The sequence below is a fragment of the Marmota flaviventris genome, chromosome 9 (genome assembly GCF_047511675.1).
Source record: "Marmota flaviventris isolate mMarFla1 chromosome 9, mMarFla1.hap1, whole genome shotgun sequence".
NCBI classification, from domain to species: domain Eukaryota; kingdom Metazoa; phylum Chordata; class Mammalia; order Rodentia; family Sciuridae; genus Marmota; species Marmota flaviventris.
Window position 1 is genome coordinate 110,383,642 of NC_092506.1, and position 144,179 is coordinate 110,527,820.

The 144,179-nt window shown below is 38.5% G+C and overlaps 2 protein-coding genes across 4 annotated transcripts; one reads left to right on the top strand and one right to left on the bottom strand.

The window, feature by feature from the left end:
• The first annotated feature begins 2,445 nt into the window (after positions 1-2,445).
• Vsig10l2 (V-set and immunoglobulin domain containing 10 like 2) lies at positions 2,446-12,167 on the top strand. Its single transcript, XM_027945425.2, has 12 exons — positions 2,446-2,527; positions 4,022-4,372; positions 4,647-4,922; positions 6,341-6,616; positions 7,157-7,405; positions 8,052-8,312; positions 9,689-9,979; positions 10,382-10,678; positions 11,360-11,482; positions 11,762-11,786; positions 11,895-11,947; positions 12,073-12,167. Exons 1-12 carry the CDS (start codon positions 2,446-2,448, stop codon positions 12,165-12,167), a joined length of 2,379 nt encoding a protein of 792 aa, XP_027801226.2.
• A 3,443-nt stretch (positions 12,168-15,610) lies between these two features.
• Cdon (cell adhesion associated, oncogene regulated) lies at positions 15,611-111,803 on the bottom strand. Of its 3 annotated transcripts, none has more exons than XM_071616845.1 (20): positions 111,481-111,803; positions 76,701-76,834; positions 74,495-74,767; positions 73,087-73,233; positions 72,143-72,286; positions 71,012-71,299; positions 69,223-69,492; positions 64,262-64,615; positions 57,606-57,904; positions 56,111-56,285; positions 53,902-54,033; positions 50,396-50,599; positions 48,978-49,159; positions 48,416-48,521; positions 42,724-42,846; positions 37,001-37,222; positions 34,801-35,081; positions 32,010-32,089; positions 18,269-18,543; positions 15,611-17,519 (listed from the first exon to the last, which is right to left on the bottom strand). In XM_071616845.1, the coding sequence occupies exons 2-20, from the start codon at positions 76,774-76,776 to the stop codon at positions 17,356-17,358; spliced, it is 3,795 nt and encodes a 1,264-aa protein (XP_071472946.1). In that variant the 5' UTR covers positions 76,777-76,834; positions 111,481-111,803; the 3' UTR covers positions 15,611-17,355. The 3 variants fall into 3 exon arrangements, with proteins under 3 accessions (XP_071472946.1, XP_027801327.2, XP_071472947.1); XM_027945526.2 differs by having other exon boundaries at positions 111,451-111,803; XM_071616846.1 differs by lacking the exon at positions 111,481-111,803 and adding an exon at positions 108,107-108,192.
• Between the last annotated feature and the right edge of the window lie 32,376 nt (positions 111,804-144,179).

Consider the following 144,179-nt stretch of genomic DNA (forward strand, 5'->3'; position numbering starts at 1 on the left):
CAACCGAAGCCCTGAAGTCATGTGCCTAACCGAGTAGGAAGTGGAGGCCCAGAAATAGGGAAAGTTTTGTTCAAAGTGGCCAGGAAGGGCTGTCTATGAAAGGCTCCTGAGAATGGGAAGGGAGATAGAAGGGGATTCGTTTCTAGGTTTAGCCAGCACCAGCAACTGGGTCTCCTTCCTCATATCCCTAACAGGTATGCCTTCTCCTCTGTTATAGCCTAGGCCTCCATCTTCCTCTCTTTCCTCCCTTTTCTGATCTGATCATGCTCTTTCCCAGCCCCTCCATCTGGGGCCTCCTTCATTTCCTCTTTAGTCTCCAAGGTGCAGTTTACAAAGTGACTGAGCAGTGACCCCTGTAGGTCCTCTGTCCTACTTGTCCTCCTCCCTCCTCTCTGTAGTGAGCGCTGACTGTGGAGCCTCTGACCCACATCCTCTCCAGCCCTCCGCTCATCTCCTGCTGGCATCCCCCAGGGCCTATGGTTGGCCTCTGACAAGGCACACATGGAAAAGCCATTTATTTCCAGGAGCATCTGCTTCCTCTGCTCCAGTCCAGCTGTCCCCATCCTTCCACATTCTGCTTTCCCCAAATCCTGGGATTCAAGAATGGGAATTTGAGATGGATACAAAAGGCTGGAGATCTGGGTTAAATCTGCAGCACAAAGGCAGGAACTGCAGTTTGGCTCCAAGAGGCAGGGAGGTGAGTGCAAGACAAGAGGTCCCAGGACAAGTCATCTGGCCCTGAGGTTTACAAGCATCCAAAGTCGGATGTAGCTGCTGCTCACAATGGTAAAGAAGGTCCTCACTTGGGAGGCAGCAGCAGGAAACCTGGGCATCTGTTCCTGTCACACCACTGCAATCTAGTTTAAAGATATGGGTAGGTACACAGAATTTGCCATTTCTTCTCAGAGTAAGAATATCTACCCAGCCTTTTCATGGGCCTGGACCAAGGGCCCAAGGAAGCTATTATGATTTCGATGTGAGATGTCCCCCAAAAGCTCATGTGTGAGACAATACTCAAAGTTCAGAGGTGAAATGATTGGGTTTTAAGAACTTAAACCTAATCAGGACATTAATATACGTGAGTGGATTAGCTGGGTGGTAACTGTAGGAAGGTAGGGTGTGTGGCTGGAGGAGCTCTGTGATTCCTGGTGCTGTACCCTGAGCTGCTTTCCTCCTCTGCACCCTTCTACCATGATGTTCTGCCTCACCTCCAGATCAGTGGAATTGGTCCTCTATGGACTGAGACCTCTGAAACCATAAACACCACATAAACTTTTTTCTTATCAGGTCTTTTGGTAACAGTGATAAAAAACTGACTAAACCACAAGCCTATAGCCAAATCATATCCTGATATGTGAAACATTGACTAGATGGATAAACAAAACTCTAACATGGTATATAAATGATAAAGATTTTGAGTGCTCTTGTCAGAAAAGGAGGTACTCAGAAGTTCCACAAGCCTCTGGTCAGACAGAGTCAACCACAGTCTCAGAGCAGATGGAGACATTCCCAGTTGGGGGAACGGGGAGGTCAAAATGAGTGATCTGGATGAACTGGTCATTAGGGTCAGGCCAACCTGGCTTCCTCCCCATGTGGAATCTGATTCTTAGGAACTACCTGCCATTCTGCTCTACAACCGAGTTAGGGGGGAATGGGGACTCAAGAGCCTGGGGAGGGCATAGATGGCCTTGGCCATGGATTGGGGAGAGGGGAAGTGTTCATCCAGAGGGCTGCTGTCTTGGTGCAAGTGAGAGGCCAGTGTGCTTCAGAGAGCATCTCCAGGCCCAGGAAGAGCATGCCTCGCTCTCAACTCTGACAGTTCCTGTCCTGGCTGAGCCCCTGTGAACCTAACACCAGACATGAGATCCTGCTTCTCACCAGGGTCCAGGAATCTCACCCTGCTCTCAACCCTCCCACCAGAGGACATCAAAATCTGACCCCGTCTTCAGCTGCGTTTGACACCACAGCTTCTTTCACCACCCCTCCAGTTTCTCCCCACAAACTGTGAGGACAACCATGAAGGGGCTTAAGTGCACTTACAGGTGTGTGGAACCTTAGTTCCCCAGCTTGGGAGCTCTGCATGGGGCAGATGGTCAGATTCGATGAGATGGGGGGCCTTTTTCAACTCCATGTTCAGTGACTCTAATTTCACAATATCATTCAAATGGAAATGCAAGGAGCACATGGTCCTCTCCCTTGGGTTTTCCCCAGCTGGGCCCTGACACTCCCCAACTCTGCATTATGGATAGAATGAATCATCTGATAAATTATTCATGAGTAATCAGGGCAGTGACAGTAACAGGAGAGCAGGGGTAGAGGTATAGGAAGAGCTGAGGTTAGCAACCTGAGCCAGACCCCATCCCCCAGGGAAGGCTGTGCTGTGGGACAGGGAGCCCAAGAGTTAAGTAGGAGCCTCAGATGGGCAGCCATTAGGGAGATGGAGCCATGGTGGGTGAGAGGGTCCAGCACAGACCATTCGACCTCCCACTGCTGTTACACCTCTGCCTTCTGCATCTAGGGGACTCAGGTGAGTGCTCAGACCCCCTGTGTGATTCATTTCCCACACACATACCCTTATTTCTTCCCTTTTCTTCCTTGGGGTTCCTGCTTTTGCACTTGCATAACCATTCAATGAGATCCATTCGTCATTCAATTGTTAGACATTTAACTAGAATGCACTGAGCAACTACTATGTGCCACGTAGGTAATAGCACCCTGCATGACCCTAAGAAGAAAGAGCTATCCTGAGGTTGTCATCAGCTTGTAAACTGGCTTGGGTTGCCAGCATCTCTCACGTAGGCTACTGTAATGGTCTTCAAGCTGATCTCAATCCCCTCAAAAGCTGGAAACTTTCTTAATCCAGATCTAACCATATAACTCCTAAGCTTACAACTTGTTTCATGTTAGGTGTTTTTCTTCTGAAGCAATGCAACATCAGAATTGTGTACCATCTCTTCCCACCAACTACATACTTGTCTTCTCTTCTTCTTTCTCTGGAGAAGCTGATAGAAGTGGATAGAATCTAAGACTGGTAGTTAGGACTCCAATCCCAGTTCCACCACCTACTGTATGTTTTTGGGCAAAGTGACTTAGTTCCTCAGAGTCACTGTTATTAACTGCCTCACAGCATTCTTAGAATAAAAGGTCAATAGGCCATGCACTGAAGAGTGCCAGTCCAGAGCCTGGCAGGAAGAGTGCATGTAGTCGGAGGAGCTAGGGTCAATGGCTCCTGTCATTTGGTTATCCTTCCAGGCAAACCTGCCAAGGTTTATAGAGAGCAGACCCACCCAGGCCATATTCTAGTGGGAAGGGAAATATGGTAGCTGGCCCAAAGCTGGAGTTGAGAGCTAGCCCTCAGCAGAGAACACCCATGAGAACTATTCTCAACAGGCCCCTGAGATACTAAGAGCTCCCTGAGACAAGGATAGGGGCTCAGTTGTCCTCATGCTCCACTGTTGGCTGGTGATAGGCTGATACAGACTGCTGTCTCCTTCCCCTGGCTACAGTGGGACTGGAACCAGGTGGGGTCCAGCTCTGGAATTCTTACACAGGGACTTCTAGACCCTGACTTGCCAGTGACCATGTGGATCTCCTGCATCCCCAGCGTCACTGTTGACAGGCTGTTCATCAGACTGACCTGGGTACTTGTTAAACATGCAGATTCCTAGGCCCTGCCCACTCCCCGTGCTGGAGGATTCCGACTCAATTGTCTAGGGTGAGGCCCATGAATTTGTACTTTTGTTAGATGGTCTGACGACCCATGAGAAGTGGAGACCTCAGCCCAGTCCCTTCTATTCTCAGTCAACCTCTCCTTCAGTGCATCTAAACACAAGATCCCTCAAGAGCTGTCTCTTGCCTACCAGCTCCAGAACTGCTTGTGCTGTCTTACTGAACCCTGCTGGGCCACCTGTAACTGCAGGAGAGTAAACAGAAGCTCTGGGAAAGGGGGTTTTGTGTGTGTGTGTGTGTGTGTAGAACCCAGAGCAGCCCAGACGTCCTCTGTTGTTCCTTCTCTGCCCAGGCCAACCCCACCTAACTCCCCAGTCCCCAGTGGAGGAGGCTGTGTCCATCCAAGGAGTACGCGGCAACTCTGTGGAGCTGGACTGTGGCTCTGGGCCTGCCCCACTGGTGGTCCTGTGGAGCTTCACCCCCCTGGGTTCCCTGGTCCCGCTACCTGTGGCTGTCACTGATGGAACCTCTTCCAAGGTGGAGGCCGGGGCCTCTGCGCTGGGGGTCGTGAGTCTGAGGAACAGCAGCCTGGTGCTAGGGGAGCTCCAGGAGGGTGCACGGGGGCACTTCCTGTGCCAGGCCCTGCACGTGTCCGGCGCCCAGCTCCACACCACTTACTCCTACCTCACACTGGCCGTGCTGGGTGAGGTGCCTAGCCAGGGATGCAGCAGAACTGCGGCTGATCTGCATGCTGCTTTGTATCTCTTTGCATGTGCTTGCTGTTTTCTTTGCATGTGCTGGGCCCAGATCCAAAGGGTGTCCCCTCCAGAGTCTGAAGAAAGCTAGAGTTGGGGGGGAGGGATGTTCAGGACTCAGTGAGCCGGCAAGTCCATGACCAGCTGGGGTGGGCTCACTGGACACAGTCAGATCTGGCCTGGCTCTGTAATAACAAACCCAGAGTCTCTCCCTCTGGCCAGTGCCTGTCTCCAAGCCTCAGGTACAGCTGAGTGACCCATCACCAGTGGAAGGAGCCTCTGCAGTAGCCACATGTATAGTGCGGGAGGGCACGGAGCCTGTGACCTTCGCCTGGCGGCATCAGACACCCAGAGGCCCTGGAGAAACAGGGTTAGGGGTCACAGAGCCACTGCTATGGTTGGACCCGGTTGACCGGACGCACCTGGGCTGGTATGTGTGCAGCGCCAGCAATGCCGTCAACAGACTGAGCAGCGATGGAGTCTTCCTGGATGTCATCTGTGAGTCAGTTTGAGAGGGCCAGCACTCACCTATCTAGGCACACTTGGCCCGCTGCCATACCTCCAGGCTCCCTAGATCCTTTCACTGAGGGAGTACCCTCAGCCCTCCAAGAGACTCTAATAAGCTATAGCCACAGGGTGCTGTGCCTGCTGGTGCCAAATTCAGCTCTAGTACCAGGATGTTTAACCTTTTTAAGGTCATGAGCTCCTTTTCCCAGGAAAATGTGCATATATTCATTCATATGCATGGTTTTACCCGTGATTTGGGGAGTGGTCTTTGGTTGTAACATGTAAGCCTCAAGGGATCAACTGAACCCTCAAAAAACAGGGAGGAGGCCACAATGGGAAGAGAGGGCATTAAGCTGGTCCAAAGGCTGAGGCTGAGAGTCCCATGTTAGAAATCAGAAGCCCCACGGGGAAATGAAGACTAGGATGGCCTAGAGCTCTCTATCCAATATGGCAGCCATGCGTGTGTCTCTAATCACTTCAGATGTGGCTGATCCAAATGAACTGAGATGTACGTGTCAAGTGTACACTTGATTTCGAAGACATATTCTGAAAGAAAAAATATAAAATAGCTCTTCAATAACTTTTACATTGATTATATATTGAAATAGAACTCTGGATATATTTGGATAAATGAAATGTATTATTAAAGTTAAAACCTATTGGTGCTTTTCTTGTTAATTGATTGGATTTGGGTTTTTTGGTTTTTTTCCCCCACTAAGACTGGGCTACTAGAAAATTTAAAGCAACATCTGTGGTTCACACACATCTACTGGGCAGTGCTGCTCCAGAGATTTTAAGGAACAAGAACTAATGGCGCCCACTCTGTCTTAATGGTGGCAGTTTGTGGGAACTGTAAACTGAGGGCTGTGGAGGAGTTGGGTGAGTCAGAGATCTTGAGAAGGACATGGGAGCATAATGGAATCTGACAGAAAATTCAGTCCCTTCTGGGAGTCAGGAAGAACATTAGAGGTAGAGAGACCAAGCTTGGGAAGCAGGAGAGCGGGAGGTGGGCACCTGAGCAAGTGAGAAGGGCAGGCCCTGTGTCATCCCTCCGTGTTTTCTTCCCTCTGCACTCTAGAGTGACCAGCCATCCCAGTTCCAAGTAACCACCCAGTTCCCAGCACACCGGGAGGGTGGGTCACCATGCCCCTTTTCTGCCTGGCAAGCTCATTTGTGCTTCCTACCTCAGCCCCCAGCAGTCCCTCAGGAAAGCCTTCAGAGTCGCACCTTGCTTCCTGAGGCCCCACAGCACAGGGTGCCTATCTACCCTGCACTGGGCCTATGGCCTCCAGGGACTCCGAGCACCCAAGGGCCAGGCATGTGGGCCGACACAGAGCTGGTGTGTACCACACACTATTACATAAGGGATGAAGACCGGGGAGATGTGACAGGTCTTCCTTGCTCTCCAGATGGTCCAGAAAAGCCTGTGATCACTGTGGAGCCGTTGGGATTCACTGAGGAGGGTTTTTGGGCCAGTGAGAAGGAGGAGGTGACCCTGAGCTGCATGGCTGCGTCCAACCCTCCCAGTCACTATGTGTGGCTCCGTGATGATGCTCAGGTCCACACTGGTCCCACCTATGTCATCGCCAGTGCTGGCCGTACCCACACAGGCCTATACACCTGCTTGGCTCACAATACCCACCTGGACACCCGCACCCAGACCACTGTTCAGCTCACCATCTACTGTGAGTGTGTGGGTCGGGGGACACCCAGGGTTGGAGCCTATACAGGCCTGTGCTCTGGCTGACCCAACCATCCTGCAGAAAGTGTCACAGAAATTGGCAGCAGTCTGGTGTGGGAGGATGCATCTGGAGAACAAAGTGGGGTTGCAGGGTCAAGGGAAATGTTAAGGAAATCATGGGAAGGGGCAGGAAGAGGGACCCTTCCAAATGATTATTCCCATGGACCTGAGACCAAAACTGAGGCACAGAGAAAGGTAGAGTAGTGACAGTGAGGCATGGTGCCCAGGGGCAAAGATGAGGGTGAGAGATGGGGCCTCCCACTGGGGCTTCTGGGATTCCTTATGGGATCTGAACCCTGCCCACTCCACGCCCCAGCCCCTTGACCTGAGACCTCAGCATTTTCCTTACCTGCACCTTAGAGGGTCTCTGTCCTTCCCTACTTGGCCACTTCTCTCTACTTCCCTATCTTTGATATCCAGTCACCAGGGCTGCAGGACATTGGCCATGGAGCCTGCTCCAGCCCCTCCTCACCCACTTCCCCAGATCCCCCTGCAGGGCAGCCCTCCTGTGCTGTGCTTCCCACCCTTGGGGCTGTGACTTTACTTTGCGCCTGGCCTGGGGGTCTTCCAACTGCCCAGCTGCGATGGGAAGGGCCCCAGAAGACTGGCCCTACTGCCCCCAGCAACGTCACCTGGAGTCATGCAGCTGTCGGGCTCCCTAATGGCAGTGTCTTCACCTGCACCAGCCAGCACCCAGCCCTGGCACTGCCCACCCTCTGCAGGGTCAAACTCTGTGAGTGAACACAAGTGATATGCAGGGTTCTGATATTTCAGAGTGCAGGTAGGGTGACAGGGGAAAACCAGAAGGATGTGGGTCTGGGGTGGACTCCAGATCTCAGGCTCCAAGACATGCCATGAAACAAAGAGATGGGTAGAGGTCAGCGCTCATCCTCTAGCTCCCACTTCACATCCACACTGTGCTTTGTCCTCCTCGGTTCTAGCTTAGAGCCCTGTGACCCCTCCTCACTCTCTCCCAGCCTCCACAGTCAGCAGGCCCCCAGAGACCTTACACTCTGTTGCCTGTTGGTCTAGATGCGCATCTTAGTGTTCTCTTTGCCAAACGTGCTCTTCTTCCTCCTCAGCCTGGGAAGGTCCCACGCATGGCCAAGACAGAGTTCTCTTTCCTGAAGCCCCAGGGAGTTTGTCTGTCTTTCTATCTATACTCTAGTACCTATACTCACCCAGTTCTACAGTGACTGTTTGCTCAGTGTCCACCCCCACCATTGCCCAGCCACATGGTGAGTCCTGCATAAATGATCAATGAATGAAGAAAGGAGGGACACATGATGGAGGAATTGGTCAGTGAAGGAATAAATGAAGGAAGAGGGAAGGGTGGGCCTGCCAAGTATTTCTTCCCAAGAGCCCTAATTCCTTTCTAGGGGAACCTCCCAAGAGCCCTATCTGCTGGACCACAGCCACAGTAGGAGACCAGTTCATCATGCTGAGCTGTGAGTGGCCTGGAGGCGAGCCTCCTGCTGTGCTGAGATGGCTTGACGGGCAACAGCAGCCCCTGGGCAGTGCCAGCTCTTCACTGGCCATCCACCTCCTACAGGCCCAGGGTGACCTAGCTGGCAAAGAGTTCACCTGCCAGGGCTCTCACCCACTCAGGACTCCTGACCCCTACTGCAGGCTCCAGCTGGGTAAGCTGGGCTAGCTTTCTGGGGGTGGGGCAGAAGGAGCAGCCCTTTGAAACCAGGAGGAGGGAGTCCAGGGAGTGTGACTGTGCTAGAATGGAAAGTGAGCCAAGACGGACACTGATGCACCACTTTTCCAGGGTCTCAAGTGTTTTGTTTTGTTTTTGATTTCTACTAGGTCAGTGTGGGCCAACATAAACATAATGTGAGCTGTTTATGTAATTAAGAAAAATTACTAGCCACATTAAAATAAATAAAAGAAATAGGTGAAACATTTTGGTTAATTCAATATATCCAAGACATTGCCATTTCGGCATATGATAATAATAAAAATATCGATGAGCTAATTTTTTTATCTTGTCTTTTTATATTTTTATTTTAGTTGTATATGAACATAATACCTTTATTTATTTTTATGTGGCGTTGAGGATGGAACCCAATGCCTCACACATGCGAGGCAAGTGCTCTACCACTGAGCCACAATCCCAGTCCCTTTATCTTGTCTTTAAAAATGCAGTGTATTTACAATTACTGCACATCTCAATAGTAAGTGACTGCATTACAAGTACCCAGTGTCACATGTGGTTGGTCACTAGGGTACTGACAGGATTGATCTAGATGACACGGGAATGCAGATTGTATTCATCATTAGTATCTATTTGCATATGGAGGTGCCTGACCAGATGTCTGTTTCCTCTTTCTGTCTTCCTCTGGTCCACCAATCTATTTACTAACAACTAAAGACAAAATAATTAAATATTGGTGTTCAAAAATGTTAAAAAAAAAACCCAGAAGATCTGTCACATATAATAGATCTTACAAAATGATTTACCTCTTGGTCTCAAAGGCTTGGTGACTAGCATGCTTTCTGAGAGGGCTCTAAGAAGGTCCTCCACTCCAAATATTTCCTTCCCTATTAGTCTCAGGACTGGAAATTCCATCACAGGAGATTCATTGGCACCTGAGAGTCTGAGTTTTTCATAGAGTCAGTCTATAAAAACTCAGCATCTGCTATGGTCCAGCATTGTGCCTGGGGCCAGCGGAGAAGTGGTAGGCCACTAGGGGGGAGGAGGTCTGTGCCAGGTGCAGGGATGAGTAAGCAGGACCCCTGCCTGTGGGAGGAGAGGCTGGGGTCTGGTGGGGGAAGAACAGGAAGGATGACTGTTTTTACCAGCACACCCTGGAGCTGACTTTGATGGAAACTTGGCATTCAATTGAGTCTGAACAAGAAGCCAGATTGTCCCAGGACAAGCTTCACAGCCCCGTAGTCTTTCCCCCTATGCTCTGCATCGTCTTCACCACCAGCCAGCCCCTTTCTCTCAAGCCTTCCCACTAACTGGGACTGATCACTTGTTCCAATTTCACCTTTTCTGTCCCCATAGAAGCCCCACACCTGGCAGTGGCTGAGTCCCGGGTGTCAGTGCTGGAGGGGGAAGAGGCCTGGCTAGAGTGTGCTCTCCAGGAGGGCACACCACCAGCGCAGCTCCTCTGGCTGAGTCCCCAGCAACAGCAGGTGGAACCAGGCACATCAGGATTTGTGCTGCACCCTGCGGGTGCCCAGCTGCGCCTCCAAATCCGAGATGCTGACCCAGTACACCACAGGGGCACCTACCAATGCATGGCCCGTAACGCCTTGGGCAAGAGCAGCCAGAGTGTGCTGCTGGAGGTCCTGAGTGAGTGAGGGGTGCTGTGTGTTGTTTGGCAACGGGGTGGGAGACCATCAGCCATAGAATACTTTACAGAAAGGATTTGCCTAGATTTTTCTGCTCCAAAATTTGGACACCAGAGCACACTTGGGCCCAGGTGGACTCTCCACAGCAGGTCCCTAGATGGGTGTAGGCACCAAGGGTCTGAGGCAGTTTTGACTGCAGGCACGCAAAACTCCACGCAGTTGCAACCTCCTCTTCCTCCTCCTCCTCATTTTATAGATGAGGAAACTGAGACCAGGTAAACTGCTCAGGTCTAAAACTCCCATCTAGTTTTTCCTCTTCCCAGGAGCACATCTGAATGCTCAAGGAATCATAGTGGTAGATGTACAGGTGCCTACATGGGTCCCCAATTTCACTCATCTCCAGGGTATCCAGCTCCTCCCAATGTCACCATCAGACGCCTCACCTATGGGCGGCACCGGAGAGAGGTGCAGCTGCAATGGGCCATCGAGGGCCCTGGGAACCTGACCAGCTTTCTGGTGCAGCGGAGGGCCAGTGGCTCTGGCCCAGGATCTGGGGCTTGGGAGATTGCAGCTAGTGACATTGACCCAGAGAGCAGGGGCTGGCGGCTGGGAGGTTTGGACCCGGGAGTCCTTTATGCCTTCCGCATCCTGGCTCTGAATCATCACACTGCTGGACATCCCTCCGAGGTGAAGACACCAGGTGCTGGGGCTGGCCCCAGGGAGGGACTCACCTTTTCCCCAGAAAACCGGACCCTGGTACATCTTGTTCACAGAGCATCCCACTTCCATTCCTTTGCTTCCTTCCTGCTGGATTCTCCTACACCCCATCTCTGTCCTCTTCTCCACCCTCTCCTCAGAGCCCTCTGGTAATTTCTACCACTCTTTCCCATCCTCCTGCAGGCTCAAGAGGCTCCAGGCCTAGGGGTTGAACCCAAATTCAGCTTGAAGCCAAAGAAATAAGAGGGGGTGGGGAGGAACAGGGTGCTGGTGATTACTTAAGAAGGGGCCCCACTCTGTGCCTCAGTCTCACCTTCTGGGATACAGGAGGGCTCTCAGCTTCCTGCTGCTCCCTCCCCATCTTGGGGATTTCTTGGTTTATGGCCCATTTCTCTTTAGCTCCAAGCTGCCAAAATACATGGCCTTCTGCATTCTGTGCCAGAAATGGGGAATTTGGCTGGGGACACAAACCATCAAGGGCCACCAGGCAGTCAGAGTACTTCTTTCTTTGGGAAAAAACTGATCTCCAGATCCCTGGGGTCCCCCACATCAGCTGGAGGGGAAACTGGTTGGGCCAGGCACTGCCTCCTCGGTATCTGATGAGCCACTATTGCCCAAGTTCAGTCATGGCTCTAAATCATGTGACCGTGATCTTACCTCCTAGTGGACCCCCCCTTCAGTGCCTATCCAGCAGTGTTGGGTGCAGCAGGCACAGGAATGGTGGTGGCAACTGTGGTCTCTCTGTTGGTGTTCCAGTATGCTGCCCGGCACCCACGGACCTTCCCCTGTGAGTGGGAATCTAAAGAGAAGGGCTACTTGCTTGACTCCACAGGGTGGCCAGGTCTAGCCTTGGCCAAAGGAGAATCAAGGCCCTTCCTTAGCTGCAACCTTCTCCCCAGGGCTAGATGTCATCATTTGAGCCCCAGTTCCCAAGCTCAGGAATGTGGGGCCATTCCAGATTGGGTTCTCGAGACCCTGCATGGAGCTCATTGAGAAAGGGAGTGCCATCTCCTGGGATCCATGTTAAGTCAGTCAAATAATGTCCCTTCTCTTTTTCTTCCTACAGGCCTTGGCCAGTTGCTTGTTCCTATGTAAGTTGGGGACCCCAGTCATTATGAAGTCAAGGATTTCCTCTAGTTGGAAAGGAAAGCAGAGGAAGGACAGTTATCATTAACTGTCCTCTCTCATTTTACCCCCAGAGGGCAAAGGCACCAACAGAGGGGAGCAAGGGAAACTACTGAGGTGCCTGCAGGTAAGCACAATTCTATCCCAAAGATTATCCACGTACAAAGAGACCAAGGCTGTTTCTGTACGCTTTGTCTGACAACAATCTGGACACTCCCAAAGCCTCTCTTCTGCCCACCTATTCTTTTGTAGACACCGAATCACCCACCACCCCAAGTCTAGATCCTGCACAAGAATCTCCTGATGCTCCAGTAAATGTCACCATCACAGTGACTGCAACACCATGAAGCCAAAGAGGAAGGTAAAAATAAGCTCTGGGAAGGCAGGTGGGAGGTAGGAAGATCCCCTCCATCAGACTTTAGTCTTAAAAACCAAGGTGGTCAAGGGCTGGGGATAGAGCTCAGTTGGTAGAGTGCTTGCCTCGCATGCCCAAGGCCCTGGGTTCAATCCTCAGCACCATAAAAAACAAAACAAAAAAACCCAAGGTGGTCAAGACACCAGCTGCCCCTTCCCCATTGAATACCCAGACTAACCAGTGCAAAGCCCAGCTTGACTTGTCCCTAAGTGACTTGGTTACAAAAGAAGTCCTGGCCCAGCTTGTGGAAGACAGAGGTGGCAGAATAAGAAAGATACACAACTGGAGAAAAGACTCGTTTTTGAAGGTGCCAGGTGTTTGAAGTCAACTGAAAATGGTGATACTGGGAACCAGCTCCCGTGCTACAGAAGTGAGCAAGCTGGCTCCTCCGGAGGGTGGTGGGGAAGGCTGTGGATTCAACAATTCCTAAATAAACAACACTCAATGCTCTCACCGGCAGAAAGTTATTTCAATTGCAACTTACTCAGAAAGGCTAACTGCTGGGTCCATGTGTGGCTAGCGGGAAGAAGCAGGGTCTAGGTATGTGTCCCTCTACTGAGGTGCAGCTTAGGAGCACCACCGACCCTGCAGTGGTTTGATTCCAGGAGTCAGGGCCAGCACAGCACAGAGTGGAGGTGTTCCAGGAGCAGCATCCAGCCACCAGACCTGGGGGAGCTGGCTGGCGGAGAACAGGGGCTGTTCCAAAGTCACACTCTGTAGCTGCCAGCATGACTCAGTGGCTCCGCGTGTGTGTGTGTGTGTGTGTGTGTCTGAAATCTGGGTGGAACACAAACGAATGCTTGTTCAACAGACTAGAGGAGTCAGGACTCAGAGCTGCCTCCACAGGGGACTCAGCAGAGAGCCAAGGGCCGATCTGCCAGCAGTAAGGGAAGTAAGTGGTGCCTGACAGGAGACAGAGAACTGGGAGAAACTTAAGCAGCTCCTTTGGTTCTCACAGATTCAGACTTTATTAGAAAAGGGTTTCACTTTCCCTCAGAGCTCTCAGGACTAGGGCTAAGATTTAAAGAGCAGTTATTTAAGTATGAGGAATAAAATACAAAAGGGCCACACCCAATACAAATGATTTTCTTGGCTTTCTGGTCAGGGAAGCCTAGAAACTTTTTTTCTTTAGGTCAGTCTCTTCTTTTGAGGAGACTAATTTCTACCCAGGAGTTGACACTCCTAGACATGGCCCTGGGTAATGGTAAAAAGTTAAGATGTGAGGGGGAACCTCCTCACAATCTCCCCACTTCTCTCTCACCCTCCTGTCACCCTGTTGGGGAGGCTCCCCCAGGCTCTTCACAGCCCCCTAGCTCAGCCTCCTCATCTAATAATTGCCCAGGATCTTACTCTTCAAGGCCTTGATCTCTGCAGTCAGGATAAAGGGATAACTGACTGAGCTCTTGGGTGTACACAGGATTTTCAGCAAAGGACAGAGGTGGAGGTTCCAAAGAATTCCAGACATTACACTCACCCCCAATCACAAACCATAAGGCCACTTTGGACAAACAGGGGGTATCTGAGCTTCCCCATCTTCAAGGGCTACTCTCCATGAAAGCAGCATTCTCTTTTTAATATAAAACCACATCAAACAGATAAAACCTGTCAAAGCTACATCATTTAAAATATGTACAATTTCAAACAATATTACAACTTTAGGGAAAAATAAAAACATACTTTTCAATATGATACAAAACATGCATCTCAGAGTCATTGTTTTAAAAAAATAGAGCAACACAGGTAAAGTTCAATTATAAGCATTAATTTCTTGGCAGTATTACAGCTGGAATGATGTGACATGGTCAACCCAGTATGGATGCTTTGGTCTTTAGAGACCTATTTTATAAAAGCAAAACCCAGCAAGAAATACTTTCTGAAAAGACAGCTTCAAAAGGTTTTGAACATTGCAATTTAACTTGCATCCTGTATGGCAGGTGCCATCAGACCATCAGTGCATAACTGAAAGAAGAAAATCAAAGGGAGATGGTGGAATGGCATAACAGGAACAGGGGAACAAAGAATCAGAGTTCGAGGACTAGGACTAGGAGGAACCTGAAGAGGCCTCATCAATTTCATGATCACTGAGCAGAGTGAAGATCAAGGTCTTGGACAGGGGTTGGGAATGAAGGGCATCCAGGGGAGGACTGTGGCCTGCTAGAGACAGTAACAAGCACAGAGCTCTGCCAAGGCCGGTGGGGGTGGGGGTGGGGAGGGGGCAGGGTGGGGTAGGGAGGGGGGGAGGGGAGCAGGGGTGGGGATCTTCTGCAGCTGCAGAGACAGAGCCTCTGAGGAATTACACAGCAGGGGCAGACAGCACAAGTTACTGGGCAAATTCTATAGGAGTGAACCCTAGTGCTTCTGGAAAGCAGTATGGAAAAAACAGAAGCGTACACAATGACCACAGATACACTGGGTTCCAATTCAGCTCATTATGTGACCTGGGAATTTTCATACCAACTTGGTAGATTTGTTGTGAGGGTAGAGTGAGATAATAGTAACTAGCACTAAGCTCAGAACTTGGGACACAGGAGTTCCTTAACAAATGTGAGTATTGTCCCCCACAATGTCCTATGTCCTTTTATTTCCTGGGGAAGTACCATTAATTAGGATTGTTTCTGGTGACCCTGCAGGGCATGAAAGTTCAGAGCAACTCACGTTTAGGGAGAACTCATAACTCCTAAACATAAAGGCAATTATATATATATATATCTATATATCTATATATATCTCTATATTTATATTCATATTTATATATCTCAATATATAAAGGCATTTTTATAAATAAAATACAATAAAATGAATAACACTTAAAACAGCGTTACTAATCATATAAATAAAGCAGTCCAGAATGAGATTGCCAGAAAGGTAAAGTTATTTTCTCTTCCTCGTGGACAAGTCCCATATTCAAACTCAATCTTTAGAAGCAGTTTCTGACCTAAAGCTTATGCTAATACACCTGTTTCAGGAATCAAAATGACTGCCAGGGACACCTACTCCCTAGTTTCCTTAAACTTCTTCTGTGTATTTTAGTTGATTCACACTGGGTATTCTTTATGTTCTATGTACTAGGACTTTGTCCTTTGCTAGTCAGAGAAGTAAGGGCTGCAGCTATCCCCCTCCAAAGCTAATTGCATCTAAACAACACAAAGAATTAATCTGGTACACTACAGGCATGAACATTGGAATGTAGAACTTGCTTTTCTTATAGTTCTAATATCCAGCTATGGCACTATATTTCCTATAATCTACTGGAAGTAACTCTAGCTTAGTGACCCAGCTGAAACAGAACATTTTCACTAACAGTTCTATTTATAAAATATATAAACACATGTAAGGAAAAACTGATGCATTTACATACAGTTGATTAACATAGTATTCTATTCCACTGCAATTTCTGAGAAACTAGTTTTTAAAAAAAAAAAACAAAAAAACTTATGCTATAACTGCTCGATCTTATGTAAGAAGAATGATTTTTTTGTTTCTTCCCCCAAAGGGATGCACAATCCAAAAAAGAGCAGTGACTTCATGAAAACCTGACTTAAGACATGAAATGCATTTATAATGTTTGATTTTTTTTTCTTTTCCTAACATTGAGAAAGAAGACTTCCAAAGGCAGTTGTAATGTCCTTGTCACTCAGAGGCAGCAGCAACAGCATAAGCTCTGTTTATCAAAGCTTTAGATGCCTGTTTACAATGCATTCTGAAAAAAAAAAAAAATCAGGAAACTAAAACAAACAAACTTTTTTCCTCAAAATTAAGTCTTTTCTGACACTCTGCTACAGTTTGGATCTTGAGTGTGCCCCAGGAGTCCAAGTGTTAAAAGCTTGGTCCCCAGGGTGGCACCATAGGGAGGTTTGGAACCTTTAATAGGTGGGGTGAGGTCTTTAGGTCACTGGGGTGTGCCCTTAAATAGAACTGTGAGATCCCAGCCCTTTCCTCTTTCTCCCATTGCTCCCTGGTTTGTGATGGAAGTGGTTTTTGCTCCACCACACATTCCCTCCATGATGTGCTGTCTTGGTACAGGCATAAACCAATAGGGCTATTCAATCATGGATTGGAGCCTCTAAAACTAGAAACCAAAATAAATCTTATTTCTTTACACATAAATTACCTCAGGTATTTTGTTACAGTGATGAAAAACCGACTTACACACATGCACTCATGTGTTCCAACTGCTATCCATATAGGAAGTGAGAAAATGACTACTGTCAAGCAGTATGGCACCATGAGCATATACCTATGAAACAGGATGAAAAGCTTCTGCCAAGAGAAGTCACTGTAGCCCTCCCTTTTCTTTCTTTTTAAAATGTGTATCTTTCTCTTCAAGCCACTGCTTTACAGTTGTCTTTTTTGTTGTTGTTGTTCCTACTCTTAGAAATAGTTGAAAAAGAGCCATGTGACGATCATTTTATAAACTAATGTAATTTTAAAGCAGTGGGATATTAAGGCATTAATTTCTCTCCAGCCATACTTGTCCTCCTACATCCTGCATAATACAATTAGACCTCACACTCTCCCTTGTCCATAACACTGGCTATGGTAGGTGCTTAGAAGACTGAACATTGTTTGATGCCCACGGGCAGACAGAAGGTAAATAAGTAGTTTATGGAAGGCACTCTTGTAAAACTTTATCAGCCAGATCTGCTATTATAAACATTAGGTTGCAAATGTGGTTGATTTCAAAATGTTCTCAGGTCTGTTAACATAATATTGAATGACAGTTTTCCATCTGAAAATGTGAAGGGGGCCAACTTCAAATGGCCTGTGCAACTCCCTCCTAGCTGAAAGCCAACAGACTGTACCCACAGCTTAAGGAGTTCTTAGTGTCACTGAGGGTTTTAGAAAACACACAGTGATCCCTCTACTCTCCAGATGATTGAAAACTATGTAAAAGGCCATTTCCTACTGAGGGGGAAGGAAGGAATAGGGAAAGGCATTTTTCAGGCATAAATAATATAAAAGGACACACATTTTAAGATACATTCATATGACATTACTACAAAAAAATAAATAATGATTTTCTGTGATTTGAACTAATGTCCTTCACACAGGTCATTCCCAGGCCTGTTCTGTGCAGTTACTGGCTTGAGGTGGGAACCTGGCTATGTATTTGCACATCCTCAGGTTTCCTGGGGTTGCTGAAGGACCCCTGATGAGCTCTCTGACGGAATGCCAGGGGGAGACCACGTAGTCTTCTCAGTACAGTCCTCTGAAACAGGTGGCAAAATCAGAGGTTTCCAACTTAAAATTTTGTTTTCTGTTTCTGAATGGCCACAGCTCTCTCCTGAAACGAGAAAAGTTTGGAAGTTTTATGAAATGATAAAAGCTGATTTTTCACATAGCAATCTAAAAATATTACTTCGAGTAATAAAAAAATAATAATAATGAGCAAAAGTAGAACCTCGTTATGTTTGGTTCGAAGCTGAGAAGACAAAGACTTAAAAGGTTTAAAATAGTCAGGCACAGTGGCATATACCTGAAATCCCAGAGATGTCGGGGGCTAAGGCAGGAGAATTGTCAGTTTGAGACCAACCTCAACAACTTAGCAAGACTCTGGCTCCAAATAAAAAATAAAAAGGTTTGGGGACCAAGCTCATTGTAGAGGGCTGCTGGGTTCAATCACCAGTATCCCACCTTCCACCCCCCAGACAAAAAGTTTAAAATATAATTGAGCTCTTATAAACAGTTATACAATTCATTGGGGATTAGAATAAACCCCTTAAAAGTTCTAAAAGTTCCATGTTTACAAAATGCATTCTTCCTGCAAAGCTTCTGCTCAGATACAAACTCAATCCAAGCCTATTTGGATATATTTTTCAGAATGTAATGGGATTAACCACCTGAGATAAAATATATGAGTAATAATAGAATTTTAAAGAATCCTTTATCTGTCCTATCTTTTCCTGAACTACACAACACCCTTGCTCAGTCTCTTAAGAAATACGTGAGTGACCAGAGAAAACTCTCCTTGATAGAGTTCTCAGCTAACTAAAGACCATCTAGAAACCTAAGGTTTAAACCAGCTCCCTGTACCTCTGTTAAACTCTGTTGTGTCTTCTGTAGATTCGGAATTGATGCCATTTATATTGTCCTGACAGCAGATATGCTGGGTAGGTAGGGGTGCCAGCCTGTCCTTGATGCTCTCCTCAGGTAACTGGCCACAGTCAGGGACTGTGGAAGCCAGGCACACAGGCATCTTCATGGCATTAAGGGGCTTCATTTCCAAGCCATCCTGAGGATAAGGTGCTATCACTGGGACCAAGGGAAGGGTGCTGCTGCTAAAAGTGCTGTTGGTTTTGGTGAAACACCTGTAGAGTTTAAAACAAGAGAAACAGAACTGTGTCTAGAGGGGTCAATAATTACAATGGGCTTCTTTCAAAGTATCATTTGGCATTTTGAATTCAGATTCTTAAGAAAAGTTGATGTCTAAAAAAACTGATTTGCTATGCGTTGAAATATCAAAAACTTGGAAATTACAATTATAGTGGAATACAACAGGAAAACACATCAAACCGCCTCAGAACGGAACCTGAAATGACGACTTATCATACATGCTTCCTTTGTTTTAGTCCAATGCCAGAAGTTAGCTCTTCTTTCATTATCACTGGTTCCCAAATATAGTCACACAGAAAGAAAAGGCCATCAGCTACTGAAAGGAATGAGGAAGAAAAAAGGAAGCACAGGAGAGAAAGCTAAGAAAGTTATGGTCACATGAGAGAAATGGCCTATGAACGTCAACAAAAACACAACGCTTTGAAAACATGCATTCTCTTTCATTCTCAGAGGAAACACTAAAATAATTAGCCATTCAAAATTCAAGAATTCTTTATTTTTCATTTCTTTTTCATTACAGAAATAACTACTAGAACATTTCACTTTAGTTCCTGCCTTCAACTAAGATGTGTGCCTTGATTTTTTTTCTTTCTGTTTTTGCAAACTGGATATTTTCTATCGATTTATCTTCTAATTTGCTGACTCTTCTGCTGTCTCCAATATGCTGGTAAGATCATCAAGTAAATTTTCCATTTCAGTTATTATACTCTTCGGCTCTGGAATTCCACTTGGATTCTTTTTTCAGTCTCTTTCTCAGCTGAAATTCCCCTTATGTTCATCTACTGTGTATATTTTCCTTTAAGTCCTGGAACATAATTATAATTGCTGCTTAAAATCATTGTTGGCTAACTGTGACATTTGGGTCATCTTAGGGATCTGCTGCTGCTTCTTTCTTTCTTTCTTTATTTTTTAAGTTTTCGGCGGACACATCTTTGTTTGTATGTGGTGCTGAGGATCGAACCCGGGCCGCAAGCATGCCAGGCGAGTGCGCTACCACTTGAGCCACATCTCCAGACCTGCTTCTTCTTCTTCTTCTTTTTTTTTTTTTGGTACTGGGGATGAACTCAAGGGCACTTAACCACTGAGCCACATCCCCAGTACTCCTTCGTCTTTTCTTAATTTTATATTTTGAGACAGGATCTCACTTAGTTGCTAAGGCTGGTCTTGGACTTGCAATCCTCCTGCCTCAGCCTCCTGAGTTGCTGGGATTATAGGTGTGCTATAGTGCCCCACTCAGGGTTTGTTTCTATTGATCGTTTTTATCCCCCTTAAGTATCACATTTTCCTGTTTTTGGACATGGATAGTAATTTTTTTCTCTTTAACTGGATTTTCCAATTTTCTAATTGTTCTGTTGCTATTGAACTCAGTCTTCTGACATCTTTTTCTTAAACACTTCCCTCAAGACTAGAGAATGCTTTTAGGCAAAACCCCATAAATCTCACACTATCTCTCAAAGGTAGATTCTTGTTTAGTTTCTGCCTACTCTGGTCATGCTCTTAATATTGTCAAATTGTTAATAAAAAACTTGAAAGTACTAAAATCCATCTATCATTATTGCCTGTTGATGTTCAAGCTATTTCACTATAACTGGAAACTGGAGGCTCACAAATACATTTTTTAATTCTAAAATAGAGAGTAAGAAATATTTAAGATGACTTTGCACTGGGCCTTACACACTAGGAAACATAAACTGGACCAGCTGTATGCGGGAGCTAGGTAATGTTAGATAATAAAGATAAGAATTCTTTATTTCCACCTTTTAAATATAAAATAGTATGTTTTTGATGCATAGGAAAATCAGTAAAAGGAAGCCCATGCATGAGTGGGCTAGCACTCTGTGGCTCAAATTATTGGAAACACCAAATGCTAAGAATGATACAAGCCTGAAAAAGAATAAGATATCTGTCAGTAAACCAAATTCTTAATTCAAGATAATTGCAATTTTAATTTCAAATAAATAAATATACTCACAATACAGTTAATGGAATTCTGATACCAATCATCTGGAATGAAGACAAAGTATGTCAGGTTCATTTGTAGAGAATAATTTGAGTACATGATCAAATAATTTAACTTTTAATAATATAGAAAAAAAGTATATGCTTGCTTTGAAAATGAACTAAGTCTTTCCATGCATGTCTTAAGCCAATGAAGAGTTAAGGGAACAATGGCATAGAAGGAAGTTCACTGAAGTCAGAATTGGAGAACTGGGCATGACTCTGGAAAAGGATGGCATGCCTTATTTATTCTCCTGAAGACTGTATTCAACTGTGACCTTTAAATTGTTCATGTTTTCAGTGTCTTTTCTTCCTATACTTTGTTGTTAGTTCTTCTCTCTCTGTACTCTAGGAACACAGAAACTCCCCATGGATTCAATGCATGGAATCCACAGACTTTAAGTAGGATAAAATATGGGTTTAGGTCAAGAGGGGAAAGAAAAATCTTTCTGGATTCAAATTACTACTAATGAGAATTTAATGAGTATTATGGTTGATATATAAATAACCTTATCTAGGAAAACACTTTATTCAAACAGTGCTTGCTGGATACCTTCCAGCGATGTCAAGCACTATGGTAGGCACTGAAATCATAAAGATAAATACAGCAGAGGTCCAGTTCCAGTTCAGCAGAGATGAACAAGCAAACAAATGGTTACAACATAATGCTGTATTATATAAGGAAGTATAAAAGACACTGGGAACACTTGACTTTGACATGGGTATAGACGTGTGACTGATGAGAACAGGGCAAGTGCCACATGTCTAGCCAGAGACATGTACATTCTTCTAGACTGTATCAGACTCTACTATCTCATAATTGAGAAATTTACCTTAGATAGAAATTATGATATTAGAGAGTAAGGGAGATTCAGACTTCAAAAAACAAAAATCTCTCTGGCTAGGGCAATCCATGTGGATACTATGATTTTTTAGAAATAATTCTTAAAAATTAAATTCCTCACTTGTGGTTATAACTGAGTAGTTTGTATCAGAGAAACTATCCTGCTAAAAACAACTAAAATATTTAAAAATTTTTATTTTAAATCTGTGCAAGACATCAGAGAGCTACCAAAGCAATTGAGTGGCTGCCATTCTAGAGGGAAGGTAAATGTAAACCTGAGCTTCAGACCAACTTTTCCTCTGGGGACATCTGTCATTCAGTTAAGAATAAAACATTGAGATGTCAAGAATAACATGGATGCTAAGAAGCTAAGAAGCTGCCAATCTAGGATTCAATAAACAATTGTGTGTGTGTGTGTGTATGTGTGTAATTCTCTCCTCTCCTCTTTACAAGGAAGATGAAGACAAGTTTAGACCCCAAAAGCTGGTTCTAACCTACTCTAGAAGAAATACAAAACCTATACTGAAAGAAATACTATAGGAATTTTATCAAGTTGAAAAAAAATGAGTAGCAACAGAGGAAAGAAAATATTGAAAGGAATAGGTCATAACAAAAAGGAAGTATAGAAATTCTGAATGAATATTGACTGTAAAAAATAATAATTGTAATGTCTTAGAGGATTTTATGTATTTTTAGAATAAAAACATATGACAAACATAAAAGATCGCCTTGTCTGAGAATTGGTAAAAGTACTAATGTTCATTAAACTCAAAAGTCATAATATCTAGCACCAAGCACATAGTAAAGGACAGACAGTAGGACCTCAAAAATGTAAGATGTAAAGTTAAGTAAGTAAATAATAAACACTGGAACATCAGACTTTTTTGTAGCCTTTCTCTCAAGCCAGTGCATAAATTATTAGAGAGCAACGATTAAACTAATCAATGAAAGTATTTTATGACACCCAGACCCAACAGTAAGATGAGACACGCATATTAACGTGGGATTAAATTGATATACTCACCCCATTTGCTTTTTGTATCACAATATTAGTTATCTCTGTCATTGTTCAATGTTAGCTCTGTTGCTTGTGTATTTTTTTCTAATATCTGTTAGCTTTGAAGACATCTGACTTAAAACTTCAGTCCCCTGGATGATAAGCAATGACTGTCCTCAGCATCATGAGACTCTTGGGACAGTGAGAAAGAGCGCAGCCAGAAACTTAATGTACTCCTCCAATCAGATGGAGTCAGACACACTAAGTGAGCTTGATGTTTCATTTCTCTGCAAGAATCTGAAGGTAATGCAAAGGTGCTAGAAACCTATATTTAAAAGACAAAGAAGTATCAGATCAGAAAGAAAAGCTTTCATTTAAAAGAAGTAAAAGTGAGCTGAGGGGAAAAAAGAAATACTTGCCAGAATCTGAAAAATCAGGGCAGTTCCTACAAACAAAATGTTATAAATTAATAATTTATTTACATGGGTTAACACAAAAGTGAATTTCATAATGTTTGTAAAAAAACAAAAACCTGAGGACTTACCAGACAATGAGATGCTTTACATCCTTCTTCTTTTCCTTTTTCCTGCTCTTTAATTTAAGGCAAAGTTGTAGGATGAGATTTTTGAATGAAGTCTATGTGTATTCTAACAATATGATTATATAGAAAATTTGTCAGAATAAAGGACAGTGAAGTTATATTAATGTGGCAGGACTGAGGGATGGGCAAAATGGAAGAGCAAGGGCTAACTACAAGGTATCAGTGGACTGCTACAGGTTTATGTGCCAAGAATAAATGAGCATATTAAATATACATTTAGAAATTATGAAATTTTTGTTTTGTTTGGGTACTGGAGATTGAACCCAGGGACACTTAATAATTGAGCCACATGCTCAGCCCTTTTTTATTTTTTTAGATAGGGTCTCATTAAGTTGCTTAGGGCCTTGCTAAATTGCTCAGGCTAGCCTCCAACTTGTGATCCTTCTGCCTCAGCCTTCCATGCTATTGGGACTACAGGCATGTACCACCATGCCTGACTGAAATCATAGATACATAACAAGAGAAAAGTACAATTTCTATTACTTATTCTTTATCATCACTTTTCAGATAAATGAAACAGTACATAATAGCAGTGTTTACTTTTGTTCTTAAGTATGACTCTTAATTACTAAAGTGCAGTGTATAGTAATATATAACCTGAGTTAAATTTGTAAAGTGGTCATAACCACAAATTTCAGCATGACAAACCACGCTGATTTAAAATTTTCTAGTACATTGAATCTTAACTCATAATCAACAGCAATTAACCACTTAGCTAACCAAATATAAATAATTCCACCCCCTTACATTTAGTTCAGTTCCAGATGTCGGTGTGTCAGTGTAAGAATGGCTTTAACCTGATGTTACATGTTGATATAAGCATCTAAAATACAGTCTATGGGGCTGGGACTGTGGCTCAGGAGTACAGCACTCGCCTATCCCTGGGTTCGAGCCTCAGCATCACATAAAAGTAAGTAGATAAAATAAGGATATTGTGTCCAGTTACAACCAAAAAATAAATATTTAAAAGACAGAGAAATAAAAAATAAAACATAGTCTATAAATTAGGGATATAATCTATATTCTAAATATAAGTAGGTATAGCATGTGACACAGTTCTTCTGCTGATAATGCTTTTATGAAATTTCCTAAAGCAATCAGATGATCCCAAAAATAACATCTGTATATACGTAAATGAGAGACCCAAATCTATAGGCAGTGAAAAAAGAACTGGACACATGTCTGCAAATGTGTAACCTTCAATGAGCTATTCTTACAGTGCATACTTTACAGCTTATACAATATATAAAGTGCAATTTTACTATCTTTGCTTCTCAAATGGTCTTTCCAAAATGTTATTACTGGCTTAAGTGGAGTGAGGTTTTCACTAAATTGCTTGTAGCTCCATCAAACTATTTTTCTTAATGTTAACCTTAACAATATTGAATAAATGGAATTATGTGCATCTCGCCACATAGAAAAATCTGTGTTCTGTAAGAACTCAGGTGTTCTGGGCCCTTTCAGTTTACTAAGATACTTCTTAACAAATAGAAATGGTTTGATCCTCCAATCTGGAAGATAGGAAAATGGATCTACTGTAGCATCACAAAAATAAATAAGTAAAATATTCCTTAGCTGACAATTTGAACAACACAGCCTAGGAAATAAAGAGATTGGAATAGTAGTATAGAACTGTGCTCAGAAGAATAAGGTGCTTTAGTAGTTGACTAAACATTTTAGATATTTCTGTAGAACTATACAGAATCTCTGAAGTATTTTCTAGGGAAGTATTCCGTATCTGAATACACAGTTTAGTGTACTATGAATGATTATGTACAGAGTTACCCTGTTTGGATGATTAAATAAGTTTTGCATTAAGTGTTTCTTGTGATTATCCCTGGAGGGCAAGGACTAACTGTCCATTAATCTCTTGGATGTGTGACACTTATTTTCATGCATGTGCTCTGCAGACTTCTGAAACAGTTCCATCTTGGTAGTGGATTGATGTTCAACTCACCGCAGATGTTTCCTCTTGCCATGGGGTCTCTGTCATTTTGCCAACCTAGCCTTTATTCTGGGGAGAAATCAGTTTCTACGTAACAGAACCCAGATGACATTTCTCCAGGGACGTGGCTGCCCTCCATTCTCATTGTCACTCCACTGGATGCTGCAATGACTCCAGCTAGAGTGGGACTTTCCTTTTGGGGATTAATTTATCAGCGACAACCACAATAAATGCTGGGTGACAAAAACAACTAAGTGTATTACTGAACATGGCAAGTTGACACACACACACATACACAGCTAACAAGTGAAAGATCTGTTGTCTACCCCAAGACAACAGGACCTTAGTCTCTACATTAGAAATGGATATAGATTTGGGGAGAGATATAACCTCCTCAAAAGGAAGGCCCTTAAAAAACTAGAACAGAGCTATAATTTTTTTCCCCTGAAGAAGTAGACAGATTATTATAGATGAAGGGAAGCTCAATCTTGGGCTTTGTGTATTTTCCTCCTTTGGCCTTAGAGCTAGCTCTGAGTAGCTGAGTGGTTGGAAATAGGAGAGAGCCCAAGTTGTAACAAAATTAATTGCTAGAAAAAAGAGTTTAAGTACACTAGACAATAACAAACCAACTAGGCAGATGAAACCCTTGGCCTGAAAGAAATCCTACTATGACTAAATGTTCTCTACATCCTAATTTCACCTGAGTATATCTGACATATATGAGTGAAAGAGTACTCCTAAATACAAGAAACATACACAGACCTTTAAAGATCATCATTATGCAAACTCTTGGAGACCATTTGTAATACCAGTGTTTTCTAAAGCACTTTTCCCAATTGTTTTCTTTATTTGACTATCAGCCATGTAGCTTGCACTGTTTTTTTTTCCCCCCAGATGAATTATACACATTTTTCCAGGCTGATATTTGCTTGGTTACTTCCTGCCCATTTCCAGTCTCTTTAGGATGCTTAAAGTTAATTTCTCGTTCTTTCCTGATGGGACCTCTCAGTTGGTTCATCTGTAAATTTCATCAGTGTCCTCTCTACTCTCTCTTACAAATTATCAAGACTGATGGCAAATAGGCCTGATTTAATGTTAATTCCTTCCCATTCAAATAGCCAAGCAACTGACAACCACATTTGATTACATATCCAGAACTGTGTTACTGCCTTTTGAATTGAGGAGAGGAGAAAGTAGAAAACTTTTTGATTTTCTTGACTCAAATCTGTTTAACTCTTGAAGTACCCAGAAAAATACAAAAGATTTATCCATTAAATCTTTGGTATAGGGGACTGGCTCCCTGCAAAGCTGTACTGAGTATGCCTCTTTCTAGCTGTGTTCATAGTGAGCTAGTACACACTGCTACATATTATTTTACTCTTAAAACCTGAAAGGGATTCAAGTCCAGGAAACAGTGAGGAAAGCAGTCATTTATAAAATGCCACAAGAGCCCCCAAATCAAAGAAAATCTCCACAGACTACAACAAGGCATCTTCTCCTCTTTCTGATTGTCAACTTTTCACATCTCTCCTACGGTTAAGATGGTAAAGTCAATGTTTTCTCACTTTATTTGGTTTCTTATTTTTAGGACTACCACCCAGGCAATAACTAATCAAGTCATTCACATTTGAAAACTATGTATTTGGATCTTTGGGTTTTTTTTGTAGAATCTCTCTTATACAAAGTCAGACAATGGCCAAGTCTTAAAGATTACAATTGCGCCCATATCACTCATCCTGTTATCCCCATTTCTTGTATGGAGGCCAGGTCTTCCTTAAAGTGACAGCTAACTGATCCCATCCCTCCAACCTGTGCCCTATCACCAATCATCAGGCCTAAACACTCTCAACAGATTATACCTTTTCTCAGAAAGTTTCACATGAATTAGGACGCTACTAGCTCAGTGTTTCTCAACATTTATCCCATATCTCCTTTCAGTTAATATGAAAGTCTCATACCCTTTTGTACTTTTTAATTTACAAAAAAAAAAAGAATTTTTTTCTATTCCATAAATATAAAATTCAACCATTTTTTTTTCAAACTCTACTATTTACTATATTCCTAGCTCTGAGAATCACTACTATCAGACTGTGGGTCTCCGAAGGTAGTAGTACCAAGTTCATGATAGGCACTCAGTAAATGTTTAGACTACAAAACCCTGACTTTCAGGATCACCTGTGATATAAACTCAGTCCAATTTTCCTGTTTTATATCCTGCCACTTACTTTCTACTTGCATTTCATCAGCCAGTAACACTATTCTAGTGGCTCTCGAAGCATGGTGCCAGGAAAAAATTACTATATACCAGCATCAGTATTCCTTGGAAACTCACTAAAAATACAAATTCTCAGGCCCTACCTAAGGTTTGCTGAACCAGAAACTCTAGAAGTAGAGCCTAGCAATTTGTATACTTAGCAGTGCTTCAAGTGGTTCTAATGTACAGCATGTAATCTATTTATTCTTAGGTAAGCAGTATCCTTCCCACTTCCATGGCTACTCTGCAAATTCCTTCTACATAGAAACAGTTCCAAACCTAGTCCAGTGCCTGGCTAGTGCTCAGTATTTTCTGACTAAGTAGCCAAAAATTCTACAGTGCCATGTATTCTTACTGAAATAATGCCTCTTCTTACGTACACACTATTTCAGTCTGCATTATGAAATGCAAACTTATTAGTTAATAACATTAATATTCTAAAAAAGGTATATTAAGTACAATTTTGCACATTTTAGATGCAAATCATATATCATACACTTCTCTACCTTCAAAATTTATTACAAATTTTGCCATTTTGTTGGATCTTGAGAGGTGATACCTGTTTTCAACTTCAAAGTTGTAAAAGTTAAAAGCATGAAATGTAATTATTTCAATTTCCACAGTTAAAGTTAGTTTCTTTTCTTTTCGGAAGTTGGGGTTGAACCCAGGGCTTTGCAAATGCAAGATAGACACTTTGCCACGGAGCCACATCCCCCCTAAAGTTAGTTTCTTATTGATATTTATCAACTGTCCAATTATTAAGTGTCAAAATCATACAGTGGCTCCTGAGAGGGAAGACATTTGGCTAGCCTTGGAGGCAACACAGACAAATAAAGACTTGCCTTCAACTACAGGTGCTTGTGCAAGAAGAATATTTAAACCACAGAGAAACAGAAGCTGGTTTTTCCAAGCTGAAGAGAATAAGTTCCCAGACAGTAGTAAAATTCACAAACATGAAATGCAGGAAGTCATTAACTTGAAAATTACTAGAAATACAATTCCTCACTGTCTTAAAGGAAATACCCATGCATAATAAAATCTTTCAGATACTACACACACACACACACACACACACACACACACTCTCTCTCTCTCTCCATATACAAATGATCATGAATTCAAGATGGCAGAGGTCACTTAAATCCTTTTAAGGACATGGGAAATGGAGTGTTTTTGGTGCTAAGATGATACCTCATCATAAAGATATGGTTTTACCAAAGTCTACAATTGGATCATATTGGGGACAATCTTTTATTACTCAGGACAAGCTTTTGTTTTCTTAATAAGAAAACAGCCCCAGAGACATAACTTTCCCCAAGATCACAAGTTTAAGTAAGAGTAAAACCCGGTCCACTCATTCTTAGACCAAAGGTCCTCCTGTTAGCTATTCTAATGTGTAGGGAGAGTCAAGATCTGATGATGGCCACAAGAACTACAAAGGACAACACAGTATATATTTTCACAAAACCATTTGTTATGATGAATCCATTTGACTACTTACCATCTGGTGTATAAACCAGCTTCGCCAGTTTGTTAGCATGTTTTCCTAACAAATTGTGGTAAAGACTCTGACAAGCTCAGAATAATACAGCTTCAGTGTATGAACATTTTCAAAATGAGGGTGATAAAGAATTTAAATACGTAACATGTAACTCTTGGTATATAAAATAGGCAGATGGCTCTTACTAATAGAGAAACACTACGATGAGTTAAATAAATGATAACAAAAAGTCCCCAAGATTTACTGCTTTTGTTCTGTGACTCTCAAAACACAGGCTAAAACAATGTACTTCTAATTCTATGGTTGACCAGATCATTCAAGTTCTAGTTTCAACACCTTCTAGTGAGAACTCAACCTTTTCATACATGTAAAAAAAAAAAAATGCACATCAAATACTTTTTAGATAATGGAATATCCAAACTCCAAATCATATTTGTTATTTTATGTACTAAATACAATTTTTAAATGCAGAATTTTAAAAGCAAGAAGGACTTTAGAGGCCATATAACCCCAAAACATCATTATGTAAACAGAAGGACTAAAATTTCTAATGTAATGTTAATACAAGAACTTTGATGTTCCTTTGGAATTAACATATGGAGAAGTAGCATGAACTCTTTCTGATAGTCTACTTGTCAAAATTTAAATACACATTTTACTCTGTGCAATTTTATCTAGTTTGAAATATTATGAATATATATCACTTTTTAAATGAAAAATTAAAACAAAAACAAGATTTTGCTATTTAATTATATAAAGATTTGAGGATTTTAAAAAATGTTGAATCATTCAGTAGGAAATTTTTTAGTAAAATTACTATGGAAAAAATTACTATATATAAGGTGTTTTTTTCCCTCTATTACATTCAAACATGCTCTCATTTACCCTCATAATATCCCGTACTACAGAGTGGAAAGTAACAAGATAAGAAACAATAAACAGTATATCAGTGACAAATCTTCTGAAAGGGAAATGAGGACAACCACCCCATTCACAATATCCTCAAAAAAAAAAAAAAAAAAAAAAAACAAAAACTTGGGAATCAACCTAACAAAAGAGGTGAAAGATTTATATAATGAAAACTACAGAACCCTAAAGAGAGAAATAGAAGAAGACCTTAGAAGATGGAAAAATATACCCTGTCCATGGATACGAAGAACTAACATCATCAAAATGGTGATATTACCCAAAGTTCTCTATAGGTTTAATGCAATGCCAATCAAAATCCCAACGGCATTTCTTGTAGAAATAGATAAAGCAATCATGAAATTCATATGGAAAAACAAAAGACCCAGAATAGCAAAAACAATTCTAAGCAGGAAGTGTGAATCAGGCGGTATAGCGATACCAGATTTCAAACTATATTACAGAGCAATAGTAACAAAAACAGCATGGTACTGGTACCAAAACAGGCAGGTGGACCAATGGTACAGAATAGAGGACACAGAGACCAATCCACAAAACTACAACTTTCTTACATTTGATAAAGGGGCTAAAAGCATGAAATGGAGGAAGGATAGCATCTTCAACAAATGGTGCTGGGAAAACTGGAAATCCATATACAACAAAATGAAACTGAATCCCTTTCTCTCGCCATGCACAAAAGTTAACTCAAAATGGATCAAAGAGCTTGATATCAAATCAGAGACTCTGCGCCTGACAGAAGAAAAAGTTGGCTCCGATCTACATATTGTGGGGTCGGGCTCCAAATTCTTTAACAGGACGCCCATAGCACAAGAGTTAATAATTAGAATCAACAAATGGGACTTACTCAAACTAAAAAGTTTTTTCTCAGCAAGAGAAACAATAAGAGAGGTAAATAGGAAGCCTACATCCTGGGAACAAATTTTTACTCCTCACACTTCAGATAGAGCCCTAATATCCAGAGTATACAAAGAACTCAAAAAATTAAACAATAAGATAACAAATAATCCAATCAACAAATGGGCCAAAGACCTGAACAGACACTTCTCAGAGGAGGACATACAATCAATCAACAAGTACATGAAAAAATGCTCACCATCTCTAGCAGTCAGAGAAATGCAAATCAAAACCACCCTAAGATACCATCTCACTCCAGTAAGATTGGCAGCCATTATGAAGTCAAACAACAACAAGTGCTGGCGAGGATGTGGGGAAAGGGGTACTCTTGTACATTGCTGGTGGGACTGCAAATTGGTGCGGCCAATTTGGAAAGCAGTATGGAGATTCCTGGGAAAGCTGGGAATGGAACCACCATTTGACCCAGCTATTGCCCTTCTTGGACTATTCCCTGAAGACCTTAAAAGAGCGTACTACAGGGATACTGCCACATTGATGTTCATAGCAGCACAATTCACAATAGGTAGACTGTGGAACCAACCCAGATGCCCTTCAATAGATGAATGGATAAAAAAAAATGTGGCATTTATATACAATGGAGTATTACGCAGCACTAAAAAATGACAAAACCATGGAATTTGCAGGGAAATGGATGGCATTAGAGCAGATTATGCTAAGTGAAGCTAGCCAATCCCTAAAGAACAAATGCCAAATGTCTTCTTTGATATAAGGAGGGCAACTAAGAACAGAGCAGGAAGGAAGAGCAGGAGGAAAAGATTATCATTGAACAGAGACATGAGGTGGGAGGAAAAGGGAGAGAAAAGGGAAATTGCATAGAAATGGAAGGAGACCCTCATTGTTATACAAAATTACATATAAGAGGTTGTGAGGGGAAAGGGAAAAAAAAACAAGGGAGAGAATTATATTACAGCAGATGGGGTAGAGAGAGAAGATGGGAGGGGAGGGGAGGGGGGATAGTAGAGGATAGGAAAGGTAGCAGAATACAACAGTTACTAATATGGCATTATGTAAAAAAGTGGATGTGTAACTGATGTGATTCTGCAATCTGTATACGGGGTAAAAATCGGGAGTTCATAACCCACTTGAATCAAAGTGTGAAATATGATATGTCAAGAACTATGTAATGTTTTGAACAACCAATAAAAAAAAGAAACAATAAACACTAAAGACAGAGAATGACTCCAATTAAAATTTTTCAAAAACATCAAACATTTTAATAATATTACCACTAGAAACAAAGGCTTTAATATTATTAATATATGTCTAAAGAAACTGAGGCACAGAAAGATTAAAAATTATAAAGCAGTGCAAAAACTTAATAGCAGCCTTAAACTTGAGATGGCAAATTCTGAGTTTTCTACCTTATGTTAAATTTCAAGAATTTCCTTTGCTGAAGGAAAAAAATAAAGAACACATATCCCTTACTTACAACAATTTGTGCAAATACATATTAACATACCTATTGTTGTTTCGACAATTCCGACAGTTAATGCACTCCAGAGGGTCAACCTGGGGGACTGCTGTGTACATTCCACCACCCTTGTCAGGAAGGAAGTTCAAGGAAAAAGAAAAGAAGAAAATGCTGAAGGTGCCATAGACTAGTAGCCAAATACTCACAAATACAAAAGCCATGTCAATCATAAATGGATACATGATATTTTTAATGTACTTGCTAAATGATGTTATGCTTGTTATTTATTATTCTCAAATGAGATCTGCACAATATTAAACTGGACTCCAAAAACTTAACTGCTGTGTTTTTTCATATATTTCTGTACTGGAAAAAGGCAAATAAGTGAAGGGAGAAAGTTAGTCACTTCCCTTTAGTGTCTCAAATCTAATGGGCCCAAAATACACTACACATCATAACCTCTTATTCATTTTTCCTTTTCTAGCAGTCATGGAAAAATTATATGAGATGCCAGTTGAAGAAACAGGGTGCAAAGTGTGTTTGAATGATGTCACAAGACAACCCATCTTCATTTTCCTGTAATTATTTCTATTAGGCCTGTTCACTTGACTATACTGTTTTAAAACATGTCATATTTTTCCAGATGGAGTAGATTCTCAGCCAGCAATGACCTGGAGGGGAGTATTAATATTTTGATGTTGCTTTTGGCGGAAATTGCCCAGCAATTAAGAAAAATGCCCAGATTAACACATACCTCATTGTACAATGTTCACTTGACATGCACAATGGCAAACGTGAAGTTTGAAAACTCAAACTGGCCTCTTAGAGTCAGAGTCAGAATTCTACTTTCTGATGAAAAACAGCAGAACTGAAATTGATAAGGGTGGGAGAGGCTGTCACACTGCACCCAAACCCAACACAGGCCTTCAAGGTTAGGAAAAGTTCAGGCAATTGTTTTTCCTAGAATACTTTCCATTTCCATTCGTCTCATAACAACAGCCAGAATCTAAGCAAACCAAAAGACTGAAAATTTCTTTCAGCAATCCTGATCCAACAAGCAACAGGAATTACTAAGAAAATACTGAGGGAAAGAATATTCCTGCACTATCTTCAGTCTGAGGGCAAACTCAAAAGGTTCAGAAAATGAAGTTTATAACCTTCAGGATAATACATTTATCCAAATCACTAAACATGGTAAAGTTAATTCAATGATTTTTATGATGCCTGGCATTTAAAAAAAAGTCCCTATTTCTTCCTGCCCAGAAGAATAAGACAACTAATGGGTTAAAATTATAGTTGATAACTTCTAAAATTGTAACCTAATGGGGCAGCTATTATTTAAATAGCAAGTCATTGTTCAGAAAATCCAAAGCCCCCTGTTCAAACACTAAAACAAATATCAGCCTTATTTTTCCTTCTCATAGAAACAGCATGTGTTATTCAAACTGCAATGCTCTCTCCTCCAGATTTCTTAGACAATGTTAGTAGTTTAGACTAGGAATGGTGACAAAAAAAGTTTAGCTAGTCTGAATATAAGCCATATCTTTCCCCAGAAAATAATGAAATCATTATTCTCTTTAGTAATGAGATGCACTAAAGTAAATAGGATATTTTTTTCTACAACATGCAAAAGTGGGGTAACATAAAAGCCACAGGTTTCTAGCTTTAAGACACATATATATTATAGATTTGTTCTGCAAAGGTAATATCTTAATAAATTCATTAAAAACAAAAAACTCCAAATTTGTTCAAATTATAGTCCATCATGGATTATGGCAAACTTATCTTTAATCAGAACAATGAAAAAAAATAAAATGAACACTTAATTTGATCAACTAAATAAGTTATCTGTTTGATTAAAATAATGTGGATGCCTATCTAGACAAAGAAATAAAGAACATCTCTCTAGTACAGAGAATCCCCTTTAGAGGCATAAATCTAAAATATGCTACTTATTCTATTCCTATTTCAAAAATTAAGCTATGTCAGGCAATCTCTGAAATAAGGGAATTTTAAGCTTCCTTGTGACTAAAGGATACTAATATTCTAAAATTCCAAAGCTTACACGTCGGAACAACAAAACACACTAAGTGAAACAAAAGAAACTCATGATAGGTCAGAAGTCACAATCTCGTGGCCTGGAGACATGTTTTGCATGGTCTGCACAATGCTTTACAAAAGCTAGGGCTAGGGTAGAGTGCTTGCCTAGCATGCTCAAGGCCCTGAGTTCAATCCCTAGCACCACAAAGAAAAAAGAAGAAAAATCGGAATTAGTTTCCAACATATACACATCTCATCATTTCAACTAGATTTATAGATGTTTCAAAGAAACAGAAAAACTAACAAACTGGGTCCTCTGCCCTATGTGACAACAGGCACTCAACTGAAGTTGCTTCTTTAATTCAGTGTGTACTCTAGTTTGCCACTATCTCCTCCGCAACCATCTCATTCCCAACTTGTTGAAGTTTCCCCATCTGCCAGAGCTCTCAGTATTTGAGTTTTCAGGCTGCTTTAAATAAATCAAATATAAAGTATCTGGTTTGGTCTATGCCCAGTGGTATTTCCGTTTCATCTCAAGAACAACTTCCCATCTATTCCTTACTGGTATTGAACTTGGAGAATTAAACAATTTAAAAACAGAAACCAATTGACAAATATATCACCTGATGGTAGAAAACTGACAAAGATTACTCTGGATCAAGGGCCTGCTAGTGAAATATACTATTTCCATTCATGTGACCCTATGAGGTTCCTTAAATCGAAAAAAGCCAAGCACCCATTCTTGTACTTTGATACCCTGAGGCACAGAGAGGCTATTATTTATAATTAAGTCTCTTACATTCAGTAGATGACGAGGATGTTCAAACTCCACCCGTGTCCTGGTTAGAGAGTTTGTGTGCCCAGAGTAAATTCCCCCATTTAGGCTCCCATTCACAATTCCATTGACTCCGTTAGGAACCTTATGGTGGAGGTGAGAGCAGCCATTGCTGAGGCTGCCATTGCTCAGGAAGCCACCATGGACATTTCCATTTATTCGGTTTGCTCCAGAGACAGTGGTAAATTCCACCATCTGCCCATTAATATCTGACCCTTGGTAGAGATATCCTGGTGGGTCGTATTCTGTCAAAAAAGAATACAACAAAAAAAGAATCAGATACTAAAAAGAACAATATTACTTAGGAAGTTTTATTAGTGAAACCCTTAAGAAACTACAAAATAACTATAAAGTAAAACATTCTAAAAATGTTCCTATAAAGCCTATTTAAAGTTACCACTGTTATTTTTCTTTACAGTGTGGAAGTAGCTAGGAGCTTTGAGTTAATCATGACTCTGTTAATGGGAAGATAAATTAACCAGAAAGAAATCACTCACAAGAGAATGAGCTGAAACTATCAAAGTATTGACAACACTAAGCAAAAGTGCTTAAATTCTCAGATACTTCAAAGAGCTGAAAATGACTGTGTAAAACAGCAACAACTACCTTAGCAAAGACTAATTTTAGATAGGACATTTCAAGTAGCAATAAACAGCACTTTGAAATAAAAGGGTGGTGGTGTGTATGCATTCACCAACTGTTCATATAACTTCTGGGTCATTGTAAGCCATTTGGAAGTTGTGGGGTACCAAAGGCAGAAGGCTATTTGACTTCCTTAGATTAACAGTATTTTTAAAAATTCTGATTTATAGAGGCACGCCTATCAGTAAGTTTAGAAAAAGTAAATATTCCTTAGACAGTAAAGTATCTGAACTGTACAGTGTTTGCTGTCAGGGTTTTGACAAATTTGTCAAAGGTATTAGAGATGTGGAGACTGGCACTCCTCTCCACAGCTTCTCCTATTCCTGTGCTTTCTTGCACAGGAGTGTATTGTCAGTACACCTACTGAACATCTTCTCCACTAGCCCATGACCTTTGAGAGGGCAAAGACCATGTTTATGTTATTTATAACTCCACTGTCCAGCATAGCTCTTGGCACATAGAAGACAGTCAATGAGTATCTTCTGGTGGAATGAGATAACTGAACAACTGTCATGATAATCTACCATTTTTAGTGTAAGGTCACAAAGGAAAATGAGTTTAATCAGATTAATCTTGTTCAGAAAACCAAGTTAATTGCTTTTCTCTTAATGATTGAACATATACACAATTAAATGTAATGGCATTAAAGTCATTTAGAAAAAAGACTAAATGATCACAATCCTTTCATGCTGACACTGCCACCTCTCCCCCTGCCTACCTCTGGGAAGGAACCATTCAATTAAAAGAGATCTTTTCTTTTTCTTGAGCTAGTAACTAAAAGGTGTCTATATGAGCAACTTGGGTAAGGGCCAACAGAAGTGCCTACCACTGTTACTGCCTTCTGACTTTTCTTTCATTCCTTATTCTAAAGCCAAAGGGGAAAACAAAAATCTTCCTCCCATCAAAGTCTGAAAATTTCCTCTTGGCTTGATTATCCTGTTTTTTCTGGTAGATAGGAAAATAGGTTATTAATGAGAACAGTACCACTGCTCAATCTGCAAGCACAGCTATTACCAGACACACTCCTGGGGGGAGGATGCCAGACAATTTGGGTATATCAGGCACAGACAGGACCATGTTATCTCCCCTGGTAAGCATCATTCAGTAACGGTAATTTAGAAAAGTCTCTACTACCTTGCTTTCCCCATCAGGCCATTTCTATCCTACTGACCTGATCCACACCACCATGAAGGTCTTCCGACACAAATTCCAGAGCACAAGCCTACAGTACTCATCCTCTTTGGTGGTCCAACAAAGCCAGAGTTTCCAGTACCAAGTCAGCTATTTACTTAGAGACCTGCTTAGTTTGGTCCTTGATGTTTATTTCTACTGGGCAATTTAATTTGATGCTCCACTTATTTTAGCTGACAGCTAAGATAAGTTACCTCTTCCAAATGAAGAGGCTCTAACAGGTTTTATACCATACCAACACACAAAAGTGGTAGGAATCAATATTTACTCTGATAATATTTTTTCTACCCATCTTTAGAAAAACAGAAGAAAATACTTATAAATGACTTACTCTGTATGGCATTCTGTTGGCGACTCTTCCATAGGCACATTGCAATGAAAACCATAAGAATGAGGACCATGACACCAAGCACACAGCCAACAATGAGGTATAACATATCACTGCTTCTGGCAGGGCTGGTTGCAGGCCCAGCATTTCCTCCACTTCCTGAAGAATTTGGAGGAGTACTCAGGTCTTTGACAGGATACTCAGAAGCTCCAGGGACACGTCTCACTAGTTGAAATATGAAAGAAAACATGATGTCAGAGCAAATACAGTCTATGAAATGGTTTACTCTCTGAGGAGGTCTGGTTAGGAAAGCAAGCCAGTCTGTTTACTCTCCTTATGGAGATGATCTGACCAACAATGAATCACAAAGAGGACTCCAGAGCTTAAAAATCAAGGTGCCAAAGTTTCTAGGTCTCAAATTTTAGAGAAATCATAAGAGCAGAAAAATGCACACTTGGTCTAACCCAAATTGCTATATGATTATCTGTTTAATTATGCTTGTACAAGACTTCCAAGGAGTTGAAATAAAAGTACTTCAGCTTAAAGATGGAACACAAACTCCTTTCTATTTGATATACTTTGTGCTGAATAAGACTCAGAATTATATATTTTATACTTTTATCATGTGTTTAAAAATAACTAACAATATTAGAAAATATGACTTGGAACTATTAGAACTACTAAATCTAATTCCAAAAACTTGACACATAATATTAAACATCCTCAAAACAAAGACTTTGGGGCCCACACAAATGCAGTACTTTTACCTAACTCATTAGTATTCTGGGTAACAGTGATAACAAAAGCTAACAACAGGTGATACTAAACCTGATCTCTCCATTTCCAAATCATGTGTTCTTAATGCTCTAAATGACAGAAAAGCAGTGGAGCATAGGGTTTGACAGCCTGGCTCTGAAACCACACCACTGAGGTTCACATCTTGGCTCCACCATCTGTCACTAGCTGAAGGACATGTACCTCTATGATCCAAGTTTCTGCAACTGGGAAAAACAATGATAAAAGCTCTATCATAAGGTTGTAGCAAAGAGTACTATGGTCTGAATGTCGCCTCCAAAACCCATGTTGAAATTTAGTTGCCACTGTGGAGTATTAAGAGGCAGGGCCTTGCCAGGCATGGTAGGGCACACCTGTAATCCCAGTGGCTCAGGAGGCCGAAGCAGGAGTATTCCAAGTTCAAAGCCAGTCTCAGCAACTTAGTGAAACCCTGTCTCAAAATAAAAAATACAAGGGGTAGGGGCTGGGGCTGAGTGGAAGCGTGCTTGCCTGACATGTGTGAGGCACATTTGATGCTCCACTTATTTTGGCTGACAGTTAAGAGTTGAGTCTCAGCACCACATAAAAATGAGTAAAGTAAAGGTCTGTCAACAACTGAGAAAATGTTTGAAAAAAAAAAAAAAAAGAAAGAAAGAAAAAATATAAAGGTCTGGGTATGTGGCTCAGTGGTTGAGTGTCCCTGGGTTCAATCCAATCTCTGGTACAAAAAAAAAGGAGGTAAGGTCTTTAAAGGATACTTAGGTCAGGAGGGCTCAGCCCTCATTCATGGATTAATGCCATCATTATGGGAGTGGGTTGGACATCTTGAGAGTGCATTTATCTGAAGCTTGGACCCTCCTTCTGTCTTGCCTACTTGCCCCCCGATCATGTTATGACACAGCACAGAAGCCTTGGCCAATACTGGTGCGGAGCACCTGGACTTGCCAGCCTCCACTACCATAAGCCTGGTCAACTATTATATGCAAATTACCCAGTCTGTGGTATTTTGTTGTAGCAGCACAAAAAGCATACTACAGGGACACAGCCACATCAATGTTTATAACAGCACAATTCACAAGAGCTAAACTGTGGAGCCAACCTAGATGCCCTTCAATAGATGAATGGATTAAAAAATGTGGCATATATACACAATGGAATTTTACTCGGCAATAAAAGAGAAAAAAATCATGGCATTTGCAGGTAAATGGGTGGAGTTGGAGAACATAATGCTAAAGTGAAGTTAGCCAATCCCCAAAAAAACAAACGCCAAATGTTTTCTCTGATATAAGGAGGCTTATTCATAGTGGAATAGGAAGGGGGAGCATGGGAGGGATAGACGAACTCTAAATAGGGCAGAGGGTTGGGAGGGGAAGAGAGGGGGCATGAGGTTAGAAATGATGGTGGAATGTGATGGACATAATTATCCAAGGTACATGTATAAACACATGAATTGGTGTGAATATACTTTGTATACAACCAGAGATATGAAAAATTGTGCTCTATATGTGTAATAAGAATTATAGGGCTAGGGATGTGGCTCAAGAGGTAACGCGCTTGCCTGGCATGCACGGGGCATGCTGGGTTCAATCCTCAGCACCACATAAAATAAAATAAAGATGTTGTGTCCACCGAAAACTGAAAAATAAATATTAAAAAATATTCTCTCTCTCTCTCTCTCCCCCCTTCTCTCTCTCTTTAAAAAAAAAGAATTGTAATATTATATACTGTCATATATAAATAAAAAAATTAATAAAAAATAAAGTGAAAAAAAAGAGTAAATGTGTTAATCCATAGAAAACACTTCAAGCCTGGCACATGGTGTGAGCAATTTTGCTATTATTATTAGTTATACTGTATTTCCTGTTAGGACTTCGGGCAAGTCATAGGAGCTAAGTAGGCTTTGGAAAAGCTACTCAATAAACAAAATTAAACTAGGGTTCTACTTTCTAGCAATATCAGCCACATAGAACAGAGCTGGGAATAAATAAAGAAAGAAGAGCCCATTTCTTGAAGGAAGGAGCTCTCCTTTTTTGGAAGTTGAATGAAAATTTAGCAGAGAATCCAGAAGCAATTTATACTTCAGGTGGTATGTGAGATTATACAATCCTAAGGTCCTTGCCAACCCTAGAGAAAACGAATTTCTAAGGCAAAAACAGATATTTCTTATAACACATTAAAGATATGATTTTTCATAAGGAAGCCATCAAATTTATTTTTAATTTATCTGCATTTCTAATAAGCTTGATCATCTGCTTTCCAATCTTTTTCTAAAACCAAAGGCTGAAGATTATTGACTTGTGCTGGGGATGAGTGTGACAGACACACCAATAGCAATAAGAACAGAGGGCTAAGAGCCTGATGTGAGAAATGTGGGGTTACAAACATGGGGTTAAAATAAAAAACTAAAGGAAAAATCATGGCAGTCTCTGCTCTGTAATGAGAAGGGAAAGGGCTGTCCTGTAATACCTCCACCATCCTGGAACGTTTTTGAATTCCTTAAGATAAAACAATCATTGTTCACAACGAGACCCAGGACCCATGTTTTTTAAAAGAGTAAATCATATATCCTATCTTCTATCTAAAAAGGCTAGGAATTGTGTGATCCATTTTAGAAAGTCATTCAATACGAACAGTTCACATTTCAAAGAGGTTTTTTCACTATCTGAAAGTCTACAGGTATAATCTTTTGTTCGCTAGCAAAGTCAGATAATGAGCTACATAAATTTAAACACACTTCTATAACATTATCTCAGTTCCTTCCTTCCTTCCTTCCTTCCTTTTTTTGTGGTGCTGGGGATTGAACCCAGGGCCTCATGCATGCTAGGCAAGTACGCTGTCACTGAGTTACACCCATAACCTAGTGTTGTTCTGCTTTGTTTGGCAAGATTCTTAAATGTGTTGGTGAAAGAGATGATACATTTCATTTTTATTTCACTTTATTGAGTATTACAGCACTCTAGAGGCAAGTAAGAAAGGCTCATGAATACATCAGTATCTGGATTCAAATAGGCACTCAAATATATACTAACCAAATGAAATTCAAAGTAAGGTCTATGTGTGGTGTGTGTGTGTGTGTGTGTGTGTGTGTGTGTGTATGTGTATGTATGTGTATATATTGTTTGTGAATTTAATATAAGACTTTTGCAGCAGAAAGACACTTGATTTAGAACTTAAAAGATGGAAATAAGCATTGACTTTGTAATTCAATCTTTTAAACCACTTCCTCATTTTGTTTTTTAATTTATTTTCTCATATCCTCATTTTTAAATAGGGATAAGAGAAACACCTGTTGCAGGTATTAATGGCTGCCCGGTCCAGTAAATAGCCTTTTCCTTTTATGTTAGCAGAGCCTGGAGTGTGTTTAGGTGTCCACCCAAACCCCACCTAATTCTGGGGCAAATCCAGCAAATAATCTTGATGATTTGGCTTGGGGGTGGCATGTGATTGAGATCTGGCCAATAAGGCCTGTGGGGTTATTGGACTTTGGGGGGAAATTTTCTTGGTCTTAAAAACAGGCGTTATCAGACATCACAATACCTAGGTGTGAAGGCCAGAAGTGTGGCAAGCAGAGTGATGCTAGACACAGGGTTACAGGGACAACCAGAGGATGGCAAGTGGAAAGACAGAAACCAACGAACTTCTGAAGTAAACAACTTGATGTTAGTTACCTACCTCCAGACCTCTTATCTGGGCTAACACACATCCTCAGTGCTGAAGCCTACTTGGTGAGGATTTTGTTACTTACAGTTGCCAAGTGGGTATGAAGATTAATTGGGACTAGATGGAATAATATTGCTTTATAAATATCCACATTAGCTGTTTCGATTATACACATACTATATCTTCTGTTTTAAAGCTGATAACATTTTCAGTCAGTAGGTGGAGAATGTCAATTTAGAATTGGTGGTTATTTATTCTAAACTTAAAATCTATATATAATTAAAAAATTTTTTTTTGTGTGTGTATTGTGTACATATATGTCAATCAAGCAACTGCTTTAAACTTACTGCTATTTAAACGTGTTTCCCCAAGAGTTCATGTGTTAGAAGCTTGGTTCCCAGTGTGACCGTGTTAGGAGGTGGCGGCAATTTTAAGAGGTAGAGCCTAGTGGATATTCACAGGGGGGAGTGCCCTAGGGAGAAAGTGATAGTCTTATGGACTAGAGTTAGTTCTCATAAAAGGGTTGTTAAAACAAACATGACATCAGGCTGGGGATGTGGCTCAAGCGGTAGAGCGCCCACCTGGCATGCGTGCGGCCCGGGTTCAATCCTCAGCACCACATACAAACAAAGATGTTGTGTCTGTCTAAAACTAAAAAATAAATACTAAAATTCTCTCTCTCTCTAAAAACAAAAAACAACAACAAAAAACAAGCCTGACATCTTCCTGGACATTCTGGCTTTCTGTCTCACCAAGTGATCTCTCCCTTGCATACATTCCTATCACTGTGATTTTATGTGTGATGAGGTTCTCATCAGAGCTGAGCTAATGCCAACGCCACATCCTTTACTCTCCAGAAGTAAACCTCTTCTCTTTATAAAGTACCCAGCCTCAAGTATTTCATTATAGTAACAGAAAACTGACTAAATACATACATAGCACTTTTTCTTAATATCTATAGTTTTGTTAGAATTCTAATTCTCACAGAAATCTCAGAAAGCAATTAGAAAATCTCTATTCTCTGCATGGATTAAAAGAGAAGGGAATTAATTTATCCAGAGTTACACAGAAATTAATAAGCAGAATTAATGCTTATGTAGATGTTTTTTTAGACAAGTTCTCTAACCAACATATTATATTTATGTTGGGATAGTCTAAATGTCAGCACCTAGAAAATGGAGCAAAGCAGAAATTCCCTTAGGGAAATATATCAACAATCTGAAGGAATCATCCAGAGTTCGGAATCTGTATACTGCCCAGGGAGAAAGCACAAATTCTCACCCCTCTCCTACCTTTAGTCTCACAGATCATCACATTGCTAAACTCACTCTCTCCTCCTTCATTAAAGCATTGCATTTTAATATCATAGGAGGTTTCTGGCTGGAGGTGACCAATCATGTGCCACTGCTTTGAACCTAGAAAAGAAAAATAAAAAATAAGATTTGCACATCATACAACCTAAATGATTATGTCAATAAAATTATTCAATTTTTCAGAACGAGGTTAAAATAGCATCCATCACCACCCAGTATGGTGTATGCAATAAAAATGTAAATATTAGGTATTTGAATAATGTGCCACAAGTAAGTAGCATTTCTATTAAGTAGCATGGAATAAAGGTAAAGAGATAAAGTGAGTTAAAGCTATTGTATTTTGACAGTAATACTTGTCTTAATAAAAATAATTAGTGGTGAGTCTTTCATAAAATACACATTAACCTCATGCATAGGTAAGACAATTTCAAGTCCTTTGGCCTACATTTTAGCCCCAAAGTCAATCCACTACGTCCACCACCAAAAAGCAGCACTACATATGAGATAAGCAAACAGTGTACCACCCAGAACAAGTGATCAGTTTCAAGAAAGGCCTCAGAGAAACTCTCATGTCCATTGTCATGGACACAACCCATGGACTGATTCATAAACACCTTAATAAATTGCACAGAGTCAACAAAAAGCAAAACTTAGTATGGGAAACTCTCAGCAGCTGCTCCCAAAGCCACTTTCCCTTTGAGTCCGGGTCTCCAAACCACACAAGTATCTCTAATAGAATGATTCTGTTATCCATGGCACACAGCCAAGGTTTCATTTAGAAACACTCCTTAACTGAACACTCCAATATAAATCACTCTCCATTTTCACTTCCATGGGCCTGTGACAAACTTTCATAAACAGGGACACTTTTGCCAGATTTAATTAACTCTTCGAGCACTCTTAATCCCTCTTAGAAAACACTCTTCAAACTGTTTCCACTATTTCTTAGAAATTCAAGTATACCACCAACTGATTTAAGAATTAATTAAAGGAGAGAAACAAAACAAAACCACATGCACAACTCAAATCCACTTGGCTGACAGGACCAGTATCACAGGCTCCTTTCTAATGCAACACAGACAAAAACATTTCAATCAGGAAGTGCAATCCCCCTCCCAGTCACCAATACACGATCCCTCTCTCATATAGACTCATTTTATAAAGAAGAAAATTTGCTTGTTTTAGGATCAAGGGTCTCTGAAGGCTCAAGAAGTGAGGAAGCTCTGTCCTGCCGCGGGCCACTGGGCCTTTTCTGTCGGTGGTCACCCTTCCCCTACCTGGCAGGCGAGGGGGGTGGGGGGCGGCTCTGCCCCGAGGATGTGGGGAAAAGGGTACACTTGTACATTGCTGGTGGGACTGCAAATTGGTGCAGCCAATTTGGAAAGCAGTATGGAGATTTCTTGGAAAGCTGGGAATGGAGCCACCATTTGACCCAGCTATTCCCCTTCTCGGTCTATTCCCTAAAGACCTAAAAAGAGCATGCTACAGGGACACTGCTACATCGATGTTCATAGCAGCACAATTCACAATAGCTAGACTGTGGAACCAACCTAGATGCCCTTCAATGGATGAATGGATAAAAAAAATGTGGCATTTATACACAATGGAGTATTACTCTGCATTAAAAAATGACAAAATCATAGAATTTACAGGGAAATGGATGGCATTAGAGCAGATTATGCTAAGTGAAGCTAGCCAATCCCTAAAAAACAAATGCCAAATGTCTTCTTTGATATAAGGAGAGTAACTAAGAACAGAGTAGGGTCGAAGAGCATGAGAAGAAGATTAACATTAAACAGGGATGAGAGGTGGGAGGGAAAGGGAGAGAGAAGGGAAAAAGCATGGAAACGGAAGGAGACCCTCAGAGTTATACAAAAGTACATACAAGAGGAAGTGAGGGGAAGGGGAAAAATAATACAAGGGGGACAAACGAATGTCAGTAGAGGGGGCAGAGAGAGAAGAGGGGAGGGGAGGGGAGGGGAGGGGTGATAGTAGAGGATAGGAAAGGCAGCAGAATACAACAGACACTAGTATGGCAATATGTAAATCAATGGATGTGTAACTGATGTGATTCTGCAATCTGTATATGGGGTAAAAATGGGAGCTCATAACCCACTTGAATCAAATTGTGAAATATGATATATCAAGAACTATGTAATGTTTTGAACAGCCAACAATAAAAAATTAAAAAAAAAAAAAAAAAAAAAAAGTGAGGAATTCTATGCCCTGTCTATAAGTGTAAAGAGAGCTGTTCCCCCCAATTTTTTTTTACCCCCAAACTGTTTGAAACTGGAATAGACTTATTTTTAAAATCTAAAAACTTCCCAAAAGGCTTATATTTTTACTCTAGCCATAGGTCTTTCTTGAGCTGGTCCTATACCCACCTATTATAAACATTCTCTTGAATAATTACTAACCTAGACTTGAAATTTTCCTTTCACAGCACTAGTACAAATGGAATCAAACTAGGTTTCTGATATGTAACTAAGAGAAAAGAGTTAAAATAATATCTATCCTGTTAGGTTCATGTTCTGTTGTTACACAAATTCCTCCAATGGCTAAAATTTTAGGAATTATCAGCAAAGATAAGGAATCTACTAATCATTGATGAATAAGACAATGATGCACATTAATTGGCTTATAACCAATCAATGAGCACTTATCCTTTATTTTCCCAAAAGATGTTTTATAAAAGGTAAGGACTTTCCACAGAGAAAGAAAAGCACGGACTTAAAAGAATGACCTTAGATTTGATTTACTTGGAACTCAACAAGATAAAAATATTCAGCCTAAAAGCATTGGTATGCTGGAAACATTTATAGTTTACCTAAATGTGAAACTTAATTCGGAAGGTTGGATAATTTCAATAAAATAACTGTTCTTGTACTGTGTTTTTTTAAATTTAATTGCTTCAATTTTTTTAAAGCTTAAGTTTTAAATTTTTGATTATGTGTAAGAATCAAAAAGTTTTAAAGAAAAATTTTAAGTCCAAATGATGAGTATTTTTGTTACTGGGTTTAGGAAAACAAACCAATGGTTCCAAATACCACAAAAAGAATTTCAAATGTATAAACTCAAAAATAGGAATAAGCAAATTACACAGCACAGTGAAGCCCACTTAAACATCTAACTGCTCAATATATTACATTTATAAACAGTTCTTCCTGAACCATAAGGAAAAATTCAACATTTGCAGACACTATACTAGACACAAAGCTTTTGTTGAACTAATTTCCAAGTCCACGCTCAACAATGACATCACAGAAGTTTGTTAAGGCTCAAAGATTCGCCTAGAGAATATAGTTTAAAAACTGTTTATACCAGCAGATATTCCAATAAAGTATTAGAACTAGGAAGGGAGAAGTGGACACTGAAAGAGACAGAAATGGATATTCATTTTATTTATATTTGTCTTAAACTATTCAGAGCTACCTCATAAACAGATGTTTACTGTAAAAAAATATTTAAATAAAAATCTGACTTTTCATTCCCATAATCCAGTTAAATAAAAGGAAGACTTAGATAAGACCAAAAGGCAGAATCATCAAAATTCTTACTATTTCTTTCTTAATAGGCTTTTTGTTGATATATATAATCTGCATACAGAAAAGTTACAAATAACTGTACATCTCAATGAATGCTCACAAAGTGAACACAGCCAATACCCAGTCAAGAAAGAACATTGCTGACATCACCAATGTCCCTCCATGCTCTTTCCAGCCCCTTCTCTCCCTCCAGACCTTTACAGTCTTAACTTCGAAAGGCACAGAACACCTTTGCCACTACAAATTATGGCAGAAGGGAAACAATCATTCCTTCATTTAAAAATGATTCAACATCCACCTACTATATGCCAAGTATAAGAGCACAGATCATAAATTTTTCATTATATGACAAAATTCCATTGGATAGATATTAAAAAGAATGAGACCATAGAGAAATATAATACAGCATATTTAAAGGAATTTGTTATATTTCCAATATTCATATGTGAATACATGACCAGTGTAAATCATGTAAACCATTAAAATGGGAAGTTATACTCTATGTATGTATGATATGCCAAAATACACTCTACTGTCATGTATAACTAAAAAGAACAAAAAGTTTTTTTAAAAAAAAGAAATTTGTTGTAACAAAAACTATATGTTGACATTTGATGTCAACAAGTCATGGAAAATAACCTTGGCCTAGGACAATTTTCTGACATGATTCATTAAAACACTTAATATTTCTTTTTCTTTTCTTTTCTTTTTTTTTTTTTTTTTTTGATGCTGAGTATCAAACCCAAGACTTTGCACACACTGTACCTCTGAGCTACACTCTCAGCCAAGAAATTTAATATCTCAAAGAATCAGAATCTGGGAGTGAAAAAAGACCTCCTCTCAGAGCAAGAAACCTATCCAAGATATTACTAAGAATTAGGCACCTTTAGGCTGGGGTGCAGCTCAATAGTAGAATACTTGGTAATATGTGCAAGGCCCTGGATTCAATACCCAGCACCAAATAAAAACACACAGAGAGAAAGAAAGAAGGAAGGAAGGGAGGGAAAGAAGGAAGAAAGAGAGAGGTATCCAGCTTCTATACTTCCGAAGCTAGGGAGGAAATCTACATTAGACATGTTATGTTAGAAAGTTCTTACATTATTTCCTTATAACCTCCCATCCCCCAACTGACTTAGCTCCTCTTCCACATAACAGTAAATACATGAAGACAGCTATTGTGTTGCTTCTCTCGGTCTTCTTTTTTCCATTCTGAGCATCACTAGATAGTCCACTGTTCTTTTGAGATTCCATTTATAATCTTTCATTCATTCAATACTGAGCACCTCACCACTGTAAAGACTGGGGACAGAGCAGTGAGAGAAGGGGCCCCATGTCCACAGGGAGGTTAATATTTGGTAGGGAAGACAAACATTAAGCAAATAATTTCAGAACTTTTGGGAAGATTTATCTGAGGGAGTAACATTTAAACACCCCAGAGAAAAAAGTGGGTATATCTTGGTAAAGCGTGGGGACAGTGGTATAGTAGGTGGTAGGAACTACCCTCTGCCAAGGTCCTGAGACAAGAAAAATGTTGGTGCACATGAGGAAGCAGAAAGAAGGTAAGTGTGGTGGGTATCCAATGAGGAAGGGAGAGATGCAGGAGACATGGCTGAAGGCGGAGGCAGGAACTGAATGCGAAATTCTGAATTTTGTCTTAAATACTACAAAAGCAGTGTTGACACCCTTCACCATTGTGTCTGCTTTCTTTTTTTTCTCTACATGCATTCCAATTTCTTAGTATCTCCAAAAGTAGATAATGTGCTTAAGATGTGATATTTCTGGTATAAAGAAACTGTTTGAGACATTATTTTTTAAATGTAGATAGAAGTTGCCACTGATTTATACACAGATTGTTGGTCATTTAGAGAAAAAAAGAAATCAAAATCTTTTTCAGATGAACTACTGAAAAATCATATTTCCCCCCTAACTTTTGTAACTGTTTCTACAATGAATATGTTTTGTACTATATAAATAAACTGGAAAAATTGAAACAAATTCAACAATAATAGTACATATTCAATTTCATTTTTTATTCTATCCTAACTTGTGATGATGCATTTCATGTTTATAAGGCCTGTACCTTCAAAGTTCCTTCATGGGCACTCCAGTTTGCCAGTGGGACTTACCTTCTACAACGTCCCTCTTATAGTCACTGTCATTGTCACTATCTGTTGGTCGGTAATAGATATAAAATCCTTGAATGGGAGTGTTATTGTTACTTGATGGAATGTACTAAAAAAAAAGAAGAAGTAGTAAAGAATTGTCAAAGACAAAAAGAATGTTAACTGTCATACCTATTAAGATTTCTTTACCAGTATGGTAATATAGCTTCATTTTTCAAGCATATTTAATGGCCATTTTAAACTTAATTCAAAGGTTTTCAAAGGTAATAAGAGCAGTAAGCCAAATGCTGGACCAAACAAAACCAAACCAGTATGCACTTCACTAGGTTCAAAGGCATAACGTGGCAATTAGGTTAGCAACACTTGGATAAGAGCTGTGGAAACATTAATTTTATTTTTAACCACACCCCTCTTAGACCATGTGCCTTTAGACAAAAATTGATGGCTTTCAATTTCCCCTCAACTTAAGGTTCAACCATTTATTTGTTGCTCACATCATGAGAATATTAAATTGTTAACAGAAACAAACCAGGAAATATTCTCATTAGAGAAGATGTTTATGTACCGTCCACTTTAGCATGATCTGTGTGTCACTAACAGCCTCTGTGTAGGCGATATGAGGTCCAGTTATCGGTCGATTGGAAAAACGTTTGGGGAATCCAGCCACCTGATAGGGACGAGAAGCCGAACTTCGAAAACTCTCACCATAATGGTTGATGGCAATGACCCTAAATTTGTACGTTGAACCTTTGGGGGGAAAACAAAAACAACCCATAACCATAAAAAGCCATATCTGAAGGCAGACTATTCAAACTATGGCAGTTGTGCTTAAGTGCCTAACTACAATGACACACTCTGATGCTGGCACAGAAAACAAATTTCAACCCACTTGCCAATTTCAATCAACTGCAGGGGGTTGTTCTATACCCTGGGTTCAGGATTTCAAGTCATTATTAGAATAGAGTCGCCAAGAACCAAAGCTGTGGAAGATTAATGACATAGAAGGAGCAGGTAGAGAACAGGAAAAGGGACATTCACTCTTCATCTTCCCACTCAAAGTCACACCCATCTGAGCCAGGATTAGTTGAAGTATTTATCCTCAACACCAGGTTCTTTTCATTATGAAAGAAACAACTTAGCCAAAATTTAACATTTATAAACAGGCACCATGTGGGTAACAGCAGATGACATTCTGGTTTCAAAGGTACTAGAATAAGGAGGAGCAGATTTAAATGATCACAGAAGGAATTTGTGGGGAAGAAGATATTACAAATTCTAAGGGTTATGAATTTTTAAAAATTTTAACCTAAAGAATAAATCAAAATCCTAATACCGAGTTTCCTAATCACTCAAAAACAATCACTGGGCTTCTGAAGATAATATTTTCAATCTCTGAAATGTTACTCAGCTTCACAACCACATTTAAAAAGCTACATTCTCCTGACTACGCTGATGGATTCCTACATTCCTCACAAAACACAGTTAGACAAACACAGGCATTTCCTACTAGTGTACATTTAAAAGTCCAGAAGTGAAAATTGTCATGAATCCAAACAAATACTGCCTTAATTTTTATCTCTTTTATGGCTTAATCTCTTTAATATAATCTCAAGATTTGGGGGGTAGGGAGGAAATCCTCTGATGAAACAAAATTTATAGAAGAAGTGTTTATGGTCTCATAAGTATACTGAGTATAACTGTGCTGAGATTCAACATCTAATCAAACAAGTTTAATGAAATAGCAAGATTTTCTTCCTATAACAGTCTATCATAGTAAAACACATACATAGAAAGATGAATCACAACATTATTTCCAATGGCAAATAAACAGCAACAATCTAAAACCCAGAAGTAAAGACAACAAGCATTCATTATTTTAACAATTAGAAAAGAAACCCACAAGATTATTAAAAATCTTTATTTAAATAAAGTTTAAATAGCACTGGTGGTTAAAAAAGAAAGAAAACATTTGAATATTACTACCTGGTTCTAAACTACGAACTTCCACAGAAAGTTTGGAGGGAGGGATATCTTCAGCTGCCACCAGCCAATCGCTAGTCCTCATCCTCTTATATTCCACCTTGAACGCAGTAATTGGAGACCCACCATTCGCCCGGGGAATCCAAGTGACATACACAGAGGTCTCTGATGCAGTGGAGATGGTAGGCCGATCTGGAGCCTCTGGAACTGAAAATGGAAACATTCATTCCACAATAACCCACAGTGTTAGAGACAAGAATAACTCAAATAAATTAAAAGGAATAAATCTCAAATCTCATGTTATTAAAGGTTCCTCACTAAACTTTTTTTGCCAGAGTTCATAATATTGTGGCTATGTTCCATTTCCCATTTAAAAGTGAATGGGAAATGAAATGATCAGATGTAGAAAAGAAAAGTAAAATGTACTGTAGGCTTGATAATTAGCTCTGAAAGACTAAGTTAATGAATATAACTTTGACTATGGTATTTTAGATTCATGACCAAGACAATGTGTAAAAAAAATTATTATTCGGTGCTTTAAGTCTTTGGTTACAGTTTTCATAATTCTCACAATTATGAATTATCTTATTTAAATATTTTTTCTTTATCCACCTAAATTACATAAACATATTCAGCAACCTGCTGGGTATTATATTAACTATTACTATTATATCCTATTTTAATATACCTCAAGATTATGAGCTATTCCAAAATACAGACTGCAAGCAGCAAGTAGAGATAAAATTTGATTATAAAATCAATACTAATAATAGTGGCTGGGGAGAATGTTATTCAGGATGAAAGCAGGAAGACAAGATATATAACCAAAGAAAGGTGCTATTAGAAAGACGATCCCCCCGAACATGAAGAAAATGGGGCCAGGGAACTAATTTGGGGTAGCTTTCAATATACCCTAGTCCTCAAATTGGAAGTCCTCAAATTCTACCTGTGGCAGGTAGAAACTGCAGGATTAAATCATGTACCTAACTTATCTCACTGATCAGGTAATTTGGTGGTCATGTAACTGGCTTCCCACCTGGTTCCCATGAGAGAAGGATGCTGAGAGAAACAATCTGGCTTGTATGACAGTTACACTGCAAACTATTAAATTGCCATTCTAGTTTACATTAGTCATATTCACTGTGAAATTTGTAAATGTGAGCTGTTTCTCAAGAGACCAATGATCTTTTGGCATAATGACAACCAAGTTTCTAAAGCTGGAAAGTGGAGGGGCAACTCTGGGCCATGATGACTGGATTCCGGCAAATCCACCAAGGGAGCCCTGCCTCTTTAGCCTAAGTCACAAAATACTTCCATGCTAACACCTCCTCAATCCTCATTCCAAATACATAAGAAAGAAGAAATAATGTTGAACACAGTACTTATATGAAAACCACAGAATTTTAAAAACATTGTTTAAGGGATAAAAAGAGGAATATATTCAAAGCAGGCAACTTTAATACTTACTGTATTCCTTTTAATTAGAAAGCAATGAAAACAGAATGAATAGAACTGTTAGTGAATCTCTTAAAAATACTAGACCACCAAATGACTTTTTTCCCATTGATTCATATGCGGTTCAAATTCACCAAATACCAAAGGATCAAATATGGAAAAAAAAGTTACTGGGGAAAATACCTCTATAGAGAAAGATATCTTTCATATCTAAAAGAAACAGCAAGTGACTTTTAACAAGTTGGAAGATATGGACTTGAATAGCAGCTCTGTCTGTATGACCTCAGGCATGCTGCTAGACCTCCCGGAGCCTCATCTCCTAATGTATAAAATGGATAAGCTACCTTCCTCATTAGTTATTACAAAGATCAAATAAGTCATTTCTTAGGGTTTTCTCTGCTTGGATAACTCCAAACTCAGGACTTTTAGAACTGAATCCATAATCTCCTATTAGCCACACTAGTAAATGATCCCTAGTTACCCAAGCCCAAATCACCATCTCTCTCCCTCCTTCAATGATGATTTCTTCCTCTAATCACACACGTGACCTCCTCTTCATTCATACTGTTACCATCGTCTTTATTTTTCCAACCTTACCTTTTGCCATTCCTCCCTCTCCATCTTTAAAATCCTTTAGTTCTTTAGCTCCCAGAGAAAGATAAACTAGGGTGTCATACAAGGCACCTGGCACCTACCTGTCTCCCCGACACTTGCATCATCCTCAGGCAACCAGTCACAGTAAATAAGATCTCTTATCTCTAAATGAAGCCTGTCATTTGTCCATCTCTGCACAAGGAGATGTCTTTGCGTAGAACCTCTTTTCCTGTTTCTTCACCTCACTGTGTCATTCTTGTCCTCTGAGGCTTAGCTCAGGTTGCTAAAGAGCTTCTCTTGTTGCTATTCATCCTCCTCTGTAAGCGGAGGAGGATGAGTATTTCTTTTGTGACCACAGATATAATTTCAAGCAGAAAAAATCAAAATTGTTGTTCCTGGCTTGTCTATGTTACCTACTCTGTTGTTACGAGCTTCATTGTTAATTTCATCCACTCGTTAGTGTGGGTTTAGGTATCTCTATCATCCACCATAAACTCCCTGAAAGAAAGGATTATTTTTTTTCTCTGCTGTTCTAGCATTTAGCAAAGTGTCTTCCACAGGGTTTGTTAAATAAATAAAGTTTTTGATTTTCAAATGTTAACTTTAGTCACATAAAGGTGATACCCATATGAGTAATCTACTTAAGATATTGGAAATGTGCCTTCTCTGAGGTAGAAGAACTGAGGAAAGCAAGGCTCATGATATTGACAACAGAGTCAAAGTGTTTTGACCTCATTTTGTCTGAGACAAATTCATGGAAAAGTATAAAAACACGAGAGAGATATCCACAAACTTTTAAGAGCTCAGCAGTGAAATGTGAAATCTTCCCTAACTGTCCCAAAGCATTAGCACAAACACAAAAACACTTAGGGGGTTTGGGATTGTGCTCAACGAGCTTGCTGAGCATACACAAGGCCCTGGGTTTGATACCCAGCATATTGGGGGTGAGGCATAGCACACTGATAAATATGAAGTTTAAATTTTAAAAAGAAGTCTTTTTAAATATTTTACTGCACAAAAACTTAAAAAATCCTAAGATTAATTAGATACAGCAATAGTAGTGAATATGACATGTTATCTTTCAGTAAAATAATTTAACATTATACCACCATACATTCTGAAAAGTCACAAACACACAATAATTCAGATTTTCAGAACTTAAAATGTAAATTTCATTTTTTTGCTAAAGAAGAGACAAAAAACCCTTTTCATGAGTTATAAAAACTTGGTAGCACAACATTTTGAATCTGAGTTTTCTTAGGTAAAATAACAATCATGACACTGGTTGCCAATGTTTAAGGCCTGAATGTTAAAAATGGTTGAAATAGAACCTATTAGAGCTATGTGGAAATATAATTTGAATAACCAATACACTCTATTTCTCTTCCATTTCCCAAAAGCCTGAAATGGGGCAGTTACACACATAAGCAAATAAATAAAATGAAGACTCCTTTCTTTACCTCCACTATGCCTGGCGGAATCTGTAAGCACCACTCCAAAATTGTTGTTTGCTGCCTCTGAAACCACAGGATGCTTAGGGATGCCCACGGGTGGAGAAGAGGCCTGGGAATTTTTTGATGATGCTGTTTTTTCTAGGAAGGTTTAAAATAAAATAAATGAAAACCACTGCAACATAAGCTTATTTAGGTAACAACTTTAAAAAAAAAAAAGAGTACTGTGAAACTCAACTGACACATAGCTATAGATATGAATTTATCTTCTACAGCATCAAAATCTATCACCTATATTATATATACTTAACTGAGCTTAGGAATTGATAAAATATTACTTTGTCTTTTTCTTGTATCTTTAAAAGAAAGCTAAAAGTGTCTTCTTGTGAAGAAGTCAAAGGAGGAGAGTGAAGGCTTTAAACAATTAGCCCTTTTTTTAAAACTGTACATATTCCTTAACTTTAAAATAAAATTCATTTTAAAGAACTCCTGCTAAATTTTTTCCACAGGAAAAAGGTCACAATACGTTTCAATATTTCAATAGGCAAAAAGAGACATCAAGTGACTTTTTAAGAAAACTGAAATACATGTTTATTCTTCCATATTTATAGGCTAGACTCATTATAACTAAGGACTGATGGTGAAAATTAAGACAAGATGCATTTAAGAAGTATTCATTATTTTCTGGCCACACTTAGTAATTAGACAGAACAATCTTTCTCAAAAGCTAATAGATAATTTCTTCTCAATCCTTAGATCTCCCTTTTATCACAGTGACAAACTGAAAAACTCTTCCACCCAGTTCCCATCTCCACCCACTGATTCCTGGCCAGCCATGATGGCATCTTCAATCAAGCCTTCCCTCCCAACTGCTCCACAGGACGATCCTTCCCATGTACTCTCACACCCTGTTTAGAAATCTCCTAGCACCTGCCATATTCGGGTATCTTTGCCTACATTCCTGCCTTCCTCCAGTCCACCTGCACTTCATGCCCTGTTAGCAGAGAATCACCAGTTAGCACATCACATCCCTGCTCTGCTCAAAAGCTCTAGCTCATCTAGAGGAAAAATAAAAGTCCTTGCAAAGTACACAGAGTACTGTGTGATTTGACTACCCTGTCATCTCCCTGAGCACCTTTCCATAATAGCCACCCCCTCCTTACTTTGCTCATGTCACAGTGGCCCCTTGATATTTCTAGGGGTCATGATAATCATACCCCACCCTGGGGCCTTGGAACCTGCTCTTCTCTGCTAAAAATGTTCTCTCCCCTGATACCCACATGACTTTCTACTTTCTCTCTTTCAAGTTGCTCTGCAACTTATCACTAGTTGAGGACTTCCTTGGCCACCTCCTTAAATTGTAACCACTCCTCCCTATACACTTTACGTATCTGTCCCCTAATTCATTTCACTTGTTAAGACTACCTTCTAAAAAGACTTAACAACTTAAGTATAAGGCTATCCCAACTAAAATATGGGCTCTGTGAGGGCAAGGAGTTTTGCCTATTTTTGTACTCAGTAAATATTATCTGAACAGAATTAAATTCTGTCTTGCTGATATTTAAGTATGTATCTTACCTTCCCTATCAAAGCATAGCTCAACTAAGATGGCTCTTGTCATGTCCATCTCTGTCTTCCCTGCATCACCTATCCTAAAGCCTTGCATATCACAAGCTTTCAAAAATATTTGTGGAGCTGGGTCAAGTGGTACATGTCTGTAATCCCAGCAGCTTGGGAGGCTGATGCAAGAAGGTTGCAAGTTCAAGAGGCCAGCCTGGGCAACTTAGCAAGACCCTGTATAAAAATAAAAAATAAAAAGGGCCATTGATACAGTTCAGTTGTAGAGTGACCCTGGGTTTAATCCTCAGTACCACACACATACACATATAAATATACATATATTCTCATATATTTATATATTTATGTGTGTAGGGGTGTTACTAGGGACTGAACCCAGGGGCACTCTACCACTGAACTGTATCACTGGCCCTTTTTGAGATATATATATAAAATTTACCTATGGAATATTAGATGGACTAGTATAACACAACTGCCCCAATGTGGCAGGAAAAAAAGAGATGCTACAATGAGTTTGTTTATATCCAAGAATTTATATCTTGCATTTATATCCAAGAATCTCTACTATATAGAAGGATTCTTACTAATAAATTGACATCAAGAGAGCCAGCTCATTCTTCCAATAGAAATTCATACTCACCTTTGCTGGTTCGGAAGGTGAGCATGGCTGGCTGACCCTCACCTGCAGCACTTCTTGCCACCATCAAAACTTCATAAAGACTAGATGGCTCCAGTTCAGTTAAATGCAGCTCATTTTCACTTCCTGGGACTCGAACTGTGTGCCAGCTTCCCACGATACCAGCACCATCGTCCAGCTGCTCAAGAGAAATCCCAGAACAATGGGAGACAGAGGGCAGGAACTTTTCATCAAACTTGATAAACTAGATAAAACTTGATAAAAACTAGAATTCATTTAATTCTACAGAAGTTTGAGGAGGTGATGTACTATAAGTAAATTAGACACAATACTTTCTACATTAAGAAATATAAGAAGGAAGAACTCTTGTAAGAAGACTCCCAGCCCCATTGGCCCTCCCAGAGTCCATTCCCTTTGACCTGTAATGGGGACAATACCACCTTTCTTACTGGATTAATGGAAAAATACATATGTAATATTATTGGTAATACATAAAACATAGAATAAATATGTGATAAAGATAGTATATTAAATGTTTGTGTACATATATATATATATATATATATATATATATATGAATTATATATTTCTAGCATTCTTGCTTCATGTTTTGAAATTGTTCACTATGTGTTGGAGGAGATAAAAGAGATCCAATCAGTTATTTCTTGATTAATGAAATCAAGAACAAATACTGCATGAGGCTTTAGGGTGAATAATATTACCAGCAAAACTTACTTTCCTCATCTAGCATCATTACAATAGAAATCGTGGATAAACTTCTCAGTGTCATCACCTTAGTTTTTCCAGTCGTTAAAAATAACAGATGATCATTAACTAAACAATTAAATAATAGATACCAAAATGTCTTACAGAGAGAAAGTGATTTTAAATATGAGTATTTCTCCTCACATTTTGTTGGTTTATTTTATTAAGTAAAGAGAGGAAAACTCCTTTTGCTTTAATAAAAGCCCAGGGAGGACCATGAAGGAAAAACATTATCTGAAGAATGAATGAAAGAGGCCCAAGATTCACCAAAGTAAATGACAGAACAATATAAGATTTTAACACAATTAAGAAGTCAGCCCAAAATGCAAATGATAGTCAGAGATTATGCCAGAAGATTTCATTTAAACAGCTGTTTCTAATAAGAAGCTGCTCTATTTGCTGAATAAACTGTATTCTACTGTTAGCAAGGAATGCAATTATGGTTTTGAAAGTGGTTTATAGAGCCTGGCACCCAAGATAAAAAAAAATGCTATGTGGTTATTGAGTGTTTAGAATCCCAATTAGGGGGGAAATTATTTAGATGTCATTCTTACTGCTTTCATAAACCTGGTTAATCCAGCATGACTGGAGGGATATCTATGATAAATTCATCATTCTGGAAGCACTGTTGTTCTGTGTCCTGCCCTTCCACAAATGTAAAAGATAATACTAACACAGTGTACAAACAGGTTATATTGTGAGAAGATAAAAGTGATAATTGAGTAGGTGTTACCTTTCGATATTTCACAAAATAGGCATTGATGGGCAGTCCGCCATCTTTTCCTGCCCTCCAAACCAGGTTGTATGTGTCTGGTGTATGGGTTTGTGGGGGGCTCAGGATGATGGGGGCATCAGGGGCGGAGGTGCCACTGGCATTCTTCTCTGATAATGATTCCACTCCACTGGGATATATTTTCATTGGAATTGAGCTCAATAAGCCAGAGTCTGAACCATCTCTTTGGTCTCTTTCATCATTCTGGGTAGCATCAGAAGGTGTGACTGTTTCTGCTTTTGTATTTGTTTCAAAAGGAACTGGACAGAGAGAGAGAATGAGACAAGACAACTTGATGAAGTCACTATGTCAGTATCTTCTATCCAGTTAGTGATACTGACATTATTAGCACAATTAGAGTCCTAGAAGTTAAAATAGATAACATGTCAATGTATCACTCATGACAACATCTAATCTCTAGTAGCAAATCACTTGCTCAGGGGAGAGCAAATGAATTGTTTGGAAAAACAATTGCATGATGGAATAGTTGAGTGGCTTAAAGATGTTATTTTTGTTTTGCTCAGTACTAGTATTCCCTCTTCTGCAACAATAATTTGCTAGTTTAAACTCAAAAGTTTTAAGTTGAAGAACATTAGGTTTCACCTCCAGTTGGTAAATGAAACACAATGGGCAACACATTCCACCAGGAAAAAAGTGAAAGTGATAATAAGAAAGGATCAAGATTTAGGATTTTACCTACCAGGTAGCTAAATAAGTCTCCAAAGATACTTTCCAGAATTCATCCTCATGCACAGTCCCCTCCCGCACTGAACCCAGGTTCAAGTTTTGAAGAAGGTCTGACACTTCTACTTTCATTTATGCTCTTGGGAATCTAGCTATATGTCCGAGCTAGCCGTGTGTATGCTACATGGACAGAGACAGAGATGTGCCTCCATAAAGGTGTTACATGTGAGTAAAGCTACTTTGGCTGTTTCAGCCCCCCGTGCCCTCTGATTACAACTTGTATTATAAACCCAGCAAGGCCAGCAGAAGAACTGCCCAGTTGCACCTAATTAACAATCACAAGCAATAACAAAGGGGTTGTGATTTTAAATCACTAATCTTTGGGTATCAGTTATGGAGCAATAGATTCCCCATCCAATAGACTCCTACACAACACAACAACCTTTAAGAAAGAGGGAAGAAATGGAACTAACAAGACCAACATAGAAAAAGTTTTTGAAACAAGTCAGTTCCCATTCCTGATAAAAAACAGTGAAGAAACTAGAGATAGAAGGAACTTATCTCAACATAAAGCCTAAATGTGACAAACCCAAAACCAACATCATACTGAACAAGAAAAAACTGAAAACATTTCTTCTAAAATATAGAAGAAGACAAGGATATCTACTCTAATCACTCCTATTCAATATAGTACTTGAATGCCTTGCCAGAGCAATTAGGAAAGTAAAAAATATAAATAAGAAAGAAAGTAATCAAATTATCAACTGTTTGCAAATGATATGATCCTATACTTGGAAGATCTGAAAAGCTCAATCAGAAGACTGCTAGAGGTAATAAACATGTTCAGCAAAGTAGCAGTACGCAAAATCAACATACAAAAATCAATAACTTTCCCATAAACCAAAATGAAATAGCTGATAAAGAAATCAGGAAAACAATCCTATTCACACTAGCATTAAAAAAAAAAAAAAAGCCGAGAAGTTAAAAGACCTAAAATCATAGAACACAGAAGAAAGAAATTGAAGAAAACACTAGAAAATGGAAAACTTCCCAAGTTCATGGATAGGCAAAATTAATATCGCTAAAACAATCATATTACCAAAAGCAATATACAAATTTATCACAATATATAACATCAAATTATACTACAGAGCTATAGTAACAAAAATTACATAGTACTGGCATAAAAACAAACACATAGACCAATGGAAAAGAATAGAAGATACAGACAACCCACACAAATGCAGCCATCTGATCCTTGACAAAAGTACCAAAAACATACATTTGGAGAAAATGCAGACTTGTTAGTTGCACATGGTGGCACATTCCTGTAATCCCATTGACCTGGGAGGCTGAGGCAGGAGGATCACAAGTTCAAGGAAAGCCTCAGGAATTTAGATTTTTGTCTCAAAATTAAAAATGAAAAGGGCTGGGGATATAGCTCTGTGGCGAAACATCACTGAGTTCAAAACCCAGTACCCCACCCACCAAAATAAAGAAAGAAACTTGGGGCTGGGGATGTGGCTCAAGCGGTAGCGCGCTCACCTGGCATGTGTGGGGCGCTGGGTTAGATCCTCAGTACCACATAAAACATAAAGATGTTGTGTCCACCAAAAACTAAAAAATAAATATTTAAAAATTCTCTCTAAAAAAAAAAAAAAAGAAAGAAACTACCAAACTGAAGATAGATAAAACAAACAGATAGCCTTAATAGTTGGTACTAAACAGCATTACCTACTGGGCAGCTCGTCTCCAAAGATATATCCCAGAATTCCCACTTTTTCATAGTCCCCTCCCACCATGTACACTAACAGCATACAGATTATACGGAGGAAAGTAAAAATAATTTATTTGTACTGAAAAAATAGGTTCATACGTTCAAAAAATTACTGAGCACCTGTTATATGCCAAGCACTGTTCCAGATGTTTAATTCTACAACAGTCTTAGGTAAAGAGTAATACTTGCTGCTACTTTACAGATGAAGAAATTAAGGTTCTGAGAGACTAAGTGACAACAGCTGTCAGAAGAATGTTAGTGGTGCTGCCGTGAAAAAAAAAGGAGAGCAGTTTATGAATACAAATATCTGCCAGTATAATAAATCCAAAGGATTGACAGCTTACTTTCTCTCAAGTGCTATTAATACTGGCAACAAAAAGGTCTCCTGTTATTCACTCCTGTGTGGAGGAAGGGAACCGAGGAAAACACATGTTTTAGCTACACTTGAAGTCAGATTCCTGGGAAGAGGTGGGTTGTTTTTAGGAGAACTACTGCATTTTAGAAGAGAACCAAAGAAAACCAGATTAACTTTAAGGTCAGTTCTCTGTTAGTTTAAAGAGAAAAAATGACATTCCAGAGCATCCTTCATCAAGAAAACAAGAAGTCAGTGAGAAAATAAGGTAGAAGAATACTATTTAAATTCACTAAGACAACTTGAAAATATTGCTCCTGGCATGGCTGTGTTTACCTAGTGAGTCAGACATGCAATGGACATTCAGGGTTGATCTGGTGCCTGTTAATGTAGAGAAATGGACTCTCCAATTGGAGGTAATTTGCTGTGGCTTGGGGTGATGTGGAAGGATCTTTGTATCATTAGTAGTTTCATGGATCCTCTGGGCAGCTGACCACTGGGAAGTGGTATCTGGCCACAGGACAGTTCCCACACTACATGACACTTTATTTATACAGAGGGATTAAAAAAAAATATGCTGCTGCCCGTCTACTGCAAGAATATCAAAATTTCTTTTCTGTTATTCAGGGTGTAATGCAACTTTTCCACAACACTTATTTAAAAGGGAATCCAATTAACCTCTGCTGTTCCCAATTATATAACTTGGGCACTCACAAGTTATTAGATATGATTTTAAAGGTCTTAACAGTATAGATGCTCCTAGGTTGATGGTCAGGTTATAACCCAAAAACCTCATGGAAATGGAAAATACAGTTAAACTGGAAATGCATTTATTACTCTTAACTTACTGAATACAATGGCTAAGCAACATAGTACTCTATAGTGTCAGTTGTTCACCCTTGTAATGGAATGGCTAATGGTGAGCTGCAGCTCACTGCCACTGCCCACCATTATCATACTTCTGATTAACAACCCAGGAAAAGAGCAAAATTCTACTAAATGAGTTTTTACTAAATGAACATCACTTTCACATCATGAAAAAAAATCTGTAAGTCAGCTGGACACAGTGGCACATGCCCTGAAATACCAGGGACTTTGGAGGCTAAGGCAGGAGAATCTCAAGTTTGAGACAACTTAGCAAGACCTTGTCTCAAATATAAAAAATTTTAAAAGGGCTGCGGTGTGTAGCTCAATGTTAGCGCAACCTCAGACCATTGTAAATTGGAGATTGCCTGTACTTTCAGAGTTCAGGCAATACATGCTCTCACATGTATTATCTAAATTTATCTTCAAACAACTCCACGAATGAGTAGAATAGACACTTAATAATTTTTAAGATGGATTGGTTTTTGAATTAGAAAAAAAGATGAATAAAAACTATAGCAATGTCAGTGAATTTCCCAATTAAATAGGGAATACAACCACATCTGTCCAAGATATTCTCTCTGTCACTATGCATACCAGCAACCCCCACCCCACACTACTTTAGGAAGCCCAGGGCAACTCCCATTTTAGTTTTGAAGATATATATCGAAGACCTCATAAACCTAAGGTCCCTGGAAATAAAAAAAAAAAAGAGAGAGAAAGGAGAGCATCATCTTTTTCTTGGACCATCTCACTCTCCCTTCACAATAAAAGTAAATGACTCAGTACACTAGATTTAATAAGGCTCAGATTCCTATTTTTTAAAAAGTGGGTTCTAATTCACTGCTTCAAGTTCAATAAACTCAGCTAGGTCTCAATAATTATTACAGAGCATGTAAAAGAGATAACAGAAGAACACACAGGTAGGATGCTACTGATGGGATTATTATACATAAAAGTGGTAGCCATTAACTATTCAGAATCATGTCTGGCAGTAGAAGCTTTACATAAATACAAAGTATTAGGTTAAGACTGTTACTATCTAGTTATTATTAAATTATAGTTATCCATTTTATAACTATATATATATAGTTTAGGAAAGCACAAAATCCTGGAGCAGGGGAGAATCTTAAAGATCTTCTAATCTAAACAATTTGTATAACTTCTAAGGGCTTCAGATTTTTGAGAAAGTTGGACAAAATATCTAGTTCTATCAACCATGACATGTATGTCTCCTTATTTCATATATTTACATAAAATAATCAGTTTTGCTAAATTCTGCCCAAGCAGCTCCTGCATTATACCTATCACAAAGCTAAAAGTAAAAGCAGGGTCACTTTTACTTTTGCCAACTGGAATAGATATATAAACATGAACACATATATGCATATACATATTCATATATATGTATAAATTTATACAACACCCAAGCACCTTCCTAAGAGTTCTTTTTTTTTTTTTTTTTTTGAGAGAGAGAGAGTTCTTAAGGTTACTAAAATCACAACTAATTCTTCTTTTCGTTAAATACCACCACAATGGAAACCTGTAATAATAGTTAATAGTTATCATAACCTAATAACTGATGTTCATGAAAAGCTTTCTGTTACCAGACATAATTTTAAGAAGCTTACATGTATTAGCTACTTGAAATCTCACACTAATCCTACTGTGAGCAGGACACCTTCACAACACCTGTTACACAGGTGAGGCAAAAAGCACAAAGTTCAGTAACTGGCCCTGGATTACAAAGCTCTGTGTGTCAGAGCCAGGGCTCTAACAGCCCACAGGCCTCAACTCCACATCATTTCTACCTCTACCATTCTGGAGTAGCCCAAGGTAGAAACAGAAGTCACTGGCCTTCCCCACTTATCTCCCAATCTCCAATTTCATCCAGAGCTAGAAGCTCCTTATTTGCATCTGAAAATAAATTGGAGTGCATACATCCAAACTCTGCACACTTCAAACATCACTCTTCTGCCAAAGACCACTCACTGGCCCCACCTCTGGTTTAATGGCATCCATACACTGATGGTGTGGTCTATACTGTGGAGGATAAGACAGGCAAAAAAGACCTGTGTGGAACCAGACTGTGAATTTATTAAAGTAAGAAATTCTGGAGCCCCAGACCTGTTACCCAGAAACAAGAATGTGGACTCTAGGATCAGGATAAGCACTGACTTTGACTCCATGGGCTCTGAGGATCCAGACAGAAAGGTAACACAGGAAGCCCTTCAATGCAGAAGACTAGGGCAGGGACCTCAGTTGACCATCACTAAAGGCAGAACTGAATATTCTGACTCTCAGAGATAAATATGGCAACAATCTCTTAAACTGATCAATCAGTTGTTAAAGAACCAATGATATAAGGTTTGAATTCGAATTTCATTAACTTTGACTTAATTTTCATTACTATTGACATTCTACATGCCTATATTTCAAAAATCATGTAACATTAAGTTATTACCATAAAAAACAGCAGCATATAAATACTATGATTCATCCTATTAGAAAAGTAATTTTGGGTAAGATAGGGAAAATACATAGATACAGGTATTATTTTATAGGACCATAAGTTTGTATTCTCAATGAAGGCAAACCTGTAGACTTTGAATACTACACTTATCAAGGATTTGTCTAAAAAAAGTCAACAATAACATTATCAGTAGCTCAGAAAACTAAAAACATTAATCCCAAAGTCAAGTTATAGTTTGAGCTTGCTCCCAACTAAAACCATACTATTTGACAAGCAGGCACTTAACAAAAACACTAGAAATGGAGAAGGACATTCATCTAATTCACAGATGGAAAAATACTCCAAAATACAGTTCTACATTCACTGTTACAGGGGCTGCATTTATTAAAATGACATATTTCTAATCACCTTTTCTCTTACTATAAAAAGAGATTATGCAACTGAGGAAAATACTAATGGAAACTCACCAACTGTAAGAAATGCCTCTGACTGTGTGGTGCCATGATCATTTGTAGCTTCGCAGATATATTTCCCAGCATGCTCCTGAGTAACAGCCTGAATAGAGAGCGAGCTTGAGCCAGCTCGGGACATGATGAAGTAGACAGGCACTGGGTCAAGGGCTCCAGGTCTTAATAAGTGTGACTTTCGAGATTTGGACCTAAGGACTTGAGATGGATGGCTGGTTATCAATCCGTGGGAGCCATACCAACGAATGACTGGAACTGGCACTCCAGTGGCATTGCAGGACAAAGTCACAAAGTCTCCATCTACCACTCTGGCACTTGCTGGTGCAGTAATTATAACTGGCTTAAATCCACTGTCTGTAAAAAAAATAATTCACATACCAAAATTAGAAACATTATAGTCTCTATGCTGCAAAATAATTTCATCCTTTTACAGAAATGTAATAATAGTAATGATTAAAACAAAGATATTTCCCTTCCGGTTGGTTCCTGTCTCAATTTTTACCAAGTGCGACTGTCAATAAAAAGTAACATTTTCATAACTGTGGGCCTCTAGACATTCCTACATATATTTCTTAACCTTTCAGAAAAGGATTGTATATAAGGAATCTATTGAGAGCTTTCCAATAGGGATACTATACATATTTGACCACGGTAAATACAAGAGGTGAAGCCAAAACTTTAGACTTTAATGTGAAAAAGAGATGTAAAGGATATAAAACTATCTTTTCAAGAAAATGGTCAATTCTGGGATAATCTGATTATAAAAATCCTGGGAGGGAAAAATCCTATTTTAAATAAAATTTATACACAATTTCTTATCATCCATACGAACAACATTGATACTTCTAAATTAGAGTGGCGGCAAGTCTCTCCTTTTAGTACTGGTATTCTGGGCAGTATTTTTAAGTAGCCTACCATGGAATATTGATCAACACAAAAGATATCTTTGCTCTTGTCCAATTTCCAAATTTTTGCAAAGTGAGGGAGTGTAAAATGCTATTTCACCAGTCATGACCTGCAAATCCCTGAGTGCTAACAAAGGTGAACATCATCTTTTCATGTGTTTACATACAATTCCTATTTTTCCTTCTCTGTGAAATGCCTTTGTTAATTTTTCTATGGTGTCATTTATCTTTGGAAAATGGATCAGAGTTCTTTGTGTATAATATACACTATTCTTTTGTTTAGTTATATAGGTTACTAGTATCTTCCCTTAGTTTACTGTTTCTTTTCACTTTCAATAGTATCTTTTAATAATGAGTATATTTTCATTTCAATGTAGTCATATGATTTTAAATTATTCTTTTAAAATGTATTATTAAAATCAATATTGATTATACATATTCTCTCATTTTGGAATCAGTTTCTAAGGTCATCAAAATACTTTGATTAAATTTTAATTGGAATACTATCTTCAGAAAAAATTTTTGAAAGATAAGACAACCCTATAATACTGAATTTTGCTATCTATTAACTGGTATATCTTCCTATATAACTGTCTGCTTTAAAGGAGCTAATATTTTCTTAAAATATTTAATTTTTAACTGATTTTGTTTGTTGCTGGCATATAGAAAGGCAATTGATTCTTGTTTATTGGTCTTCATCCAACCACTTTGATAAATACCATTATTTCTAATAAGATATGTAATGATCATAATATCAAGTAAACTATTTGGATATTGTATAATGGCAATCATGTCAGCTTATAAATTAGTAACTATTTGGGTTCTTATTTCTCTTCTGCCTTTTTGTGCTGAACAGAATCTACGGTGACTAGAAGAGATTTTAAAGGGAGTGCTTTGGGCTATGCTCCATGCAGAACACTTGCCTAGTGTTTTAGTCAGCTTTTTCACTGCTATAACCAAAACACCTGACAAGGACAATTTTAGAGGAGGAAAAGTTTATTTGGCACTCAAAGGTCTCAGTCTACAGACAACTGGCTCCATTGTTCTGGATCCAAGGTAAAGCAGAACATCATAGCTGATGAGTGTGGTAGATGAAAGCAGCTCAGGACATGACTACCAGGAAGCAGAGAAAGAGAGTTCCACTCACCAGGGACAAAACAGAAATCCCAAAGGCAAGGCCAAGTGACCTACCTCCTCCAGCCATACCCTACCTGCCTTCAATTACTGCCCTGTTAATCTCTATAAGTAGATTAATTCACTGGGGTTACAACTATCAATAACGCTCATCATTTAGTCATTTCACGTCTGAATCTTCTTGCATTTTCTCACACATGAGCTTTTGGGAGGATACCTCATATATAAACCATGACACCTAGCATGCTCAAGGCCCTGGGGGGGAGGGAGGGGGAGAGGGAGGGAGGAAAAAAGGGAGGGAGGGAGGGAAGGAAGGGAAGAAAGAAAGGAAGAAAAAAAGTGTTTCTTATATTTCACCATTAAAAATGATGTTTTGTGTAAGTTTTTGTTAGTCTTAGCAAACTAAGAAAATTCCTTTCCATTTCTATTTTTCTGAATGTCTAACATGGATATTGAATTATGTCCAGTGTTTTTGTACTTCTAGTGGATAATCATATGTTGTATCTCCTTTATTAGATAAGTGGGTGAAAGACACTTTAAATTTTCTGATGGATTTCTGGGATAATTGCTTGATCAAGAGGTATTTTCTTTCTTACATATTGCTGGTTTGCTCATTTTTCACTTAGTATTTTTATATGCACGTTCATAAAAAGACCGGCCTTTGATTTTGCTTTTTTGTACCATCCTTTTGTGAATCTGGAATCAGGATTACACTAATTGGAAAGTTCCATCTCTTCCTCTTTTCTGGAAGAGTTGTGTAAGAGTTGGAATGATCTGTAACTTGCAAGCTTGGTAGAACCTCCATAAAACCATCTGGTCTGGTATGTTCTCTGTGGGAAGATTTTCAACTCCTAATTCAATTTCTTTCATAGCTGTAGGACTAGTCAGGCTTTTTATTTACTTAAGTCAGTCTTGCTAAGTCATATTTTTTCCTCAGAATTTGTTCATGCTATAGTTTGGATTTTGAATTCCCCCAAAGCCCACCCACATACTAAAGACTTGGCTGCCAGCCTATGGTATCCTAAGAAGTAGCAGAACCTTTAAGAGGTAACGCCTAAAGAAATTTAGGTCACTAAGGGCATTACCTTGAGGATATTAAGACCCCTGTCCCCTCCTGTCTTTCTGTTCCCAGTCTCCATGAGATAAACAGGCCCCTTCCACGATGACCTCCTGCCACGATGTACTCTGCACCACAGGACCAAAGCAACAGGGCCAAGGGATGAAGGACAGATACCTCTGACACCATGAGCCAAAACTAAAGCTTTTCTCTTTTTAAACTCATTGTCTCAGGTGTTTTGTCACATGATACAAAACTAACACTGCCCACTTCTGTTTATATTTGCAAATTACTGTTATAAAGTTTATCCTAGCCATCTTATTATTTTTGATCTCCATAAGCCTTGTACTTGGAGCTCCATTTTTATTCTCATTGTTTATTTTTACCTACTTTCTTTACTCTTAATCAATTTTGCCAAAGGTTTGTCTATTTTATTAGATTTTAGAAAGAACTAACTTATTGTTTATTGATCTTCTTTATCTTTATTATTTAATTGATTCAGATCTGCCCTTATCTATATTATCTCCTTTCTTCTGCTTTCTTTGAATCTATTCTGTTGCTTTTTTCACTTCACTTACTAATTTTCAGCCTTACTAGTCTTCTTCTATAAGTATATAAAGGCTATATCTCTCTAAATTTTATTTTGGGTACCCCCACAAAACTTATCTATGGCATTGTTATTATCATTCAGTCTGAAGTATTTTAAATTTCCACTACAATTTCTTTTGTGGTCCACCTATTGGAAGTATAATTTTAAATTTCCAAATACACGGCAAGTTTTTTAAAAACTTACCTTTCTATTATTAACTTTTAAATTAATTACATAAGGTAAAAATATTCACTGTGTCATAGTCATTCTCTGAAATCTGAAATGCTTATAACTCATGAATAGTTAATTTTCCTAATATACAAAGGACTCTTACAAATCAAAAACGTAAGACTAAAAACCTAAATTCTATAAATGGGCAGAAGACAATGAAGAATCAATATACAGAGAAATAAATCCAAAGGTCTCACAAACATGTAAAAAGAGACCTCTTTTCATCCATAATAAAAGAAATATAGACTATAAGGTATATAACTTCATAACAATTATGGAAAGCAATTCAGTAATAGCTATTAGTAAGTTCATTTCTGGGAATTTCTTTTATAGATACTCACATGTGTGGAAAATAATCTTTACAGAAGGACCTTCATTATATAACAACTATAATGATAAAAGATTAGAAGCAGACATCCATAAGGTACTAGTCAAATTGTTACAACTACATAATAGAATACTAAAGAGCCATAGTTTTTAAAAGGAATGAAAATACTCTGTTATGTACCATGTAGACAATACCCAAAATACATATTAAGTAAAAAATTTAAAGAATGCCCCTTATGTAGGAAACAGAGAGTGTTACACACACTTTTGTATGCGCGTGTAACGGTTTGTATATGCACAAAGTCAAGAAACTGATAAAATCAGTTAGTTCTAAAGAGGCTGCAGAATAGAAATGAGAGACATAATTTACTTTATATCTTTTTAAATTATGTATCTTGAGAACATATTTTTTTAAAAATAATTTTTTCCTAATTCTTTTTTTTCCCTCTGGTAGTGGGAATGAAGACAAGGACCTCATGCATGCTAGGCATTCTACCACCAAACTACATCCTAGTATAAAAACAATTTTCTAATGAGCATGATGAAATAAGGTTGTTTCTTCACGAACATGTCTATCTTCCACTAGAAATAAATATGGAAAATTAACATAGTTCTCATATAGTGTAGCATTATTTCTTTCAGTAAAAAGGGCTTTGTTTTTAATTGCTGCAAAAGCTTATTGTGAAGTTTTATATAATCACATGATCTAAAAGTTTACCTTTTTCAACTTGAAGTCTTCCAGTGGACTGCATAAATCCAATCCCATTATCTGCCACACACTGATACAGTCCAGAGTCTTCCATTGTAACCCCAGTAATTTTCAGTCCATTTCCTGCAGTTAAATGTCGTGGGGAAGGACGAATAGGCTGTGCATTATGAAACCAGGTACGGTTAGGTGCTGGGTTCCCACGAACATCACAAGTGAAAAGTACTGTGGCACCCAGAGATACTTTCTGATCTTCCAGTCCCTTAGAAATTGAAGCATGTTCTGAAAATAAAACATGCAAATTAAACTCTACCCCTCAAGATGTATTTTTTAAATTATCACACAGGTCAAATAAAATCTTCTACCAATAACTAGTTGAGGTTGTATTCTTTATTCACATTCTTCCATCTGCTGTGGTCATCAATAAAAAAGTTAGAAATATATTTTAACTTTCCACTAATAGAATAAACCATATATTACTAATAAGATATTGTCTCCTTTTTTTAGATAGATTCACCCACTTAACTTTTCCAACACACACATAGTTTCTAATCCTAGGCTTCTTTTAGCATTTATTTCAGGTGACTAGGTTAAAGGAAAGTAATTGTTTCCCTGTATTTCACACTAAACAAGAGCCAGAAAAGAAAAATCTATTATTCATTTTAAATTCTTTTTATGGTCAAGTCTATTTCGAGGTTAGGTGTATAACAGAGAAGAATAAATAAGTAAATAAGAAAGAAACTTCCTTTAAGAGCCATAAAGTCACTTTGTATTTAGAAAAGTAAACGATTTATCAATATTTGCAGCATATGCCTTAAATAAGTAATTATGCATATTAACCTACTCCCGATTATCACCACATGTCCATGTGCACACCCATGTGGGGGGTGCAGATAGGTGCTGGAGATGAAACCCAGTGCCTCACATATGGTAAGCCAGTGCTCTACCACTGAGCTACACCCCAGCCCAATCACTGCATCATGCAGCCACTTGCCAAACACTTCCTAAATCCCAGTATTGTGAACCTACATTAGGCCATGAGTGCTAAGTAAATCACTTGGAAAAAATTTACAAAAACTATATTTACTATGAAATTAATTTTATTTCTGGCTTTCATGTAAATCTGTTTTGAAAAAGGAAAACATTCTACTATTACACATGACACTAAGGTAAGTGGCTAGTAGAAAAGAAACAGCTTTGACATAAAGCATATATGTAGAAATAATGCAAATTTTTTGAGCTCGACATAGGTAAAAGCATGCCAAAAGGGAAAAAAATAATAATAAAATAGGTTGATTTCTTTTTGAGATGCCATTTTCTAGTCAGTACTCTTAGTTGCTACTACAAGATGCCACACAGAGATACACATGATTCTGCAATCTGTATTTGGGGTAAAAATGGGAGTTCATAACCCACTTGAATCTAATGTATGAAATATGATATGTCAAGAGCTTTGTAATGTTTTGAACAACCAATAAAAAAAAATATTTAAAAAAAAAAAAAAAAGAATTTTCCATTCCATCAGATTCCAGTTTTCTTTTCTCCAGGTCACAGAGAAGGATGTTCTGGGCTGGGGGTTAGGTTCCCAAGAGCAATCCATGTGAAATGTTCTATGCCACCCAGAAATACAGCCTAATTTAGCAGTCCTTTTGGAAAAAAATGAAGCCTTGTTCTGGCTACTGGTGTGAATATTTCTAGATATTCACTGTTTTAGTTTAGCTCACATATGTCCTGCAAACATCAGATAGACAAGGATAATGTCCTGATTTGGGGGGAAAAAATTGAGTAAGTGACATCTTACCGAGTACATTAACCACATAAGTGACATGTTTTACGTCGCCAGATTTGTTGCCCACCACACAGGAATAGTTTCCAGAGTCTGCTGGATCAATGCTAGCAGTGGCAAGATGTGAATGTAACCTTCTCCAGTTGCTTCCCGGCACAGCATCCTGCCCATCCTTCAGCCAATACACTTGTGAGGCTGGGACCCCACTCACCACACACTCCAGGGTTACAGAGCTATGAGAAAGGACAGCTAATGCCTGTGGAAGGGTAGGGTGAAGAATGTGAAACCCATCCAAGGCAGGGCCTAGAAAAGGAAGGGAACACAAAATATTATTAGTAAGGATTCACTTCCAATCTCTTCCCTAGGAAAGCTGTGAGCATCCTCACACTGCTACTTAGTTTTCTTTATACAACAACATTCTAATTAGTAGTGAAATCATTTTTAGCTGAGGATTAAAATGAAAAGATTTTTGTGGTCCTTGAGGGCTACTTCTCAATTATACAACTCTGGAAAGGTAGAATTCTCAACAAGTCCAGAAACCACTCTTTTATGATGCTCAGACTACTGATGATACCTCAACTCAACAGCCACAATCTATGATTTTAATCATAATTTTAAAAAATTGGGTAGAAAGATCTTTTCCTCATGCCGCCCATTCAGCCACCAATGTGATGACCACTGCTATCAAGTAATATTCCTGCTTTTAGTTGTTTTTGTTTGAGCAAAGGGCAAAATTCTCCACACAAATTCACTCTGTCACACTGATCATAACTCCCCTCTAAAAAGTTGCTGTATTTTTTTAAAATATGTATGGTTTGATTCTGTTACACATTATTGCATTTACTTTTTTTGGGGGGATAAGACTTTTTATGATAAAACGAAAGAGACCTGGGGCTTGGGTTGTGGCTCAGCAGTAGAGCATTCACCTACCATGTGCGAGGCCCTGGGTTCGATCCTCAGCACCACTTTATTTTATAAAATAAAGGTAGGCGTCCAACTACAACTAAAAAATAAATATTAAAAAAGAGAGAGAGAGAGAGAGAGAGAGAGAGACCTGAAAATGAGCTCTCCTTTCCCAACTTTTTTTGAGCAATACTTTTGAGGACTCTTCCTTTGCTAGTAGCCACTGCTCTCCCAAATACTTACGACTCACAAGGAGCTTTTGGCCAATGGGTTCAACTTTTAATTCATGGGTGACAGGATTATAAACTGCACATTTGTATGATCCCTTGTCCTCTGAGGATACATTCAAAATTTGAAGATTTCCTGATGGAAGAATTATGTAATTCCCTGAAGAAGGAAAGGAATGCAGTTAGTCTTCACTCTCCGAAGACCACCACAGCGCAACTAAAACTAACAAGGGTTTGCAGTTGTGTTTAAGATTTATACAGAAGACTACCAGCAAATAAGCAACCAAGGAAAATTCATTAAATGAAAGAAAAGGAAAGTCAAGGCCAAAAATAAAGAGTTGACAGTACTGGCATAACAAAATTTAATCCATCAGAAACATTTTAACAGATGGTGAATCTGAAAGCACAAGAAGCATATTTAGGCAAAGATACCATGATCACAGCCCTGATGAACCTCTACCTTAAAAGTACTGGCCACATGGTATTTATTCATTGTCTGCCCTTCCCTTTTTTCAATAAATATATATTGAGTTAACTATTTTCTTCCAAACTCAGCAAAGGCACTCATGACACAGCAATAGAGAAAGAGCACAAAGGTCCTGCATGCAACTAGCATTGCAGTAGGGGGTGATGGGTGCAGAGAAAGGAGTACAAAATAAAAAGGAAACAAATATCGAAACAACCCATACCAGGTGTGATAATTCTACAAAGAAAATTGGAGCTGAATAAAGGGTAAAAAGGCACATTATTTTAGAGAGGACCATCTGACTGGTCTTCTCCTAGGAAGTAAAATTGGAGTAGAGACTGGAATGAACTAATGTCTTCATTTCCTCTATTTGACTTCTCAGAGTACAATGTATCTTACCTATTTTCCCAATCACAGTCCCTAGCACACAGAATGCAGTTATGTAAGGAATATTTGTTTTCTGTGTGCTATTAGCTTTTTATAAAAGGACTCACCTGTGGAATGTTTCAGCCATTTCCCCCGGATTTTATAGCGCACTTCAGCTTTAGGATTACTCTCTGGTACTCTGCAGCCAATGAAACCAGTGCTTTTTTCTTCTGCTGTAATAACATGCTTTGTTGAAGAATCAAAGTCACCAAGAACTGAAATAAATAAGTAAATAAAAGAATGAATGAATGCAAACTTGAGTTCTCTTTCCCAAAGGAAGTCTAAAATTTAGAAACATCAGCCACATGGTGTCTCGTGGTGGCTAATCCCAGTCGTGAGGTTAGTGTGAGCTTTTATCTAAAAAAGCAGCTGGGGCAGAGGCGCCTGGTTGAGGGCTGACAGCTAACTCAAGGCACCCTTTTTGCAGAAGCTGCTGCTTTTAGGGGACTATAAGAAAAACAAACTGCTCCTAAAACACCAGGGAGAACTATAAAGCATAATTATCCCCATTCTATAAAGATAAATCCTTTTCAATGCAGGCCCTCAGCAAAGCTCACTTTCCCGGTTTGTAAATGCTCACAATGCAATAAAATGGCCTCTGGGGATGACCATAGGACATCAAAAAGCAAAGCAGTATGTTGTCTCAGTTATCTGAATATACCAATTCGATCTCAATTCTTTTCAATTTAAGCTCTCTACAGACGGAGGCTGCCCGGAAAGGTTCTTTATTATCTCAGTGCACAGGGAAGTCAGCAGCCTGCCACTAAAACCCAACCCTCCAGTGTGTGTCTTGGAGCTGTCCATGGGTCACAGCTCTATAAAAACATTTACTCTTCTCAGTTATGACAAACTCACTACTCCTGGGGAATCCAGATTTGTTCTGTAAATAGGGGTGCCCTTACAAAGACGTTTTCCATTACTGGAAGCCATCACCATTTAAAAGGCAGATGGCTCAAACTTACTAAGAAAAACCACGCATTCCAGATTTTCCATAAGTTCAATACTCCACATTCCTTTCTTTACAGTCAGTTATTTTTTCCTGCTTCTTTAGACTGGTTTCAATTAAATTAATTAAAATCACCCAGTAATCAAGGCAAATAAAACAATTAGATTCAAAAAAAGATAAAGGACTGCATGAAATAAATCAGCATCAAAAAAGACAACAGCTTTGTTATTATTGATATTATTTAAGGAATCACAAAGAAATTGTTCAGAATTCACATTAGAAAACTCTCCTAACTCTGTAACTTAAAAAAAAAAAAATCATTTCCATACCATTGCTACAGATGAAGATACAAGGCTGGGCTACAGAGGGCCAAGTACATTTCCCCAAGATATTCATGTGGTGAAGTTAAAGTTGGGATAAGACTTCTACATATCCCACACCAAAGCCCATGTCCTTCCCGCTATTCAAAAATGCCAATACTAACAGTAGTTTCAAGAAAACCCATAGATAATAAACCAGACTGAACTCACCTGCAGGGGATATTGTTGCAGGGCCACTTAGAACTGCACCGATGCTATTGTTGGCAATGCACTGGTAGTAACCCGAAAGGGAGGGGTTGAGAGAAAGGATTGTCAATGTCCCCTGGTGAATCTTAATCTGTTCCATGTTTCTATCCAAATGTTTTCCATTATGCAACCATGAGATGTGAGCAGTCACGGGTTTAGCAGAACAACGTAGTACCACAGGTCTACCAAACTTCTGGACCTCAGAGAGAGGCTCAGAAATAAAATAAGGTGCCAAGTCTATGAGGGAATATTCCCCATGAGGAAAGGGGTAAACAGGAAGGGGAAGAAGGAGAGGGAAGAGCAGAGAGAAAGAAGAGCACATTAACACATGTCATATGAATCTATAACTAAGGCAACCTCTAATCTATATATGTGGCGGTTCTTGATGCTTGCAAAAAAGTTCTAGCAAAATTCTCATACAACTTTCTTTTGGAAGAAAAAAAGAGTGAGCAATGTTAGCCTAGGACTTCACAATTTAGGTAGAACAGACAAGAATGCTTATGGTACAAATCAGATATAACACCAATTGCATTAATAAGAAATAGCAAACCACTCTTAACAAAATGGCTTGTAAGAAATGGAAGTAAAAAAGCTGAAGAAGTGAAGATGATTTTCAAAATTAATAGAGTTCTCTCTAATTTTACTAATAGCATTTGACCTGTCAGAGCAAGTCACTCCACAAATAATGGCATGGCACTTCTTAACTTCTTTATTATTTTAATATAAAATATTGTTTAACTTTTTTTAAAAAAATTTTTAGTTGTAGTTGAACACAATACCTTTATTTATTAATTTATTTTTATGTGTTGCTGATGCTTGAACGCAGCGCGTTACATGTGCTAGGCAAGTGCTCTACTACTGGGCCATCACCCCAGCCCCTATGTATTAACTTTTAAGAAAACAAAGTTGGGGGAGTCACAAATGAAATACAAATTTTACTCTTTCTTGAATATAAGGCTTAACATTTTTACTTGGTGTTTGAAATAGCTTAATCTATCATACTAATTCCTTAAGGAACGTGGGTGGGGATGTGGTTTTTATACTAAAATATCAATATAGATCCTCCTCCCTACCTCCATCCCTCCCAAAACAGGAAGAGATGCATGAATATTGTATCTAATAGAATAAAATACTTAAAAGGGAAAAAAATCAACTAATTGCTGGCTCTTCTTTTATAGAATATTTAATCAGAAATGAAAATTAAATGAAGTGCCTCTCTTGGCTAAAGCTGGGGTGGCTGTTTAGCAAAACATAAACAGAAATGAAATCACTAAATCAATTTTCACTTGTACATCCAATATAGTTACACAGCAATTTTAATAAATAAATATTTTAATAAATAATAAATATTACTCAGTGAGTAGACATCACTATATTTGTACATTTTTACTATTCACCTTTATATATGTCCAAAATAGAGAAAGGAGTATAGTCCACGTATCTGACTTGGGGCTTGCATACATTTAACAATAAACACATTTAAGCTTTTCAGTAACTCAAAGAAGTAAACAATAAACTAGGCGAGATCCTAGAGGGAGTGGCACACCTGGGATTTGAACCAGGTTCTCTCACTCCAATTTGAACATTATACCATACTGATTCTAAAACTTCTCTTTGGTGGTGGGTAGTCAGTATTTATTCCTGTCATCATTACCAAATTCAGAAATTTTTAACATAACCCCTTACTGAGAAAATCATAATAGAAAATATTTGAGGGGTGGGTACTGGGGATTGAACTCAGGGTCGCTCAATCACTGAACCTTATCCCTAGCCCGTTTTATTCTTTATTTTGGACAGAGTTTCACTAAGTTGCATGGGGCCTCACTAAGTTGCTGAACCTGTCCTCAAACTTGTGATCCTCCTTCCTCAGCCTCCAAAGCCAATGGAATTACAGATGTGTGCCACCACACTGGGCTAGAAAATATATTTAAAACAATAAAAGGAACAAATGCAAGGACAAAAATGGGAAGGCCTGCTAATGCCCAAAGCACTACTAGGAGATCCTCAAATTGCTTCATTAATCAAGTTTTTAAGTCAGATAGCTGGTCAAACAAATCTTAGGAACACCTTTAGAAACTGCTATTATTGGCAAAATACTTAAGCTGAAATTTTTTTAATAGGATTAAAATGAGGAAAGACTTCAGCTCAAACCCCACCATTCTTGTCTTACCTGAACTCACAGAAGAACACAGAATCAAAAGAATAACATACAGCAGTGTCCATAAGGGTCCAAGATCTGGATGCATGGCGTCTGATTCCAGAAGTAGGCAGGAAGACTGTGGAGAACACCCAGGCCTTGGCTCACTAGAAAGCATTCAAAAAGGAAAAAAAAAAAAATCTAAGCCACAAAAATCAATGAAATCTTTCATCTGAACAACCAGAGTTGTGAGCATGATGACTGCCTTCTACTTGAAAAGTTCTGTAGTGAGTATGTCAAATCCCAGGCACTTAATGACCCACGCCTTCCCAGTTCACAAACATATCCCTAGATACTAAATTAGTTAAGTTTTGCTCATTCTTCCAAGGTACTAGAACACCTTTTATTACAGAGAACTAGTCATTCTGAATAAGATTTTCTATTTTTACACATGCTTTTCATTTTTACATCTCACAAGCATCTAAACTCAACACAAACAACATGTATTCCTCCTTTACATTCCCCCAAATAGTGACAGAAATAACAAAGCCATAGCTAACACTTACACTGAGTTACCATACGCCAATCCCATTTCAGTGCTTCTAATACACTAATTTAATCTTCACAAGAACTCTATGACATAGTTCCTACTGGTTTTCTTCCCTTTTTCAGATGGAGACTCAGGCTCATGGACTCTTCAGAGGGAATACCAAGTACAGACCTGTGTTGGGACTTAACTTGGCACTCTGTGTTGAGAGTAGAATGAGCCAGGAAGAAAGAAGTAAGAGATGAAAGCAGAGAGGAGGGCCAGGCAAGATCCTACCCAATCTTGAAGATCTTGATAAAGATTTGAGGACTTATTGTAAATGTATTAGCAAGCCCTTAGAGAACTGAAAGAAGCAAAGGGATATGATCTCATTTATGTTTTAAAAAGATCACCAGCTGGTTGGAACCTGGCACAGTGGTGTGTGCCTGTAATCCCAGAGACTTAGGAACCTGAGGCAGGAGGATCATGAATTCAAAACCAGCCTCAGTAAAAGTGAGATGCTAAGCAACTCAGTGAGACCCTGTCTCTAAATTATATTAAATACAAAATAGGGCTGATATGTAGCTCAGTGGTCAAGTGCCCCTGAGTTCAATCCCCAGTACCAAAAGAAAAAAAAAAAAAAAAAGATCGCCAGCTGGTGGAGAATACAAGGAAATGTATACAGGCATGAAGAGAAAGAGCAATCAAGAGACCCTGAAATTCCACAGGAGACAGATAAGGGCACTGAGGGTTAGACCAGAGTCATCAACTATGCCAGTGGTGAAAAGCAAGTGAATTCAGAATGTTGTTCCAAAGGGCAGAACCAACAATACTTGCTGAGGCAAGGATATGAAGTGTGAGATAAAGAGATGTGTCAAGGACAACTCTCAGATTAGGTGTGAGAGAATAATAGTAGCCCTGTTTACTGAACTAGGGAAGACTAGAGAGTGGGAGACAAAGTGAAGTGGAGGAGAGCCAGCATTCCTGTTTGGCCAAGGTAAGTTTGAGATATCTACTAGATGTCAAAGTACCACTGTCAGATCAACAGGTACACCAATGAGCACGGAGTTGTGGGGGAAAATCAGATCTGAAAATGCAGATTTTAGATGTACGGAAGTTGTGGAAGATGAGCTCTAAAGGAAACATGATTAGAGGATAAAGGAGATACCATGTAAGAGTCTCGGGATACTCCAACCTTTAGAGACTGCATAGAGAAGGAAGAAGTAATAGAGACGGAACAGATATTGTCAATAAAATGGGAAGAAATCCAGGAGAATGTTGTGATCAGGGAGAAAAATTACAACATTTCTATAAGAGAGTGGTCATCTATCTCAAACATATATGAGAACCAAAACAAGGTGAGATTCCAGGGGAAAGGCATGATGAGCATCACAGGTGATATCATCAAGAGCAGTTTTGCACAGATCGAAGTCTGAGGGTGGGGTCTGGACAGAATGGGAAGAGAGGAAATGTATAGAGCAGGCAGGGACAGCTCTACAAGGGCTTTGTATGCCAGATGGCAGAAAAACAGGGAGAAAGGCTAGCAATGGAAAGCAATCAGGGGAAGGTTTTTGAATACAGAAATAGTATCGCACATTTAGCAAAACTTTAAAAAGTTTCAATAAGCCCCACACTGGCTAGAATATGGGGACAAATAGCTATCATATACTGTTTGTGGCAATAAAATCTGTAAGTTCTTTCTGGAGGCAATTGGGCAACGTCTATCAAAATCATTTATCTATGCAACAAATGTTTACAGAATATTTATTGTATGTCACACACTATCTCAGGAGCTGAGGATAGATAGAACCATTTTTACCTCATAAATAAAAATAATTAATACCAACAAAATTTATACCTTATGTGTTAGTGGGAAAAAATGGACAAGAAGAGAATAGATAAAATTAGTTAAATTAACAATGTCCATGCATCCTCCAAATATGGCTAATTCTTTCTCCTTTTTTGAAGGCAAGAATGACATCATACTCAATATGTAAAATTCTAATGCCTAGAATAAAGTAAGCACCCCATAAATAAAATGTTTCTTAAAATGGAGGGAATACCTTAACATAATGTAATTCCCACATGAACTTTAAAGAGTAGTATATAATGAAAACTATCATCTCATCTGGATTTAGCATACTTAGCTATATTTTTTATTTCTATATTCATTTATTTATCTATATAAATTTTGAACCAAATCAGCAAAAGTACATTAAATACCTACTATGTATATGCCAGGCACTATGCTAGACTAGATTATTGTGTCTGCAAATTCAATTCCATGCTACTGCTTGGCCAGAGATGGACACAGAACCTATGACTATGGAAAACAACAAAATGCAATGGCTATGCCACATTGATGACATTTTAGAAATGAGATTTTTACATGCATATTCACTTATGCAAAGGTTTTCATCTTAACCATGGATAATTCTGAGTAATAATGCAAAGCAAGGCACCTCAGGCTTTTAGTAACTGAAACAGTACCTCCCAGAATCTGTTAAGCTTCTCTATGCCAGGTATTTCAAAATCTAAAAGCTGCAAACTCAAGTTTATCTAGGCCACTGATAGGAGGTCATGGACTGCCCTTCAATTGCTTTCATGTTGACCACTTTTAAAAAGTGGAAAAGGACATATCAACACCACTCATCGGCAGAAGGGTCCAGCTGTGTGAAAACTTTCTGGTTTATTTGAACTCTCACTTGGTTCAAGGGAAGAACTGACATGCCACTGGTAGGCAGTCAAGGCAAAGTAAACATTCAAATAACTTGTTAACAGGAGACACTCTCCTGGAAGAATGTGGACAGGAGGGTTAATTCTTTCTTTTGCCAAATCTTTCTTCAACTATTTATTTACTAAAAGGCAGTGAAACAAATTTCAGAGTCAACCTTAATCCTGGCACATGACCTATTTCATAGCTGTCCTTTGAAGTTCCACAGTTCATTACTGCTACCTAAATATGATCACACAGGAATCTCCTTTATTAAGTCTCTCTCTCTACTGGGTTACTCTTAATATGTTCTCAATTGCTTTGGGAAGTTGGAAATAAAACAAAAGATGTTTATTAAATATTTGCTGACTTGGCTTTCTTTATCCATAGCAAGCTTGCTCAGTTTGTTAGAACTGTAACAAGAGAACAAAAAGTTGGATTCTGTTGTTACACAGGTCAGGTAGCTTGAAATTATATTTAATAGCTACCAACAGAATCTCAGATACACCACCAATAAACATCACTAATTACACAGGTGATAAAAGTACAAAACAGAGTAGATCCATTAGCATTATTGAAAAATCACTCAATACCATCTCATTTTCTAGAGTACTATCTTTTTCAAAGGAGGAAATGCTTAATGAGCTATGTGACTAGTAAGTTATTAAGAAAACCAAAAATACATATACATATAATGTTCCCTGAACTCTCTGGCAAATGAACATTTTTGACAAAGTCTACCACAAATAAACAAAACTCCTGCCATCTTACATACAGGTCAGTGGCCTTAACATATATATATCATCTCTCTCACCATAAAAATTGACCTTGAGGACAAATCAGCCCTCCTTTCCTTAGCCCAGTTGCTATCCCACCTTCTCTTACTCTCTTTTCTGATAGAGAAATTGTGACCAGTAGAGAAAAGGCCTCTGGGAAGAGTCCACCAGGCAACTCCACTTTTACAACACCTACTGAAAGTTGTTTGACCTCTGTCCTAGCATTCAGGCATTTAAATGTTTTCATGTGAAAATTTTAAGACACAATTATGACTTAAATCATATTAGATAGAGTAGAAGTCTGACTGAAATCATACTGTCAATAGAACTTTTTTTTATTTTTTTATTAGTTGCTCAAAACATTACAATGATCTTGACATATCATACATTTGATTCAAATGGGGTACGTAATCTTATTTTTTCAGAACTGTTTTTTTAAAAGCACTCAGTGTTGGTGTTAATATAATGCCTATTATCTTAAATAAGCCATTCAAGGTTTTCTTCCACATATGTGACAGTGTATATGTTACTACAAATACTCACTGATCAAAAAAACAAAACAAACAAACAAAAACCCCTTATACATTCAGCACAGTGTGGAAAATACATAAAGATATGAAAAGGAAAGTAAACATGACCATCCTACCTGCAGAAAACAAAACAATATTTTGATGTGCTTCTAATTCTTTTCATGTATGTGTACATTTGTGTAAGATCACAACATATGTGACATCTTAAACCCTTTTAATAATGATCATTTTTCCTTATTAAAATCTTTCATGAACATTATTTGTAACATTTGCAGATACTCTATTGAATAGATGTATTTGTGTGTATATATGCACCTTTTTTGCTTTTTCACTATTACGGATAATGCTGTAATGCCTATTGTTCATAAATCTTGAGCCTCTCTTTTAATTATCTCCTTTGGATTGATTTTTAGAAATGGAATTACCGGGTCAAGGAGTACAAACTTTTTGAAGACTTTTAATACACAGCATCAAGTTGTTTTCCAAAAGGAAGGCACCAGTATATAACCGTATCCCCATTAATCCCCAGCAAGCCATCAGCACATGAAGGAAATCCCTCCATCAGCACATGGTGTAGATCCTCCCATTGCGGTAAGTGAAATGTGGATATAAAACATGACTTTAAGCAATCAATTAAAATACTTCATAGAGCATGAGGCAACTTCACTAATCTATTAGGGATTTTTCTACCAATGTTTTAAACTTACATAAATGTAACCGCAAAAAGAAAGAAACGCTACAGGCCATATTTATCAAACCTCTTCAATCTCTAACTTTCCAATGACAAAAAAACACCATGGACAGAAAAAAAAAAAAAAAGTCTCTGCTTTTTACGCAAAATCCATTGCAAAGTAGGATAAGGAGTTACTCACTGTTGTTATGCCATGTGGTTTTAATTTATAACATGTATTTCTCTAAAAATAAATTTGTATGCAAAAATTGCTGACAATTTATGGGAAAATCTGCTGGCATTCAAAAAATAAATTGCCATTCATTTCAAAACCGTATTCTCTCTTCCCTACTGATTCTCTTATCCATGTAGTATATATAGAGAGACTTCTATTTACTTAACTTTTAGAGGTAATGAAATAATTCAAGGGGTTGGATTTTAAATTGCGTTGAATTCCTATGTGAAGAACAGAACTGTTAAAGCTCATCTAACTCACTAGCCTTAGAAGGAACTGTCATGACGATAAGAAAGTCCTTCTATCTCCTTATCTTCAGATCAAATTAGTGGCCAACATGATTCCATCTTTCCTACTGCAGTTCTGATGTGTCTCAGAAAATGATTAGTAGTCACTTTGCTCCCAGGAAAGCCCATGGTAGTCCAGTCTTTCAGGAAAAAGATTATAGGGTACCAAAACAAAACAAAACAAAAATGGAGCAGCTAAATATTAAACCCACAGATCAGAACAGGACAATTTTTTCCTCCATGCTACAGAAATGTTTGGAGGGCTCCCCAATCCTGTCTGGCAGAGTGCTGCTCCTTGAATCCTGAGGTTACTAAGAAGAGCTGGCATACCCTAAATTACAGAGCTTTATGCCTCTCCATCCCATGTATGTAGAAGTTGTTGTGTGTAACAAACCATATTTTATATGCTATCTCAGGTTTAGGAGCATTTCTGCTGGCAAAGGGAAGCAAAAGGTATGCCTCGTCTTAGAATAAGAAAGGAAATACTTCCCTAAAGTTTACTTAACTTATTGTTCAGGTTGTGAACTTACTGCTTTTATAACCCCTCTTCAACATGCTGCCAGAATAATCCTTTGGGAAAAGTCTTTCCTGAATTTTTAGATTTGATTACTTTGTTTTTGAAGCATCGCCTTTGCTTTCCTAAGAACAATCAAGGCTGTCTTTCTGAATTTCTCCTCCTCCTCCTTTTTCTTCCCTCCACGTTTAGGGAATAACTTTGGTAAATCTGTGAACAAAAACTTGGCTACTTGGATCAGTGTAGTTATTCGAAATAGGAAATTCTTTATTCTGCATGAAACATGGTGATTTCTTTCTTTTCAGAAAAGGAGTGATTCCTATTTTCAAACCATCTATTTTAAAACATGCTATTTATCAACTGTTGAGGAAAAATGAGTTTTCTGCTGTAACTAAAATATGTCTACTTAAAAATTTCTTGATTATGTGCAATCAAGATTAACTCAGCACAGTTTCAGTTAGAGAAACTGAATACACTTTTTTTTTTTTTTTTAACACATGGAACTACCTGAACCTTCCTCACATGCGACTTTCAGCCTGGAAATTTTAAGTAATTTAGCTAAGAAGTTAACATTATTTCCTACTCAAACTTCTCAAGGACCCCTATTCTTTTAAAGGAGTAGTCTTTCAATCAATTCATTCAAGACCTAGAACATCTACTCCGGTAAAATCCTGTGAGGGGTATAAAGATGAGGGAGGAATAATTTCTGAAGGTTACTAAGAAGAGCTCAAGGAAATTGCAGCTCAAATGAAAAAAACAAGTGGCAGGGGAGTGCATGAACATGATTAACTCCGGAATAAAGAAAAATGCTTTAAGTCCAGTGAAAGAGTACAAAGTATTAAAAGATTTCAAAGCAGAAGAATTCACCTTTGTTGCAATTTTTTTTTTTTTTTTTTTTTGGTATGGGGGATTGAAACCAGGGGTGCTTAACTATTCAGCATCAGCTCCAGACCTTTTTATTTTTTGAGACATGGTCTCACTAAGTTGCTTAGGGCCTCGCTAAGCTGCTGAGGCTATCCTCAAACTTGCAATCCTCCTGCCTCAGCCTCCTGAGCCTCTGGGACTACAAGAATGCACCACTGCTTCCAGATCAATGCAACAAATTCTAGGTGCATGCCTACTATATGTCACACACAATGCAATCCTGGGAACCCTGAACAAATGAGACACTGCGTGGGGTTTAGCATCAGGGGAAAGAAAGTAACAAGCACAGACAGAATTACAGTCCAGATTTAGGGTACATGGCAACTATTCAGATAGCAACATTTTACCACAGAGGCTGTTGAAAAGTGATTCCCCTGTTTGGATGGCTTCTTTTCATTCAGTATAACAACTTTTCAATAAGAAACTAAAGAAAAACACTCTAGAGAGTGGTACTTTGATATTACAGCTTCAGGCAAAGATACACTCATCACTTTATATGACACCATGGTTTTTATAGTCAGGAAGCATCATGTAGAAAAAATTTGACTACATGCCACATTTGGATGGCCCCAAAAGAGGGAGCTTTGTGGACAGATGCCAAATAAAAGGAAGGACAGGGAGAATTTTTTCCTAGTCTTCTGACTATGGTGGTCCACAGGTCATGAAATACTCTCACGTTTCACTTTTATTGTGCTATAAGGTGTTTTTCTCTATTGTAACTTTAAGTGAAGTCTGAAAGTGAGACAGTTGAGTGCCTTAAAAAGATTTCCTATCTAAAACTTTGTCTTGACTCTCCACCCCCTTGGAAGAATCTACTTACCATCCCCTCTTCATAGCCACTGTCCTTAGTCTTCTCTTCCTCCTTTGACAAGTATAATTAACTTAGTGCACTTTATTTAAGAACAAAGATTTTTGAGGGTTTTTTTTTTTTGGGGGGGGGGGGGCAATAACCAGGGATTAAACTCAGGGGTACTCAACCACTGAGCCACAACTCCAGCCCAACTTTGTATTTTATTAGAGACAGGGTCTCACTGAGTTGCTTAGCACCTTGCTTTTACTGAGTCTGGCTCTGAACTCAAAATCCTCCTGTCTCAGCCTCCCCTCCCTGTGAAAACTGGCTATCTTGGATTGGGATAGTACATATCATGATTTTTTTCCAGCAAATCAATGAACACGGTAAAGCACTTGCCTAGAATTCATAAGATCCTGGGTTGGATCTCCAGCACCAAAAACAAACAAACAAAAATCAACATACATCATTTTCATTAAGAGGCAGAGCTATTAGGAAATAAAGGTTTTCAGGGATTAAAGCAGTTAAGTGAGTGAGGGAGGGGTGAGCCACAGAATAAAGCAAGTACAGATGCTATAGGAAAAATGGAAGACTCACCCAACCTGTATCTGGGGTTAAAGACTTCTTAAGGAAGTCTTATGATGAGGTGAAATCAGATGAATAAATTTGGGAGATGGGTGCAGGGAAGGAGTAAGACAAATAGAAAAGAGAGATTCTAAGCAAAAGAAACAGTGTGTTTGTAGCATCAGGGGTACAGAAAGCAAGGAAGTATGGGCTGGAAAAAAAGAGCAAGAACAAGAGGTAAGACTACAGGTGGGTAGAAACTAGAGCATAAAGAACAACATAAATCATTTTAAGGTGTGCAGTTTTACCTGAAAGAGAAAGAAAAGCTTTTTGGCAGGCAAGAACATGCTCAGACGTGTACCTTTGAAAAACCATCTTCACTGCAATGTAGAGAATGGCTGAAGATAAGTTAGAAGACTCTTGTGAGAGGGACCAGAAACCTGGACTAAAGGAATGTCAAGGATAAATTCAAAAGATTTTTTTTTCTAATTCAAGACATGGACATATAAATGGACAGAATTTAGATACTGAATGATTTGGACTGGGAAAGAGCACCCCACTTAGACACGATTGGAATGCATTCACCTCTCCATTTTTTTGTTTCCTCTCTGCTTTGACTATAAGGAATTGAGGCTGCTATTCAGATTTCTGACTTGGACCAGTGAGTGAGTGGATGATATCCATTTACTAAGACAAGGAACACATGAGGAGCAGCGGGGTCATTCATGGTTGCTGTGTGTAGAGTGTCAGAGGGGACGGCGCTTGTACCTGAAGGTGTGGAGAGATCTGGAAGGCCAGCAGAAAGACACTCGAAGATCTCAACAAATTTGGATGATAGATGGAAATTTTGGGGAACAACAGCAACCAAACATATCTGCTGACCTAAATGGAGGAGGAAGGCTCAAGCTGAATCCTAAAAAATCACCATATTTAAAGGAATAGGAACTACTTATTCAAAATTAGCCACACTATCAATACTATTGGTGAAAAATTTTAAGAACAAAAAGGAAAAGACAAAAACTGTTAATGCAGGGATGGGATCAAACATAGAAATGTCAATGGATTTCACACTGATATGCCTTTCAAAGGTACTGTGGTCTAGGGTAATCAGACATGTTCCCAAACCGTTCACTCCGTAGTGATGACTAGACTTTGATCAGTGACAGACTTCATGCTGTCCACATGGGGTCTCCTAAAATGAGAGTAACAGCTGGCACACATCCTTCATTGATTTTACAGAAGGGTGGAGGGCAAGGAAAAAAGAAGCAAAGAAAAGTGCTAACGTTACTTGCAGGAAATAAACTATCTAAAAGCATGTGATTCTCTGGGGGTCATGCAGGTTCTATTAAAAACTAAAGAATCCCTTAAAGCACTCATGTGAAATTGACAATGATGCATTCATTGACCTGCCACACAGCTCTGAGTCAGTAGGAGGAATATATAAATCTTATAAAGGAGAGCTGCAGAATACCAAAACCGAGGTCCACCCTCAATAGCTGATAAGGAGTCTTTTCTTGTGAGGAAAGCTCTCTTTATTTGAAATGCAGACAGTATCTATTTTATGAACACTTATTCATGACCATGCCATCCTTCAGATCAATTTATTTTTAAAAAGTTGGCACCTACAGACTTTACAGCCCTTCCCCCACTTCTTCCTGAGTCTCAGTAGAGTCAGCCAAGCATACAAACTATCTGCTCCCTGCAAATGCATTTCCTTTCACTGTGGACCACCAAAAGTAGAAGGGGAAAATGGAAGTGACTCGGAGTTATGGCACCAAAAAGGCCAAATGAGCAAAGAAATAATCAACTCCACATGAGCCACTTCAGCACCAACACAATGAAAAGGGCCTACGACTAACCCCAGGAAAGGTCATGAGGATCAAGGGTCACAGTAGAAAAAGGCAACAGCGAGGGGCTGGCAGCTGCAAACCTGAATCAATGTGGTACTAATTACACCCAAAGAGAGGGCCTGTGAGCTGAGCTAGGTTCTACTCACAATATCTGGGTGTTTTTTAAAGAGGGCAAGTCAAGTTTTCTGTTCCACTCTTTCTAACAGACTATTTCTCCTTGCCTCTAGAGCACACACAAAAAAAACAAAACAAACAAAAAAAAAAAACCAGAGTTGTGGAGATAATAATTCTAGCATCCAGTGAATTATATAGGAGCCTTACAAATATTTAAAAACAGAGCTGCATACAGATGGTTAAAATGCTAAAATGTCTTAGCATTTGAGAGAGATTATTGAAAAGATAAAATACAGTAAAGTGCAAGGGGATTACTTGGCAAGTAAGTAGGGAGTCAATACTTGCTGCAAATGCAACATTCAGTGGATATTCAAGTTTGTTGCTGGCACTGACTTCTGGTAAAAAATAACAGAGTTATGGTAACCACAAAACAAATGCTAAAAGCAAAATTTTTAAGTTTGCTAAGAACTAGCTAAACTTGAGCAGACTTTTCAAAGATGCCATCAGACACTTGACTCCAACCTTTTTGATGAGGAGGAATTTGGAAGCGTTTGAAAAAGAGTTGTATATACATGTTAGGTAACATAATTAATACAGTTGTTTAAAAGTCCAGTGCTCTGCTTAGACCAAATGATGCACTGGAACAACAACATAAGTAGAGGGTTTTCCCTGGCAGTTACAAAAGACTCACCCTCATGGAATTTAGTTTAGTTTAGATTTCATTTTAATAACAAAGGGGGAAAAGCCCCAATATGAAACTAATGTCCATGAAATACATTCTAATATATACAGTCAAGCATTTAAAAAAGAGCAAACAAGAAAAAAATTGAAATTATTGAAAAAAGTATTTTTGCTATAAATAAACTTGAATCAATGCCAGTTTAATACTAGATCCCTGTAACAGTAACTTATGTAACCTAGCTTCCTAGAGATCTGGAACATTCAGATAGTAGTTTCCAGGTAACCTATTCCATCCTTAAAGTTAGAAAAAATAACTGAAGAAGGCTAGATTTCTCAAGAACCTTCACCTTGCTCAAATTGATGATGGGAATTAGGTCAGAAACAGCTTTATCTAATCTGTCACACTATCATGGAAGAGTGGCTGTGCATTGATAATGGGACTCTCCAGGCACATTCAAAAGTTGACATACAAGTCAATCGCAGATTACTATGTAGTCAGTACATACTTGGCACAAATTGATAGGTTCAAACATAAGTAAAAACACACAATGACCTATACAAGAAACTCACACCCCAGAAAAACCTAAAATCAGTGATACGCAGTTAAAACCAAAGTAACAATCAGGACACAATGTCCTCTTGAAAAAAGATGAAGATAGAAAAACAAGTCAATTAAGATCACAATATCTTTGTAAACACACAGCACAATACAGCATGAAGAGCCTGAGAAGTTGTCTTTGGCATTAGGTCCTGCCTGTCTACCAGAAATGAAGCAAAGTTTGCTAGAACAACTCCATTAGGCTGAGCCTGTATCAAGCAGCAGCCACTGCACTGTAACATTACACTGGGCAATAGCAAATTAGACGGTCAAAAGAAATAACTTGAGCACACTGAGATAGAAATGTGCACATATACACCTATGAAACACATGCACTGGAAAAACCATAGCAGCATACAGACCAACCTGGAAGACAGATAACTTATTCCAATGATGCATCTTGGAGCAAAATTTTTTTGAAAAAAAAAATCCTTTGTTAACTATTTTCAGTACTAATGTATAAACCAAGTATAAAAATCATTCTCATTATGATTATACTTGATTTTTAATTCTATATAGTGTTAGCCCCAACATAATGACCCAATTTATTCACTAATGGATGTGTGTGTGTGTGTGTGTGTGTGTGTGTGTGTGTGTACTGTGGTTTTTTTGTACTGGGCATTGAACACAGTGGTGCTTAACAACTGAGCCACACACTCCCAGACCTTTTTTTAAATATGTTATTAGAGACAGGGCCTCACTGAGTTGCTAAGTGCCTTGCTAAGTTGCTGAGACTGGCTTTGAACTCATGATTCTTCTGCCTCAGCCTCCTGAGCCGCTAGGATTACAGGCATGTGTCACTGCGCCCAGCTTCATTAATAGTTATATTTTTTTAATAAAAAAATTTAAAAATGTACCATAAACAATAAATGCTAAAAGAACACCAAATTTCTTGGCAAAATAACAGCAATGTGAGACTAAATACAGAGTTTTCCAAGGTAACTGACTTCTTTAATGACACAATTTTGAAAGTTTTTATATTCCACTACACTCGTATTTCATACTTACACAATTATAGTCATGGTCTACAATTATAAGATACACCTTTACATGTTGATATATGTAAATATCCTTGTAGGTTCTGACTCTTCTTGGAAAGATTTGCCTTTGTTGACTTCCACACACAATATGAGGATTTTCTGTTTTGGTTCATTTTTAGGAGTTTAAAAAAAAAAAAATTACAACCTTATCCATCAGATGGCTAATGTGAGTCTGAGAATTTTAACAAAGCTGAGGGTTGGCTCCTGAGCTTTTCCTGAGATTTCTTCATTCAACCCACTTTCTAAGGACTAGTATGAGAAGGAGGTTGCAATCTGCAACCTAAAACCACAAAAATGTATGGAGAGCTCTTTCCATTTTCTGCTGCTATAACAGAATACAAGAGACTAGCTAACTTACGAAGAACAGACTTATTTGTCTCAAAGTTATGGGGGCTAGAAAGTCCAAGACCATGGTACTGGCATCTCACAAGAACCTTTGTGCTGTATCATCCCATGTTAGCAGGGCAAGAGAGCATAAAACAAGAGATCAACCTTGCTTTTATCAGGAATTCAGGCCCACCATAACTAACCCACTCCCATGAAGACAATATTAATTTATTCCTGAGGGTAAAGCATTCATGGACTAGTCACCTGTCAAAAGTCCCATCTCTCTACATTGTTGTACTAGGGATTTGTGTCCCCCAAAGTTCCCAGCACATGAACTTTGGGTGATACATTCAAGCCATATTCAAGGTACTTGGGGAAAAATGATGGGAGAGGGGTAGATAAAGTAGAATAATGAAATAGAAACCTTGCCCTCATTTCCTAAAATCCTAAATCTCTGACATCTTTAACTCTTGTTAACGCTAAGAATTATGAACCTTTTGTTACAAAAAAAAAAAAATCAAAAGGAAGAGCATCTCGTTTTTAAAAATAATTTACTTAAAATCAAATTATTAGTTAGATCTAAATCGATAATTTCTTTTCCTCAAGAATGTTACTCAGAACATTAACTAACCCACCATGGCATAATCTGTCTCTAAGGGGAAAAAAAATCCCCACAATTTTTTTCAGTTTTAGAATTCTATGACAAACATTTTACAACTGCTATGTTTAAAATAAAAAGAAAAGAAAAAAAAAAACTTTAAAAGTTTGGGTATAGCTCTTACACTATAGTTTTGCCTCATCTTTGGCAGACTCCTAAAACTGCACTAATGAAAGAAGAAAAGAGAGGAAACAGCAAAGGTATCCCAAAACAACAAAACTTCAGCTCTAAAAAAAGTTCAGGCTGGCACGGTGGAGCATGCCTATAATCCCAGCGACTCTGAGGCTGAGACAGGAGAATTGCATGTTCAAAGTCAGCCTCAACAAAAGCAAGGCACTAAGCAACTCAGTGAGACCCTGTAGCTAAATACAATATAAAATAGGGCTGGAGATGTGGCTCAGTGGTCAAGTAGCCCTGAGTTCAATCCCAGGTACCAAAAAAAAACCCCAAAAAAGTTCAGCCCTTCGGTGTTTAAGTGAGAAAGACTGTATGTGCTGACTTAAAAAAGTAGTAGGAGATGTGAAGTTAACAGTTCTACTGGAATCACTTGGAAAGGCAGTTCCTACACTTTATATTCAGGCAAAAAAAAAAAAAAAAACAGGAGGAATTTATCTAGTAAATTTTCTTGCTTTGTGCAAGTGACATCCACCAATTTACAATCAAACTATCAGTGAGGTATTCACAGAATTCTGGAACACTGTCAGAAATGCACATACAATGGAAAATGGGTATTCTCATTAAGATTCAGCACTTATCTTTTAAAAGAATTATTGCTGACAAACAAATCACATAACCAATTTGAAAACTACTTAGATGGAAAAGGGGAGGTTGGATTTGAATAGTGAACACTACATAAATGAATGGAAATACGGAGAATCTCATTAATAGGTATCATACATGCTAATAAAAATTTTAATAAATTATTTTCAAAATTGACGGAAAAAGAAAGAGAGAGAGAATAAAGGAGAAGAGAGAGAGAGAGAGAGAGAGAGAGAGAGAGAGAACTTAGGTATCAAGCTTTCCAAGAATATATGTTTTAAAACATTGCATCACTCCACATAATCATCTTTTTCTCTTCCTGGCTTCCTTGCCAACCTAAGTAAGCACCTTCAGAGGAAAGGCCCAGATGGCAGGTGTGGGTGTTCCAAAACATCAGATATTATTTTGTTTATCTGAATTACAATCTTTGTTTAAACAGCCTTGGGGTACAAATAAAACATACTACTAATTAAAATAACCAGCAGCAGTACTAATAAAACATCTAAAAAGCACTTTTATGGAGAGGCTTTTAGTCCTCCTGACCTCAGGACTTGGAACAATAATGTGCCCTTAAAGTGAAGTGGGTAGTCCCCTTTCTGCTAGAGAAAAATTTAAAAATTAAGTCTGTGGCCAGAGAAAGAACCACACTAGAAACTGAGGTATCATAAATACTTGGGCATAAATCTTATACATGAGAGAGAGCAAAGAAGCCATAACCTAATATAGACAATTGTATGTTCATGACTCACTAAATTTAAACTACTATAATGGCTGAACAACTTTGGGGTGTTAATAATGAAAAGATTATAAAACAAAACACCTGGGTGCTGATGGGGGCAGTGTAGATCATTACAGCAAACTTTCCTAGCTCAAGCAAGGCCCTGAGTTCAATTCCATGCATCACCCAAAAAAAATTTTTTTTTAATTAACTTTGAGCTGGGGCTGGGGCTCAGTGATAGAGCGCTTGCCTAGCATGTGTGAGGCAATGGGTTCGATTCTCAGCACCACATACAAATAAGTAAAATAAAGGTCCATCAACAACTAAAAAATATTTTTTTAAAAAATTAACTTTTAAAAAACCACCTGTAAGTACTATGTAAGATTACCAAAACTCTGCCAAGCAAGAATATTATAATTTTTTACAAATTCAGAACTGCCATCTATATCAATATTTCATGAGACCAAAGCTAAGCAAGAAATCATTTCAGAATAAATTTAGCTTTAGGAAACAATCACTGTGTCTTTTGGTTGGCTGTTACTCATTTTACTCCATATACACATAAAATCTTCCTAAAATCATGCCGTTTTGAAGATCAGTGTTAACAACTAATCTAAAAAGACTTATGTTTTCACTATCTTAAATCAGTAGGATTATGTTACAGCAGCTCAATACTACACATCTCATTATAAAACAGGCTAAGTCACAAGTCCCTTAAGATATCCCATGGCTTTTCATCTTCAATGTCATCAACTAATATAATCTCCCCAAAGCAGCATTATCAGTGTCCTCAATAGCAACATGTCTCTGCCACTCAAGAGAACCCATTTGCACCAGAGTCCCAACTCTTATCTGCATTATTCTCTTTCCCATCAAAATAGACCAAATTTTTAGACCTTGCAGGGAAGCTGGTATTTGAAAGGCAGGAAGTTTGTCAGATCCAATCCAATATTTGATTCAAAAAAGTCTCCATCACCCCCTTGCTCTTTCTGCACATTGCCCTAACAATTCAAGTTTTAAGTGCCTTCTTCAGTAATGGCCTTGATTTTTGTTTTAATTTGATCTCCCACGTGTAAAACCCTAGCCAACAGGGGGTCATGAAGGGAAAGTGTAGAATTTGATTTCACTGACTCACTATACTGTAAAAAATGAATCAGGCAAGATTATTTTCCAGATCACATAAATGTAATTTTCTTTGGAAGTAGCGGGTATGGGAAACATCTGCACCTTCCACTCCACTGTGTGAACCCAAACTGCTCTAAAACAATGTGTGATTAACCACTATTTCTGTTTCATGAAGGCGGAGACTGTGCTCATTTTATTCATCACTGTACATCCAATACCTGGGAAGTATCTTACACTAAATTACTGCTTCATAAATTTTGATATATGAATAAACATATACTGCAAGAAACCCAACAATGTTTTCTGGGAATTATGAAGTTACTTAATAAACTATGGATATGTTTAAAACATTCTGGCAAGTCAACACAGAAATGATAAAAATGGTCTAATGCTATTAAACAGTTTTTAAGAGAATCAACATTAATGTTTTACAACCTGATCATAGAGTTTACTTGTTTTGCCATGGAAGACCCACATTTTCTTATGTACTTATTTTTAATGCTAATTTTTAATTACTTATTTTTATGCCATTTTGAAAAACCAATAGGCAACAGCTACATGATGTATAATTTAAAATAGGTACTGAAGTGAAGATGACCAAAAAAGAGTACGATGCAGTATTACCAAAAAGCTACAGGTAAAAGTGAAAACAGAATAAATAATGCATGTTATTAAAAGGTCCCCTTAAGCCTAAGGGAAAAAAGATTCAATAAACAACACAGGAGGCACTATTACTTTGTTCTCAGTAGTCATCAAATAGTCATCATTCGTTGTGATTTTTTTAAAATTATTATTATATGTGCATATTAATTGTACAAAATAATGGGATTCATTGTGACAATTTCATACATGTACATAGTGTACTTTCATCATGACCTTAGAGGCTCCAAAGGTTCCTAAGGATTGTAGCCAAAACAAATACATTAGACTGTCTTCATATATTTCTGACAGAGATCAGCATATAGACTGAAATATCAGGATTTTATTTGTTTCCTGCAAAATGATATGAACTTACATATGTTCAAAATCATGTAATAGCAAAATTGGTTAAATCAAAATTCTATAGCATAATTAAGCTAGTTTTTGCTATGGAAGATAAATAGGAAGATACCTCTCAAGGAAGAATTTTAAAAACACTTCGGAAACTAATGAATATATGTAAATGTTTTTTGATGTCTGGATCCCTTGGGAAACTTGGAAAATTTAAATAAACAAAGATTTTTAAAAGGTTAAAAAAAAAACACTTCAGAAGTATTAGACAAATTAACCAGGTCACACCACAAACAGTTTTATTAATCTTCTTAAAGTTTTCAAAGATCCAGTTGAATTTTGGATATAAATTAGTGGTACTAGTAGTGGTAAGGATCCATTAATGTAGTGAATAAAAAGTACAGTCCTAAGGAAAACTAACATTTTTATACATGCGTGTCTGTGTGTGTGTATACACACACATACGTTTTTATATATACATACATATATACATATTTATCTTACTATTCCTTATGAGATTAATTATGACAAAAAATAATAGCAGCAACATAGGTACTATTGCCATTTTATAAATGAGATAGCCAAACTGCAGAAAGCTCCAATATCCTTCCTAGGAGTTGATAGCTAATAAACACAGGGAGACAATCACCCTGGATGACCCCAGGCATAAACTTTCCCCATTAAAACACACCTTGAAAAGTGTCTGCTCTTAGCCTACTTACTTCAGTGTGAATCCACAGCCACTCAAGGATTCACAATACTAGGTTTTAGTTCTTTTTCTCTATTCAAATCTGAAGGTGGATTTTTGTTAGTATAAAATTTCTGCACTATTGATGAATTACTGTGGTCATGTGATCTGGAATACTCTGATCAGCCAAAGGCATACCACAAGACGTTAGTGGCCATTTGTGTATTTGGAGCTCCAATGACATGTGAAGGTCAGATGATGTTACAGAATACTGGAACTTTCAAAGAAAGTCTGAAAAAAGTAAAAAGAGGTGGGAGTAGTGAATTACTTTCTAGCTCATGGCAATACAGCATGCCAAACTCGAAAAGCACCTGACTCAGCAGATATCTCACCCATCATTAGGAACACGCCTATCACCCAGCTCCCATATTTAAATGGTTAAACAACAAGAAATAAAGGTTAGTACATAATGAAATGTTTCATTCACAGTTTTTTTTAAGCTTTTTTTGGTATTATGTATATTAGGGTGCACTTTTAAAGTGGTGGCCTACAAAATAATGGATTGATGGTGAAAAAGGAAAAACAATGGTAATCTTGCTTTTGAAAGAAATCAAACAAATCAAATCAAACAGACAAACGAAATGTAAAGTAATCAAAAATATCTTTCAAACTATTAAGATTAATAGTGGCAATCTAAAATTTAAAAGCAATTATTTTAAATTTTTGAGTTATATTGATTTTGTAGTTTTGTCAGTGTTTACTTTTAAAATTTGTTTTAGTTTGATATGTTTCCATCTAGTTTATATTGAACATAGTCAGATGAGATTAATAACATTATTTAATCAACATTAAGTTTTTATAAGAATTTTTCCTTTTGAAAAAAAATCCAACATTTCAAGTTTGAAGGCTGGCCTCCCTTTAGCAAAATACATTGTCATTTCAAGATAATGTTAACTAAAATGGCACTATAACTAATTAAACACATAGAAAGTTCACAGTCCACAAAGTCAAAAAAAGTTACAAGAAACTAGTGAATGCCAACTCCATAGCCACAAGGCTACCACCCTAAGAAAACTAAAAATGCAATACACTTAGTGCTATCCTTTATTTTATAGGCCCCAGAGGGAATATCTTAAAAGTCTATGCATTTCTTGTATTTTGGTACAATGTTTTTTTCTGCACATGTGTTTGATTCCACTACAAAAATTACTGTGCTTCTCTGCAAACCTGGATATCAATGATAAAAATTCAAAAATCAGGCCAATCTGTAGAGAAAAAGAAAAGAATGGGTTTCTCAAGACTTACCTAAAAAAATTCTTATGATAAGCATCTCCTTCTTGAAGAATTATTACTAATACTACTGAAGAGAGAAGAAGTACAAGATAAAGAGGCAATGACTGACTGAAAAGTGGGAACTGTGCCCACCACTCATCATGTTCCAATTCCACAACCTCTGGCTGGCTCCAGTTTCTTGGATACTCCTCCACTACTAAATCTTAAATCTTCAAGAGTCACTGGAGAATAAGTCTACTTATCCTGGCCAACTAGAAACAAAACAGGGGAGAGAGGGTCAGATCTAGGGTGAGATGAACAGTTGTATAACCGGTCTATCACCAATCAAATACTTGCATCCAATGACCCTATCCCACTATTTCTTTTTCTCTTTTTTTAAAACAACCTGGGAGTGGCACTTTATTGGTGGTCTTTAATGCTATCCATCTCAGTGAAGTGCTTAGAATCTCCTCTGACCATACATAAGCCCAAAAGAAAAGTGAGAAATCTGAAATAACTATCATGCTCAGTATTTAAATATACATATAAAATTCTAGAAAGCACTGGGATTTCCCATAGCTGACAATACTTGTACTTTGTACTTGTAATTGTACTTTGTCCTTATCTGCAGAAATAATTTGTAAGCCTTAAATTGCAGACCATTCTAAGAAATGGGATGTATTTATTCAGTTCCACCCAATCCTGCCCAGAATGTAAACTATCCCTTTACCCAGCATATGGATGCTCTATAAATACCCAACACTTAGTCACTTGACTTTCTCAGTTATCAGATAAACTATGGGAGCACAAAATGCTTGTGTTAAAGTAGCCCTTATTTCATTTAATAATGGCCCCAAAACATAAGGGTAGTGATGCTGACTATTCAAATATACAAACATATCTGTTTCCAATCAAACTGCTTCCCTTAATGAAAAAGTAAAAGTTATCAACCTAATAAGGAAAGAAAAAAAGTCATGCATGGGTATAGTACAATAAGACATACTGAGAGCTAAGATCACATTCTCATAACTTTTATTGTATATTGTCATATTTTTTTCTATGCAATAATTGTTCTTGTTAATCTCTTGTAGTGCCTAATTTATAAGTCAAACTGTATCATAGGTATATATGTGCATCATATATAACTCTGATACAACACATATAGGGATTCAGTATTATCCAGTTTCAGTCATCCATTGAGAGTCTTAGAAAGCATCCCTGGCAGATAAGTAGGGAAACTGCATTAATAGAAAAGTTTGCAAAATAATTCAACAAAAAGTATCCCTTGCTTTTAAGAACATGTCATGTTCTAAAGATAGACATGACATATCTCTCTTATAATTTTATGTTTTTACTATTGTTGAAGTATGTTTATGTTGTGTTTGAGGATGTGAAAAAGGGGAAGAAAGGGTAACAAAACTGAAAATTTGGAGCAAGAAAATCAAGATAGTGTTCAGTTGTCTGGGGGTCCAGAAGTTTAACCAAAATTTAACCATTAGATAGTACATCACTTCCTAACTGCTCACATTTCTAGAAGCCAAGTTTTAACAAACCCAAGAACAAAAATATAACCAATTCTAGTCTATTCCCACATTAAAAGCGACCCAAATTTTATCCCATACTATTTTATTTTGTTCTGACACTCTTTGATTGAACTGTACCACAGTAACAACACTTTCTGTCAATAACCACCGTCCTCAAACACAACAACATCAACAACTGGATTATAGTGACAAGTGCCAATCACTAGGCCAAGGCATTATGTCTTTTTATATAAATAAAGCTAAAGCTTTATTTATATAAAACTAATTCATGTTTCAATTCAAGCACTGCATTAATCTAGAAATCCCACATGCTAAATTTACCCAAAGTAAGGGTGGTAGCCAGACCTGGTGGTGTATGCCTATAATCCCAGTGACTTGGGAGGTTCACAAATTCAAAGCCAGCCTCAGAAACTTAGCAAGGCCCTAAACAACTCAGCAAGACCCTGTCTCAAAATAAAAGATAAAAAGGGCTGGGGGAGGGCTGGGATTGTGGCTCAGCGGTAGAGCACTCGCCTAGCACAGGCGGGCGGGTCCCAGGTTCGATCCTCAGCATCACATAAAAATAAAGGCATTGTGTTGTGTCCATCTACACCTAAAAAATAAATATTTTTTTTTTTAAAAAAAGGACTGGGGTTGTGGCTCTATAGTTGAAAGCCCCTGGGTTAAATCCCTGATGCCATAAATAAATAAATAAATAAATAAATAAGGGTAGGGATGTCTTCCAAGCCTGTACCCATTTCTACTAAGAAGCATACAAATAATAAGAAGAAATGGTCTTTGGTTGGACTCAACACTATAGGGAGACTAGTGATTTAAAGTTTTGGCACATTCCAGTCACTCACTATGTCAATCTGTTAGTAATGAGAATGAGATAAGGAGCAAATAGTCTAGCAAAGAGGTCAGCAGCAACACTTAATGACCCAGATATGCTATTACGATGGTTCAAGTTACTTTCTTATAGTGAGAAAGCAAGGGGTTGAAAATGCTTTAAGTTAATGTTAAGACTCCCAAATAATTCAATTTCATTAGAAAATGAAGAGGAAAATCTCTTATAGGTTAATAATTCCATTATATTGTTAAGATTTCAACTATTTGATCAGTTAAAAGTCAAGGTAAGGGGTAAGGGTGTGGCTCAGTGGTAGAGCAATTGCCTAGCTAGCATCAGTGATGCTATGAATTCAACTGTCAGCACCAAAAAAAAAAAGAAGAAAATGTATAAAAGCCAAGTTAACCAACAGATATAAATATAATATTATTTTTAAGCCTCTGAATTATAACCTAAGAAACAGCCTATAAATTAAAGCACATTACTTGCTATAGATAAAACTACGTTAGGTTTGGTTTATACTTGGCAATGAGGTAGGTGAACAAATATTCATTCTTGTTCAGTTTTTCTCTTTTCAAATTGGGGGAGGGGGGGGGGAAAGCTCTTACAGACATGCCTCATCAATCACTAACAGGGTCTGGTCCTGATATTATATGAGCTCTGTCAACCTTAATCAAATTGCTTGCCAGATCGTAGATAAGTAATGACTTGCTTAGGTTAAGCCAGGCCAGAGTTTTCCTTCTGTAGTATACACATCTCCGGAGTGAAAATAAACAGCCTCACACCTCTCACAGGGAGCTGCACTCTGCTGAGATTACAATTCAGTTCCCTCCAACCAGGGAGGAGGGGCAAACTCTGGCTCTAAGAAGAGCTGCTTTTCCTTCTTTCTGGATCTGATCATCAAAATCATTTTTAAACTCTTCCATAAAACAGTTAATAATCGTTTTATCTATACCAAAATAATACAAAGAACTATGGTTAAATGCTTTAGCATTAACACGTGTCTTAACATCACAGTGCTAGAAAACAAAACAGAAATCACTACCAATTGGCAAAAGCAATACTGAGTCACTTAAAAATGCAAAACTTGAATTCATCCTAATGTATTCAAGAAATGAAAAACCAAATTTTGACTCAATATCATCAGTAACATTTTGGATACAGGAGTGCCCTAAAGTCACCGTTAAAATCAGTTAAAATACTTTAGATCTTATATTCATTTCACAGTCCAACACAAACATAAGTTTTATTTCTAAAACGTCCCCTTTACTAATTCCTTTCTTTAATATAATTGGAAAGGGTTTTCAAATTTCATCTTCAGCTGGGATATAATGTTAAACAATTTTCTAAGCATGTGAGTATTCTGCCTATTCTAAAGAAAGGGTTATAGAAAGCAAGAAACCCAGTAGCTAGCAGAAAATATGAAGTGACTTCTTTAGAGGAGAGTATAAAAATACAAGATACCCAGGAATCAGTTTATCTTAGGCAAAATGCACTTCAATATTTCCCATTAGGTCAGTAGAATCTAAAATGTAGAGTTTGCAGTTTAGAATTACCATAGGAAAAAATTCTTAGAATTTAACAATTTTCATCTATTACTAAGCACTATAAATTGTGCAACTATAACCTAAAATAAGCTTTAAAAGACTAAAGTTGAAACTAACACCCTTTTCTAACTATTCAAGAGAGATTTTAAAGGACACCTGACTTTGAACTAGTTTAAAACTTACTTTTGATACCAATGCTCATTTATTCATGTTTTCTATTTTCACAAAAATTTTACTGTCTCAAATACTTCTTGCAAGAAGAAAGGAAGAAAAAAGCTGCAAAATACTCTTAAAAGTACAAAGGACTCAAAAAAAGTTAAAAAAAAAAAATGATCATCATTAGAAACACAAAGAAAAGGAAAATTCTGTGTCAGAATTAAAAGAACCACAAGGGTTTGTAATTGCTGAACAGAGGGACTGAGGATGGGGTGTCCTTCCATCTCTCCTACCCTGCCCCTGCCTGCAGTGCTCAGAGAAAGTCAGGACTTTTCTTTCCCAGTCCCCTGGAGGCACCATTATTATAAGTCTGCAAGGCACCCAACACACAAGGGCCTTGCTCTGCAAAAGCCATACTTCACTCCTTTGTCACCAAATTATTTACTGTTAAACTCCCAGAGTACACATGCAATATACATTCATTCTAGGTGACTCAGACACAAAAGACGCTAGTATTTCTCAGTGAATTAGAAGGAACTTTACAAGCAAATGGGGACTCTGTTTACCACTTATCATCAAAGGATCTTTCTCCCCAGAAAACTCAAATTTCAAAATGAAGAGAAAAAAATTCGTATTTGTAAAAGTGAAACAGTCAAAATTCAGTTTATCATTCTGGATTGTTGAAGGACTATAGTGTTTGATATGCAGTACCTAGTGATTTGATTCTGTGGCCAACTGACATTTATAATACCAATTAATTAAATATCTTGTGTGTATGCAAAGCTAGCTAAGACACATGAATCTGACCAAGTGCTATAGTTTCTGCTTTAAAAGGCTAACTACTTCCTTATCGTTTCCCTAATAATCTACTTACCTGGAAAGACAAGTCTCTAAGAAGTAACACATTGACTGGTTGTTTCTTTAAAACAATTTTTACTATCATTTCAAGGGAGTGACGTAATATGCATTATCCTGAACTTCCCAAAGTTCACATTCAGAAACCCACTTTGGGAATTAACTACAAAATTCCTATTAACATTAGTAATAGGCACAAAGTCAAATCCCTGAGCTAAAATTTATCTGATGCCGCAAAACACTGATATCAAATCTCTGCACAAGCTGTACAGTATGATTAAAATCCCCACTGCGGGATGCTGTCATAGTAACTAATGTGAAATTATTCTAAGACCTAACCACTATGACAATAGTTCTTTTAAAATGCATCCTTAAACACAAAAGAAGTAACAAATCATGACAATTGTGTTTGCTAGCCTAATAGGAGACCATAGTTAACAACCAGTCTTACAATGACTCAAAATTGGCCTTAGTTAGCCAGGGGATTTAAAAAAAAAAAACTAGTTCAAATGTAAGATGAAAATTATATTAAAGACTAATATAGGTCTACAGTCAAAATATGACTATTGCAATTTCTTTTAAGAGAGAAATCCATCTAAACTACAAAATAATTTAAAACATGGTGACTAGAGCTTAAAATTGGGACTTGGGGGAGAATTCTGATCAGTTTATTTTTGTTGTAACCTCAAAAGGGACATGGCTTTTAAAAAAGGAGGAGGCCTAATTTTCAATAAATAGAAATCAAATTATATTGATTTAGAGATCAAAACAATTTTAATCAGATTACAATATGATTTGAAAATATGTTAAGTAGAGGTATTCAGAATTGGGTTTTAAAAATACCTGAACCCAGGCTGGGGTTGTGGCTCAAGTGGTAGAGTGCTCGCCTAGGCACTGGATTCGATCCTCAGCACCACATAAAACTAAAATAAAAACATTGTATCCACCTAAAACTAAAAAATAGATATTTTAAAAAAATACTTGAACCCATCCAAACCTACTCAGCAGAACCAAACTATAAGTCTACTGAAGGCAGAACACAATTCACCATTTCATTCTGGATAAGCATCCAAGATTTAATGAAGAAACAATAAAATAACCACCTTTAAAATGGTGTTCACATGCCAATAATCCCAACAACTCAGGAGGCTTAGTCAAGGGAATGGCAAATTCGAAGCCAGCCTCAGCAACTTAGCAAGACCTTGTCTCAAAAAAAAGGGGGCAGGGAGGAGCAAGGGGTGGTGCTGGGTAGGAGATGTGGCTTAGTGGTTAAGCACCTCTGGGTTAAAAAAAAAAAGGTGATCACACATTAGGATGCACCTGGAGGCAAAGCACACAGGAACAACACCAAAGGAGGATTTCAATGTAATTCAACTCAGGAGTTTCATATTCTATTAAGAACTATGAAAATATCTTTTCAGGATTTACTTACCCAAAGATCTAATGGAACTATTGCTCAGATGCTAGGACATCAATTTGAAATCCTGGTTTAGGAGTTGTCACCAAACTGTGACGACTTCTAAAAATCACATAACCACATTCAGATCTTCACCTTCACATAATCATTTTATAAGCCAAATGTTTTTAGTATGTTGTAAGCTATGTAATACCAAGCCAAGTAATAAGGCTTACTCCGGCTTTATAAGGGAGGAGTCTCATTCTCATCCTTCTGCTCTCAAAGTCAGCATGATGAGAGGAAGTCTGAATTACTGAAATGGAGGTGAGTAATACGCAGTAAGTCCATTTAGACTAAAACGAAGTTCACTCCCTAATTCTTACTGCCTGTTACTCACTCTGTTGTTATTTAGTTATACACACGCCCTGAGGCCAACACCAAGGAAAGAAGCCAAAATAAATGGGCATGAAAAATGTCTTATCCTCAGCTTCTGATGCTATTTTTCTTTTTATTGGAATATAAAAGGCTGCCAAGTTCTTATGTCACTACCATAATTTCATAGCCTGATAAAAGTAGTATTTTATCCATTAAGCATTTGTTCCCTTTGCCAGTTTTACCTCCAAATATGCAATATGTACAACTATTCACTGCACAGATACCAAATTATAATAAAATAGAAAATACTAACTACTTTTTTTTCTGATCAGTAACCATCCGAAATCTCCCTGGCAAAAGACAGAAGTAGCTGTACTTTTTAGTACCTACATACACCCAGGGAGATTCCTGTAAGAGAGTATTTAAAATGCAAACAGATAAAACATGACAATCCGTTCTCTAGGCAACAAACAATATTGCACAGAACAAAAATATACATTATAAGTACACTAAATCATCAACATATTCAACATGTTTGGCAAGCATTCCAGTAATAAGTGAAAATTGATGTCCTAGTATATTCACATTTAACTATTTATTGCTGCTTTCTATAGAGTTCTTTAACTTCATTATCTCAAGCTGTTGTATCACTCCCGAACTTGACACTGAGAGTCACCGGTTTCATTGAATTTTTAAGAGCAAAATTGGGTGTTGAAATCAATTATGGATCTAGAGATGACAGCTTAGCATCTTGCTATTCTGTGGGCTCCACCCAGCTAGCTCATCAATACCATTTGGAAATTTGGTAAAAAGAGGGAATCTGGGCTCCATCCCAGACCTACCAAATCAAAATTTGCACTTTAACATCCCCCCAAGAAATTCAAATACACACCAATGCCACTCAGGATAGTAGAGTGTTAGGCAATTGGTAGGCAAAGTGCAAGGAAAGGGTGAGTGGGGTGATCATGAGGGACAAACACATTGTTCTGGAAGAATAAGAGTTTGATGAACATGTACACAATTATGGCATCATATCACTGCCATGAGAGTCATGTTCCCAGCCTGCAAGAGATAAACACCAAAGCATGGTACAGCCAAGGAAAGCAAAGTAGCTGGGGATAGCAGAAGCACCAGGTAGATAACTATCCCTGTACACCTTAAAGGTCTGGGCTTTAAGAAGTGAGCAATTCAGAGACTTTGAAGAACTTTTAAGGAGAGCACACACGTGGTCAGATTTGTTTGCAGAAGACAATTACCTAGCAAAACATAGAAAGATGGATAATTTGGTGAGGGAGAACCAAGAGTGAAGACAGGGAGATTAGTTAATAGCAGTGTAAGCAAGGGCCACAATGGCATTTTTTTTGCATCTCACATTCTGAATCTTCTCTTGTCCGTCTACCAATTTTTGAAAAGGAGAGTGAAGAGATACAGTAATGGAAACAGAGAAAAGATAATAAAGACCTGCTTATAAATTATAGGGAGGGCAGGGAGGGTAGGGAGGGTATTTCTGTGCATACATAAATATAAAACAATAAATGTCCTGCTTTATAAAATAGAAATTTTTATGATTCATGATTTTATTGACCTTCAACATTCTAAATGCCTATTATTAACATAAAGTACTCTATTTATAGATCTATTTATAGATATGTACACAGATTAAATATACATGGATCCCCAAAAGATCATGAGTAGTTTGGCTGCTTGGGTAAATCACTGATGTTCACCTTCATCTCCCATATAAGTTACTTCTCTCTCTTGAAATTAAAGTTTAGAAAAATTGGAGTGAAGAAGAGACAAGAAGGGCATTAGGTAAATTTTACATCTGTCACAGGGATGAATAAATAACTGGGACAAATAACTGGACACATCTGGGTAAGTTCTCAGATGTGTACCTAATCAAAAAGGCAGCAAATACTACACTTGTAAAATGTTATAATTTCTCATATTGGTATACTTAGTATATTAGAAAAGTCCCTATTTTCTCTTTAGGAAACAAAGACAGACTATCTGACATTTAAGTGTTAGTAACAAACCAAGGATTAAACTTAAAGTAAAAAGAATCAGCAAGAAGAGGCAGTCTTCAACTTTAAACTGGGACTGATTTGGAAAAATGTATTTATCAATGGATATTTGGAACTTGAACACATTTTTCCCTCCACATAGGTGGTGGGAATCTACTCTAGCCACACCATAAGAGCCTATTTCATGGAACCTTAGTACTTTTACAAAGTCCCTGAAAGATCATTTGGTCCAGGGGCTGGGTCTGTGGCTCAGTTGATCCTCAGCACTACATAAAATAAAATAAAGATATTGTGTCCACCTAAAACTAAAAAACTAAAAAAAAAAAAAAAAAAGATCATTTGTTTCAGTCTCTCACCTACAAAAGAGATTCTTTGCACGTTACCTCTCGCAAATACCACTAGAACACATCCTAGAACATGTCCAAGAAAAAAGAGCTTGTGCCCTTCAAAACACTATGTCCTCTCATGAGACAACTCTATTTGCTAAACAGTACTTCTTTCTTTTGTAGCATAACCTGCATCTATGAGTGCCCCACAGAACAAAAGATTCGAAATCACTGTTTCAGCTCTCTCCACCCTCAATGACCTTCTGGCCACTGGTGATCTGATTCAAGGAGAAAAGGACACACGCGTCCCTCTGAGTCCAAGGAAACCCATCCCTGCACCTGGCTGGGTGTGAAGAAATGACCTTGTATCAAGGAGCTAGATATAAATAGTTATGATTTAGTAAATTTACAAATGCTAAATACAATGTCTCCTGAGGAAAAAATGACTAGTGTCCAAGCAGAACACCCAGAAAATCCCTAATCAACATTTCCAATAACAGAAATATGAGCGATTAACAGCAGCCACAGTCCCCTCCAAAATTCAAAAAAGAAAAAAAAAATTCTGAATCATCCATATCACTTTGTATTCTTGTCTCACTGCTTGCAAAATAAATTTTATTTAGTATTTGAGGGAATTCCAACAACACAAACAAATTCTACATGTGCGAGACATAGTGTGACAGCAACTGTTAATAAGGTTAGTAGCCAAATTCTCCCTGATATTAAGTGTGTGGTCCTATTCTTCAAAAATCTTCCTGCAGTATAACATCCTAGCTCCATTTTCTTCCATTTTTGGCAAACTTTTTTTTTTAAATATATTGTTTTATTTTGAACTCAAAGAACATTTACACTAATGTTGGCCTGATAATTACTTTTGCCCAATTCTATGTATTGATTATGGCATTTCATACTCATCCTTTTCCCCTATTTTAAGGCTCCCTCTTTTCTCTCCTAAAAACAACAGCAGCAAAATTGTTAGAGCAATTGATTTAAGGTAAACCTATTACCTTCAATTCAGTGTAATGTATAAAAAAAGAGGTCACTGTGATTTTTCTAAGATAGCCACTGGAATCTGATTTTCTAACTATTTGAGAAGAAATGGTATTTCCCCCCCTCATAAAATTAACTACTATGAACTTCAAAACAAAAAAAAGACCTCTACAACAAAATTCATAAAAAACATGAATCAGTACTATACAAAATAACACAGATAAATCTTGCAGACATAACGAGTTGTACAGGAGAGCAGGCTAAGATGCACCCACTGCAGGAGTCCATTTTCATCTAACTCAAGACCATGCAAAACAAATCTATGATGACACCAGTCAGAATAACTGTTACTGCAAGGGGAGGGAAGGCTGAAGAAGGGGACCTGGGAGCCTCCTGATATGACAAATACTATCTTGATCAAATCAAAATCACAGGTGTGTGTAAATGTAACAATTCATTTGGCTGTTCCCTCTGTGTGTATTAGCTATACACTTGTGTATACAACAATATTTTACCTCAAATAGGAAAAAAAAATCAACTTGTTTCCAAGTGCTAAGTTTTAACTGGAAATTTAAGAAAACTGACATACTAAAACTCCAGCAGTTATTTGTGCTGCACTCTTATTAACTTCCAAGAATTCCTCATTATTTAGTACTTCAAAGAAATCACTTCTGGATCAAAGTAACACATGAATAGGCACAGGAGGAGTTAATAAAAACAACAGCAGCTAACATTTATAGAGGTTTTACTATCTGACAAACGCTTTACTTTCATTATCTCATTTAATCCCCACCACAGTGGTAAGAGAGACTACTGATTTTATCCCCGTTTTACACTTTAAGATTCCAAGGCCAGGTCAAGATCATTGCCCAAGTTCACATAAATAAGAAGAGGTAAGCCACTCTGTAACAAAAATAGCTAAAAAACAAGCTTTATGTCAACTTTTAAATTCTGTTTATTAGGTTAATACAAAAATAAAATCAACCACACAGTTCTAAGCAAGAAAACACGAACAGAATATGTAACCTAAAAAGTTCAATAATAGAATACATCACTGGCTTCCAAGAACTGAAGTTCCTACTCACATTCCAACTGATACACAGCAGAACCAAATGTTCTACAGGGTAGTTTTTTTTTTTTTTAATTATCTTGGCCATCAATATTTATTACTTAGCAAAGCAACTAAACTATGAACCAGGACAGGCACTTAGTGTTTACTCCAATTTATCCGAGACTCCTTTCAATTTGGCCCTACTAGTAGGAGGCATGCCCAGGATTAAGGTGGAAAAAAAATTAAACATATTCTCAAAAAGGCTTCTTTATTTTCTAAACACACTGTTTTGTGAGGAGAATTAGGCATAGGACTATATGCGAATAGCATGAAAAGAATTGTGCACTCCATACAACACGATTCCGGTCAGTAACAAAATATATCAAATTAACCATCAAACAGGCTACTGAACTCTGGATTAGTTGAAAACTATTAGCACTGGAATTCACATTCTCAGAAGAAGAAAATCAATTAACTATGCCACCCACAAATCAGAACTGGTCCTCCTTGAAAAGCATACAAGACATAAACCGGACTAATACTCTGAAAAAATATTTGCTTCCAAAAATTATTTATGGAAGGGGAACAGGGGAAGGGAAAGGAAGACACATTAATATTTCTTGAAAATTTTGTTCCAAAGATTTTTTGCTTTTGTTCCAAAGATTTTAAGAATGTTTTTGGTAGATATATTTTTACTTACTGGGGGGAACATGTTAGCAAGACTGCAGAGAAACGCTTCAAAAATACTAGAAATCCTACAGAATTCTTCAAAAGCAACAGAGATGCACTCTAAGTGAATTTCAATTATCTAGCAACAATATAACAAAAACAATAATATCATATCAAAACAAAAGTATAAACCAAAAGATGCCTATTCAAACAAGCACTTCATCTCTGCGAAAGACTGACTTTGCTCTTGAAGAGTTATTACACAAGACATCAGAACAAACTATAACACAATTTTACATATTTATCAAAAGATCATTCAAAGAAAACTTACCAAGTCTACAACGTGTATATGCTTGTGCTGCAGAGGGAAAGTGCCTTCCTGTACTTACACTGGGGAGTCACTTCAGTGCTCAAAACACATCACCACAGTCCTGCTTGGAATAAAGTTCCCAATAGCAATCTGCCTTGGGGTTGGGCTTTTCCCTTACAAGATAAGCTATTAAGTCATGCCTTGATTTCAGATCTGCTAACATATGGAGCCTTCCAATGCAGCCTTCTCTCCGCCCCGCCATCCCACCCCCGCCCTCGCCACTCAGCTCTACTCCCTCTCTACACACACACATACACACATTCAAAAAAGGCACTGCAGGGCAGAAATTCCTCAGGTGCTCGCTAATGGAATTCCCAGGGTCTTGGAGCCGCTTCGGGGATCAAGAGATCTCATAGCCCCTGCTGGGGTAAGGAGCAGCGAGTCTGTTCCATTTAATCAAATACAGAATGAATTTTCAGCTCTATTCACTAGCTTGTCTCCAGGGCTCTCAAAAGGCACCAGGCAGCTAGAATCACACACATGTGGCTCTTTTAGGCAAGTATAATTAGTTTGATTTTAAAAAGCCACATTAATAATATCACCTCAGGACCATTATTCAGGGGACAGATGACAATGATACTGTATGTTTTAAGCCTGACAATGGAGGGAAGGAGCACAAACAATGAGAAAAAACTCGAGGGATTAAAAAAAGAAAGAAAGAAAAACCAACAAACCAGTTTTTCATTTCATTGTAATATAATATTTTTAAAGTGACATTAAGTATATTTCATATACCATCTCTTGATTTTAACAGGGAACAATCAGGTAAGCCTTCCTCACCCATCATACTCTTGAATCAGTGAACTTGAGCCAAATACACAACAAAAACTTATCACAGAGAATGTTTACATACAATATAAAATCTTAAGTAAAAACTATAAAACATTTTCTAATTCAATCCAAGTTCATAAGATTTCCTGAAAAAAGCACCAATCCATAAAACACTGTAAAGCAAGTCCTTCAAAGTAATTCATTTATCAAGCAGTCTCCAAATTCTATTTCTCACCTAATTAGTTTGTATTAAGTAGTAAGATCATTTGTCTAAAGAAAGCTTACTTAGTAGACAATTCACCTACACTTCTAATGTGTTGTCTTATCCATACTTCTGCATAGTATCAATGCTATCATAGAGGGTTAGCTAATGTAATTATGCCTTAAAACAACAAATTTTCGCATTCATTATTTTTTATTTTCTATTCCCTTCATGATTTTACTAAGATAGTTTAATTGCTGAAATCATTTCCCCAGCATTTTATTTAGAAGCAATCATCAAATTTCAGTCTTTATGTTCACAAAAGAAACATCTCTAGAGAAGAAAAATTTCACCTCAATTCACATTTTGACAAAATCATTTATGAAATAGTCTAGAAAGCCATGAAAGTATTCAAGCAAAGCAGAAAAATAAGAGGAAAACATATGAGCTACTTATTAAATTTTACCTGACCTCTTTAGAGCAAAGTCCTATAATACGAGTTTCTATTCCTACAAAATGCCCAAATCCATATATACCTTCATGAGGGGGTTGGGGGCAGGCCTGTCCTAAAGTGAACTAAAGTCAAACCACCTGCAAAGAAGGCAAAGTAGAAGACGTAATTTGAGGGTAACCCACACAAGCTAGATCATAATGCTCCAAGTCCTAAGGGTTCTTTCTACTTTCTGTTTGAGAGTCAAAGCTGTTTAAGTACTTTGCACAGAAGAGTAGGTTGATGAGAGCCGTAGCAATCAATCAAAGCATCCCAAGTGAGTTACTATACAAACAATAGCACACTACCTCTAGTAGTGATTTTCTTGGTTGACTAAACTATTCAAACAAAGACAGATTTCCCAAATACTATATCCGAGTTTTTCCATGAAAGTTAAACAATATACATTTGTGTATGTGTGTTTTATAGAAATATAAATGTTTCTGCTCCACACACTGCAGAACACTCATCCAGAGCATGTCTTTACAAAATGAAACAGGTTTTCTCCATCCTTCTCATATAACTTAAAGTATGTGGCAGTTTATTTCAACATGTGCATAACAGAGACTACAGTATTTGGTGCCTCTCTAGGTTCCTAAGAATTCTTTCTAGTTGAGCACTAATTTAAAATTTCCAGAAATTTTCTGAAGGTTTTCTTTCATTTTATCCTAAAAGCTAAACTGCCCCCACCCATTTTCAGCTAAAAATAGACTACTAGAAGAAAAAGAGCTATAAAATGTAATAGAATGACTAGAATTACACTAAGGGAGAAAAAAATAACATTATGTTTTCCAGTCCCCACTCCACCTTCTTCTTGCAGACACTGTCCATTAGGTATGCCAAATGTCAGTTGGGAATCTGAGAGTTATGGTATCAGTGAGGCATGGAATCAGAATTAACTAACTTGTCCTCTTTCATCTTTCCTGGCAATGGCCTGAGAATAAATCTCATATTGCCTTTTAGTTCAACCTCCTGTTTTTCAAGGTGTCTGATTTAGGACACAAAGGCTGACATTCTGTTAATGAGGCTCCCTAAACTCTAGATCCCAAATGAAGAGCAGCCTGCCCTTAAAGCACCTGCCACCCTCTGTCGTCCCCACCAGGGAAGGCAGGCGCATTCTGCGGCTCCTTTCGGACAGTCTTCCACCTGATTTGGTGGGGTTAGGGAGAACAATGAAGGGAAGGGCAAAAGAGTCTATCTATCCCCCTCGGTGATTTATTACTGGAATTCCTAGATGTGGAGAAAAAGCAACAAAGGTCTGGAAGCTGCAGACTGAAATAAATAGCGAGCTGTAATGTATTTAGCAAATGATAATGCAATCCACAGAATGCTTTACAGAGAAGAAGGAAAAATACACTCCCTGGGGCTGGGAAGTCACTGAGTCTGTGAAGGCAGAGAAAGATACATTGTGCAGGAAATTTCTCTTGCTTCTCCCTAAACATAAATCACTGTCTCTCGCCAGCACTCTGCAGGGATGGAGAGAGACGATGGACCCGACTCCCTTGGGAAAATGCGCTGGCGCCCCTCACTAACACTGCATCCCACCTGCCCCAGCGGATCATCGTCAAAGACAGATTTCATCAAGTCACTGACACCTCACCCCGCCTCCTTCCACGATGTGGGCTCGGACTGTCTAAGGACTGGGAACCACGGAGCTCCCCGCTGGGCACCCATCAGCTGCCCTGTCCAACCCCGTAAGCAGTCCAGAACCCCCACGCCCTCCAAGGCACGCTGGCCTGACTTTCCCCAAGACATCCCGCTCCCAAGCGGCGTGGCCCCCAAGCCCGGTCTCCCCAGTTCACCCCATTCTCCGACCCAGCCACGGGACCCCCGCCCCCGCACCTCTCGGCTGGGCTGGCTAAGCCCCCAGACCTCTTGCGCGGCAGCCGGCTCCGAAAGCCACCCCCAGGTCATCCCCCAGAGCGCTGGCGGCGTTGGCGGCTGCGATCCGAACAGGCCCCTCCATGCACCAGGCAGGGCAGCAGGAGGGCGCGGCACCTCGCACGCCGGGGCGGGGGCACTGGGGCGGGCGCGCGGGCGCGGGGTCCCCAGTCTCCTCACACCGAGCCGCGCTAGCCGGGCTCCGGGACTCAGGGGAGGGGAGCTGGGGGGCGGAGTCACCACAGCGCGCCCCCGCTGCGCGCTCCTCCCCACCAGCGCGGACGCGCAAGCTGACGGGCGCTGGGCCGGAGAGGAGCACGCGAGGAGCGGGAGGAGGCAACCCGGTTGCCGACGGAGGCGGGCAGCGGAGGCCACAGCTCCCCGCCGGCCCGCGCCCCGCCGCGGGGTGCGCGCGCAGCCTGCCAGATCAGCGGCGGGGGATGGGCCATACCAATACGCCAAGGGGGGATGGCGTCCTTTGCGTCCGTCCTTCTCCCCGTCACCTGTTTGCTTGCTGTACCAGAAAGCCACCTCAGGCGAGCATAAAAGAAGCTTTTCTTTGGTGTAGCACAGCTGAGGATGAGCTGCCTCAAAAAGTCACCGAGATGTTTACAATGTCTACACTCACTTCCCCTCACCTTTACGTTCCCGGGGCAGGCGGCATTTCTGGGCAGTACACAAATGGTCTGCACGTTCCCTGGAGTTCCCGCCCAGGCCCCGCCCCTCGTCCTCCTACCTAAGTTCTCGGTGGAGCCAGCCACCTAGTCCGTCCCTTTTCTAGGCTCTTAGCTGGAGGCTGTGTGTCTTATGATTGTACCTTCCTACAGTGCTTAGTTGCTTCGCCTTTTCACCACTTTGGACATTTAGTTTCTTAGCTGCATCGGATTATCCAACTAATCCGCCCTGCCATCACATACGCGCTAGCAGGTAACAAATTTTCTTGAAGAGTGGTTACACCAGCAATGGCCTTTGGCCCCACAGTCTTCCCAGTTCGTTCCTTGGACCTACCCCCAAATTGTTGGAGCTTTTGGAACTTTAGTTGCTCAAGTTGAAAAATGGAAAAATAATTTCTATTTAGAAGGTTGTTTCGAAACATAAATGTACTTTGTAATTAGCACCTGCCATTCGGTGGACATCCAAGAATAGTAACTTCTATATAATTATAATAGTTATTATCAGCTGTTCACTTTCTTTTCTACCATTATTATTACTTACTATTAGTTTAACTACACAAGGAACCCGAATGATACCTGAAGTTCATAAATTCGCTTCAGGAGAAATAACCATTCTGTCTTGTCTTTTTGCTGCAGCTAGATTCAGGGTCTTCATGAAAGCCCTGGAAAGAAAAATCCATGTAAGAGAAGAAAAAAGAATTGTAATTGTGGCTTGCTCCACTGCTCCTTTTTTTTTTTTTAACATATTCAGACAAAGAACCTGTATGTTATTAACTTAACAAGGTGTAACAAATGATTTTTCATTCAGAAAATAAGACTTCCTATAAACATAGAAGGCTTAACTGAACTGAGAGTTTTGTGCACGTGGAAGTCTTGCTAGGTTTCTTGTGGTACTATATAAAAATTCTAGCCATCCCCTATGACAGCAGCTCTACTAACAGAGACTTCCAGGTTTTTCTCTTGGGACTCAATTAACTTTGAGTACCTCCAGATCTCACAGTGCCATTCAAATATCACTATGCCTGCTGCTACTCATAACCAACCTGAGAAGAAATCTTTTTCATTAACACTGATTATTCTTCCTCTGCCTTATTTGGTAAGTGAAATATTTTCAGATATAAAATAGCTTTTCATTAATGATTTATTCATTCATTTGTTCAAAATTTAGTTAAAAGTACCTACTGTATGCCACTGATAGGCACAGGCATATGTAGAGAAAATAATGCCCAGCCACAAACTTCAGAGAACCTGCAATCTAATTGTGACACAGACATATAAATGGGTAAGTACATCTCCAGGGTTTTTTGTTTTGTTTTGTTTTGTTGTCACCCATGACAAAAAAAAAAAAAAAAAAGACTTCCCCAAAGATGTGATTCATGTACTAAGTCTAAAAGGATAGAAGAAATTAGCCAGATAAGGTGAAGGAATAGAAAAATTGGGCAGAGAAGGTATTATTAATAAAGGAATGAAGGCCAGAAAAAAGGCAACTCAAAAGAACTGCAAGCCCTTTTTTGTGACTGAAGTTTAAGGAGCCTGGCAGGGATTGTTAAGTGAAGGCACTGCAGAAAGCAGCTGAAGCCAGGTGTTAGATGTCCATGGAGGTCATGCCAAGAAGATAGAACTTTATTCTTAGGCAATGGGTAGTCAATGCATAGTTTTAAGTAGAAGTGTTATTTAGCCAGATTTGTATTTAGAAGTACAACTTGGCATCAATGATGAGGCTAGATTTGAGGAAGCCAAGCCAAAGGTAAAAGTATTTGAAAGATTCTTGCTATGGTTTGGATATGAGGTAGTAGGAGGATGAAAAATTAATCCAACTATGGTGTTTAGAGGTGGGATCTTTGGGAAATGATAAGAATTAGATAAGGTCATTAGACTGGAGCCCCCTCATCTCCAGTGGCTTTCTAAGAAGAGGGAGACAGACCAGAGAGATACATACACACCCGCATACTCCTGACTCTTGCCATGCAATATCCTGTGCTGCCTTGGACTCTGCTAGCAAGAAGGCCACCAGCAGACAAGACCCCTAGAATTTACACCTCTAGAACTGTGAGTCAAAATAAATAATTTTTCTTTATAACTTACCTAGTCTGTTGTTTGACATTATTAGCAACAGAAAATGGACTTTTGAAGCAGTCCAGGCAGTCTAATTCAGTCAAGAAACCAAACTAGGGCATTAGCAATAAGGGCAGAGAGGAGGGGAAAATACCAGAAATGAGATAAAATGTTGACAGGACTTGTAAACTAATGCATGTGGAAGATAAAGAAGAGAGAAAATCAAGGATGACAATAGCCTGGTAGCTAAGGTGAATGGTTGTCACACTCCCTACACCAGTCTTATCTGAGAATAGAGTAATTCCCAACAGAACATACATATTAAAAAAAAAAGAACATACATGTTTTATGGAAACAAAACTGTGTTCAATTCTAACCTTTTGAATTTGAGATGCCTATGGAACATCTAAGCCCAGGATTCTACTAGATAAATAAGTCTAAGCTGGAGATATATATTTAAAGGCATCCAAATTATGTTAGTTGGCTTTATATCTCAATAATAAATACCTGAGAAAATCAATTTACAAAGATAAAAGGTTTACCTTGGCTCATAATGTTGGAGGTTTCAGCCTATGATTGGTGGGCACCATTGTTTGGACCTGTGGTGAGGCAGCAACTCATGGTGGGAGCATGTAGTAGAGCAAAACTACCTTGTAGAATAGGAATGCTAATAATACCTCTCATAGGATTCACAGTACAGCCTACTTCATACGGCTGCCGGGAGATTAATTGAACTTATAGGTATCAAGCACTTAATACAGTGCTGGGCTAATAAAAGCCAAATATAATAATAATAACAATAATAATATATTCAAAGCTAGCTATAGTAATTTTATTGCTCGTGTAGTTCTTACTAGGTGTCAAGTATGATTTTAAGTATTAGTCTCATGTTACAAATGAGAAAACTGAGGTATCAAAATATGAAATGCCTCGACTAGAGTCACACAGCCACTCAGTGTCAGAGCTGGTATTCAAACCCAGGTAGTTTAGAACTAGAGGCTGGATTCTTGCTATGCATTAATGTCTCCCCACAAAAAGAACATTTTTATCATCAATCTAGATGGATTGATCAATTGTAAAGCTTTTTAGGTGTAATTAACTAAATTAAGAGATACAAGGGAATACTTGTGTTAAATATATCTTATGGGCCCCCTCAGACTCTCATGGCCCCTCCTGTCTCTGTGACACTCAGCTACTGTAGGGACCCACTCTGAGCTCTTCCCACAATTTCTAAACACTGCAAAGCTTGAGATCTAGCTTCCCCAGAATCTGCTGAGAAGGACAAATAATACAACCCATATATATAGGTGTGTTAAAATTTGAGAAGGGCAACAGAAATTCCTTCTTCCTTCCTCCATGGACTGTTCCAAGGCATGGTTTCCTTGCAGCTTATCTGAAAATATCCCTCATGGCCAAACAGGAGCACCTATTCAGGGGCCAGCTGTGTCTCTTATGACTGGTCAAAAAGTATTGGCCAGCATGGCAACACATCACCTTGCATTTGTTTCCCAAACCTTCCTGACCTGTTTTCCTTAGCCCTCACATTTGCCTGTGATTGACGTAAATCTTGCCTTAGTCTCTCTATTAGAAAATTTTAGAACATAATAAGTTTAAATAAAGCTTTGGAAAGTTCAGTCCTTTGTATATGTATAAAATAAGTAACAGTATAAGGTTACAGGTGAAAAAAGTTAATAGACAAAAATCAGTAGCCTCTCTATACACTAACAACGAATTATCAAAAAGATAAATAAGAAAACCCCATTTACAATAGCATAAAAAATATTTTAGGGTAAGTGATCTCAGCTTCAGATCAAGAAGGTGAAAGATCTGTGCAGCAAAAACTCAGAACATTGATGAAGGACATTGAATAAGACACAAATGGAAAGAAATTCCATTCATGGACTGGAAGAATTATTTGAACAATATTAATTATTCAAATGCCCATACTACCCAAAGCAATTTACAGATTTAATGCAATTCCTTTCAAAATTCCAGTGTCATTTTTCACAGAAATAGAAAAAAATCATGTGGAAGTAGAAAAGACTCAAATATTAAAAAAAAAAAAAAAACTTGAGCAAGAAAAAAAGAAAGCTGGAGAAAGGCAACACGCTCCCTGACTTCAACATATATTATATAGCTAATGTAACAGAAACAGCATGGTACTAGCATAAAAACAGACCACAGACCAATGAACAGGATAGAAAACCTAGAAATAGACCTATGTATTTATGGTCAATTGATAATCAACAAAGATGCCAAAAACACATAATAGGAAAAGAAAAGTTTTTAAAATAATAGTATTGGGAAGAAATGATGGTGGAATGTGATGGACATTATTATCCAAAGTATAGGTATGAAGACACGAATTGGTGTGAATATACTTTGTATACAACCAGAGATATGAAAAATTGTGCTGTATATGTGTAATAAGAATTATAATGCATTCTTCTGTCATATATAAATTTAAAAATTAATTTAAAAATGAATAATATTGGGGAAATTGAATATACACCTGCAGAAGAATGGGATACATTATTCTATATCCACATATACTAACATCACACTACACACAACATCCACTCAAAATGGATAAAAGACTAAAACTAAAGACCCCCAAATGCAAAACTACTAGAAGAAAACAGGAGGAAGCTCCATGCATTTGGTCTGGACAACAATTTCTTGGACAGGACTCTAAAATCACAGGCGACAAAAGTAAAAGTAGACAAATGGAATAGAGTCAAACTAAAAAGCATCTGTACAGCAAAGGAAACAAGGGAGTGAAGAAATAATCCATGTATTGGGAGAAAGTATTTGCAAACCACATATCTGGGAAGAAGCTAATATCCCAAAACAACTCAATATCAAGTAAATAATCTGATCTTAAAATTAGAAATGTAGTCAAACACATTTCTCAAAAGAAGATACATGAATAGCCAAGACATTTAAAAAATAAAACGCTTAATATCTCTAATCATCCAGAAAATGAAAATTAAAACCACAGCTTACACCTGTTAGAATGCCTATTATCAAGAAGACATTATAACAGTATTGACAAGGATTTGAAGAAAAGGGAATGCTTGAACATATTGGTGAGCATGTAAGTTTACATGTGCCATTACAGGAAACAGTATAAAGGTTCCTCAAAAAAAGCAAAATTAGAATTACAGCTCTCTCTACTGCCTCTCCTTGGGCCAAGAGCTACCGAGTCAGCCAATCATGGACTGAACGTCTGAAACCAAGGCAAAGAGTGTGGTAGTGGATTAATGAAACTGTCCTCAAAAAATGTGAATTCTACATATTGATTGAGACTATCCAAAAGGAAAACCTAGTGGGTTTCTTCTTTTTTATTGAAATCGCTCATATCTGAGGGAAATAAATGTGATGCTTGAGCTTTAGTTGTAAGATTTTGCTGTTCAAGTTTTTAAAGTTTGCTGTATCACTGGCTCATAAATATTTGTATATACTTTTTGTGAATGCTCACTATGAATTTGGGGGAAAGAACATGGGAATTTTTAAATTTAGAAAATGAAACTTTCTATGAAAAACTGCTTCAAATTATAATCTCTGATTCACTTTGTAACAAAATAAAGCCTTACTAAAGCAATTTTAATCAAAATAAGTTATCCTGTTAAATCTACTTATGTTTTATTTCATACAAAAAAAACTAATACTATGTTGCAAATATTATCTATTCAAAAATTTTAAGAAAAACAGTTTCTGTTTCCTTTGCCATTATGGTCAAATAAATACCATTCAATATGGATATTATTAAGGAAAAATAAAATTACCAAATCACCCAGCAATGTCAATTCTAGGTATATATACAAAGCAATTGAAATCACTGTGTAGAGCAAATACCTGCACTTCGTGTTTATTTCAGCATTATTCACAACAGTCAAGAGAAAAAAGCAACATAAATGTCCAAATAAGAAAAATGTGGTAGGTATGTATGCACACTAAAATACAATACAACCTTCAAAAAAGAAAAAAAGGAAATCCTATCATTCACAACAACCTGGATGGAACTGGAGAACATTATACTGAGTGAAATAAACCAGACATAGAAAGACAAAGACTATATGATTTTGTTTAAATGTGCTATCTAAAAAAGTCCATCTCATAGAAATGGAGAATAGGAAGATGGTCACCAGAGGGTGGGGTTGGAGTAGGAGGGGAGAAAAGAAAAGGGAAAAGGGAAAGAAAAGATGTGGACTAAAGGGTACAAGTTCCAAGAGACAGGAATAAATAAAGTTGATGTCATAGAACTAGAGAGTGGAACAGTGATCACCAAAGACTATGGAAGGGAGGGAGGAGAGGAGGCTGGGGAGAAAGTGGTCATTCAGTGAAAATTAGGAGGAATAAGTTCTGGTGTCCTATTACACAAGAGGGTAACTAATTAATAATAAGGTCTTGCATATTTCAGAAGAGTTTTTTAGTTGTTTGTTTTTTGTTAAAGAGGATTGAGCCCACAGGTGCTTTAACACTGAACAACATCCCAGTCCCTTTTATTTTTTTATTTTATTTTATTTTATTTTTTTGAGACAGGGTCTGTTTTAGTCAATTATTTTGTTTCTGTGACCAAAAGACCTGATGAGAAAATTTTTAGAGGAGGAAAAGTTTATTTGGGGACTCACAGTTTCAGGGGTCTCAGTCCATAGATGGCTGGTTCCATTCCTTAGGGCAAGTGGTGAGACTGAACATCATGGCAGAGGAGCAATGAAGGAAAGCAATTGGACATCACTCCAGGAAGCAGACAGTCTCCATTCACCAGGTAAAAAATATATACCCCAAAGGCACCCCACCACCCACCTCCTCCAGTCACACCCTACCTGCCTGCAGTCAACACCCAGTTAATCCCTATTTGCAGATTAATACATTGATTTGGTTAAGACTCTCATAATCTAATCATTTCACCTCTAAACTTTTTTGCATGTCACACATAAGCTTTGGGGAGTACCTCATAGCTAAACTATAACAAGAGCTCACTAAGTTGCTAAGGGTTTTATTAAGTTGCCCAGGCTGGCCTCCAACTTGTGATCCTCCTGCATCAGCCTCCCAAGTCACTGAGATTACAGGAGTACACTACCATACTTGGCTAGAAGAGAGGTTTTTGGATGTTTTCAACATAATGAATCAATAATTGCTACCTTGATTTGATTAATATTTTGAAACATCAATTTGTACTCTAGAAATATGTAAAATTGCAAAGTATGAATTAAAAAATAATAGATTTTTAACATTCTCAGATAAAAAATAAGTGGATGATATGTTAATTTGCTTGATTGAATCTTTCTACAATATATACATAGATCAAAATATCACATGAGCCTATAAACATACATAGTAATTATTTGTCAATTAAAAAAAAAAATATATATATATATATACTTTAAAATAGAACTTTACCTACACAATAAAATACTACACAGCTGAAAAAAGGAAGTTCTTGAAGAATGGCTGTTGGAGTATTCTTATTAAATGGAAAAATAAAGACAAATAAAGAGGTGTAAATACAGGTCAATGTTATATACACTATATTCTACTTTCTATGAGGTAGAAATCAAAAATATATATTTGTACTTGCTGACCGTTTGCATAAAGAGTTCTTAAAAGGAGGGCTGGGTTTGTAGCTCAGTGGTAGAGTGCCTGCCTAGCACATTTGAGTCACTGGGTTTGATCCTCAGCATCACATAAAAATAAATAATAAAGACATTGTGTCATCTAAACCAAAAATAGTTTTTTAAAGTCCTTAAAAGTATACAAAGAATGTCTTTTAAAATGACTATTTATGTATTTCATGAAGAAGAAATGGAGAATAAAAATAAAAATCAGCAGCGGGAACTACATTAGAAGAATAGTCAATCAAAGGAAAATCCAATTCAACTTAAAAATTAGAAACAAATCAAAATGACAAGAAATAAAAATCATCTCTCAACAATAACATTGAATGTAAATGGACTAAACTCATCAATCAAAAGACATCAGCTGGCAGATTGGACTGAAAAACAAGACCAACAATGTGCTGTCTTCAAGAGACTCACCTCATAGACAAATACATCCACAGACTAAAGGTGAGAGGTTGGGAAAAAAAACATCATTCACATGGATCTCATAAACAATCAGGGGTTTCTAGTCTCATAAAGTTCATTTCAAACTAAAGTTAATCAGAAGAGACAAAGAAGGAATTCATACTGTTTAAAGGAATCACACAACAAGAAGAAATAATTATAAATATTTATGCCCCAAACAATGAGCATCTACATACATCAAACAAACCTTTCTCATTACCAAAAATCAACACAATAATACTGGGTGACTTTAATATACCTCTCTCACGACTAGATAAATCTTCCAAACAAAAACTTAATAAAGAAGATATGAACTAAAAAATGCAATTAATAATTCAGACTTAAAAGTCATATGTAGAATATTTAATCCATCAATGACTGAATACATTTTCTCCTTAGCAGCCCATGGAATATTTTCTAAAACGGACCACATCTTAGGCCACAAAAGAACTCTAAGCAAAACAGAAAAAAATAGAGTTAATACCCTGAATTCTATCAGGTCATAATGGAATGAAATTAGAAATCAACAATAAGATAAAAAATAGAAAGAAGGAGACACTGTGAGGAAAAACCAATTGGAACACAGGGCTGTCCATGGACATCTGTAGGTCCTTTGATAGTGCTAACTGCTCTAACATCTGAAGACTAAATAATTCACTTCTGAATGATGAATGGATAACAGAAGAAATCAGGGATAAAATTTGAAAAATACTTAGAGGTAAATGAAAATAATTATACAACATATCAAAATCTCTGGGACACTAAGAGATGATTTTAAGGGGAAAGTTTATAGCATTGAGCTCATATATTAAAAGAACAGAAAGATACAAAATAAATAATCTAACATTACATTTCAAGGCCCTAGGAAAAAAAAAGAATAAATCTACACCAAAATCAATAAAAGATAGTCAATAATTTAAATCAAAGCAAAAATCAATGAAATTGAGATTTTAAAAAATTCAAAAAAAATCAAAATAAAAAGTTGGTTCTTTGAAAGAAGAAACAAAATTGTTTTTTTTAAGCTAACCCAAAGAAAAACAGAAAAAAGTCCAATCATTAAACTCTGTGATGATATATCACCACAGATACTACTGAAATACAGAGTATTTTCAGAAACTATTTTGAAAACTTATACTCCAATAAGCTAGAAAGTCTTGAAGACATCAGTGAATTCCTAGAGACATATGACCTACCCAAATTGAACCAGGAGAATATAGAAAATTTAAACAGACCAATTTCAAGTAAGGAAATTGAAGAAGTCATCAAAAGCCTACCAGCAAAGAAAAGCCCAGGATTGGAGGGATTCTCAGTCAAGTTCTACTAAATCTTTAAAGAAGAACCAATACCAATCATCTTCAAATTATTCCATGAAGTAGAAAAGGAAGGAATTCTTCCAAACACATTCTATGAAGCTAGTGTCACCCATCTTCTCAATTTGACAATTAATATTGTCAAACGAGACAAGAACACATCAAGGGAAAAAAACTGCAGACCAATATCCTTGATGAATATAGATGTAAAAATTCTCAATGAAATATTAGCAAATCTCAGCAGGGCAGGCCGCAGCCTGGAAAATGGCGGATGGGAAGGCGGGAGAGGAGAAGCCTGAAAAGCCGCAGTGAGTTGGAGCCGTGGGAGTAATGGAGGGGAAAGTTCCAGTCACAGCGCTGAGAAGCCATCAGCTGAAAAAGAAGCTGCAGACCTCCCAACAAAGCCTACAAAGATCTCCAAGTTTGGATTTGCCATAGGTAGTCAGACAACAAAGAAAGCATCAGCCATATCCATCAAGAAAGCCTAAAGAAACTGTTCCAACTCTTGCTCCAAAAATCCTTTCAGTAGCAGCAGCTTTTAATGAAGATGAAGATAGTGAACCAGAGGAAATGCCTCCAGAAGCAAAGATGAGGATGAAGAATGTTGGAAGGGATACACCAACATCAGCTGGACCAAACTCTTTCAATAAAGGAAAGCATGGGTTTTCTGATAACCAGAAGCTATGGGAAGGAAATATAAAATTTCATCTTGGAAATGTCCATGACCAAGACAATTAAATGATGTGTTTTGAAATTGGGGTGTGGGGTGGGTGTAAAGTTAAAAGGAACAGTTTCCTTTTTAAAAGAATGGTATAAGACTATCTTTGGAACCGCTTTTTTTTTTCTTTTTAGTTTTTGTTTTTGTTTTGTTTTGTTTTTTTAAGATTGAGTGGTACACTAATAAATGAGAGTTTAAAATTAGAGGTGATTTATGTTTTATATACAGATTTCAAGACATTTGCTAATTTTGTAGTTTCATGTGATTAGTTTCCAAAGGTTACAGATAATAAAGAAATCAGAAATGGTACCTTTTTAAGAACTGCATGTTTTTTAGGCACAACTATTAGCACATTAAGAGGGAAACAAAAAGTTACTATCTTTTTAAAACTGCAAGCAGTTACTCTCCTAAATTAACTCACTCATTACTTAAACTGGCTCCCAGGAACAGCCTTAATAGAGAGAAGGGAGTATTGTACTGGACTATTAACTGATAACAAATTTAGATAAAATTAAAATACAGCTTTTTTTCCTATGGGCATTTGTTTTGTTTCAAGTCATCATATACTAGGTATTGGCATTGCTATCAGTGGATACAAACGCTTAGTTCTTAAAAATGTTTTTATTTCTTTTTTAATTTTTATGTGACGTATCGAGTATTTCAAATAGCCCACACACCTTAATGGGTCTTCTCTACCTTCATTAGTCTTCAAAGAACAACCATTTGCTACCAAAGTAAATCAGTATTCTGAATGTGCTTCTCTTGGTTTTTGTTCAAACTAGTTCCTGTAAGCATTTCCACCAGAACTTGAGGCAAATCATAAGGAAGCTATTTCTTTTAAAGTACAAACCACCACCAAAATTTAAATGTATATAATACTTAAGCATTTGGCTGGTTTTTATTTTTTTAAATGTATAAACACACACACAAAAATGAAAAATTTAACATTGTATGAAGACAACATGAGAAGATGCACTTTCTGTAACTTTGTCTAATCATTTAAGTTACTTGTTAAATCCAATTAAATTGAACTCACTGCAGGATTTCTTATTAGTACAAGTCTATGGTTTATTTGATATATATATATATCTGACCAGTGTCTTCTCAAAAGCACATTTTAAGTATTAAAAATAGAAGGAAAGGGCTGGGGATGTGGCTCAAGCGGTAGCGCACTCGCCTGGTATGCGTGCGGCCCAGGTTTGATCCTCAGCACCACATACAAACAAAGATGTTGTGTCCGCCAAAAACTAAAAAATAAATACTAAAAAAAATTCTCTCTCTCTCTCTCTCTCTCTCTCTCTCTCTCTCTCTCAAAAAAAAAAAAAAAAATAGAAGGGAAGAAAATGCATCTTCAATCACATTTTATGAATCTCCCACCACATATACTGTTAAGATTTGTGTATCATAGGGTGTTTGTTTTGTATTTTTGTATTGTATATGGACATAATTTTTTAATGTGACAATTAAACACATCTCTAAAAGCATAGTCACAGATAACAAAAATATGGTAATGTGATTTCCTTGAAAACTCCTACAATGTTAAATTTGGAGGCAGCTTCAAACTATTTTATTGGTGGTAACTAACTCACTAAGCTCTTTTAATTGGTAATAATTCCAGAGAAGCAGCCTGTATATATTCCTAACTCTTGTTCACTTGCATTTAAGTTTAGAAAGAGCCCCAAGTAAAACAATGGAAATGTATATACAACTATTAGTTCTTAACATGATTTAATTATATCAAGAAACATGAATTTAACTTACTTTTATATAGGCAAACTACCCATTTTGTCCATTTTACTGTTTGTTAAAATAACATCCCTCTACTACATATTCTTTTCTTGACCCAAATGAAATATTAACCTAAGGTCAAGATGAGGAGAGAGAAACGACTGAGATGAATGTCTTTACTAAAATACCAATAAATTTTGTCAAACTCAAAAAAAAAAAAAAAGGAAAGAAATATTAGCAAATCTCATACAAAAACACATTAAAAAGATAAGTTCACCATAATCAAGTGGGTTTCATTCCAGGGAGGCAAGGTTGATTCAACATATGGAAATCAAAAAATGTAATTCATCATATTAAAAATAGACTTACAGACAAGAATCACATGATTATTTCAACAGATGCAGAAAAAGCATTTGAGAAAATTCTTTAATTAATTCATTCATTCATGTTGAAAATACTAGAAAAAACTAGGGATAAAAAAGAACATACCTCAACATTGTAAAAGCTACATATGACAAACCCAAGGCCAGCATCATTCTAAATGTAGAGAAATTGAAAGCATTCCCTCCAAAAACTTGAACAAGACAAGGATGCACTCTTTCACCACTTCTATTCAACATAGTCCTTGAAACTTTAGCCAGAGCAATGAGGCAACAGAAAGAAATTAAAGAGATACAAATAGGAAAAGAAGAGTTCAAACTATCTGTTTGCCAATGACATAATTCTATATTTAGAAGACCCAAAAGAAACTCTACAAGAAAACTTTTAGAATTCATAAACGAATTCAGCAGAGTAGAAGGATACGAAATTAACACCCAGAAGTCAATTGCATTCCTATACATCAGTGACAAATCACCTGAAAAAGAAATTAGGAAAACCATCCATTCACAATAGCCTCAAAAAAAAAAAAAAAAAAAAAACCTCTACAATGAAAACTACAGAACACTAAAGAAAGAGATTGAAGAAGACCTTAGAAGATGGAAAGACCTTCCATGTTCTTGGATAGGCAGAATTAATATCGTCAAAATGGCCATACTACCAAAAGCACTGTTCAGATTCAATGCAATTCCCATCAAAATTCCAATGATTTTCTTCATAGAAATAGAAAAAGCAGTCATGAAATTCATTTGGAATAATAAGAGGCCCAGAATAGATAAAGCAATCCTCAGCAAGAAAAGCAAAGCGGAAGGCATCACAATATCATATCTTAAATTATACTACACAGCTATAGTAACAAAAACAGTATTGACCAGGCACAATGGTTCATGCCTGTAATCCCAGCAGCTCAGGAGGCTAAGGCAGGAGGATTGAGAGTTCAAGGCCAGCCTCAGCAAAAGTGAGGTGCTAATCAACTCAGTGAGACCCTGTCTCTAAATAAAATACAAAATACAGCTGGGGATGTGGCTCAGTGGTCAAGTACCCCCCCTGGTACCCCCCCACCAAGAAAAACAGTACAGTGTTGGCACCAAAACAGGCAAGAAGACTAATGGAACAAAAGAGAAGACACAGACAAACCCTCATGAATACAGTGACCTCATATTAGACAAAGTTGCCAAAAGCATACATTGGAGAAAAGATAGCCTCTTCAACAAATGGTGCCAGGAAAACTGGAAATCCATATGTAATAGAATGAAATTTAACCTCTGTCTCTCACTGTACACAAAACTCAACTCAAAATGGATTAAAGACATAGAAATTAGACCAGAAACCCTGCATATACTAGTAGAAAATGCAGACCCAACACTTCAACATATTGGCTCAGGAACTGACTTCCTTAACAAGACTCCTAAAATACAAGAAGTAAAACCAGTAATCAATAAATGGGGTGAAATCAAACTAAAAAGCCTCTTTCTAGCAAAGGAAACAATCAAGAGCTTGAAGAGACTGGGAGAAAATCTTTGCCACCTGTACCAGGGATAGGTCATCGATTTTCAGGATATATAAAGACCTCAAAAAACTTAACACCAAAAAACAAATAATCCAATCAATAAATGGGCCAAGGAACTAAGCAGACACTTCTCAAAAGAAGAAATACAAATGGTCAACAAATATATGAAAAAATGTTCAACATCTCTAGCAATTAGAGAAATGCAAACTAAAACCACACTGAGATTTCACACCACCCCAGTAAGAACGGCAATTATTAAGAATACAAGGAACAATAAATGTTGGCAAGGATGTTGGGGGAAAGGTATACTCATACATTGCTGGCAGGACTACAAATTGAGGCAACCACTTTGGTTGAACATTCCTCAAAAAAACTAGAAATGGAACCACCATTTGACCCAGCTATTCCACTCCACTCCACTCCTCTCCACTCCACTCCAGAGGATTTAAAATTAGGATACTACAGTAATGCAGCTACATCAATGTTTGTAGCAGCTCAATTCATAATGACTAAGCTATGGAATTAATCTAGATGCCTTCAATAGATGAATGGATAAAGAAAATGTGGTATATATATATACACAATGAAGTATTACTCAGCCATTAAGAATGACTTTATGACATTTGCCAGTAAATGGGTGGATCTGGAGACTGTCATGCTAAGTGAAATAAGCCAGTCCCCAAAAGCAAAGGCTGAAGGTTTTTGCTGATATGTGGAAGTTAACCCACAATAAGGGGGAGAGAAGAACAGAAATTCAGTAGACAAAGGGGAATGAGGGAAGGAAGGGGGATAGGAAAAGGAAAGACAGTGGAATGAATCAGACATAATTTTCTTATGAGCATACATGAATATACCACAGTGAATCCCACCATCATGTACATTCACAAGAATGGAGACCTAATTAGAATAGGATGTAGTCCATGCTTGCATAATTATATCAAAATGAATTATATTGTCACATATAACTAACAAGAACCAATAAAAAATAAAGAACTGAAAATAATAAGATATGCATAGAAATTTTTTTAAATAAAATGATTATCTATGATAGAAGGTGGATGATAATAGGGTTGACAGGAACAGGGGTAAGATTGCTACTTTTAGAATTTATAGTTTTGTATGAAATTTTGAGTTTTGAACCATGTAAATAAGTTATTTATTTTAAAAATTAATATGAAAATAATACCTGTGTGTTAGCTTTCCATTGCTGGAATAAAATACTTGAGATAATCAACTTAAAAAGAGGAAAAGTTTATTCTGGTTCATATTTCCACAGGTTTTTGGTACATGGTCGCTTGACCCTGTTCCTTTGGGCCTGCAGTGGTACCATATATCAGGGAGAAGAAGCCTGTTCACTTAAGGTGGCCAGGATTCCAATATTCCTTTCAAGGTCATATTCCCAATGACCTGACTTCCTTCCACTAAGTCTACCTCCTACAGTCCCACCACCTCCCAATAGTGCCAAGCTTTCAACACATGGGCGTATGGAGACGTTCAAGATCCAAACTATGGCAACCTGCCTTTCAAGGCTTAAATGGAACAACACAGGTTAAATTCCTAGCATGGTCAAGTCTTAGAAAATGGTATTTTCAAAAATAACTTCCAAGTAAGTAGAAGAAGAAAAGCTTCAAGAAAGAGGACGTAGCCAAAGCCCAGAGGCTGGGAAAAACTCAGCATAAGAGAAGTGAGGACCATTCCCAAGTAGGTGTGGGAGGGACAATGGGAGCCAAGGAGTAAAGGCAAGATCACAAATGGAAAGCTTTGGACAAGAGCAGCCTTCTGATTCCAGCAAAGCATTCAGTGCAGAGGAGCAGTGGGAGATGAAGTTAGTGAGATACTGGGGCTGCACAGAGGGACCATTTGATTTGTAGAGAAGAACTTGGGACTTGGCTGGGGGTGCAGCCCAGTTGTAGAGCCCTTACCTAGCATGTGTGAGGCCCTGGGTTTGATTCCCATCACTGCCAAATAATAATCACAAAAATTAACTTTTACATTTGTATTGTACCATATGGTTTGTGGAATCTTTATTATAGATTCTATTATAGTAGAAACCCAAGTCTTACTGTCTGGAATGTGATGCCAACTCAAATTAATGTTATGAGACTTTAGAATATTCTTGGGCTGGAAGTGATTTGAAAGATGTGACAGATTGGCCAGGTGTTCCATTTAGCAACAGTGAGTGTGATCAGAGTTGATCACCACCAAACTGACTTAGTCTGCTGAAGGTTTTGGAAACAAAACACAATTTTACATGTTTTGCTTTTGGTCATGGCTTTGGATTTTATTTTATCTTATTTATATAAGAAAAAGGCATTAGTCAATTTAAAGCTGAAAAAAGGAAGGAAACATAACCATAAGTCTATTAGTTTATGATATTTCTTTTTACTCTCTACTAAAACTATCAAAGTTCAAAACAACAGCTAAACTCCCTCAATAAGTTGGACCCAGAGGGCTAAATAATAACAGAAGTCATTTGTCTCCATTTGTATGATTTCCAAATTTATACAAGAGAGTTCCCATCAAATATGCAGGAAGTTCTGATTATTTATCATGTAACATGTTATTGACATATTGACACGTTATTAAATGACCTGACCCTCCCCCAAGTCTTCAAAATTTTATGTCTAATAACCAACTACAGATTAACCCACCTAGCAGGCTACAAAGTTGACAATCAACAGTTTTCCTTGGTAGTCTATTTCTTTCTTCAAAAAGAAATTCCAGTAGGTTGACCGTATCCTCACTGTCTTGAATATTTCCTGAGTTGTGTGCAGGAGGATTTCACGGAGAGAGGGATTTCTATGGCCTTTTTTATGCTGAGCAGGCTAAACTCCGGAGACTCACTGCCTAAACCTATTACACACAGATCACCTAACTCTGTTATGGGTTTGTAATGCTAGATTAATTTACCCATACACCAAGTCAGGAGAAAATGACTTTCCACATCTTCTTTGCACTCACAAAGAATGTGCAGATCATTTTACAAAAAAAAAAAAAAAAAGAGAAGGACAGGTCCTTACCGAGTCTAGGGCTAAACATGTACAGATGCCACCTTCTGTGTCACTCAGTTATGCACAGCAAAGGAGCCCTTGTCTGAAATATGAAAGAAAGCAAAGGGCCTGAAAGAGAATGGTGAGGAGTTGGGGATATTTGCAAAGGGTACACAGCCAACGAATGAGTTATTTGAGGCCGGATGGTCTCATAGAAAAAGCACTGAGCTAAGAGTTGGAAAACCTGTCTAGTATAATTTATTCCCAACTCCCTCATTATCCTCCTGTTTGCTGTGTGGACTTGGGCCAATCCCTTAGTCTCTATGGTAAGATCTCCCATCTTCCTCCCCAGGAGGGAAAATGAGCTCTGTATGTCAAGGTCTCTAAGGGGCTGGCATTGTTGGAGCAAATTCTGGCAATTTCAATAGCTCTAGTGTAGGTTGGACCAACAAGATTTTGATATAATGTCTTAGCTGTGACTTGAAGCAATTGAATTTAAATCCCTTCAGGGTAGCTGACATCTAAGGCAACTCTGACCACAGTAGCTCTGGGAGGTACCAGAGATTCTGTGATTGGTCCCATTGTTCACTGTAGAACTTGGGCAAGTTTCCTCAATTATTTCCTGAATAAAATAGGGAAATACACAGTGGGATGCCAGGGTGTCTTGAGGACTTCAGGTGTATAACATACCTTGTGGTGAACCACCTGCAATAAATAGGCAGTTCATTCATGATTGCTCTTATTATTTATCAGCTTGGTTTAGACAACCACAGTTGTTTAGTTGTTGTGAATATTTCTTAAATCAGCTGTAAAGAGTGTTAAAACTGACTTGCATCTTGGACAAATTAGCTAATATGCTTTGCACATTGATTTTCTCATCTATGAAATAATATTTTCTATAAGTGTTTTGAAAATTAAGTACTAGCATGAAGTACTTGATCCATACATAATCAATAATAGAATAATTGATTTTACTAATATACACATCAAGGACATAATCAATAGTAGGAACTATTATAACTCTTATCACCATCATAAAAATCATTGTTGTATCTATTAGCTTTATGGATAGTATTTGCTCTACATACTAAATACCCATAAATGACATAAATTAAGAATACTGTTGGAAGGATTAGATAAGCTTGGCATATCTAAACATTATATAAGTGCTTGTAAACAAAGTAAACACATACATTCATATATAAAAAAACAAGGACATCCCATAAATCTCTTTCATTTTGCTTTTACATTACCTAACCAAGTATTTCATCTCCTCTCAGTTAGTTTAAAGTACTTATAAATAGCATCTGTGCTTACAACAGCTCTTAAAAGACAATGATAATGTTGAGTCAGATATCAGTATCTTCCCCCAATACCCTGCCCTTGAGCTAGCTCCACATTACCACTTTTCCCTTTTCTGTGTCCTATTCTTTCCCCTCCTTAACTAGGTCCTTCCCCAGTTACTGTTGGTCCAGTCTTGGAGATTCTTGGAACCAGATTTCCTGAGAAATATGGAAACTCTGCATTGTTGACTCTACACCTCCATCTTAGCAGTTCTCATTTCTGGAGAGAGCCTGGACCAGGAGGGCCTGGGCAGTGAGAATACACTGTGAGAAGAGACCCTGCAACTCTTGCATCTGAGGCAGAGGTGGAAAAGAAGCTAGTGAATCTAGAGGAGAGTGAATCTCCTCTGCTATGTTCTGAATTCATACACTGGAACCTAACATCCAATGTGATAGTGGTAAGAGGTAGGGCCTTTGGGAATTGATTAAGTCATGAGGGCTCCACCTCATGAATGGGATTGGTGAGCTTATAGAAGAGACTCAAGTGAGCCCCCTTTGCCCTTCCATCATGTAAGGATGCATCAAGAGGTACTGTCTTTGATGAAGAGAGCAAGTCCTAAGCAGATGCCTAATCCGTCAGCATCTTGATTGTTGACTTCCCAGCTTCTAGAACTGTGAGCAATAAATTTATTTTGTTTGTAAATTCCCTAATGTCTTTTTTTGTTTGTTTTGTTTTTTTAGAGCAGCCTAATGTACTAAGTCCTCTTCACCAGCTATTTTGGATTTGGTCTTTCTAGTCACACTTATGCAAGGAAAGGAGGGGAACACACACACAGAGGAGCTAGATACCTGAATGAGGGAAGTTTATAAGGGTGTGGCAGGAATTGAGACCAATTTTTATGTGGGGTCATCTACGAGTCCTCTCCTAATCCATTCCTCATGAATGACCCCTTGATCAGGAACTGCCTTCTTCAATGAGGAGAGCACATGGGAAAAGATTGCCTGAAACTTTCTCCAAGTGGGAACTGTAAGTTGGCCATACATTTTCTGACTAAATTGGCTTGGGTGAAGGTGTCAGAAACTGATAGCAGCTTTATACTTAGTTCTCCCAGGATCCAAGGAGATGCCTGTGAAGGAACAGAATTTCTGTAGCAGATCTCTGGATCATGCAGGGGGGTTGGGGGTGGGGTGTCCTTCTATCTTTCCACTTTTTAGATCACAGCAACACTTAGATTCTCTACATTTAAGGCACAGAGCACTTTGACAGCTTGCCCCAAAGCTAGGAATCTCCCTGGTGACTGGCTATAGGGGCTAAGATTAGCAGTCCCCACCTGTGAAATACAGACGGGGAGGCACCAGAAGATCTGTGAAGGGCCTGACCACATGTTCCTCCCACCTTCCCAACACCCACCTCATTTCAGGAACACCTCTCATTTCATGAACTGTCCAAAGTCCAATACTGAGCAGTTAACCTCTTCTGCATTCCAGCTTCTCTTGGCCCCTTTACAAAGGGCTTCCATCTTGATTAAAGGGCTGCACTTGGGGAGATACTGAATTTTACATTCTTCCCAAATGCCAGAGGAAGAAGGAAGTGTGGTCTTTCTTACCTTAGAAAGGAAAGAATAGAGGTGCAGAATTGAAAACTAATCCCCCCCCAAACATAAACCAACACAAATGCTGGGCCTTTTTTCAGAGTGAGATGATCTTATTTTTTATTGACCAACAATGTGTCCTTAGGTTTAGACTGCTGTGTCAGTGCACAAGCATGGCTCAGAGAAGGCTGGCTGCTCTCTGCAAAGTTCTTAGTCCCTTTTCCTCTCACATGTCAGTGTCTTATTCTCCAGATACATAATCTTAAGGGTCCCTTCCTGTCCTAGGTGTCTGGTTTTATCACCCCCTAACACAGGGAATATTTCAAGACCTCTTTGGGATGTTCTTCCCATCTGGATTGCTGTCTTGAGCTCTGCTACATGTCTGCAGCAGGATGTCACAAGAAAAGTAGCAATCACTGGCTTTTATTTCTATCAACATTAGCAGCTACAGTTTCAAAAACTGGCCCTGTGTTTTCTCCTAGTGCCTGGAACTGTGAAGACTTCTACCCTACAAGATGGGTTAGAAAGCACTAAATCTAACAAGAACTTGAGAGAAACAAGTCAAAACTCCAAAGGAGATGGAATAGATGAGCTTTCTTTTTGTTCCCTCTCTTCCTCTCCTTCTTCTTCTGTTTCAAAGACACAAAATTGCCAGCCATGGTGGCACATACCTGTAATCCCAGAAATTTGCAAGCCTGAGGCAGGCAAATCACAAATTTGAGGCAGAGTGCTCCTACCACAAAAAAAATAGAAACATAAAAACAAAGACCCAAAATTACATAGTTTTTGATATTTGTCAACTTGCTAGTAATTTTAAGTATAATAAAATTATTCAATGACATTTCTACTATATGCTAGATATATCAAGCAAAATATAGTGTTTCTATAATTCCTTGTGTTTGCCTTATATTTTGCTGTTTTCTTAGGAGGAGTCAGTATCTATCTTCTCATCAATTTTTGGTTTTTGACTTAAGCAAGTCAACATATGTTTATCAGGCTTTTCTTTGTTCATCACTAGCTTGGCACCTGTAAAAAGATACAATAGCATCTTTGCCCCTGAGACATCTTGTCTTTTTAGTGAGATAAAATATGTACTTCTATAGTACTTACGAAGTGCCAGGCACAGAGTTCTAAGCACTTTCCAAAAGCACTCATTTAATATTCCTGAGAAATAGACATCATTCTTGTTCCTGCTTTATAGACATGGACGCGAAAGCTCAGACAGGTTGGATCATTTGTCCAAAGTGACTCAACTAATTGGGTGAATTTGACTCAAACTCAAGCAATTTGATTTCAGAGTGTACATGTTTAACCACTGTACTATGTAGCTTTTCAAAGCAATTAGAAAGTTCTGACACACAGCATATAAATAAGCACTGTCAATCTAAAGTAAGTGTCAGAGAACAGCTCTCCAAAGAAAAGAGTATACTTAGGAGTGACAGAGGGAAGGCAATCCAGGATACACATGACATGGTGAACTATGGGGGGTGGGGGTGGGGTCACAGGCAGAGGTAGGCAAAGGTGTCTAAAGGTACAAAGAGGAAGCTCACATAAGTTGTTTTGAAACAGTTAGCCTCAGAATTAATAACAAGATTGACATTCATGTGGGTTGATTAGGCAGTGGCTGGGCAGGCATCTTTGCAGAAGTGTTTGTTTATTTGTTTGGTTTTTGTGCAAGGTTGCAGTGACCTTTGTGCAAGGTTGTGGTTTGGGTAGAATCTTTTTTGATAGTTTCTGTTGTCAGGCAAACATGTGAGGACCTACCTCCCTACCCACTTAATGGCCTCCTTGCTTGACTTTTTTAAAGTTTGGTATAAGTGACTCCATTTTGATTCTGACAAACTTCATAACACAGGTTTGTTATGATGTAGACTGAAGTGACAGATTTAGAGAGCCAAAAAGAAAGTTCTTGGGAAGATAGCTATAGAAAGGACTGGTTTAGGTTGTTTGAAGGCTAGTTGAAGGTATTATGCACAGGCAAGATGGGGTGAATCACCTGGAGATCCAAAGAGATGTTGAGGAATAAGGTGGGTATCTTGACTACTTTAAGATTAAGGCAACTGGAAGCCTGGTACCATGACACACGCCTGTAATCTCAAGAAGCTGAGGCAGGGGATTTCAAGTTTGAGACCAGTTTGGGAACTTAGTGAGATCCTGTCTGAAAGTAAAAGATGAAAAGAATGCCCCTGGGTTCAACGCCCAGTCCTACAAAGAGAATGAGAGAGAGTGAGAGAGAGCAAGGAGAAGGAGAAGAGAAGGAGAAGCTAAGAAATTTCCTCTCTGCAAAATGACAATAACAATAGCACAGGTTGAGTGGCTCTAATTTGAAAATCTGAAATCCAAAATGCTCCATAATCAAAAACTTTTTGAGTGCCAACTTGATGCCATGAGTGGAAAATTCCACACCTGACTTGATGTGACAAGTTACATAGGCACAACCCGACTTTCCTTTAAAAAGTACCTAGAGTGAATTAATCATGTAGTCTCTTAAACAGTTCCTGGGCACATAGCCAGCATGTAATGACTTATTGTGCTGGGGGTGTAGCTCAGTGGTAGCATGGACAAGGCCCTGGGTTCAATCCCCAGTACTGGAAACACACACACACACACACACAAGCATACTAAAATCATTGTATAACATTACCTTCAGGCTATGAATATAAGTTTTATATAAGTTATATATGAAACAAATGAATTTTGTGTTTAGACTTGGGTCCCATCTCTAAGATATCTCATTGTCTATGCAAACATTCCCAAATCAAAAATACTTCTAGTCCCAGACACTTTAGATAAGGGATGTTCAACCTGTACTTAATTCATAGTTGTTGGGAGAAGTAGAACAGTGTCTTGCACGTAGTAAGCTCAGCATCAGTGTTGGCTATACCCTTACTATTGTTGTTCTTGGATGACTTGTTTTATTTCAGGACTGCTAGAGTAGGGGAGAGGGGAGCCTGGCTTATATTATGGTGTCTTAGGTCAGTGACTGAAATACACTGAAAATCTTTGTTCCTGGCAAAGCAACAGTATGCTCTCATTTCAATCCTACTTATAAATTCTGCAATGGAAAAAATGGAGCTGGCCCTTAGGGAACTCACTGTAAGGACCTGAGACTTGGGCCATGCTGTTTCTAAACCCTCTGGTAGAAGACCTTTGAGCCACCCAGCCCCACCTGGAGTGGAAGGCTATTAAATGGATGATCTCACCAGCCCCCTTTTGACAGAGGGGAGAGCATGAGTCTGTGCTCCTGTAAACAGACTCCTATGCATTGCAAACCATGGGCGTTTTTGTGGATTGTTCTTTGTTCAGAAAAAGCCAGAGCAGTTTTGAGGTCTGCAGAATGTTAAAGTTGTCACTTCTAAAGTAACATAATTCTGTCTGTTACCCCACCGATCAGCAAAGCAAAGCAAGGTATATGTCTCTGTGAGTCAGGGTTTATTTAATATTCACAAGCCTGGCAGTTTTCTGACTGATGAAAATGCTTTGCAAACAGAGCCTGGTGCTGTTTTTCTCCCTACTCCTTACCCCTGCCAAATGTAGAGTGAGAGGTTGGCAGAGACAGTGCTAAACTGGTATGGCTGATGAGATACTATCTCTGTCTTCTTGTAACACAAAACATTTATTTTGCAGCTAGTGAACACAAAATTGAAAGGGATCCAACATTTCTGGAAGCAGGAGGTTTGGTTCTCCCTATAGGCAGGCTGTTTGGTCTGTTGACTTTCTGCCTTTGCCACCTCCTGAGAAAAGCTCCAGCTCCACCTAAAACATAAGCCATTATGAAGGCAATTCTAGAAGCACTGGACCACCCCCCACCTGGATTCCAGACATCGGGCAACTATGGAGGTGGTAGAGAGTGGTGTTCAGTAAATGAGATCAGCTCTGATGGGCAAAACCAGGTTTGGGGACTCCCTTCCCTACTCCTTTCCTTTGCTCTCTAGCTATCTGTCAGAGGACCCAAATCAAAGTGATGGATGTCCCCAAAGCAGACACAGCTTGGAGACCCACTCAACAGCCAGGAAGTCTCAGGGGGAGGGCCTGACTCCTCTGCTGCAAGATGATGACCCATCAAGATCACTTTCCCAGCTGTACTGGTTCAGGTCCTGCCTCAATGGAAATCCTGGCTCTTACTAGCTATGTGGCCTTGAGCAAGTTATTTTAACTTCCATGTTCTCCCATTTCTTTATCTGTGAAATGGAGATAATAAGAGTACCCACCTCCTAGGCTGCCATGAGAAGTAGAACAGCAAGTTCTATACAAGTGTTAGCTAAGCTAATGCTGCTATTGTGAAACGTAAGGTACGGTACAGACTCCTCTTCACAGTCCAAGAGTCATGGGCACCTGCTCCCAACTGCTTCTCTGTGTCGTAAGGCTAGGCACTGTGCCTCTTCACAGAACTCTTTTCCCATGAACAGTTCTCTGACAACAGAGCTGGCTTTGTGTTGTCCTGGAAGCTATTTGTCCTCAACTAATTTAGACCTCTGCAGTGAGTTCTTTGGCCCTGCTCTTGCATGGAGCTCCAAGCACCACCCTGTACCACTGAGTCTAAGTCTGTATATTCAGTTATTTAAAGCACAATTACTGTCTAAACTCTTACTTTTCTGCTGGTCCCAGAAGGGATTTAGTGTCATAACATTATGTTCCTGTTCCAGAAAACGTATTGTCTGTTCATGGATTTTTGTTGTTATTGCTTTATTTTGCTCTGCTTTATCTAACTCAGGTTTGTTGTACAGTGTTTAGGTCAGTTTCTGAATCCTAGCTTATTAATAGTTTGGAACAGATATTTCTCTGTCATGGGGTGCTGTCTTACGCCCTACAGAAAGTTTAGCAGTATACCTGGCCTCTACCCACTAGATATCTCCCAGTTGTGAGAAGATATCTGTCACCTAGAGTAAGACTATCAGATTCAGCAAATAAAAACATAAAAATAGATTTATCTGGCAGCTTTCCTTTGGGGGTAAATTCTCCCAGGTCAAGAACCACCAGTAAAGTACCTAGTGTGTTCACATCCATTTACCCACATGATAACTGTCAGGAGGTCATTGGCAACCCTTTGTGTGTATGTGTGTGCATAGGTGGTACTAGGAGTTGAACCCAAGGGTGCTTTACTCTTGAACTTTATCCTTAGTCCATTTTGTTTCTTATTTTAAGACAGAATCCCATTTGGGATGATAGGTGTGTGCCATCACACCTGGCTATTTTTCAAAAGATGGGGAAACTGCATCTGGGAGAGGGACTGGGGAGACTTGACTAATTTCAGTTAGAAATCTTTCCATGAGATTTCAGCAGCTCAATAGAGCTCACCCTCTGGCGACATCCTTCATGTTTATGAGCATTTAAGAGTCCTCATTCCCACCCCATTACGACCCTTTGGTGCTGATACTCTGCTAATTGGGACATTGATTGTATGAAGGGCCAAGCTAGACATTGTCCTACAAACCTCTCTGCCTCACACAGCTCCCAAAGCTGCTCTTGGAGAGAAGGCAAAGGGAGGAGAGGAGAGGAGAGGAGTGGCAGGGGGTGCAGGGTCCCTGCCTCCCCCAACCCCGATCCTGGAGAGACAAAGGCGGCGCGATGCAGCGATGATTATTTCCCTTGCTCTATCACCCAGCTCAATGGGGCATTCTGGATCCCTGCCCTCCAATGCTCAGGGGCCTTATTAACAGAACTCAGCTGTTGCCTAAAGCCCTTACCTCACCCGAGAGGGCTCTATTTGCATGATAATGCCCTCTTTGGGGGAATTATTGCTTAATTAAAGAACAGCAATCACTTTAATTAGCATGTCTCCTTGCTCCCTGGTACTTTGCATGGATTCAAATGAGCTCCTCATTAGGTATTGGCACTTGGACAAATCTGGGGCCTCTGGCTGGGAAGGGAGTCTCCCAGGGCAGGCAGCCCCAGCCAGGACCTCAGTGGCGGAGAGGCCCAGCCCTGCCAAGAGCACAACCCAGGCTTTGTGAAGAGAACAGCAGACAGGGTTGGGGCCGAGCCCTTTGGGGCCCATGACCCGGCATGCAGGGGAAGATCAGGTCTGGAGGGTGGCATCTGCACACACCCAGCAAGGCTTTCTGTTGCCTCTTCTGTCCACTTGAGGTACACTTCTCTGTTCAGCAAATTTGCCCTCAGTATTTAGCTGCCTTAGACCATCTTCTTCCTCCCATGGAAACATTTTGATCTTCTATTATCCCAACCCATTCCTCTTCCCTCTTTCTCCTTTGTTTCTTGCACTCTCTCCCATACACCTGAATCTATTTTAATCCCAGTTGTGGAGTGAAATTTTCTCTTCTGATGGTAGACTAGAGACATAGGTCATAAAACAAAACAAAGCAAGCAAACCACAACAAAAGACACCTGTCCCTCTACAGGTCCCTCTCCAGAGACATGTCTCTCTCCCCAGGTAGGATTAACATCCCTTCTAGTGTCTCTTCCTCGCCAGAGGGTGAGCTCTATTGAGCTGCTGCAACATCTATGAGATCTAAAACATCACCTGCAGACGGGACCCTGAGTAGATCAGGCCTCCTCTGATTATTAATAAAATGTAGGCTATTTTGTAGTCCACACATCAGCCACTTCCCATACACTGGCATAACGTCAGTCTAATTATACTTTGATATTTCTCTGAATCCTTTCTAGAAGGGGGCAACAACCTCCCTTCCAGGAAACAACTTGTTTCTTCTGCCTGGATGTCAGTGTGTCCAAGGTCTCTTGACCTTCATTCTCCTACACACACACACACACACACACACACACACACACACACAGCAGGCCCGTATCTGTGATTCTAATGCTAATAAAGGTTAAAACACGCTTAAAAAGTGGTAAGGTAAAATTTTCCCTGGATTTGCAAGCAAGAGATCTGGTTTCCTGTGTAAACTTGTCATCTAGGATAGAAATATTCCTTTCCCCATTTTCTGGAGCTTTCAAGAAGAGTGTGAATAGCTCCAGGCCTATGGCCCCCAGGGAGAGAGAGAGACAAACTGGCCTTTCCCTCAATTCCCAAGCCTCTTCCCTGGCAATCTAGTATTCAGTCTTTCATCATGTAGCCCCACTCCTGCCTCTGTCCTGCCTTTCCTCAGTGAGCCAGGTGGCATGGGGCTCCCCTGTCTTCAGAGTCCCCACCGTTGCCTATGTGGGAGAAGAATTCAGAAAGAAGGGGAGGTATTTCAAGTTTTGGGGACTCAGGCTGGAGAGAGATGGAGGTAGGGAGAGGCAGAGCGAGGTGGGGGAGTCTGGGGAGAAGGGACTCTGCCCTCCCTCAGCATCATCCTGCAGAGAGAGTAACAACAAATCAGAGGTAAATCCACTTCCTGGCAGGAAGCTGAGCCTGAAACCAGATGAAGCCACAGCAGTTCAAAGGCAGAGTGACACCCAAACAAGAGAGCAGCCCTTAATCCCCCACGGAAAGATGAGAACAGAGGCTCAGACCCAGGAGGGGGACTGCTGGGCTTTGTTCAACCAGGATTGAAAGCCCAGCCTATTGAGAGGCTGGGACTTTGAGACACAGACCCCGAGGGGCAGTTGCCAAGTTGAAGGCAGCCCAAGGCTGCCAGCTTTCGCTTCTTTAGTTCTGAGTTTGGCAGTAATGAGGCAAAGGGCTGGGACTTTTAACTGGCTGGGTCAAAAAGGTTTCCTTATTAAACAAACAGTGTGGGGGTGGGGGCGGGGGGTGTCTAAGCTTGGAACAAGAGCTTCCAGAAAAGAGGCTAAGCAGAGGCCTGTTTAGCCCCCACTACTGAGACCCTGGGCTCTTCACCTCTGTCCAACCCAGCTCCTGCCCATCTTCACCACAGGTTGAAGGGGGAAACCTAAAGAAACATCCAGTGGGCCAGAAAGGTTTGGAATGACAGTTAGCTGGGTGAGGAGCCTGCCTCAGACTGGTTCTTGACCTATAGGTCAGCCCCTGGGATAAGGTAAATGGGAAGGGCAGAACTCAAATCAGTGGGCAGACAGCCTGGGGGTCAGTGTCCCTCTTTAGAAAGGTTCCATGTGCTGTGCTATGGTCCCATGCTGCCCAGTGTCTAAGGCCTGTACCTTTCGGGTGTTTTTCAATTGCTGGTCAGCCTTTGCTGGTGACCTCAGGCTTAGGAGCTGATGCCCAGGGGCCAAAGGGTAGGGGATGGTCCAAGCTCTGTGAGGGTCTCCTAGCCTCTCATCCACACATCTCAATCAGAACAGCTTCTTTTCTATTTGCTTGTTGTATCTTCCATATGAGATTTTATCTGAAGACACAATTATAGAACCCAGAAAGTTCAAAAGGCACTGCCCTACCAGAAAAGATGTTCTGGAGGGGAAACTTACCCATCGACAGTCTCATAACACTGTCCCTGCAGAGTTGGCATCCAAATCCATGTCAGTCAAGGAGTGCTTATGAAGCACCTTAATTATATGCCCATTAGTTTCATAAAATATTTAGAGTCACACAGAGATTTATACAATAAAATAGGTGTCAATAGAAATGAAGATAAATAATTAGGACCAGAGAAAACATACATGAAATGAAATCAAGACTAGGGAAGAGAAACATGCATGGACAGAAGATAAACCTATGTATTTATTGTTGTTATTGTTTTGTTATTATTATTATTATTATTATTATTCCAAGGATTGAACCCAGGGGTACTTAAACACTGAGCCACATTCCCAGCCCTTTTTAATATTTTATTTAGAGATAGGGTCTCACTGAGTTGCCTAGGGCCTTACTAAATTTCTGAGGCTGACTTTGAACTTGCAATCCTGCCTTAGGCTCAGGACGGATTACAGGTGTGTGCAACTGTGCCCTGTTGTATTTACTGTTATAGATTCCAAATAAGCTTCTAAGCTTTCTGGAAGACAAATCTGGAAAGGGCCTGGAGGAGAGGAGAAAGGAAGCCAGAAAGAGAAGGAGGGAGAGAAACAGAGTGGAGAGAAAATAAAATAGAAAGTGGGAGAGAGAAAGAAAAAAAAAGAGAGAGAGAGAGATCTCGTATCAAACTCTTTGTACCTGAATGGAGAAAATATGCCAGATAGTTGGGGTAAGCCAAACTTTTTTCTAGCTATAATTGGTAGAAGACATTTCTTACAATGAACTTATATAGGAAGTACTGAGTAATAGAATTGACAATGTCTTTGGTTGACTATCTATGGTAATAAGACTCCTGTGACTGATTCTAGGGTTAGGTAGCAGAACTAAATGCATTATCAAAATTGGAAAATGACATTCTTCACAGAATTAGTAAAAAATAATCCTTAAATTCACTTGGAAGAATAAGAGACCCAGAATAACCAAAGCAATACTGAACAAGAAGAGCTCTATAGGAGACATCACAATATTCTGATCTGAAATTATACTACAGAGCTATAGAAACAAAGACATTATGGTATTGGCATCAAAATAGGCATGAAGATCAATGGAACAGAATAGAAGACACCAAGACAAACCCATATACATACAGCCATATGATACTTGGCAAAGGTGCCAAAAATATATATTGGACAAAAACCAGCTTTTTTAACAAATGGTGCTGGGAAAACTGGATAGCCATATGTAGAAGAATGAAACTATCTCTCTCTCTCTCTCTCTCTCTCTCTCGCCCTGCAAAAAAAGTCAAATCACAGTGGATCAAAGATTTTAGAATTAGAGCAGAAACCTGGAAATGACTAGAAGAAAACAGGGTTGGCCAGGTGTCATGGCACACACCTGTAATCCCAGCGGCTTAGGAGGCTGAGGCAGGAGGACCACAAGTTCAAAGCCAGCTTCTGTGACTTAGCAAGGCCCTCAGCAGCTTAGTGAAATCTGCCCCCAAATAAAAGATAAAAAGGGCTGAGGATGTGGCTCAGAGTCCCTGGGCTCAATCCCTTGTTGGGGGGGGGGGGGAGAAGAAGAAGAAGGAGGAGGAGGAGGAGGAGAAAACATAGGGTCAACACTCCGTTACATATTGGTACTGGTACCAACTTCTTTAACAAGATCCCTAAAACTCAAGAAATAAAACCAAGAATCAATAAGTGGGATGCCATCAAATTTATTTATTTATTTATTTATTTATTTATTTATGAGAGAGAGAATTTTTTAATATTTATTTTTTAGGTTTTGGTGGACACATATCTTTATTTTTTTATGCAGTTCTGAGGATTGAACCTAGCGCCCCGCGCATGCCAGGCGAGCGCGTTACCGCTTGAGCCACATCCCCAGCCCACCATCAAATTTAAAAGCTTCTGGACAGCAAAGGAAATGATTGAGAGCATGAAGGGAGAGCCTACAGAATGGGAGAAAATCTTTGCCACCTACTCCTCTGACAGGGATATCTGACAATGTTCAGAACATATAAAGAATTCAAAAAACTTAATACCAAAATAATAATAATAATAATAATAAATAACACACTCAACAAATGGGCAGAAGAACTAAATAGACATTTCTCAAAAGAAGAAACACAAATATCCAACAAATATATGAAAAATGTTCAACATCTCTAGCAATCAGGTAAATGCAAATCAAAACTACACTAAGATTTCATCTCACTCCAGTCAGAATGGCAATGATCAAGAACACAATAATAAATGTTGGAAAGGATGGAGGAAAAAGAGGCATACATCCATTGTTGGTGGGACTGCAGATTAGTACAACTACTCTGGAAAGATTCCTCAAAAAACTAGTACTAGAACCATCAAATGACCCAGCTATCCCACTCCTTGGTATTTATTCAGAAGAAATAAAATCCACATATTATAGCCATTCAGCCACCTCAATGTATATAGCAGCACAATTCATGACAGCTGAATTATAGAATATCAATCCAAATGCCCATCAACAGACACTGGATTAAGAAATTGTGGTATATGTACACAATGGAATTTTACTCAGCCATAAAGAAGAATAAAATTATGGCATTTGTTGGTAAATGGACAGAAATGGAGGACATCACACTAAGTGAAATAAGCCAGTCTCAGAAAATCAAGGGTCAAATGTTTTCTTTCATAGGTAGAAGCTAGAGCAAAATAAAAGAAGAACGTGAGGACTGGATATCATAAAGATACAAGATCAGTAGAGTAGAAGAAGGAGATCAAGAAGGAGAGGAGAGGGATGGGAAAGGAAAAGAAACCTCTCATAAGGGAAATTAGAGCTTACCCCCATTGGGAAATTCTGGAGTATTGAACAGATTCAGAGTCAACCTATTTGAGTGTGGAAGCAGCTAGAGTATTTATATCAATCATTGGCTGAGGGCTGACCAATTCCCATCAGTCATTATTTAAGGGCTATTTTGGAGATTATTAATTCCTTGGCCCGTCTAGCCTACCTGCAGGTTTCAGCAGGCAAAGAAAGCCCTCAGGCAAAGAGATGCAGTTGCCTGCATTTGGAATGTCTGTCAACATGCTTTGAAATGAGGCACAGGCAGGGTACAGACAACATCTGCTACACTCTCTGCCTTGGCCATATCAGACAGAGCACACAAGGCGACACCCTCACTGTTAACAGTCCAAGCTGTCCTGGTTCTTTCCCAAATCAACTGATGCAGGACTTCCAGTTGTTTATAAAGTCTCTCTATAATTACACCTGAGCAAGCATCTTATGGGTGCTCACAAGGCAGTCCACTTGGCTCCCTGGTGGCATCTACTCAGTTCTGCCACCTCTGCTGAGAACTGCTTGTCCTAACTCCCAGGGCAGCTGCATTTTCTTCTGGGCACTGGAGCCATCTCAGGGTAGCAGCTGGACTCTCCAGCATCACAACCTATGCTGCACATGACCACCCTTCCCTACACAATTCATGTGACATGGAGTCCTCAGAAGCCCCCAGAACATCACATGTGCTTGCAACAGAAAAAGAGAAAATATCTTTCTCTCCTTACATCATTATGTTCTGTCAGAAATCCAACACAACACAGTCCTGTGTCCCCATATGGATCATGATTGTTATTTATTTATTTATTGAAATAGGGTCTATGTGTTACCTGGGCTTAAACCATCCTCCTACCTCAGCCTCCTAGGTAGCTGGGATTATAGGAACATGCCACTGTGTCCAAGTGATCATGATTTTAAGGAAGCCAACTCTTTTGATTTTTACCATGAAGCTCCCCTTCTTCCAGTTAGTCCTGACACAGCAGAAACAAACTCAAAGAATACTGTATACAAGATTATCCCTCCTGTCTAACAAGCTACGTGTAGAAGTGCCCTCTTCTCCCCTTATAACACCAAGCTTTGTTGCTGGATCCAACTGGTCTCCCTCTCTCCTCCCTTGGGATTATTTCCTTGGAGGACCTTCATCCTTTGTGCACATAGAGGGCTTGCCCCAGTAGTTTCCCAGCTTTTCTTTTATATGTCTCAAATTGTAGTGACAGATACAGTTTTGAACAGAACTGGAGCTGCTCCAGAAAGATAAGAATTTTAAATTTGCTAAATAGATAAATTCCATATTC

Excerpts from the sequence above, each read along its gene's own strand:
- Cdon (XM_071616845.1), bottom strand. The coding sequence starts at position 76,776 with ATGCATCCAGATCTTGGACCCTTATGGACACTGCTGTATGTTATTCTT. Across the intron at positions 37,223-42,723 it reads GATGATCTGTGAGACTAAAG|TGAGACGTGTCCCTGGAGCT; the intron begins GTAGGAGAGGGG and ends TATTTCAACTAG. Across the intron at positions 17,520-18,268 it reads CACAACAGAGTTTAACAGAG|GAGAGAGCTGTGGCCATTCA; the intron begins GTACAGGGAGCT and ends TTCTCGTTTCAG.
- Vsig10l2 (XM_027945425.2), top strand. The coding sequence starts at position 2,446 with ATGGTGGGTGAGAGGGTCCAGCACAGACCATTCGACCTCCCACTGCTG. Across the intron at positions 6,617-7,156 it reads TGTTCAGCTCACCATCTACT|ATCCCCCTGCAGGGCAGCCC; the intron begins GTGAGTGTGTGG and ends CCACTTCCCCAG. Across the intron at positions 11,948-12,072 it reads AACTACTGAGGTGCCTGCAG|ACACCGAATCACCCACCACC; the intron begins GTAAGCACAATT and ends ATTCTTTTGTAG.